General features: G+C 43.1%; 1 protein-coding gene across 1 annotated transcript; it reads left to right on the top strand.

The window, feature by feature from the left end:
- The first annotated feature begins 43,821 nt into the window (after window positions 1-43,821).
- SLCO2A1 (solute carrier organic anion transporter family member 2A1) lies at window positions 43,822-121,206 on the top strand. The gene is made up of 14 exons (XM_069727923.1): window positions 43,822-44,073; window positions 85,553-85,690; window positions 85,996-86,158; window positions 87,823-88,050; window positions 88,129-88,227; window positions 88,445-88,575; window positions 92,697-92,778; window positions 103,426-103,590; window positions 105,729-105,915; window positions 114,757-114,886; window positions 116,777-116,949; window positions 117,029-117,093; window positions 118,424-118,547; window positions 119,652-121,206. The coding sequence occupies exons 1-14, from the start codon at window positions 43,993-43,995 to the stop codon at window positions 119,770-119,772; spliced, it is 1,887 nt and encodes a 628-aa protein (XP_069584024.1). The 5' UTR covers window positions 43,822-43,992; the 3' UTR covers window positions 119,773-121,206.
- The last annotated feature ends 22,973 nt before the right edge of the window (window positions 121,207-144,179 follow it).

Raw genomic sequence — 144,179 nt, 5'->3', positions numbered from 1 at the left:
TTAGTGAACCAACTAGCCCCCTTAATCCGAGCAAACAAGTCAGATAACAATGGCAAGGGATACTGAAATTTAACAGTGATCTTATTAAGAAGGCGGTAATCAATACACGGTCTCAGCGAACCATCCTTCTTGGCTACAAAGAAGAACCCTGCTCCCAGTGGTGATGACGATGGGCGAATATGTCCCTTCTCCAGGGATTCCTTCACATAACTGCGCATAGCGGCGTGTTCGGGCACGGATAAATTAAATAATCGACCTTTAGGGAATTTACTACCAGGAATCAAATTGATAGCACAATCACAATCCCTATGCGGAGGTAGAGCATCGGACTTGGGCTCTTCAAATACATCCTGATAATCAGACAAGAACTCTGGGACCTCAGAAGGGGTGGATGACGAAATCGACAAAAATGGAACATCACCATGTACCCCCTGACAACCCCAGCTGGATACCGACATGGAATTCCAATCCAATACTGGATTATGGGTTTGTAGCCATGGCAACCCCAACACGACCACATCATGCAGATTATGCAACACCAGAAAGCGAATAACTTCCTGATGTGCAGGAGCCATGCACATGGTCAGCTGGGCCCAGTATTGAGGTTTATTCTTGGCCAAAGGTGTAGCATCAATTCCTCTCAATGGAATAGGACACCGCAAAGGCTCCAAGAAAAACCCACAACGTTTAGCATAATCCAAATCCATCAGATTCAGGGCAGCGCCCGAATCCACAAACGCCATGACAGAAAACGACGACAAAGAGCATATCAAGGTAATGGACAGAAGGAATTTGGACTGTACAGTACCAATGACGGCAGACCTAGCGAACCGCTTAGTGCACTTAGGACAATCAGAAATAGCATGAGTGGAATCACCACAGTAGAAACACAGACCATTCAGACGTCTGTATTCCTGTCGTTCAACTCTAGTCATAGTCCTATCGCACTGCATAGGCTCAGGTTTAACCTCAGGCAGTACCGCCAAATGGTGCACAGATTTACGCTCGCGCAAGCGTCAACCGATCTGAATGGCCAAAGACAAAGACTCATTCAAACCAGCAGGCATAGGAAATCCCACCATGACATCCTTAAGAGCCTCAGAGAGACCCTTTCTGAACAAAGCTGCCAGCGCAGATTCATTCCACTGAGTGAGTACTGACCATTTCCTAAATTTCTGACAATATACTTCTATATCATCCTGACCCTGGCACAAAGCCAGCAAATTTTTCTCAGCCTGATCCACTGAATTAGGCTCATCGTACAGCAATCCGAGCGCCAGGAAAAACGCATCGACACTACTCAATGCAGGGTCTCCTGGCGCAAGAGAAAATGCCCAGTCTTGAGGGTCGCCGCGCAAAAAAGAAATAATAATCAAAACCTGTTGAATAGGATTACCAGAAGAATGAGGTTTCAAGGCCAGAAATAGCTTACAATTATTTTTGAAACTTAGAAACTTAGTTCTATCTCCAAAAAACAAATCAGGAATAGGAATTCTTGGTTCTAACATAGATTTCTGATCAATAGTATCTTGAATTTTTTGTACATTTATAACGAGATTATCCATTGAAGAGCACAGACCCTGAATATCCATGTCCACACCTGTGTCCAGAATCACCCAAATGTCTAGGGGGAAAAAAAAAGTGAACACAGAGCAGAAAAAAAAAAAAAAAATGATGTCAGAACTTTTTCTTTCCCTCTATTGAGAATCATTAGTTTGGCTCCTTGTACTGTTATGTTTGCTAATGACAGGTGTTATGAAGGCAATCCAGAAACACAGTGTGCTTAGCGATCAGAGCGCACACAGTGATCTGACAAATACCCAAAAATACAAGAACGAGCTCTGAGACGTGGAAACTCTGTAGACTGCACACCTGATCCTATCCTAAACACAACTAAAAGCGGCTGTGGATTGCGCCTAACAACTACCTAGGCAACTCGGCACAGCCTAAGAAACTAGCTAGCCTGAAGATAGAAAAATAGGCCTGACTTGCCCCAGAGAAATTCCCCAAAGGAAAAGGTAGCCCCCCACATATAATGACTGTGAGTAAGATGAAAAGACAAAACGTAGGGATGAAATAGATTCAGCAAAGTGGGGCCCGATATTCTAGGACAGAGCGAGGACAGTAAAGCGAACTTTGCAGTCTACAAAAAACCCTAAAGCAAAACCACGCAAAGGGGGCAAAAAAAACCCACCGTGCCGAACTAACGGCACGGCGGTACACCCTTTGCGTCTCAGAGCTTCCAGCAAAACAAAAGACAAGCTGGACAGAAAAAAAGCAACAAAAAAGCAAAAAGCACTTAGCTATAAAGAGCAGCAGGTCACAGGAACAATCAGGAGAAGCTCAGATCCAACACTGAAACATTGACAAGGAGCAAGGATAGCAGCATCAGGCGGAGTTAAGTAATGAAGCAGTTAACGAGCTCACCAGAACACCTGAGGGAGGAAGCTCAGAAGCTGCAGTACCACTTGTGACCACAGGAGTGAATTCAGCCACAGAATTCACAACAGGACACCAGAAACAAAATTGTAGCCCTGCACCAGGCTGGGAAGACTGAATCTGCAATAGCCAACCAGCTTGGAGTGAAGAAATCAACAGTGGGAGCAATAATTAGAAAATGGAAGACATACAAGACCACTGATAATCTCCCTCGATCTGGGGCTTCACGCAAAATCCCACCCCGTGGGGTCAGAATGATCACAAGAACGGTGAGCAAAAATCCCAGAACCACGCGGGGGGACCTAGTGAATGAACTGCAGAGAGCTGGGACCAATGTAACAAGGCCTACCATATGTAACACACTACGCCACCATGGACTCAGATCCTGCAGTGCCAGACGTGTCCCACTGCTTAAGCCAGTACATGTCCGGGCCCGTCTGAAGTTTGCTAGAGAGCATTTGGATGATCCAGAGGAGTTTTGGGAGAATGTCCTATGGTCTGATGAAACCAAACTGGAACTGTTTGGAGAAACACAACTTATCGTGTTTGGAGGAAAAAGAATACTGAGTTGCATCCATCAAACACCATACCTACTGTAAAGCATGGTGGTGGAAACATCATGCTTTGGGGCTGTTTCTCTGCAAAGGGGCCAGGACGACTGATCCAGGTACATGAAAGAATGAATGGGGCCATGTATCGTGAGATTTTGAGTGCAAACCTCCTTCCATCATCAAGGGCATTGAAGATGAAACGTGGCTGGGTCTTTCAACATGACAATGATCCAAAGCACACCGCCAGGGCAACAAAGGAGTGGCTTCGTAAGAAGCATTTCAAGGTCCTCGAGTGGCCTAGCCAGTCTCCAGATCTCAACCCTATAGAAAACCTTTGGAGGGAGTTGAAAGTCCGTGTTGCCAAGCGAAAAGCCAAAAACATCACTGCTCTAGAGGAGATCTGCATGGAGAAATGGGCCAACATACCAACAACAGTGTGTGGCAACCTTGTGAAGACTTACAGAAAACGTTTGACCTCTGTCATTGCCAACAAAGGATATATTACAAAGTATTGAGATGAAATTTTGTTTCTGACCAAATACTTATTTTCCACCATAATATGCAAATAAAATGTTAAAAAAACAGACAATGTGATTTTCTGGATTTTTTTTTCTCAGTTTGTCTCCCATAGTTGAGGTCTACCTATGATGTAAATTACAGACGCCTCTCATCTTTTTAAGTGGTGGAACTTGCACTATTGCTGACTGACTAAATACTTTTTTGCCCCACTGTAAATAACTCAGCTTTTCTTTCCATTCTAACTTCCCCAATGCAGGACCGCCTAGCTCCTTGGCTGGGCCTACTGTCATTGTGCCGACCATCTTTCTACATCACTCAGGAGGACTCTCTCTCTAACCCCTATGGGTTCACTTTCAAGCTTTCCTGTCCTCAGTCTCTGTCAACATTATCAAACTTTCTAAATGTTTAACATTATTAACGTTTCAACTTTTATTAAGGCAATTGCGTAAACATTCCCTTTAAGAGGGACCCAAGTCTCTAGTGCAGATTCTCTCTCTGTCTGCAAGTCCACCGAAAGCAAGACCTTCTGCGTCATGTCCAGAAGCATTATCTTCGCAAAGTCTTCTTTCGCTTGTAAAACCAGTAGGGAGCACCTTTAAGAAGGTGCAAACTATATACAAAACAGTTCTGAATCATTCACCGTCCATGATCCGGCACTCTTTGAAACAATGATGAACTTTGTGCAACAGTAGAAAAAGAAATAGAAAACAATAGGGATCCCGGGTAAACAAAGGGATCCCTAGGAGTTAACCCTGGTCGGGTTTAAAGTAGTAGCAACAGCAGGAAACAGTTAACTATATACAATTGAGGGCTTCCGAGGTTTATTTCCTCGGCGTTAGATTGCAAGGCATCCGTTGGTAGCGAACACTTCCCGGCCTGGAAAGATCTGTGTTCGACCTCTCATCCGATGCGGTATCAATGTCACTAATCAGTTTTTCAGGTATCATCTGGGTTCGAATGTCAATTTTGGTGGTAGCGGCAATAATGCCCACTGTTATTAGGATTAGCAGTATTAGGATTTGTCAGCTCAGAGTTAGTCCCTCCGGTGCCGGCCTGCTCGGTCTCCGCTGGGATCTGTAACGCTGACTGCGGGGCCTTGCGCTGTGGCGTCGTCATCTCTGTTTGCAGTATCTCGCTTTCCGGCAGGGCCTTGCTTTCTGGCTTCGGAGTGCTGAAACTTCTTTCTTGCTCCGGACCAGACGAGGCTGCCGACAGACGTCTGATGAGGCCCTCGGTGACAATCTCCTTCCACCCGGCCTCAGTGCTCAGCTGCGTCCGCCGGAATCGATCACTGAGCTCGTCCACTCCAGCCTGCAGGAAGTCGGGGCCAACAGGTGACGCCTGGCCGCGGTATCTCTCTGGGTAGCTGGGGGAGTCCTCGGCTCCGACCCCATGCTCCGGTCCCGGGCGGCTTGTCATGGCGTCCTCTACGTGGGTCACTTCTTCTCCCTCCTTGTCCTTTTTCCGCTCTCTCCTTCGTGGGCGGTTTCGTTTTCTTTGTCTCCGCCCTCCACTGAGGATCAGGAGGCGGATCTCGGCTGCTGACGGACACATCCTCAAAGTACAGAAATATTTAGACTGGGCGGCCATTACTTTTCGCGCTCTTCAGCTTGCTCACGCCCACTTCCACGCCCTTCTTCTTCTCCTGCGCTCCTTGTGGCGCGGCAATTGCGGCGGTTTTGGCGGGAATCTTGCGACAGATAGCAATACACAGTCTTTGCAATAAATCACAGGTCAAACACGTTTCAATCACAGTTCCAAGGCACACATGACCCAATTCTTCAGGCTTAAGTACGATCCTGTTCGTGACGCCAAGTTGGATCGCCCCCAGACACAGGGCCACGAGTTCTCGGTACCGGGCCTCTCTGGTTTGGTGCTGAGGCTGTCACGGTGGCTAGACCTGGTCTGCGACCCTGTTAAGGGGCGTCCAATGGAGGTGGTGGTGCAGTCCGTCAGGGATTCGTGATGCCACCTGTGGTGTTCGGTCAGGGTGACCGACGCTGCTATGGGGTCCACTGGGGTGATGGAATGGCAGCTGGATGGTATACCTTCCCACAGGTGAAGTATGTCCCCAGGGCTTCCCAGTAAGGTGGATGGTGATGGTGTGAGGTACAGTCAATAATGGGGACACAAGGTTGCAGTCTCTTTACTGAAGGCTTCAGGATCCTCAATCCAGAGTACGTTTAACAGGGCTCTCAGAGACCGGCCGGTCCGATGGGCACATCCAGAGTTTCCTTCGCAGATGGAAATCGTTGCCTACCACTAGCGCCTGTGTGTTGTAGTCCTACCCTGCTGAGCATTCGGAATAGTCCTCACAACTGCTGTTCTCGTTCGTTTGTTCTCTACAGCTCTCTCTCGTTCTTTGGTTCCAGATGTTACTAGTTTCTAACGTCCCCCAGGTATGTTATGGCTAGGACGCCACCCGTATGACGGGAAGGCTTGGAGGTCTTCCGGGACCCTAGAGACGCCCCTCTCTCAATGTTGCCCCCTATGTCTTCGTAGGTGTAGTAAGGTAGACAGCCAACCTATGACTAGCTGTCCAGCGGAGTTTGAAGTAAGGCCTGAAGTCAGTTACTCCTACGGTGTTCCGGCCACCGACTACGCGCCTCAGTAAGATGTTGCCTCTCTCTCTCTCGGCACGACTCTTACTGGCTCTCCTTTGTGCTTGATCTCGTTTACATGGTTCCACAATATCCTTCCCTTCGTGTCTCTTTCTTAGGATACCGCCACAGGGTGTGCAGGCGCGGTTCCGTAACGTTCTGTTCTGTTCGCTAGGCAACTGCCAGGTTCCCACGCCTGACAGGGACCCCCCTGTGCCTTCTCCCTGCAACACCCCCTGCCACGGGATGTTGCCTGGTTCCAACCCAGTCAGCTTCTGACTAACTTCCTCCCCAGCCCCTAGTTTTACCAGTGTGAGGAGTGGCCCAATAAATAAGCCTTTTTCTCCCCCTAGTGGCCACAGTGTGAAGTGTAATGTGTTCTGGTGATACCTGGTCAGGAGAACTCCTTAGTGCCATCAGACGTACCACTGCTCCCCTTAGCGGCAGTGCGCCATACTGCAACGACCAGGTCTCTGAGGCGCTGCAATAACATACCTGGGGGACGTTGAACTAGAAACATCTGGAACACATTAGAAAGAATGAACGAACGAGAACAGAAGTTGTGAGGACTATTCCGAATGCTCAGCAGGGTAGCACTACAACATACAGGCGCTATTGGTAGGCAACGATTTCCACCTGCAAAGGGAATTCTGGAAGTGCCCATCGGACCGGCCGGTCTCAGATAGCCCTGTTAAGCGTGCTCTGGACTGAGGATCCTGAAGTCTTCAGTAAAGAGGTAAAGAGACTGCAACCTTGTGTCCTCGTTATTGACTGCACCTCACACCATCACCATCCACCTTACTGGGAAGCCCTGGGAACATACTTCACCTGTGGGAAGGTATACCATCCAGCTGCCATTCCACCACCCCAGCGGACCCCACAGCAGCATCGGTCGCCCTGACCGAACACCACAGGTGGCGTCACGAATCCCTGACAGACTGTACCACCTTTATTGGACGCCCCTTAGCAGGGTCACGGACCGGGTATAGCCACCGTGACAGCTTCAGAACCGAACCAGAGAGGCCCGATACCGAGAACGCGTGACCCTGTGTCTGGGGGCGCTCCAGATGCACATCATAAACTCTCGAAGAGCAATGCAAACATCATAGAGGACTCACTGTTCCTATTAGTTCCACCATTTATTTATATGGCTGCCAAATGTCCCTGATTTTCATGGACAGTCCCCACTTATTAAACGTTTGTCCCTGAGTATTTTTCACGATCAGATACATGGTGTCCGCTGCTATTAAACACAATGTCACTTCCTTTGTTTTTCTTCTACTTGGATTATTTATTGCTTTACTTATGCCTGCTGGAACATGTAACCAGACTGTATCTGCTCTGTCCTTAACCTCGTACACTTTGAAGAATATATTTGCAATTGTTTGGTCAGTGAAAAGCCCTTATTTGTAAAAATGTAAAAAAAAGTAAACTTCAAAGCTCTGCATGTTATCTTTGTAAAGTGTCACTCATGGTCATAGGGGTTTCTCCAAGGTGACTTGGTTTCTATATTCAGGTAAAACTTCTACAGGTACATTAGAGTCAGATTGTTCAGCTCCATTTATGACAGTGCAATTTTTTTGTCTTTGGTCTTTTGTGTATTCTTTTTTTCCTTCCAAGTCAACATCGCCATATACCTGTTTGTTTTTGTTTTTTTTGAGACAAGTTGTAAAAAAAAAATGTTGGTTTGCGTCGCCAATATCTTAGACACGTAACTTTTTAATTTTCGTGTTGATGGAGCTTTGTAGGGCTTGAGTTTTGAGTGACGAGCTGTAGGTTTTATTGGCAGTATTTTGGGGTACTTACAATGTTTTGATTGCTTTTTATTCCATTTATATGGCATGCAAGATGATCAAATGTCAATTTGGACTTTTCATCTTTTTCTTTGACGCATTTACCGTAAGTTACATTAATTCTCCAAAATATATTGTAAGGCCCCGGATAAATATGTGTCTCTTTATCTGGAATCTAAAGAAAGAAACCCCCAGCGGATCAGAGAGGATCCAGATGGGCAGGGAAGCGGACAAAAAGGTACACTACCTCTGGGACATTGTGTACATGTAACGGAGGGCCAGCGTCTGCTAAAGCAGCCACCACTGAGGGCCACAACTACAGCCCTGGGCCCCGTTACAATAGGATAGCTATTAATTAATGATATTAATGTAACTGCACATGTCCCATGGAATACTGAAAGAAAATGTGGCCATACATATTAGATGGCTGATGTAAACTAAGTTCCACGATGCATATAACCTTTTGGAAAATATGCTGTGTTTTACAGTGGAAGCATAGTGAATAACAAATCTAAGACACATGCTGCAAAATACATTGAAAGTGTAAATAGACAGGAGCTGTGGGATCCACGGCATGTCAGTTTGTGCCATTGATATAATAATGGATTTTATTTGCGATGCAGAGGATGCAGAGGATGACATGTGCGGCTTCCCCTTTCCTTCACATTGATATCTGCAGCAGTAAATGTTGCAGATATCACAGTGATATCTCTGCTACATGGGAAAGTAGCCAACACAGCCAGCCCCCCACTCTGTATGTAACAGGCTCAGCAATTAAAAGGAACCTGTTGAGTAAAAAAATCCTGTTTACATGGGGTTAATCTGTAGGTTAACAGCTTTCTGAACCTGCCTGGTACCCGCACTAAGACCCCTGTTGCCAGGAGGAAATTAACTTTATTCCTCTCAGCAGCTTCCGGGTTTCAGTAACGGGGCGGCACCGGCGTGGGTTCAATCGCCACTTTGCGTATAGAGAGTGGATGATGTAACTGCACCCCGGCAGTGACTGACATCAGGATCAGCATTAGGGTCAGCTGTCAGTCAGTGCCAGGGGAGCGGTTACAGCCACTGTTCTCTGTGCACAGAGCGGTGACTGAATCTGCGCTGGTGCCGCCTCTGTGACTGAAAGCCGAACGTTGCCGAGAGGAATAAAGCTAATTTCATCCTGGCAGCAGGGATCTAAGTGCAGGCATTGGGCAGGTTCAGAACACTGTTAACCTCCAGATTAACCCGATATCTGCAGGTTAATAGCATTTTTCACGTTGCAGGTTAAGCCTGTGCAGCGCCCCAGAGTCCTGGTCATTGCAGTAATGTCGCTCCCACTAAGGGGAGTGATGTTATGTCTGATTGCACTAAAGGAGTTCACCTGACCAGGTATCACAGTCACACACTACACTTCACACTCCGGCCACCAGGGGGAGCAAAGGGCTCTATGTATTAGGCCACTCCTCACACTCTGGTAAAACTGGGGGTTGGATAGGAAGTTAGAGAGAAGCAGCCTGGGAGAGTTCCAGGGAGGACCTGTCAGGGGTGGGTTCCTGGCAGGGGCCTAGCAGAAAGGACAGATCGTTACAGAGCCACGCCTGCACTACCTTGCGGCGGCATCCTAAGGAAGGACACGAAGCGAAGGATAATGTGGAGAAGTGAGAAACGAGATCACAGCACAAAGGCGATAGAACCAGTAGGAGTCGTGCCTTGAGATCGGCAACATCCTACTGAGGTGCGTAGCAGGTGCCCGGAACACCGAGGAAGTAACAGACTTCAAGCATTACTTCAAACAGCGGCAGGACAGTTGATTATAGGTTGGCTGTCTAACTTAAATCACCTAAGCAGACATAGGAGGCAATTGTGGGAGAGGGGCATCTCTAGGGTCCCAGAATAACTCCAGGCCTACCTGTCATATGGGTGCGTCCTAGCCATATTATCTGGGGGACGGAGAAAGAAAGAACGAATATGACAGTTGTGAGGATTATCCCGTGGTGCTCAGCAGGGAAGGACTACAACACACAGGCGCTAGTTGGTAGGCACTGATTTCCACCTGCAAAGTGAACTCTGGATGTGCCTTCGGACCGGCCGGTCTCAGCCAGCCCTGTTAGCAGTGCTCTGGATTGCGGATCCCAAAGTCTTCAGTAAAAAGGTAAAGAGACTGCAACCCTGTGTCCTCGTTATTAACCACGCCTCACATCATCCCCACCTACACTACTGGGAAGCCCTGGGCATATACTTCACCTGTGGGAAGGTACACCATCTAGCTGCCATTACATCACCCCAGTGGACCCCTAAGCAGCATTGGTCACCCTGACCGAATACCACAGGTGGCGTCATGAACACTTGACAAACTTTCATCACCTTTTATTGGACGCCCCTTAGCAGGGTCATAGACCGGGTCTAGCCACTGTGACAACCCCAGGACCGAGACAGAGAGGACCGCTACCGAGTACCCCGCAGCCCTGGGCGCTTCAACTGCATCCAACATACTTGTACGTCCTATGTGGGAAAGTTGATCATATTTGTTATATGTGAATTGAATGTTTTGTATATAGTTTAAACAGGTCTTTACCTTTTAATGTTCTCCCTTTTGCATGGGTAGAAGACAAGCAGCAGCCTGCCCATACAGTAGGTAGCATTAACCCCTTCAAGACCCAGCCTATTTTGACCTTAAAGACCCTGCCGTTTTTTGCAATTCTGACCAGTGTCCCTTTATGAGGTAATAACTCAGGAACGCTTCAACGGATCCTAGCGGTTCTGAGATTGTTTTTTCGTGACATATTGGGCTTCATGTTAGTGGTAAATTTAGGTCAATAAATTCTGCATTTATTTGTGATAAACACGGAAATTTGGCGAAAATTTTGAAAATTTCGCAATTTTCACATTTTGAATTTTTATTCTGTTAAACCAGAGAGATATGTGACACAAAATAGTTAATAAATAACATTTCCCACATGTTTACTTTACATCAGCACAATTTTGGAAACAAAATTTTTTTTTGTTAGGAAGTTATAAGGGTTAAAATTCGACCAGCGATTTGTCATTTTTACAACGAAATTTACAAAACCATTTTTTTTAGGGACCACCTCACATTTGAAGTCAGTTTGAGGGGTCTATATGGCTGAAAATACCCAAAAGTGACACCATTCTAAAAACTGCACCCCTCAAGGTACTCAAAACCACATTCAAGAAGTTTATTAACCCTTCAGGTGCTTCACAGCAGCAGAAACAACATGGAAGGAAAAAATGAACATTTAACTTTTTAGTCACAAAAATTATCTTTTAGCAACAATTTTTTTATTTTCCCAATGGTAAAAGGAGAAACTGAACCACGAAAGTTGTTGTCCAATTTGTCCTGAGTACGCTGATACCTCATATGTGGGGGTAAACCACTGTTTTGGCGCATGGCAGGGCTTGGAAGGGAAGGAGCGCCATTTGACTTTTTGAATCAAAAATTGGCTCCACTCTTTAGCGGACACCATGTCACGTTTGGAGAGCCCCCGTGTGCCTAAAAATTGGAGCTCCCCCACAAGTGACCCCATTTTGGAAACTAGACGCCCCAAGGAACTTATCTAGATGCATAATGAGCACTTTGAACCCCCAGGTGCTTCACAAATTGATCCGTAAAAATGAAAAAGTACTTTTTTTTCACAAAAAAATTCTTTTAGCCTCAATTTTTTCATTTTCACATGGGCAACAGGATAAAATGGATCCTAAAATGAGTTGGGCAATTTCTCCTGAGTACACCAATACCTCACATGTGGAGGTAAACCACTGTTTGGGCACATGGTAAGGCTCGGAAGGGAAGGAGCGCCATTTGACTTTTTGAATGAAAAATTATTTCCATCGTTAGCGGACACCATGTCGCGTTTGGATAGCTCCTGTGTGCCTAAACATTGGCGCTCCCCCACAAGTGACCCCATTTTGGAAACTAGACCCCCCAAGGAACTAATTTAGATGCCTAGTGAGCACTTTAAACCCTCAGGTGCTTCACAAATTGATCTGTAAAAATGAAAAAGTAATTTTTTTTCACAAAAAAATTCTTTTCGCCTCAATTTTTTCATTTTCACATGGGCAGTAGGATAAAATGGATCATAAAATTTGTTGGGCAATTTCTCCCGAGTACGCCGATACCTCATATGTGGGGGTAAACCACTGTTTGGGCACTCGGCAGGGCTCGGAAGAGAAGGCGCGCCATTTGACTTTTTGAATGGAAAATTAGCTCCAATTGTTAGCGGACACCATGTTGCGTTTGGAGAGCCCCTGTGTGCCTAAACATTGGAGCTCCCGCACAAGTGACCCCATTTTGGAAACTAGACCCCCCAAGGAACTTATCTAGATGCATATTGAGCACTTTAAACCCCCAGGTGCTTCACAGAAGTTTATAACGCAGAGCCATGAAAATAAAAAATAATTTTTCTTTCCTCAAAAATGATTTTTTAGCCTGGAATTTCCTATTTTGCCAAGGATAATAGGAGAAATTGGACCCCAAATATTGTTGTCCAGTTTGTCCTGAGTACGCTGATACCCCATATGTGGGGGTAAACCACTGTTTGGGCGCACGGCAGGGCTCGGAAGGGATGGCACGCCATTTGGCTTTTTAAATGGAAAATTAGCTCCAATCATTAGCGGACACCATGTCACGTTTGGAGAGCCCCTGTGTGCCTAAACATTGGAGATCCCCCAGAAATGACACCATTTTAGAAACTAGACCCCCAAAGGAACTAATCTAGATGTGTGGTGAGGACTTTGAACCCCCAAGTGCTTCACAGAAGTTTATAACGCAGAGCCATGAAAATAAAAAAAAAAATTATTTTCTCAAAAATGATCTTTTAGCCTGCAATTTTTTATTTTCCCAAGGGTAACAGGAGAAATTTGACCCCAAAAGTTGTTGTCCAGTTTCTCCTGAGTACGCTGATACCCCATATGTGGGGGTAAATCACTGTTTGGGCACATGCTGGGGCTCGGAAGTGAAGTAGTGACGTTTTGAAATGCAGACTTTGATGGAATGCTCTGTGGGCGTCACGTTGCGTTTGCAGAGCCCCTGATGTGGCTTAACAGTAGAAACTCCCCACAAGTGACCCCATTTTGGAAACTAGACCCCCAAAGGAACTTATCTAGATGTGTGGTGAGCACTTTGAACCCCCAAGTGCTTCATAGAAGTTTATAATGCAGAGCCGTGAAAATAATAAATACGTTTTCTTTCCTCAAAAATAATTATTTAGCCCAGAATTTTTTAATTTTCCCAAGGGTAACAGGAGAAATTTGACCACAATATTTGTTGTCCAGTTTCTCCTGAGTACGGTGATACCCCATATGTGGGGGTAAACTACTGTTTGGGCACATGCCGGGGCTTGGAATTGAAGTAGTGACGTTTTGAAATGCAGACTTTGATGGAATGCTCTGCGGGCGTCACGTTGCGTTTGCAGAGCCCTTGATGTGCCTAAACAGTAGAAACCCCCCACAAGTGACCCCATTTTGGAAACTAGACCCTGAAAGGAACTTATCTAGATGTGTGGTGAGCACTTTGAACCCCCAAGTGCTTCATAGAAGTTTATAATGCAGAGCCGTGAAAATAATAAATACGTTTTCTTTCCTCAAAAATAATTATTTAGCCCAGAATTTTTTATTTTCCCAAGGGTTACAGGAGAAATTGGACCCCAAAAGTTGTTGTCCAGTTTCTCCTGAGTACGCTGATACCCCATATGTGGGGGTAAACCACTGTTTGGGCACACGTCGGGGCTCAGAAGGGAAGTAGTGACTTTTGAAATGCAGACTTTGATGGAATGGTCTGCGGGTGTCACGTTGCGTTTGCAGAGCCCCTGGTGTGCCTAAACAGTAGAAACCCCCCACAAGTGACCCCATTTTAGAAACTAGACCCCCCAAGGAACTTATCTAGATATGTGGTGAGCACTTTGAACCCCCAAGTGCTTCACAGACGTTTACAACGCAGAGCCGTGAAAATAAAAAATCATTTTTCTTTCCTCAAAAATTATGTTTTAGCAAGCATTTTTTTAGATTCACAAGGGTAACAGGAGAAATTGGACCCCAGTAATTGTTGCGCAGTTTGTCCTGAGTATGCTGGTACCCCATATGTGGGGGTAAACCACTGTTTGGGCACACGTCAGGGCTCGGAAGTGAGGGAGCACCATTTGACTTTTTGAATACGAGATTGGCTGGAATCAATGGTGGCGCCATGTTGCGTTTGGAGACCCCTGATGTGCCTAAACAGTGGTAACCCCTCAATTCTAACTCCAACACTAACCCCAACACACCCCTAACCCTAATCCCAACTGTAGCCATAATCCTAATCACAACCCTAACCCCAACACACCCCTAACCACAACACTAACCCCAACACACCCCTAACCCTAACCACAACCCTAATTCCAACCCTAACCCTAAGGCTATGTGCCCACGTTGCGGATTCGTGTGAGATATTTCCGCACCATTTTTGAAAAATCTGCGGGTAAAAGGCACTGTGTTTTACCTGCGGATTTTCCGCGGATTTCCAGTGTTTTTTGTGCGGATTTCACCTGCGGATTCCTATTGAGGAACAGGTGTAAAACGCTGCGGAATCCGCACAAAGAATTGACATGCTGCGGAAAATACAACGCAGCGTTCCCGCGCGGTATTTTCCGCACCATGGGCACAGCGGATTTGGTTTTTCATATGTTTACATGGTACTGTAAACCTGATGGAACACTGCTGCGAATCCGCAGCCAAATCAGCACCGTGTGCACATAGCCTAATTCTAAAGGTATGTGCACACGCTGCGGAAAACGCTGCGGATCCGCAGCAGTTTCCCATGAGTGTACAGTTCAATGTAAACCTATGGGAAACAAAAATCGCTGTACACATGCTGCGGAAAAACTGCACGGAAACGCAGCGGTTTACATTCCGCAGCATGTCACTTCTTTGTGCGGATTCCGCAGCGGTTTTACAACTGCTCCAATAGAAAATCGCAATTGTAAAACCGCAGTGAAATGCGCAGAAAAAAACGCGGTAAATCCGCCATAAATCCGCAGCGGTTTAGCACTGCGGATTTATCAAATCCGCAGCGGAAAAATCCGCAGAGGACCAGAATACGTGTGCACATTCCTAACCATAACCCTAACCCTAGCCCTAACCCTAGCCCTAACCCTAGCCCTAACCCTACCCCTAACCCTACCCCTAACCCTACCCCTAACCCTACCCCTAACCCTAACCCTACCCCTAACCCTAACCCTACCCCTACCCCTAACCCTACCCCTAACCCTACCCCTAACCCTAACCCTACCCCTAACCCTAACCCTATTCTAACATTAGTGGAAAAAAAAAAATTTCTTTATTTTTTTATTGTCCCTACCTATGGGGGTGACAAAGGGGGGGGGGGGGTCATTTATTATTTTTTTTATTTTGATCACTGAGATAGATTATATCTCAGTGATCAAAATGCACTTTGGAACGAATCTGCCGGCCGGCAGATTCGGCGGGCGCACTGCGCATGCGCCCGCCATTTTGGAAGATGGCGGCGCCCGGGAGAAGATGGACGGGACCACGGCTGGATCGGTAAGTATGATAGGGTGGGGGGGGACCACGGGGGGGGGATCGGAGCACGGGGGGGGGAATCGGAGCGCGGGAGGGGTGGAACGGAGCACGGGGGGGCTGGAATGGAGCACGGGGGGGTGGAACGGAGCACGGGGGGGGTGGATCGGAGTGCAGGGGGGGTGATTGGAGCACGGGGGGGTGATTGGAGCACGGGGGGAGCGGACACGAGCACGGGGGGGAGCGGAGCACTGGACGGAGGGGAGCCGGAGCAGTGTACCGGCCAGATCGGGGGGGTGGGGGGGCGATCGGAGGGGTGGGGTGGGGGCACACTAGTATTTCCAGCCATGGCCGATGATATTTCAGCATCGGCCATGGCTGGATTGTAATATTTCACCCGTTATAATGGGTGAAATATTACAAATCGCTCTGATTGGCAGTTTCACTTTCAACAGCCAATCAGAGCGATCGTAGCCACGAGGGGGTGAAGCCACCCCCCCTGGGCTAAACTACCACTCCCCCTGTCCCTGCAGATCGGGTGAAATGGGAGTTAACCCTTTCACCCGGTCTGCAGGGACGCGATCTTTCCATGACGCCGCATAGGCGTCATGGGTCGGATTGGCACCGACTTTCATGACGCCTACGTGGCGTCAAAGGTCGGGAAGGGGTTAAAGGGATTGTCTGGCCTCACTAAAAACTTTGCACGTGAAGGATGAAAATAACATAATGATGTAACATAATAATAGCTGTCACCCCCATAGGTTTGATGTAGGCTGCTCTGATCTGTGCTAGCATCAGATGCCATCATTTCATTGTTCGTCTTTAACAACAATGGCAAATCTAAAAAAATACAAAAGGTGAAGTAGTTATTGCTATTGAAAAAAAGTGACGAGCCTCTAATACTCTACAATATCTCATGGCCGAAAGAAGTCATTTCCTCCTTGAGCTAAGGTGTGATAATTGATACTCCAATCCCCATTACATCCATTTCATGTAAAGTGTGAACATCCCACCTACAGATTAACTAAGTCCAGGAGAAGCCTCCAATAGGAATGGAGTGTCTATGTAATATAAGGACAAATGGTGTCCTCCAAAGAAAGAGCTGCTCTATGCAGCGACTGTCAGCTGTGGCTATGAGAAGTGGTGTGCCAAGCAGTGGTTCTCCTATTTTACATCCATTTGTCCCAGTGAAAGACCTGGCTATTTATTGCTTGAGTTGAGAAACACGTGATGGTGTCTCCGCGGCTTTTCTACATGCATTTGCATATTTCCCATAAGGGATGGGGGCAGTGTTCTGGATCACTGCGTTGAGAATCACGTGATGGTGTCTCTGCGGTGTTGGATGTTTTGATCTCCCCGAGGTCATTCATCCTTATGTTTATAGTCCTTTTACTAGGCACTGCTCCTAATAGCCAGTTTCCTACTCCACACTGATGAGGGGAAAATACCCCGAAACAGCTGTCTGTGGATGGGTACCATGTTTTGGCATAGGTGGTTTTCCTTTTTGGATGCTGGCCTTCCCGTGGTTGTTCCTTCCCGGTGAAAGACCTGGCTATTTATTGCTTGCATTGAGCAACACGTGATGGTGTCTCTGCGGCTTTTCTACATATAAATGCTACCCTATTCAGGGACTGGAGTAATATTTCTGGTGTAAAAAATGCAATCACCATTGATCATGCAATATTTACAGATGAAGTGACCGAGGGCAAGGTCGCCCATGTATATCCATGATCTGGCCCAGCAAAACTTCCACACTCAGATTCCATTTTAACAAACGTATCTTTACTGTTATACATTTTCCTTAACACAGCGGAACACCATAATAGACAGTACAAAATATGCCTATTCACAGAGATAACGTGTAATAACAAACTGTCCCTCACTTTCCCTATCCACACGTTACCAGTTCCTTTGCTCCAGGAGGTTATCTTCCCACGTCGCAGGCCTGTCTGTCACTGCAGGGGGACGCTCCGGCCGAAGAGAAAACAACAAGGATTAAACAAAACGCCATCTCTCAGGTCCAGACTGTAGTCCTTGGGGTTCAACAGGTAAGGGTGGAATGTTCGGCCTCTCAACAGAGGACCCGCTTACAGTTCATGGGCTCCAGGATCTGTGAAGATGTCACCATTAAGTGCTCCGCAGTGTGGGAGCTGGGAACAATCTGGATGTCAGCTTCCAAGAGATAGCGGTCATCCAGGCAATCTTCTATATCGCATCTATAGGAGGACGCCAGCACACACAGACCTCTCTCTGCACACACCAGTTTCCCGGGCTCTCTTCTTCCCTCCCCTTCCTGTTCACATGACATCACAGGGGGAAGTTTTGCCAATACAGTTTGTCCCTCTGTAATCACATTTGGCATAGGTATAACTTCTGGCCACACGGGGGCAGTGTCTGTCACAGATTCTATGTCAATGATAACAGAACAGTCACAGCCGGCCAGCTCACTACACGCCCCCCCGCTTAAAGGTTGGCAGTCCCTGTCAACGACTGTCTCCAGGGCGGCGATGGCTGTGGAGGTTGTAGGACCCGGCTGCGAAAAGGGCCACACATATTGGTCTCTGTAGGACTGTCCCGGGGGCACTCCTAACGGGTGCTAGCCTCTCCCCCCGATCAGTCACCCCAGTCGGTAAGTCAGTCGAGGAGGTAAGGGGTTCAGACGTGTCAGTCAGGCGAGCAGGGGTAGGGATGTCTTCCACCTCTACATCCCCGGTATCGGTGTCTCCCACAGTATTAGTGATATCCATCTCTCTAGGTATTACAGGAGGGGAGTCAGGCTGAGAACGACAGGGGTGCAACATGTTGCGGTGCAGGGTGCGAAGGCTGCCGCTGTCTTCGCCTTGTACTTGGTAGACGGGGCCACCAGGGTACGGGTGTCCAATTATTCGATAGACTTCGGTCTCCCACTTGGGCCGGAGTTTTCCTTGCGGTTTCTTTATACGAACTAGGACCAGTTGACCCACACTCAGTAGGTCTTCTTGTACTGGAAGTGGATCAGCGTGGACCTGGTCCTGGATCTGCTGTTCCACCAGCCGGTAGACAGTTTCCATCCTTTGACGGTGTGCTTGTAGCCAGGAAGGATAGGTACCACAGGTGTCTTCATCAGAGTTAGACAGGTATAGCTCATGGATGCCTTTGCCTGGGCGGCCAAAAAGGAGGGTGTAAGGCGTGTATCCAGTGACAGAATGGACTTGATTGTTATAGGCCCACAGCAGTTCTGGGAGGAATCGAGGCCAGTCGGGCTTTTTGTCTTCTGCTAAAGTTCGGATCAGTTGTAAGAGGGTCCGGTTGAAACGTTCACACGCGCCATTCCCTTGTGGATGATACGGGGTGGTCCTGGACTTCTTGATTCCATACATCTGCTGAAGTTCTTCAATGACTCGCCCTTCGAAACACGCCCCCTGATCGGAGTGCAGCCGCTCCGGACACCCGTAGACCCGAACGAAGTGTTGACAGATGGCCTGTGCAGCTAATTCGGCAGTCTGATCTTTGGTAGCAACAGCGACGGCGAATTTCGTGAAGTGGTCCACCATCACCAGACAGTACTGGTAGCCACTATTCGCCGTTCCAATTAACAGATAGTCCACCATCAACAATTCGAGGGGCCTGGATGTGCTAATAGTCTGGACGGGTGCACGCTGCTCAGTAGACTTGTGGAGTTTACATGTACGACATCTTAGGCAGACGTTTTAAACCAGCTTACGGAGTCCTGGGCAAAAAATGAATTGCTGGGTCCACCGGAGGGTCTTGTCTATGCCGAAGTGGCCGTTCCTTCTGTGGGCTTCAGCCACCATCTCATGGGCCAGCTGCTCCGGGACGACAATCTGCAAACATTCTTCCAGCATATGGGGTAGAAGGGCCCTGCGATACAAGACTCCATCCTTCACGATCAGCCGATCCCATTGGGCAAGTAGGGCAGAGGTCCTGGTTGATAGTCGGGCTCTTACTTCGGAGGGTGGTTTCTCTTGTGTCTTCACGTACTGTTTCAGTAAGACGTGTTCAGGGTCTCGATCTTGAAGCTTGGCCCATTCTTGTTGGGACAGGGGGGACCCCACTACGGCTTCGATCCCGCCTACAGCATACTGGCGGCTATCTTCTATTTGTTTAGCTAGCCGGGCAAAGTCGGGCAATTCATCTTCCTCCAACTCTTCATCCCGGTCCCCCACTGGCGGGGATGATGTCACTCTGGAAAGGCTGTCAGCATTCTGATTCTCCGTCCCCGCTCTGTATTTAATTTTGTATTGGAATCTAGAGAGCCTTGCCATCCAGCGCTGTTCCATTGCCCCTAGTTTGGCATTTTCTAGGTGGGCAAGAGGATTGTTGTCTGTCACGACCAGCACCTCCGCCCCTGTCAGGTAGCCAGCAAATTTCTCTGTCATAGCCCAGGTCAGGGCCAGGAGTTCCAGGCGGAAAGAGCTGTAGTTGACGGGGTTCTTTTCGGTGTCACGGAGGGATCTACTGGCATAGGCTATTACGCGTTCCTTGTTATCTTGGACTTGGGAGAGGACCGCCCCGAGACCTTGAAGGCTGGCGTCGGTGTATAACTGGAACGGCAGGGTGTAATCTGCAAATGCCAGAATAGGGGGTGATGTCAGAGCAGCTTGAAGCGCCCGGAAGGATTTTTCTTGGTCGGGCCCCCAGCTGATGCGTCGTCCTCTGGGACTGTTCGCGGTCCCTCGGAGAGTTTCATGCAGTGGTTCCGCAAGCCGGGCAAAGTCCTTGACAAATCGACGGTAATAGCCCGCTAGCCCCAGGAAAGCCTGGACTTCTTTGATGGTAGTTGGTTGTGGCCACTCTCGGACAGCTGCTATCTTCTCTGGAGAGGGTTGGACACCTTCGGCCGAGATCCGGTGTCCCAGGTAATCGATCTCCTGCTGGAATAGACGGCACTTGCTGGGCTTCAACTTCAAGCCGTGTCTCTTCAAGCGCTGGAACACCTTGCCAAGCTTGTGAAGATGATCCTCAAAGGTGGCGGAGTATACCACGATGTCATCAAGGTATATCAGCGTGAATTCGAAGTTGAAATCTCCCAGACAGCGTTCCATCAGTCTCTGAAAGGTCCCTGGTGCGTTACTCAAGCCGAATGGCATCCGGTCAAACTCGTACAGGCCCATGGGAAGGATGAAGGCGGTCTTTTCTCTGTCCTTCTCACTCATGGGGACCTGCCAATATCCACTGGCCAAGTCTAGAGACGAAAAATATTTGGCCTTTTTCAGGGCGGTCAGTGACTCTTCGATCCGGGGGAGTGGATAGGAGTCGCGGATCGTGCAAGCGTTCAGCCGACGGTAGTCTACGCAAAATCTCAGGGATCCATCTTTCTTTTTGACTATCACCACGGGTGCAGCCCATGGGCTCTGGCTCTCCTGCACCACTCCGGCGTGTAGCATAGATTCTAAGAGGCTTTTCACCTCCTGGTATTGTTGAGGTGGTATTTGTCGGTACCTCTCGCGAATAGGGGCAGTATCGCCCGTGGGAATCTCGTGTTGGATACTGGTGGTGTACCCGAAGTCAGTGTCATGCTTTGCAAAGGAGTCTTGGTGTTCTCGCAGTAGTCTCTCCACTTGAGACACTTCCTGTTTGGTGTACTGGGACGGGTCCAGTTGCACTTTTTCCAGTAGTTTTCGCCCAATGTCTTCATCATCTGCTTGAGCATTTATGGCTGAGACAGTTACCGTCCAGCCATCTTCTGTAGATGGGGTGAATTGTAAGGGCCCCATGGGGTTCACTTCTGTGGGTAGAGCATATACTCTGGCAAGTTGCGTGCCAGCTTCAAGGGCTACACCTACGTCTGCGGTGTTGTTCAGCCGGACAGGGACTCTTCCGTTCCTCACGACGGCTAGGGTGCGGGCGACTAGTGGGTTTAGCTTACCCCCACTTGGAGCCCTCGGCTCGATTAACACTTCAACTCCTTCAAGCTGTCGGTTGGTGTTAAGAGGCAGGGAAATGACTGTCTCTTTTTCAGCGGGCAAAGTGATCCGGGTACAGCGGGGCACTTTAATGGCTGCTAGGGGTAGTTGTTCCTTTGCCATCTGTTGGAGTCCAACGGTCCGGATTACGCGCTGGAACGCCAGACGAGTCGGTTTATGTTTCGTAACTTTCTGCCAGTACTTGGGCCCTTTTCTTGTCAACAGCATAAGATCCAGGTCTTTCAAGATATTCATTCCGATTATTACTGGGGTCTCGGAGCCGAAGCCTTCCTTGACAATGACGATTCCTCGTTTCCCTAGGTCTTGTCCGCAGGCCTTTGTATCCATCCAGGCGACTCTGGTTACTGGAATGGGTAGGTTATTAGCCGCAATTATCTTAATGGCGGTATCTGGATCACAAGCAGTCCTTGGTTTGAGGTACTTTTCATAAAACTGTTCAGAGATCGTGGTCACTTGCGACCCAGTGTCCATCAATCCTTGTACTGCAACTCCCTCCAGAATAACTTCAAGTGTAGGACTACTCGAGGCAAGAGTACTCCATTGCTGGCTGTTTTTCTACACCCCATTCTCTGTCCCCCCCTGCTGCTCGAACCTCAGCTGCAGGGGTGTCTAGTTTAACGGCGGCCATTGTGGTGAGACCTGGCGTGGCTGCTCTGCTCGTGGATGTAGCTGATATTCTGTTCGTCGTGGTAACTGATGGTTTGTTCGTTGAGGACAACGATTCGCCCTATGACGAGGATCACCACATGACCAACACGGTCCTGCGGGACGGCTAGGTTGCATCCGCTGGTCTCTCTGTCGTTCTAGTGTTAACTGTGACACCTGTTGCTGTAAATCTGCTACCATCTGTTTCAGCTCCTCGGTGTCACTGTTGGGCTGTTTAACGTCTAATATGGATCTGCACGCAGCGCTTTGAGTCCCCACATCCATGACGGGTCCCCTAGAACGTTCTATGGCCTCCTGCTTGACTTCAGCGAAGGTGAGAGTCGGCGTCATCCGAATCAAGTCCTGTAGCGTACGGTTAAGATACTGGTTTCTCAGCCCTATAACGAATTGGTCTCTCAGTACCAGGTCACGAGGAGCTATAGTAGCCAGTTGTTCCCCTTTTGCACAGACTTGTTCGAGGAGTACCTGAAGGGCATTTGCATATTGGGGAATGTCTTCCCATTCAAGCTGTGTCCGTCTAAAGAACAGGTATCGCAGTGTTCCCTGGTACGTAGTAGGTCCATAGGTCTTTTCCAGCACCCGCACCAAATCCTCCAACGTACGCTGCCCCCTGACCGTCTCCAGTCTGACTGTCGTCCATGCCTCCCCCTCTAGCGTCAGTACCGCCATTTCTGCCAAGGTCTTAGGGTCAATATTATACATTTCTCCCAGTATCCGCACTTGTTCCGCCCATTCTGGTACGGGGTAGTTTCGCCCGCCAAACTTCCTGACCTGGTTTACAATGGACACCGGCGGCGGTTTCTGACTGTACACTGGGCCTGGGTGGGAATCTTGCTGGGCACAGATCCTGCCGACTACGCCAGATGAAGTGACCGAGGGCAAGGTCGCCCATGTATATCCATGATCTGGCCCAGCAAAACTTCCACACTCAGATTCCATTTTAACAAACGTATCTTTACTGTTATACATTTTCCTTAACACAGCGGAACACCATAATAGACAGTACAAAATATGCCTATTCACAGAGATAACGTGTAATAACAAACTGTCTCTCACTTTCCCTATCCACATGTTACCAGTTCCTTTGTTCCAAGAGGTTATCTTCCCACGTCGCAGGCCTGTCTGTCACTGCAGGGGGACGCTCCAGCCGAAGAGAAAACAACAAGGATTAAACAAAACGCCGTCTCTCAGGTCCAGACTGTAGTCCTTGGGGTTCAACAGGTAAGGGTGGAATGTTCGGCCTCTCAACAGAGGACCCGCTTACAGTTCATGGGCTCCAGGATCTGTGAAGATGTCACCGTTGAATGCTCCGCAGTGTGGGAGCTGGGAACAATCTGGATGTCAGCTTCCAAGAGATAGCGGTCATCCAGGCAATCTTCTATATCGCATTTACAGGAGGACGCCAGCACACACAGACCTCTCTCTGCACACACCAGTTTCCCAGGCTCTCTTCTTCCCTCCCCTTCCTGTTCACATGACATCACAGGGGAAAGTTCTGCCAATACAGTTTGTTTCTCTGTAATCACATTTGGCATAGGTATAACTTCTGGCCACACGGGGGCAGTGTCTGTCACAGATTCTATGTCAATGATAACAGAACAGTCACAGCCGGCCAGCTCACTACACACATAGGATTAAAAAGTGCTTTACCTCTGTTTTCGGGCATAAACACTTTGATAAAGCGGAGTCTGAGCTTAAACTTTCATAAAGCCATTCTGATGTGGATTTTCGAAGAAAGTACACCAGCCTCATCAGATCTAATAGATCAATTTACTAATGTATGCAATTTATATTGTGTAATCTGGTGACAGAGTTGGCAGAATAATCAGTAATCAATTTACAGAGATTTTAATTCAGAATGATTACTCCTTGCGTCAATGAATTTCCGTCATACGTTTTCTCATTCACACCCTTTTTTTTGGATTTTTGAGAGAAGAAACTGAGGTTTGCCTTTTTATTTAACTGATTATCATAATCCCTTCATGTCTCCTTATATATTGCAGGATCTGTAGTGGAAACTGTGCATTTTGTCTGCCTGTCCGATTCTGCATCGTCAGTATCTTCCTGTACAATTCCTGTATCCCTATCCCATCCCTATCCTTATTTACCGTACTTCATATCTGGGTTTCCATTCTTTCCTGCCTTGCCTATGACTGTCTGCTGCATTGGTGAAGGTATACTTATATATTTCTAGACTAATTACTTCTATTCATAGCACACTTTTCCTCACGCTGTTAGGCCTCGACCCATCTGCGTCCATTTCCTGAATACACCTTGAGAAAGATTCCTCCTGATGGTAAATCTATGTAAATACAATGCATCTCAATGTCTTCTCCACCCTCCATTATTCCTGTCTCCAAGTTGGGAAACTTAGAAGATTATGCACAGTCAGATCCCCTGGGCCTCATTAAAAGGAAATGGTCTCTTATCTTTTATGTCTTCACTTGTACATGTCTCCGTGCAATAATCATTATTAATCTCTTCTCTTTTGTGGTCTCTTCATAAAGACAATACATTTTTGGAGCTTTAGCGTTTAGAGTTGCAGTATAACTCTGTGATATTTTACCGCTGATATAAGTCACCCCCTCAGAACTTTTTATTGGTCAGCACAGACAGTAAGGTGACCTTAGCAAATGGAAGCCTGATTGCAAAAGGGCCTAGACTTGTGACCTTCTACCTCTTGCTCCAAAAGCCTTAATTCCCCGTCCTGACAACTATACTGTATTGGTATCCTCCACCTGTGCCTGTATCGAGCTCTCACCCGAAGGACCCTGGTACTCAATGGAAACTAAGTCTGGTGCTAAGAGATCATGCTTCAAGGATTCCAAGCCATCACCATTGGATGGATGGGACTCCTCTCTTCCGCAACCACCTGCTGGCCTGTAATTCCTACATGACCTTAGAGCAGTTGTATCTTGCTTTGTTGGATTTGACCACTATATCCCCAGGAGGACAATCCAGCTCTGGCACAATCTGAAAGTTTCCCATATAAAAATCTCTGGAAAAGGATTGAGGTTTACTTCATGGGTGACATTTGTGACAGCAGCATGATTACATTTTTCCAACAACTCTTTTGCCTTCAACTAAGGCTTGAAGTACAAATACCAGAGACTCCTCGAATCAGAAGAATTTCCACATCTCCAAAATTCTTCTGTAATCAAATAGTAAAGGAAGAAAATTGATGTCTACTTATTGTAAGAAGGCTATAGAAATCTCAGGTTGGTTTTATACTGAATACAAAGTGGTCTTTAGCAATATAGACACCAAAATTATTCTCTCTCAGTTGTATTGGGCTTATAACCTAGCTCTGAATATTTCATAGGAGTGTTTTGCTCCTCCACCCGCCTCGATAGATGTTTAGTTCCCCATCCAAAACACTACTCAAAATATTGGATATGCCAGAATTCTTTTTCCACTGTCTTTTGGCCTGTCATAATATCCACAGTTTCTGGTCCTCAAATTCCCATATGACAGCAGGTGAGTCTCAGTCATAGATCATTTTAAGATTTACTTTTTTTTTTAAATTAATTGTTCCTCCTTGTAGGAAGTCTTGTGCATGTAGAAGAGGGCCAGACCTACCTAAAAATACAAGTGTGAACCATATCTAATTTCTTTTTAAACAGTGTGTATATAAACATAGGATTGCCATGTTCTCCCCATGTAGGTTTCCTTCGGGTGCTCCAGCTTACTACCACACTCCAAAGACATCTTGATAAGGAATTTACATTGTGAGCCCCAATAGGGACAGTGATGATGATGTCTGTAATGTCTGCGGAATAAAAAAGCGCTATATAAGAAAGTAATTTTTTTTCCCTACATTCATGTAATCCTTTCTTAATATTTCACATGTTGTTCACGTTTCAAAGCTGTTCTTCATTGCAATAAATTGGAGCACTGTTTTTCGTACACACTCATAGACATTGATGTCTTAATTGATATCCTGTAATGTATGCTAATTATAAACTCATTAATAAAGTTTAATTGTTTATTAAAATGATCTTGTTCTCACGTGGGCTGATGTCGCAACAAGATCTAAGGGTGAAACATCATATTCCAATCCATGAAAAGTATCAGAACCATTGTGATCCCTGGTCCATGTTGTATTGCACGGTGGCACCAATTACATATTTTTTACCTGACCTGTGATAAAATTCAACACTCAGTTTTTATGGCCCTATGGATAACAGTATGATCCTCGACAGGGTTATATGAAGGATTTTTTGTAATATTAAGGTTTAATTGACTCCCACATGCTCAGTTAGCCACAATCAATGCCTATATAATGGAGTTCCCATATCAAGGATAGTCTGTGCTAGCCATAGTTTATTTGTACCACAATCGGCAACAGGCAACCCAGTGCCAGCCAAAGAGGCCCAGTACAGTGTAACCCCTTACTGGTCCATGTGTAGGATGTAAATGCGTATACTGTTCCCTCTTCTCCTCAACCCCTTTAAGTATGTATAATATGATGTGTATTTGATCAATGTGTTCATACATGGTGGCATTGCTACGCATAAAGTGTATTGTCACCGTGTATAAGAGTACTGCTACACACTGCTTGTGTATTGCTCTATAAATATATGCATGTGTTTGCACTCACACTTTGTGATAGGGAAAGTTTGTCCCCGGGCCTAGTATAGGGATAAGTGCGAAGTGTTCATAGTTGGCCATTAGAGGGGGGAATTGTAGTGCATAGTTAGAGTAGGAGGGGCACAGTGCATAAGTATAGTGCAGCTTCCTGCTTTCAGGCTACGTTCACATTTGCGTTGTGCGCCGCTGCGTCGGCGACGCAACGCACAACGCAAATCAAAACTCACCACAACGCATGCAAAAATGCTGCGTTTTGCGACGCATGCGTCCTTTTTTGCCGAAATTTGGACGCTAGAAAAATGCAACTTGTTGCGTTTTCTGCGCCCGACGCTTCAGGCAAAAAAAACGCATGCGTCGCACAACGCAGCACAACACATGTCCATGCGTCCCCCATGTTAAATATAGGGGCGCATGACGCATGCGTCACCGCAGCGTTTCCCGACGCTGCAGCGGGAAATGCTAATGTGAACGTAGCAGTTAGTTGGAGTCAGAGCCTGAGCGCCCATGCAGCTCACAGGGCTGCCTGGCCAGAAGTCGCTGTGCCCCGCAACATTTAAGAAGGGGCCCAGCATAGAACAGTTGCAAAGAAAGGATTCATCTAGGAGGAAATGAGAACAGAAGTGCTGCGAATGCAGCTGAAGGAAATCTGTCCCTATAGAGCAAGAAGACAGGTCAGCACGGTCACAACACACGAGATGTGGCAGATCTTTGCCTGGGCGGCAGTACTTAGAACCAGGGTGAAACGGTATAGGACCCCCCCATGTGAGGCAAGAATTCCGGACGGAAGGACAGAGCAGGGAGAGAGAAGGACGTGTTGTATGCGTTACCCGAAGTGCCTGTAATTGATAAAGCTGTGTTAAGTAAAGAAGTTATCGTTGAAGTTAACCCAGAGTGTGTCTCTTTTATTCCGTATCCGTCTGTGAGGAAACCATCCCCGTACTGGGCAAGTCCAAATGATGCAGAAAGCCAGCACAGAGGTAACGCAGCGAAGAATTGTGAACTTTTATGGGGAAGGAACCAGGGAGTCATACAAGGATTACTGTCGGCCATGACTACCACTCTAGCACCCCCTGGCCCGTCCTTCACATGTAGTCCAGTAGCTGAGAACAGAGAGTTACCTAACATTGTGTTTAGTGCCAATGTGCACTGAAGAAATTTCTGTCCTACAGAACTAACCTAAATAACAAGCAATAATGGTGTCATGTCCCTAGAAAGAGATAATAATGAGCATTTTCCAAAAAGAAGAAAGCTGGCTTTCTTGTGTTATTTATTGGAGGTAGCCACCCTATAGGGCAATGATGACCATGTTCTAAGCCCTGCCCCGTGAACTAGGATATTTAGTCAAGGCAAAATACTGTTCAAAAGAAAAAGACATCTATTTGTAGACATTTGCTTCAGGGTCCGTCTCGTTTATCAGTCCAATATTGTTTGGCTCAGCGATAGGCATTTGATAGAGGACTAGGGGGTAAAGTTGGTAGTTTTGCAGAGTACCAAGATGGTGTAGGATGATTTATAGGTTGAGAAAAATATGAAAGATAGCACTCTCCCAGGAAGAACTATTTGAGGTAGCCATCCTTCAGGTCAATGTTGAATTTATAACTGTTGCAGTATGTATGTAACAGCTGCAGACTTATACTGTGGAGGCACAATTTTGAGCACACAGCAGATGGTGCTTTGTTAAATTTTAGCATTTGTTAGCACTGTATTATGTGACCTCACATTTAGTGTCAATTCTCTCTTGCAATCCTCCATATAGATAATGTCCTAATTAAAACAGGTCTTTCTCCAACAATGCCTTATTGCTGGTGATTGTTCTGAAAGCTGAAATCTGCAAAAATAACATGCCTTATCATTTAGGATATTCATTAAAATCTGGGGTTTCTCCAAAGGAAGAAGACCCTCATCTGCAGACAGCTGTTTCTCACCCCCATTAGTGCAGTGTAGGATATTGGTTGGCTTGGTGAGAGACTTTTGACGGAGGTCTTGGGTGTGTATCAAGTGTCCCTTGAGGATTAGATGCAGAAAAACACCTAGTTTTTTGTGAGCTTCAAAACTTGGATCAAAAGGTTACAGAGGCTTCAGCTTCAGGGTGTTCCCAGCATTGTGTAAGGGTGAGTAGTGTGTTTAACCCTATAAAAGATCAGAAGTTTTCTTTCATCAATTAGCTGCTTAACATACACCACACGTCAAACCAGGTGAAACCAGAAAACGCTCATGGAGTTTTGAAACCATCATATATTTGACATCTCCTGTCAGAGAAGAAAACAAATATATACATAGGCTCCTATGAACTGACAGAAATAATCGGTTGACCTGTTGGTATGGCCATGTGTATAAGCCGTACTCCTCATCCCCCCCAAACACCATTGTATATTTTTCTGTAGGGGCAGAGAGGAGTAAGCGCCTTTCCAGGGAGAACAAAACGATTGGGCGCTTAATAGAAACTTGTCATCTTCTGCAGGTATCCCAAACCACCGCCATGTAATTATTGATTCCATTGCATTGCCAGAGAAGCAGAGATTTGCCCTGAAGGCTATGGAGGGAGTTTGGTGGGCCTGAGGTAGCTGAAAAGTGTCCTCTAAATTCAAAATGCTTGATTATGCTCTCCCCCCAACATCATCACTCAAAGGAAGAGTCTGGAAGCTTCCCCCCCCCCCCCCCCCCCCTTCATCTATATCAGTGGTTCAGCCAACTTTACTATGAACACTTATTTTCCAGATGCAAATCCTATCTATATGTTCAACCTATAATTATTCAAATTAGCGAATAACAGTGCCATATGGTGCCTACATAGTGCCACACAATGTGCATCTAGTAGATCTCGATATTGCTAAAATAATAATGCCATACTGTGCCCTAATAGCAAGTGATTACTTGAAGTTAGACCCTTCTGCAATTCAACCTGAGGAAGGTGATTTTCGCCTCACCAGAATCTGGCCCTGCTTGGATCCATCAATGTTATCTTCAGACATATCTTTAACACATAGATTACTTTAAATGTTTTTCCTCATCAAGCGTTTTTTTTAAAGGGAATCTGTCACCAGGGTTTTATCACCACATTTGAGATCACCATGATGCAGTGACAGAGACCCTGATTCCAGCGATGTGTCACTTGATGGGCTACTTAAGTGGAGTTTTGATAAAATCCCTGTTTTCGCTGCTGCAGATCAACCAGTTCTCTAACACTGAGCTCTTAATATCCTCGACCACACCACTGAATGACATCTTTCTGTGTACACTGTGCATAGGCAGAAAGCTTCCAATCAGTGGTTGAGGCAGGTTTATTCAGAGCTCGTGAATATGGAGGACTACATGGCAGCAGGTTTATTAGTCCTCTAGTGATAATCTGCTGATAAAACAGTGATTTTTTAAAAAATTTACAGCAAGTAGTCAAGTAAGTGACACATCGCTGGAATCAGGGTCTCTGCCCCTACATTATGCTGCTCTCACATTGTAAGCAAAATCCTGGTGACAGATTCCCTTTAAAGTGATATGTTTGGGGCCATGCAGACTTTCTACATCCCAACCGAGAACCTGAGGGACTTTGTTCTACAGCCTTTCCTTTACGACTTCCCCGAACACCTCTCTTCCTCATATTTGCACTGATTAGTGTCTTGATTGAATAATGACACGCCCAAAGTGTCACCCGGTCTCATGTTAACGGGAATGACAGAATTATGTGCCAGATTATGTTTAACTCTTAAACAATGTACAAAGATGATCTAGATGATTGCCGGGGAACACGATGCAGTGCAGTCATCTCCATTTTCACACATTAATGCCCTATATTTAAAAAAATAGCGGAAAACGGAATTTAAAGCATTTTTGGCCTCTAGAGACCTATAACCAATTAACATATAAGTTATAACCTATTAAAGAGCATATGTTTATCTTCTGTCATAACGCGTTTCACATTCTGCCATGTCTTATGATTATGTTGGCCCAACCTGATTTTCTACAGATGTTAGATGTTTATACCTAAAAGACATAGCTGACATACCAGATTCCCAGGATGACGAGTATATGACCCAGGAGATCCTCATGGTAAACCAGATATTGTATAAGTAGCTACTTGAAGAAGATATAAAATGGGATCTACAGTACGATCATTGGAAACGCGCCAACATATGTTATACTAAGGTTAATAACAGGCAGCTTGGTAATTTCATTTTATTTCCTTTGCACTTATTTTCCAGCTCGTGTAGAAAAATAAACTTTGGAAAATGTTCAGCATGTTGCTGTCGATAGATCTATTCTGCTTATCTTGGTACTTTGTGTTCACAATAGTGTTGTACTGTGCAGAACAGTGGTTATATGAGGCGCAGAAGTCGCATTGACACCGAGGGTCCAAGTGGCTCCTCTACCGAATAACGAAAATTCCTACAGTAGTATAAATAACACATTAGTGGGTGGGGGACTGTTGTGAATTCTGTTATCGAACTCCCTCCTGTGGTCATGAATGGTACTGCGGCGAGTTCTGTCCATGGACTCCCTCTGGCGGCTGTGAGTGGAGCTGCTGCTTCTGAGGTTCCTTCCACAGGTGACGTAGGTTATTCTTTGGCTGGCTGCTCTATTTAACTCCACTAAGATCGTTACTCCATGCCAGCTGTCAATGTTCTTGTACTGGTTCAGTTTGCTCTTGGATCTTTCTGGTGACCTGTCTACTCCAGCAGAAGCTAAGTCCCTGCTAGTCATTTATTTGTTCATTGTTTCCCTGTCCAGCTGGCTATCATGATTTTTCCTTGCTAGCTGGAAGCTCTGGGATGCAGAGTGGCACCTCCGCACCGTGAGTCGGTGCGGAGGTCTTTTTGCACACTCTGCGTGGTCTTTTTGTAGTTTTTTGTGCTGACCGCAAAGTTACCTTTCCTATCCTCAGTCTGTTTAGTAAGTCTGGCCTCCCTTTGCTGAAACCTGTTTCATTTCTGTGTTTGTGACTTTCATCTTAACTCACAGTCAATATATGTGGAGGGCTGCCTTTTCCTTTGGGGAATTTCTCTGAGGCAAGGTAGGCTTTATTTTCTATCTCTAGGGCTAGTTAGCTCTTAGGCTGTGAAGAGGCGTCTAGGTAGAGTTAGGTACGCTCCACGGCTATTTCTAGTTGTGTGATAGGATTAGGGGTTGCGGTCAGCAGAGCTTCCACTTCCCAGAGCTTGTCCTGTGTGAGTTTAACCATCAGGTCGTTACGGGTGCTCCTAACCACCAGGTCCATAACAGGGGACCCGTTACAGATTTTGGCCAAGGAGCCTCAAGTTATGCCTCTGCTGCTCTGTGTATCTCCATGACTTTGTGTTATATGCTATACGTGCAGATGCCTGCTACATGGTAATAGTGTCCACTACTCAATGGGAAGATATGATATTTCAGAAAAAATCCTGATCGTGCAACACTGATGAAAGCCACAAGGGAGCGCTGCTCTAAGAAAATTTCTGTATGCCCAATCCTGGATATTTTGGCTCCGATTAATCAAACTGGCGATATTCACGGCAGTAATTGACGAGGGTGCATGTTGGAATCAGACGTTCCTAATTCATTCGGAAGCACGTGCCTCTTAATGAATCAGGAGTGTCCGGCAAGTGCGATGCACCGCCGCCGCCTGCCTTACCACAAATTATACTCCAGAGTAAGATTTTTGGAATTAGGGACATCACAGCTCGATATAAATTAGCCAAGCAGGCATCATTATAGCCGTGTCCCTCCCCAGCTCTCTCCATTTTGCCAAAACTGGCGTAAAAACACCAAAAGTCGCAAATCTTTGCTCAACTCCGCCTTATTCAAAGCAATTTACACCAGAATTCTATCGTAATCATCTTAATGAATTGTGGCCTTAATTTTATTGCTAATTTTCTTAATCAACTTCACTGGGACGAAGAGAAGCTTTCAAAATCCCAAGGAAAATCCAAGATTCACAATGTGGTACCGTGATGAAGCTTTCTGGTACGCAGTTAGAGAAAACAAATCCCATCAAATTCTAAAGTACGGAATCTAAGATGTCGTTCTCTGGAGGTTTTTCACTGAGCCTTGGTGTTGGGGTTTCAGGCGATTGTACTCTTTATAAACTGCTCCTTAACACCTGGTTATCCAGGAGGACTCTTCATCAGACAATTTTGATAATTATTTCCATCCATTTTTATTACTTTAAAGGGGTATTCCTGGGATAGGGGATAAATTCCCCACCGCTGGGACCCCCCACTGATCCCGAGAACTGTAGCTCCATGTAAATAAAGCTGATCTCGCTCATGCGCCATAATGCTGCTCAATTCATTTTTAATGGGACCGCTGAAGATAGCCAAGATCTCTGGTCTTATGGTCTTCGGCACTCCCTTTACAATGAATAGAGTGGCAGAGCAATACATATAATCGACCACTGCTCCATTCACTTGGGCATCTCCTGAACCCTGGCTCTTGGGATCTGAGGGGTGCTATCATTTGGGAACTTATCCCATAACCTGCGAATAGGGGCTAAATTCCAAACTTGCGAATACCCCTTTAATTCACCTAAAATAAAAAAAATTAGGCCATTTGCAAATAGTCTTGAATTAAATATTCTACTGCCATATATCTATAAATGCTCTTATCCAGACTATGTGTCTGCATGGTAACAGACTACAAATAAACCCTGTGTAGTCTGATTCCACAGTATCATAATTCCCAAACCTACTGACAACCAATTATTTGTAAAGTAGGAGAAAGAAGAGGACAAATGAAAGAGTTTGTAGTCTGTAATCATCCATCCAGATGCATAGGAGATTTCTAAAAAGCTCCATTTGTAAGTTTCTTTTTTTAAATTTTTTGATTCATTACCTTTTATTCTGGAGTTACACAGCAAATTTTGGCTGTGAAACAGGTAACGTGGTAAAAGATTGTTCAATGCTGCTTTAACAGCAAGTTGAAAAAAATCCAACTGGTTCTAAGTTTTTGCAATTTGATTGTTGCGGTACCTTCATGGGGGCAATGTGAACCCTTTAACTTGTTCATGTTGCAACATAGCAGCAGTTTACAGCAATCTTTGGCCGTAATGCCTGTGTTGAAGCCGAAGTCGCCGTGTAACCCTAGCCTTAAAGAATACAAACTATATTAGGGAAAACAAATACATAATCTGGTCATCAATTTCTAACCTGCTTGTTGATGGTTTCTAGATAGCTACAGATTTACCTGAAATCTAAAAAAAAGTGACAGATTTTTTAGATTTGATGACTTATTATTATTTCCCGACCTTCGGTTTGATCTCCAGCAATTGCGACTTGATGGATGAACGATCTGTAGGAAGATCGATCTTGCACAAACCTATCTAGGTCCACAAAGGTTTTCACTGCAATTATTTTTATTGTATCTAGCCATTGGGTTGCTGGTCTTCCTCTTCACCTTGTTCCTTCTATTGTTCCAACCATGATGTCCTTCTCCAGTAATTCTTCTCTTCGTATGATGTGTCGAAAGTAGACAAGTCGTAGTTTGATGATTCTTGCCTTGAGTGACATGGCTGGCTTGACTTGTTCTAGGATTGATTTGTTTGTTCTTCTTGCCATCCATGGTATTGATAACATCCTTCTCGAGCACTAAATTTTAAAGTCGTTGATTCTCTTTCTGTCTTTATTTTTTGTCCAGGTTTCGCATCCATACGTCACAACAGTAAGCTATGTAGGAGCCGTGTCTTCATCGCCAGATCCTCAATTTGAAGACCTTGTTTCGTGACTTCAATGTTGGTTTGCCTATAGCAATCCTTCTATTAACTTCCGCTGTCATCACGGTTCAAAGTAGGGGGAGGCATAAAACAAGGCTACATCCTGTCACCATTTCTCTTCAATTTATATGCAGAAGCTATTTTGAGGAAGGCTGGACTTGACAAACAAGAAGAAGGAATCAAAATTGCTGGACAAATCACCAACCATTAGTGATGAGCGAGTATACTGGTTGCTCGGGATTTCCCGAGCATGCCTGGGTGGTCTCTGAGTATTTCAGCGTGCTCAGGGATTTAGTTTATGTTGACGCAGCTGTATGATTTGTGGCTGCTAGACAGCTTGAATACATGTGGGGATTCCCTAACAAATAGGCAATCCCCAAGCTGTATTCAAGCTGTCTAACAGCCATGCCACAAATCATGCAGCTGCGTCGACATAAACTAAATCCCTGTGCATGCCGAAATACTCGGAGACCACCCGAGCATGCTTGGGAAAACCCGAGCAACCAGTATACTCGCTCATCACTACCAACAATCTTAAATACGCAGATCATACAACATTGATAGCAATAAATGAAGATGGAAGACTTACTGCGGAATGTCAAGATGGAAGGCTCGAACATGGGACTGCTACTCAATACATAGAAGACAAAGATATTGACTACTGCCAGGTACGACCGGGACACATTTGAGATGGATGGCGACGAACTGAAAGTTGTGAATAATTTCAGTCTACTCGGCTCAATGATCACTTAAGATACAGCGACAACACCGGAAGTCAATGGGAGATTTGATGACTAAAGAGCTAATATTAGGCAAAAGTAGAGATTTGTTAAATGTTAGTTTTTTTCTTTTAAGGAGACAGACCATTGTATGACTAACACTGTTCCCTTTAAAAGTACACTCCCTTAATTATTATTATGCTTTTTCATTCGTAAAAAAGGAAATGGAAATAATTACCAGAGGGCGACACACACATACCCACGTCACATGTGTATCTTACTGTAGCTGCCAGTCTCGCTGTCTGACTCAGGTGTGTGTGGCAAATGTTATATATACATGTCAGATGATTTCCATTGATTGCGCCACACAATTTTTTTTTATTACTGTTGTGTTTTTGCCAGTTTGTGTTACATTGTTTGATGATAATACAATATATGGTTCTACCAACAAAGGTTGTAAATTCATTTACTAAACATGTGGCATCACTCCTACTGACCTAGTTTGCATGATGTCACCTTTGGCACATTGCTGTGATGTTGGCATACCTCACTCAGTCACAATATGACGGGCTGACTCTCATATCTGTCTACTACCACCCTGCGAAAGTGTAAGCGAGCCACATGACAAGTGCATGTTAGGGGATTTTCATTACTTAGTGAAGAAGTTCCAGCTGATGTCAGGAACCCAAAAGTCAGAAGGCCAGCATGACTAACGCTGTCGTCACGTAGAAATTATTTTCAGATGCAATTTTTACAAAAAATGAATAGATAAATGGTGAAATGTCACATTTCACACAGTCACCAAAAGTCAGTAGACTATGGGAAATCGATGGTCATCAAAAAAATCTCTGTCTAAGCTCAGAGTTTAGCAAAAATTTGGCGACTTTTAGCATTTTTACGCTAATTTCTCCCAGCTCCATTGAACTGGGCAGAACTGAGGTAAGGTGTGATGAAGGAGGAAGGGTATGATGCCACAGCTCATCTTATTCATGTCAAGCTGTGCTGTTCCTTATGCCACAAATCTGACTCCAGTCTCTGACTGGAGTCAGATTTTTGTCATGGAGCATGGAGGTTCACGACACTCATCAGGTGCTCCAGATTCATGAAGGGGCTTCATGCAGCGGGAAGGAGTAAGGTAGAGGTGTAGAATAAGGCTATGTTCACGTATGGTGTTTTTGCAGAATTTTTTTCTACAGCCAAAACTTTCACTCCTGGCAGTAAAACGCTGCATATAATATGCTGCATTTTTGCTTCATATTTTAGGCAGATGACGTGTGATTTGTCTACAGTACATGTCAACCCCTTCCAAATATGATGTACAGATGAGCACGTCTCTTTCCCGACAGATGATCGTTGTGATATTAAGCATTCACTTGCCTCTTACAGCCACTATCAATCTATATCAACGGCATTAACAGAACTCCAGCCAGGGGGTGCATCTATGCGTGATCACAGGTCGCCGATGAGTTGCCATGACAGCCAGGGGTCCACTGAAGACGTCCGTGCCTGTTATGACGGTACTCCTGTGGATGCCAGCTTCTGACTGGTGTTCATAGGAGACCGTGCTTTTTTGCTATATATATCGCAATATCATAGTATCGGATGCTCGCAAGTTTAAAGGGGTATTTCCATCTCCATGATCCTATTCCAATATGTAGTATGTGCAATAATAATATTAGCAAATAGTTCCAATTAGAAATGTAGTATAGTTCTTCAGATTCGCTATGTTGCTACCCCATGTGCAGGGCATTGCAGTAGCTTAGGTATCCATGGTTACGACCACTCATATGGTGACGGTTAGTTGTTAGTGTCCGTAAGCATGAATACCTGAGCTATACCTGTATGCTCTGCTGCCCTGCACATGGGGTAAGCACCATGGGCTTTGAATGAGTAACATCACAGCAGCTAGTCTTCTCTCTCTAGCTCAGAGACAGCTGAGATAGAGCCTGCAGAAAATTGTCATACAAGTCATATAAAAGCCATAAATAGTGACATTTCTAATGTACACACATCAGATTATTCTCAAAACGTACATTTTAAAAATGTTGTCCATGAAGACAAAAAGAGTGACATTGACTTTGCATTAAAAAAAACTTTCTAAACTTGGAAAACCCCTTTAAATCATGGAGAGAACTGTACAATGATAATTTTTCCTGTTTTGATGAATGAGGTCTACAGAGCTGTTCTGAATCCAGAGCAGCTTCCTGATTTGGAGTGTATGTTTGGGCACATTTTGTGCCCTGAACGAGGTGGACACATTCCATTATCTTATCGATATTTGGTGTTGGCCAACACTACAAACACGAGGAGGAACATTGTACCAGTGATTAGAGCAGCGGTGATGTTCATGTCGTGTTGACACAGCGTAAAACTGGATGTGTGCAAGGTTCAGATATCATTGCTGCTAACAGCAGCCTTATTTCGGGCTAAGGCTGGGTTCACATGCAGAGTTTTTGCAACGTTATTTAATGCAAATTAAAAGCTGCTTTTTACAGTACCAGCAAAAGCAATGAGATATCAGAAATCTCATGAACACAGCTTGTTTTTTCTCCCTGACTGAATTCGAGAACTGCAGCATTGTTTTCTAAATCTGTTGCATGTCAATTCGTTTTTGCTGTGTCTGTGTGGCATTTTTTAATCCATAAAAAACCAAGAAAGGGAAAAAACGCTGAAAAAAATGCAAAAAATAACATTTCTGTAACTTGTAGCTGCTTTTTTTTAGCGGTTTTATTAATTGTACTGTAGAAAAAGTGCACATGTAATCCACGGGGGGAAAAAAAAGAGTAAAAAAAGCTGCGAAAAATGGTAGCGAAAATGCATCAAAATGGGCATTTTGAATGCAGTGTTTTAACTGCCAAGAGAGCATGTTTTACTGCAGAAAAAAATGCAAAAACACTGCATGTGAACATAGCCTTACGTTCACACTTGTCTTTCACAAATGTTAGTAGTGCATGGTGAGGGACTATATTTTATACACATGTGGCAATGGGACCGAATAAAATTCACTTGTCTGCTCTGTTTTAGGAATGGACAAATGGAATTCATGTCCAAAATGGATCCATTGCGTAACTGATACAAATGGAAGCGGAGGGACCGATTGACCATTGTGGGATCTGTCTGTGGTCTTTAATTGATCCAATTTTGGCGCAGAAGATGAAATGCATCATGCCCTTCTTTTTTATTTGTTTTAAAAAATAGATCATTTTGGACAATAATTCCATATGTCTGTTCCTAAACACAGAGCTGACAAATGGAATATCCAAACATAAGTGTAAATGGATCGCCCCCAGACACAGGGCCACGCGTTCTCGGTACCGGGCCTCTCTGGTTCGGTTCCGAGGCTGTCACGATGGCTAGACCCGGTCCGCGACCCTGCTAAGGGGCGTCCAATAAAGGTGGAGCAGTATGTCAGAGGTTCGTGACGCCACCTGTGGTGTTCGGTCAGGGTGACCGACGCTGCTGTGGGGTCCGCTGGGGTGATGGAATGGCAGCTGGATGGTATACCTTCCCACAGGTGAAGTATGTCCCCAGGGCTTTGCAGTAAGGTGGATGGTGATGGTGTGAGGTGCAGGCAAAAACGAGGACACAAGGTTGCAGTCTCTTTACCTCTTTACTGAAGACTTCAGGATCCTCAATCCAGAGCATGTTTAACAGGGCTATCTGAGACAGGCCGACCTGATGGGCACTTCCAGAGTTTCCCTCGCAGATGGAAATCGTTGCCCACCACTAGCGCCTGTGTGTTGTAGTCCTACCCTGCTGAGCATTCGGAATAGTCCTCACAACTGCTGTTCTCGTTCGTTCTCTACAGCTCTCTCTCTCTCTCTTTAGTTCCAGATGTTGCTAGTTTCTCGTCCCCCAGTATGTTTTGGCTAGGACGCACCCGTATGACGGGAAGGCTTGGAGGTCTTCCGGGACCCTAGAGACGCCCCTCTCCCACTGTTGCCCCCTGTGTCTTCTTAGGAAATTTAAGGTAGACAGCCAACTTATAATTAACTGTCCTGCGGAGTTTGAAGTAAGGCCTAAAGTCAGTTACTCCCGCGGTGTTCCGGCCACCGGCTACGCGCCTCAGTAGGATGTTGCCTCGGTCTCATGGCACGACTCCTACTGGTACTCCTTTTTGCTTGATCTCGTTTACACTGTTCCACAATATCCTTCCTTTCTTGTCTCTTTCTTAGGATACCGCCGCAAGGTAGTGCAGGCGCGGTTCCGTAACGTTCTGTTCTGTTCGCTAGGCACCTGCCAGGTTCCCACGCCTGACAGGGACCCCCCTGTGCCTTCTCCCTGCAACACCCCCTGCCACAGGATGTTGCCTGAATCCAACCCAGTCAGCTTCTGACTAACTTTCTATCAAACCCCTAGTTTTACCAGTGTGAGGAGGGGCCCAATAAATAAAGCCTTTTGCTCCCCCTAGTGGCCGGAGTGTGAAGTGTAATTTGTGCTGGTGATATCTGGTCAGGAGAATTCCTTCAGTGCCATCAGACGTACCATCACTCCCCTTAGTGGCAGAGTGTCATACTGCAACGACCAGGTCTCTGGGGCGCTGCATAATCACAGCCTTACTCACAAGCTGTAGGCTACACTTGGTCTGATATAAACCAATAAGGCACATGGAGTGAGGCGTACATCATAAGATGGGTGTTTATCATTATATAAGTCACGGTCACACAATGTCCTACTGGTTCTCAATAGTGCTTGGCTTATTATGTGATGCTCTTATCTCATGTATTCTATTTTTTGTCTTCCCTGTTCTTCTCATATTATCTCTGTGCTATTTTTGGCTTTTTCTCCCCATTATCTACTATCTCTTTCTTTTCCTAAGTCTGTTAGTGTTTCCGAATTGTTGCCTCCTTCTCCTATAGGCCATATGTGACCAAATCAGACAATGAATGACCTGTGGGAACAGGAAGGAACAACCAGAAACACTTGAAATTGTACCAGGATATTTCCTGACATTTGAGGCCATGTTCACGACCTTTCAGTAGCCCCCAGCACAGATTTATCAAATACGATGGGAAGAATGGCACACCATGAAGCATTATTTTTCTTGTCCAAATGACAGAACCCATTAACTGATCCATTAAAAATGGAAACCTCAAGGGTGGTATGAACAAAGTCTTAGATGTCAGGTGATACCTTCTTATAAGAAATACTATTACTGTTGACGGTATGATTATTCAATGACAAGGGTACCGTAAAACAACATCAAGAAATAGTATTATTGACAATCCCAATTTCTAAGAATATCGAATAATAACATCCTTATGTAAATTTTAGGGGACGCTCAGCAATGAAATCACACCTACAAGTTGCATAAATAGAAATTGTTCTATTTCCAAAGTTAAATGGGCAGTATATTATTAATAAAGCAGATAAATAAGAAAATGGACATGATGTACCAAAGAGAGAATGGATATGGGTGTAAACTTGAACTACTGTCATCGCTACCAAAAAGGAACCATTCACACATCCAGATCTACAGCTCCCTGGTATCATGTTTGGTGCCTCCTTGTTCTTCTACCTTGGTGTGACCTTCTTATCTCTCTGGAGTGTCTTCTTAGCATGGTTCCTTCCTTGGATGGGCCCTCTTCATTGTTCCTGGGACCCCATTCCTCAGGGATGACTTCCTTAATGCTCCCCTTAGTGACCTATGCCTGGTTATTTTGTACCCAATTCTTGCCCTCCTGCTATGTGCTCCCCCTCCAACCTGAACATTCCATCTCTCCCCTTGTTTTGAGACCAACTGGCTGCTTGCTTCACTCTCCAATAATAACAACAATCCTTATTATCCCTCCAGTATGCATACAATAGATCACAAAGCCATATATCTTCCCTTAATTAGCCTTTTATGTGACAATCTGATTATCATTTGTTAGCACATGGCATTAATCCTACAGAATGTGGACCAACAGGCCAGGTGATAAACCCTAATGTTAGCACTAGGACAAGTAAACACCTGTGCTGTCAGGAGATCATAAACATTGCCATGTGCATCCTGAGCAAGGCTTCTGAAGGCCTAAGACATTTAGGCCAAGTTCACACGTTCAGTATTTGTTCAGTATTTTACCTCAGTATTTGTAAGCCAAAACCAGGAAAGAAACAATCAGAGGAAAAGTTTAATAGAAACACGTCACCACTTCTGTATTTATCATCCACTCCTGGTTACAAATACTGAGGTAAAAAAACTCACCAAATACTGAATATGTCCTAATAATCCACCCTGGGCGTACTGATTACAAAAACTGCATTTTGTCCCTTTGGATATCGAAAATTTGCTTTGCTATACATTCAATTAGGGGCCAACATATCATTGGTGAAACCAGTGCAATGGGCCCAAGTGATGAGGGGGCCACTACCACTTCCAAAGCAGGTGGGATTGTCCATTATGAGGAGCTATTGGACTGTAAAGTGCCCACAAAGTGTTCTAGCACAGCGGCCTCTCCTGTCTGTGTCCTATACAGATATATCATATGCTTTATATCTGTGTACCATACACTCTATCTCCGCTCTCCTGACTGTATCATGGAGGACCTATGTGCTGTACACTTGTGTTTGACACGATATGTAAGTGATCCAGGAGGAAGAGCAAACACTGAGTACAGTTATAAACCGCCGGCTCACCTGCCAGGTAAGCCTGGATACCAACAGCAAATATACTGCTGACTAAAGCGCTGCCATCAGGGCATAAGACAACTCTAAGGCTATGTGCACACGTTCAGGATTTCTTGCAGAAAATTCCTGAGAAAAACCTGACATTTTCTGCAAGAAATCTGCATGCGTTTTTTGCGCGTTCTTTTCCGGACATTTCTTAATGCATTTTATAGTGGGAAATCCGCAAAAAAAATTCAAAATTAATGAACATGCTGCGTTTTTTACCGCGATGCGTTTTTTTCACGGAAGAAAATGCATCATGTACGCAAAACATGCGGAATTCATTCTAAATGATGGGATGCATATTGCATGCTGTTTTTTGCGGTTTTATAGCGTTTTTTATCATGAAAAAACGTGAAAAAAGGGCGAAAAATCAGCAACGTGTGCACACAGCCTCAGAACAAGGAAACAGTAAAATGTAACCCTTTAAAGACTGTGTCTGTTCAGTCCTTAGTGACGCAGGACCATTTTTCAGGTTTTGCCAATTGACTTGTCTTAATTTGTCTTTTATGTTGCTGTGTTATGTTTCATGAATTTTAGTTACTTTAGTTTTTGTTTTGTGGATGTAAATTGATTAGTGAATCATTTATGGAATTTTATTTTTTGGGGGGAGGATTTTTTAAGATTGTGTTATTATTATTATTATTATTATTATTATATTCTATTTTATTATTATTAGAAGAGTCTATTATTATTATTTATTATTATTATTAGATATTATTATTACATTTGTATTATTATTTATTATTATGTTGTTATTATTATTATTATTAGAGTCTATTATTATTATATATGATTATTATAATATATTATAATAAGGTTTTATTATTATTATTATTATTATTATTATTATTATTATTATCTCTCTTATTCAGACAGGTACTTTTTGGTTATAGGAATATTGGTTGGTCCTATTATTTAAAGTTATGGTGGCGATTTAAGGCACCACATGAGCTACCAGCTGCTCTGTATAATACTGCCATAGATAATGTATAAAAGGTATACACAGTGTTGGCAAAAAATATTTTTACAAGTTAAACTAAACCAGAAAATCTTAATATTCAAGTGTTTTATTGTGGCTATTTCATTACAATTAGTAATTTGTCATTAATTTCATTAATTAGTATTTGCATTTTATTAAGGCAGTTTTGCTATTAGACAGTTTTGGATTATGTCCCCCATTGTGTGCACTTTTAGGCTGCCGTCACACTAGCAGTATTTGGTCAGTATTTTACCTCAGTATTTGTAAACCAAAACCAGGAGTGGAACAAATAGAGGAAAAGTATAATAGAAACATATGCACCACTTCTGTATTTATCACCCTCCTGGTTTTGGCTACAAATACTGAGGTAAAATACTGACCAAATACTGCTAGTGTGACGACAGCAGAAGTGAAATCATGAGGTGGATTTTACATGGAAAGTTTTTTTTACCACACAAATATAAAGATTTTGTTTTTGCCGGCTCTGTAGATATTTAAAATCAGCATGTATCATATCATACAGAAAGTTTGTGCAACAATGTAAACTGGCAGCAATTAGGAGAGATCGTAACTTTGTTGTTCAGTCCACCGCATAAGAGCGCCACCTGGAGGAAAAGAGTGGAGTATCGCATTTCTAAAGAAACTTGCATCCTGTCCCACTTGACGCCTATTCTAAAATGATTCGATATTTGTAATTTTTATTTAATTTCCAGATTTTATATTTCACTTTACATACAATAAACACATGTTCCTGCTCACTAATTTCCCTTTGTCAGACTGCAGGCAATGTCTTTGGCTGGTCTGTCGGTATGTCATTGCTATAAGTCTCCTCCAGTGACAGGTTTGTGCTTCTTGTGTACACTGTGTGCTATATACTTCAGCCGCAGCTGGGAGAGAAGCCAGCGATGTCGTATAGGCTGTAAACAGTATATCAGACGGTGCCGGAGGCAATGTCACCGGTCCAAGGTGCCACGCTCCCTCCGGCATTGCCCGGAATGGTGACACAATAATAGGACTTTGTATCCGCTTCTCTCAGTCAACTTTTTTTAATTTTATTTTCGCATTCATTGTCTGTTGGGTTTCACTCTCGTCCCATTTCTCTCTTCTCCCAATTGTTTGAAAAGTGGGAGGAGGGAGAGAGAAGGAATCTGTCATAGTGGAAACCTTATAAATCCTCCCACTTTTACTTAAACCTCTGCAGACACCTGAGCTGTGAGGGAAGAAGAACGCTCTGCTCAGCTGCCTGTCCTAGGGACTGCACAAGAGACCCTCTGTGAAGGCCACCAGAGACCACCCCATAGGGAGAAGTCCAAGGACCTGTCTATCTCTTCCTAGACACATCTGCTGGAGTTCTTCAGACTCCTTACAATGGGAGTGAAACTTGGAGATAACAAATCTCAAGCGAGGTCCATAGGTAGCTGCTGCAAGGGGATCTTCACCAACATCAAGGTAAGATGAACGTCCTACATCTTCTTGTTCTTGAAGTTTTGCTACAGTTTTAGTAGACTTATTTTAACATCAGGCCCCCCTCCTGTGATATTACATGTTGTCGCAAGTTTTCCATAGAACTGCAATAAATACGGTAAAAACTTCTTCAAAAGAAAATTGTAAGATAAGAAGACACCTTATCCAGCCTGCGGCAGATTTTCAGTTGCTACCTATATTACACCTGACCCATCTTCTTCAAGAAGATCATCTAAGTACGGTCTATAACACAGTTTCCATGGGTTAAAAAAAGACACAGGTCCATCAAGTTCACCCTTTCTCCACCAGTTATACCCTCTCTATATCTAGATTATTTCTAACCCTTAATGCCATCTGTTGTGAGAAAAGCATCTTTCTTAAATGCTGTTCTAGTGTCGGCCATTACTACCTCCTGTAGTCGGGCATTCCACAGTCTGACTGCTCTAACTGTAAAGACCCCTTTCCTGTTTAGCTGCTGGAATCGCCTTTCTTTCACAAGTAATGAATGGCCCCTGGTCCTTTGTAAGGTCCTTGGAAGGAGAAATTCAGGGGTCTCTGTGTTTTACGGTTTCCATATATGAAGCTTCTAGCATTGCAGAGGTGACCTGAATTCAGCGTGATTTTGCAGATATTGGTCTGGGGAACACATGGTGATCTGCTTTCCATCTCTTTTCATGGAGTTTTCTTCCACAGAAGGATAATATGTAGGAACAGGCTGATAATCTCAGCTGTGTCATTTCACAATAAGCAGAGCTCGGTATGGCTGGTGGTTTATGTCCATGACATGGTTTTATTGGCTTCTGAATAATGGCGATATATATTTAGAACTAGATAAACGAGAATATGGTTGGGTTTTGGCCCCAATTTCAAAATATATATAGAATTATTGCTAACATCAACCATAGATGCTCATTATACTGATACGGTAATATGTCTAAAGGCAATTACGGGGCTACAGAATTATGTCTCAATTAAAGAAGCTCAAAATATTTGCACATATTCTCTTTTGCAGCTGCAGGCTGTGGGTTTTCTGTTTACTTATGTGCATGGATATGGATTAGGAACTTATGTCTATATCTCTTTTCCGTGAGTATGTATGTAAACAGACAGTACCCCGTCCCGCCAGCTGTGCTTCCTGAGAAACTGAGCTGGAAGACAGAGTATATCCGGAATTAGAGCATCTGTCTATGGGACCGGCCGACTAATGGGTATAGGGACCTCACAGCGCACAGTCGGGGTGGGAAGGAATGGGCTTCTGTTCCTGTGGACTAATTATCCATTGCTTGAGGTGTCTGACAGCGGCTTACCCCCTTCTCCCTATTCAAATCACATGTATGCTCAGCTGAACTGATTGGGCATGTGTATGAGGGACAGGAGGGGTAAGGAAAGAGATAGCTGTTGGATAAATGAGCATCTAATGTATGAGTAAGCTTAAATGGTCATGGGTGTTTGCATAAACTTATTGTACAAGCAAATGTAAGAAATGTTGTAACATATTTTATCAGGCAAATATGTTTCTTTCTTCACTTATGAGCCACTTCATCTCCACCCACCTGCCTCCTAAACTCACCATCTACTGTGAAAAACTGCTCAAATCTGTTTTGGACAAAGCAAAATGGGCTGCCAGTTCGCCCCGATATCAGATTACAGTTTCTATTAAACTCTATGGCGTGTAGCAGGTGAAAAGTTATTTCAGTTCAGTGCTGGATTCACATCCACACTGCTCAATAGTGCTTTATAATTTTCCCCTACACTGTTTCTGCTTCTCTATAAATTTTACGGAGGGAAAAGAGCAGGAATCCATCTTGGGTGTCTAATATGTATGGGAGAAATTATAGCAGCTGGTCTCCACGCACAAGTGAAAACTCGAGAGGGGAAAATTGGTGAAAATGCAGGATACAAGATGTATAATAGCTAGAAATAGAATAATTTCTATTGAAAACACACATGACCACTCTTTTTTGAAAATTTACCGACTTGCGAAAAAGTAATGAGCTCACCATGCTAGCTAGTATGCTACAAGCTGAGATACAATCGTGACTTGATGGCTCAATTTATTTCCCATCACTGCATAGATGGCCCTATTAGGTTTTTTAGCGTTTTACCTACATTGATAGAACAAAACCTATGCAAATATGTTCTCCCAACAGCACAGCATGATATCAGTGCAAAGTTATCAGTGCTTGTGTGCTTACAGAAACCGAGCTGATAACACATTGTGCATTAGTGACAGTCATTAACGCTCCGATAATGGGCTGCTGGACCCTCCCTGATTCCTGTCCTGGGTTCACTTCGCACCGGAGTATAAGCCGTGATCCTGTGATGTAGTATCCCACGTAATAACACATTGGCACGACAAGTCTTCTATATTTAACTCCCTTATCTGTTATATTCAGGGTAAGAAAGTAATCGAAGATAGATAATGAGTTTAACTAGCCTTTATTACCAGGAATATGAAATGCCGCGCATATGGTGTAGCTCAAGATTTTGCCCCTTGACTGGCGTGAAGGGCATGGAATGGCTATGCACAGAACCAAAGTGTAGTTGTCAGAAGTCAGACAACTCATGACACATTTCCAACACATCTCATACATTTGTTTTTACCAATATTACATTTTTCTCCATTACCGAAACGCTATATTTTCATATCGAAGCGAAACTATATTTACTTCAATGGAGCTGAGCTGTAACACCAGATGAAGCAGTGTTTCTGGAGAAACGAGGAATGTTTTTAAAATTTCAAACAAATCCTTTAAATACTGTTGCAGGAATCATCCCCAAAGGCAATGGCATAGGTATAAATGACAATACCCTAATATTGCATGCTTGTGATTCATGTAATTCAAGAACTGCTTTTTGTATGATAACGAGTAATGTTAAATTAGATCAATGGAGGTGTTTCTCTGTGATCATTCCCCAGAATGCAGACCTCATTATTAGCAGTCTGGTACACATTAATATCATACCTGATGCAGAGAAGCCACGGGGGATATGAAGTCACTCATCACATGTTTGCAGGGAACTCCCGCTAAAAACTCAATAAGTGAAACTTATAACATGGGGAGAAGTCAGTCTCCGCGGCTTGCAGATAATGGGACCGATTCCTCAGTTGCATGTTAATCTTTAAAGAGGTTCTCCACTACTTTAATGTTGATGACCTCTCCTTAGGTTACACATTCCTCTAAAATATGGCAAAATTTGGGCAAAAAATGTAAAAGTACAAAAAAATCAATCCAGGGAGTAGGGGATGTAAAGGCTGGAGTATATTTCTGTACAAATTTAACAACTTTTTAAAAAGTCATAAATGATGAATAAACCGAAAATCCACAATAACAAATATAAGAAAACAGGCGAACACATGCAAAAATACGCTTTACAAAAGGTGCAGATTAAAAGAAAATAAAAGTAGGGTGCAAATGAAAAACAGACAAAAAAACACCAAAAACTAGATAAAAAAAGGTGCAAATGTAATAATGGACCGAGGCTATTGTCTCTGGAGGGATTAGAATCGAGGACTCTATTGCTGAGACGATGCTAACCACTGAGCCTAAGTAAGTCTGTGAAAGGCCGGGGTCACACTTGCGAGTGCAATGCGAGAAACTCGCACGAGTCTCTCGCATCAGTACCCGGCACTGCCGCCGGCACTCGGACCGGAGTGTGCGGCTGCATGTATTTCTATGCAGCTGAACGCTCGGGTTCTGAGTTCCGGCGGCAGTGTCGGGTATTGATGCGAGAGATTCGTGCGAGTTTCTCGCTTTGCACTCGCAAGTGTGACCCAGGCCAAAGGCCTTATTACGCCCATTCTACATGAGTTAGGACACGACCCCCAAAATGGAAATAAGTAGAAGGATGATGAGACAGCCACTACATGGACATCCTGCTCAAATGATGGAAAAAAATGTTGCAGTTGAATAATAGTTCTGGATTTTTCTCCGGTGCCCCTCTACCTATTACCAATTAGTCTTCCATCTCCCACATGGTGGCACGACATATGGCTACCAAGAGAACAGCTTGATTAGGAAGATGGAGATTTTGTTTGATTTGTTACTAGGACGTAGGTGCAATGAGATTATATAAATGATTATTATGCGGTGAGCTGTAACTACAACACATAAGAAAAGACAGGACGTTGCCCGACCTCCTGGGAAGCATCATACACATTAGTTTAGCATTGTGTATGATTTCTTTACATAGGATCTGTTCCAATAAGTTACAAGTCAGTGTTGTAATTTCTTTGTATTCTATGTATCGTACTTAAGAACACATTCAGTGCCGGTGAACAGGTAAACTGTGGATCTGTGTGTGGACCTCATACTGTGTCTCCCTTACCACATGGCTGACTTCCTATAAAGTGTCAATGTATCAGTTAACGACTTTCCGTATAACTTTTTTTAATCAATATTAGCACAGTTCACCTACTCTACACTTCTTTAAGCTGGCCATTACTTTGTAGATTTCTCTTGACCTTCATACACATCCACAATTGGCTCAACTGAGTGTGTATGTATTCTGAATGAGGAGAGGGGAGAAAGCTACTGCCAGACACTTTATCTTGTCTTAAGAGGGGTGTCTTACGACTTACTTTTATTACATATCCACAGGGTTTGGCATGAATGAGTATTAGATGCAGGTTCCACTCCTGAGGGACGCACCTATCTTCAAAAAAGTGGTCCTCAGAACCCATGTTCTGAAGGTGCCTGGCCATACAGACCGAATAGGTGGCAGCGCTCTCCATTCTCTGATATGGGCGTTACAAATACAACCCAACACACTTGTCAGTTGGAATGGGAGATCGGAGGACCCTTGTTATATTGATAGTTTTGGGTCTCTGAGGATGGACCCTATTTTTTAGTTAATATTAGACTCAATTGTGGACAACCCCATTAAGAAGAAAAATGATTCTTGTTCTGATCCTTTACCCTGATTTCAGTCATTGGGAAAAGTAGTGACAGACTTGTACACATAAAAACGGTTGGCTGATAAGACTAATATTGTCAGAATTGGGCAAAATTAATGTAAGGTATGACCATTTTTATAGATACTATGAATGTTGGCCAAGCCCGCTGATTTCAGCTAGACCGGCCGACCATTGAACGATCTATGGTGGCGTCCCTAGTCTCTCCTGACGGCAAATATAGAAGGGTCACAATGAATTTCAATATTCCAAATCCAATTGTTCTCAGACCACACAGGCCACTGATCTCCCTACTCAGACTACGTGCACGCTCAGCCGAGAGCAGCATGCATGTGTATGGGGCAGTTAGGAGGAATAACTGTCTGCGTGTATGGCTATGAGCTATGTAAACTGAATGCTCGCTGTCAAGTCATCTTGTGGTTTTGCATATTTCATGGATAATTTCTCAGCGCAGGAGAAAATATCTTGGATCTATTCACCAACGGGCAGGTCCTGATCCTAGGAGTCTGTACTGAGCTGAGAGCTGGATGGTCGGGTCTACATCTGTAACTCTTTTAGGCATATGTTCCAAAAAAAAAAGAAAAATTCTTATTAAGCATAAAAGCTGAAGGTCGCACCCTTCCTCATGGGCTATACAACCTTATTAACTATACAAGTGCTGGGTCAGTAGATATTCTGGTTCCTTTTAATACTAGTTAATAGTAAGTAAAAAGTCCTGTCCAAGTGTGACTGTGATTGAAGCAGTGTTAAAGATTCATAAATCCTAATTTACAATCAATTAAAAAAACTAAATATTCTATGCAAGCTGTTATTTATAGCTGCTAGTTAATAATTACATGTGGTCATTAAAGGGAATCTTTCACCAAGTGTTTGCTAACCCTTCTGAGAACAGCATAATGTACAGTCATGGACAAAAATTTTGAGAATGAGACAAATATTAATTTTTCCAAAGTCTACTGCTTCAATTTTTCTAATGGCAATTTGCATATACTCCTGAATGTCAGAGTGATCAGCTTAACAGCAATTACTGTACTTGCAAAGTCAATATTTGCCCAGAAAATGAACTTTAACCCCCAAAACACATTTCAACATCATTGCAGTCCTGCCTTAAAAGGAGCAGCTAACATCGTTTTAGTGATTGATCCATTAACACAGGTGTGGGTGCAATCAGTCATGATTAAGTAAGAATGACATCACTGGACACTTTAAAAGGAGGCTGGTGCTTGGTATCATTGTTTCTCTTCAGTTAACCATGGTTATCTCTAAAGAAACACGTGCAGCCATCATTGCACTGCACAAAAATGGCCTAACAGGGAAGAGTATCGCAGCTACAAAGATTGCACCTCAGTCAACAATCTATCACATCATCAAGAACTTCATGGAGAGAGCTTCCATTGTTGTCAAAAAGGCTCCAGGGCGCCCAAGAAAGACCAGCAAGCGCCAGGACCGTATCTTAAAACCAGTGGCGTAACAACAAAGTTATGGGCCCCGATGCGAATTTTCAAATGGGGCCCCCCCATGCCAAAATATTTTCCACCCAAATTCATGTTTTCTATTCATTTTGCACACTATAGTTTTGTTGCAATATTTAATACATATAGGCATAGTTAACAAATACAGTATTTAAAGCAAAAAATATTCAAATTATACAGAAACAAAGGTTACTTACAAGAGTAGAAATCCACCTGGATTAGATGTCTTGGTAAGTCACCTACAAATAGAAGTATCATTATGTCAGCATATTTCACTAGTTAAGTACATTATTAAATTCAGAACATTAAACAAAGTTTGAATTATATTTTTTTTACTTACACAGAAATCTCTTAAGATGACAACTGGTCCTATTTCTTAACCATAACGTAAACAAATTCAACGTAGTATACAGCACAGAGCCACATAGTATATTGCCCAGTGACGTAGTATATTGCCCAGCCACCTAGTATATTGCCCAGCCACTTAGTATATTGCCCAGCCACCTAGTATATTGCCCAGCGACGTAGTATATTGCCCAGCCACCTAGTATATTGCCCAGCCACCTAGTATATTGCCCAGCGACGTAGTATATTGCCCAGCCACGTAGTATATTGCCCAGTCACGTAGTATATTGCCCAGCCACATAGTATATTGCCCAGCCACGCAATATATTGCCCAGCGACATAGTATATTGCCCAGCCACGTAGTATATTGCCCAGCCACGTAGTATATTGCCCAGTCACGTAGTATATTGCCCAGTCACGTAGTATATTGCCCAGCGACGTAGTATATTGCCCAGCCACGTAGTATATTGCCCAGCCACGTAGTATATTGCCCAGCCACGTAGTATATTGCCCAGTGACGTAGTATATTGCGCAGCTACGTAGTATATTGTCTAGTTACGTAGTATATTGCCCAGTGACGTAGTATATTGCCCAGCCACGTATGTCACAGGTTAGAAAATAAATATACTCACCTTCGGATCCGAGGGCCCCTTGTAGCGTGCGGCTGCCGCCATCTTCCGTTCCCAGGATGCATTGCGAAATTACCCAAATGACTTAGCGGTCTCTCGCAAGGCCGCTACGTCTTCAGGGTAATTTCGCAATGCATCACCGGGAATGGAAGATGGCGGCCGGCGCGAGCGGCTCTGCAGACAACGGCGGGTGATTATAGCAGGTTTTTTGTTTTTTTATTATTTTTAACATTACATTTTTTACTATTTATGCTGCATAGGCAGCGTCAATAGTAAAAAGTTGGGGACACACAGGGTTAATAGCGGCGGTAACTGAGTACGTTACCCACGGCATAACGTGGTCCGTTACCGCCGGCATTAACCCTGTGTTAGCGGTGGCTGAAGGGGAGTATGCGGGCGACAGGCTCTGACTGCGGGGAGTAAGAAGCGGCCATTTTCTTGCGGACTGTGCCCGTCGCTGACTGGTCGTGGCTGTTTTGCCGCGACCAATCAGCGACTTGGATTTCCTTGACAGACAGAGGCCGCGACAAATGAATATCCGTGACAGAAAGAAGGAAAGACAGAAAGACGGAAGTGACCCTTAGACAATTATATAGTAGATAAGATAAAGGGTCAATCAATATAGAACTAATTTGTGCTGAAAAAGGTGATTTGACAGAGGCATACAGTTCATAAGGGCAGCAGAGCAGGGAATGTCTGACAGGCTAAGCGATGCAGACGCTTCCCGCCACTACTCACAATGTCTGCGGTGCGGCTGCAAAAACCAGCAGGAGGAGGACAAATAAAGATCGGCTTGAGGGACCCTTAGGCAGCAGGAGGAGGAGGACGCAGCAACAGCAGCTTTTTAGGTTTAAAAAGTGCAAGCTGCGGCACTCGGTCACTCAAGCAGTGCCACCAGTCCTGACTCCTTCCTTTGGTGCGACTCACTGAAGGACCTGTGTGGACACGCCTCTCCAGGTCACATGGTTGGATCATGTGACTGCATTGACTCCATCTTCCCCCATGTAATTGGAGGACCTGCGGTGACGGCTCCCTGCTGCGGGTCACTCACAAATGGTTGGGTCGGTGAGTCATTCATTCTCCTTCTTCGCTATTGTCCATGGACGGATGGGCGGGCCCTTAGGAAGTCCGGGCCCCGTCGCAACTGTGACCTCTGCGAACGCTATAGTTACGCCCCTGCTTAAAACTGTTTCAGCTGCGGGATCGGACTACCAGCAGTGCCGAGCTTGCTCAGGAATGGCAGCAGGCTGGTGTGAGTGCTTCTGCACGCACTGTGAGGCGGAGACTCTTTGAGCAAGGCCTGGTTTCAAGGAGGGCAGCAAAGAAGCCACTTCTCTCCAGAAAAAACATCAGGGACCAACTGATATTCTGCAAAAAGTACAGGGAGTGGACTGCTGAGGACTGGGGCAAAGTCAATTTCTCTGATGAATCCCCTTTTCGATTGTTCGGGACATCTGGAAAACAGCTTATTCGGAGAAGAAGAGGTGAGCGCTCCCACCAGTCTTGTCTCATGCCAACTGTAAAGCATCCTGAAACCATTCATGTGTGGGGTTGCTTCTCAGCCAAGGGAATCGGCTCACTCACAGTCTTGCCTAAAAACACAGCCATGAATAAAGAATGGTACCAGAATGTCCTCCAAGAGCAACTTCTCCCAACCGTCCAAGAGCAGTTTAGCGCCCAACAATGCCTTTTCCAGCATGGAGCACCTTGCTATAAAGCAAAGGTGATAACTAAATGGCTCATGGAACAAAACATAGAGATTTTGGGTCCATGGCCTGGAAACTCCCCAGATCTTAACCCCATTGAGAACTTGTGGTCAATCATCAAGAGACGGGTGGACAAACCAAAAACCAACAAATTCTGGCAAAATGCAAGCATTGATTATGCAAGAATGGACTGCTATCAGTCAGGATTTGGTCCAGAAGTTGATTGAGAGCATGCCAGGGAGAATTGCAGACGTCTTGAAGAAGAAGGGTCAACACTGCAAATATTGACTTGCTGCATTAACACATTCTAACTGTCAATATAACCTATTGGTACTCATAATATGATTGCAATTATATTTCTGTATGTGATATAAACATCAGACAAACACTAATAAAAACCAGAGGGCAGCAGATCATGTGAAAATATAATTTTGGTGTCATTCTCAAAAATTTTGGCCATGAATGTAGAGACAGAGACCCTGATTCCAATGATATGTCACTTACTGGGCTTCTAGCTGCAGTTTTGATAAAATCACTGTTGTATCTACTGCAGATCTAACAAAGCTGTTTAACCCCGCTCACATCACTGATTGGCAGATTTTATGTACACTGTGCATAGACAGAAAGTTGCCAATCAGGAGTAAGGGGGTGGGTTATACAGAATATACATGAATATGGCAACAGGTTAATTCGACCTGTAGTGATAACCTCCTACTGATAAAACAGTAATTTTATTAAAACTACAGCAAGCAGCCCAGTGAGACATCATTGGAATCATGGTCTCTGTCTCTACATCATTCTACTCTCAGGTTAGGTGGCAAAAACCTGTTGACAGTTTCCCTTTAAAACAGCGTTTACATATTGTGGCTGTATTACATTTTTCTGGGGGTTGTTATCGTTCCAAAAAATGCATCGACTTCTTACGATTTTCCAAATGTGAACACTGCTAAAGAATAGCAGGCAGTAGAGCAGAGGTTTCACTAATCAACAAACCGCTTGAGTGGACAGACTACTATGGACTTTAAGAGCAAGTTTCACCACTCCAGGAACTAATTTCATTTATTTAGTAATTAGACACTGAGAATATCTAATTCTCAAGGTCTAATTCTCAGTGTGAAAGGTACCTTCACACTGACCAACTTCACAACGATATCGCTAGCGATCCGTGATGTTGCAGCGTCCTGGATAGCGATATCGTTGTGTTTGACGCGCAGCAGCGATCAGGCCCCTGCTGTGACATCGTTGGTCGGAGCAGAAAGTCCAGAACTTTATTTCGTCGCTGGATCTCCCACAGACATCGCTGAATCGGCGTGTGTGACGCCGATTCAGCGATGTCTTCACTGGTAACCAGGGTAAACATCGGGTTACTAAGCGCAGGGCCGCTTCCGGTGTCTGTCGCGTCCCTCGGCGTTCTGATTCCCTGCACTGTCAGCGCCGGCCAGCCGTAAAGCAGATTACAGCGGTGACGTCACCGCTGTGCTTTACGGCCAGCCGGCGCTCACAGTCAGTGCAGGAAAGCACAGCAACGGGGGACAGACACCGGAATGTAAGTATGTAGTGTTTTTTTTTTTTTACATTAGCACTGGTAACCAGGGTAAACATCGGGTTACTAAGCACGGCCCTGCGCTTAGTAACCCGATGTTTACCCTGGTTACCAGGGGACTTCGCATAGTTGGTCGCTGGAGAGCTGTCTGTGTGACAGCTCTCCAGCGACCACACAGCGACGCTGCAGCGATCGGGATCGTTGTCTAGATCGCTGCAGCGTCGCTAAATGTGACGGTACCTTTAGACATCAGTGTAAAAGAATCTAAAGATATTGGCCCCTCTCCCAAATGACTATTCTCCTTGGAGATACCCACATCTGTCCAATGTCAAACATCAATATTGCAGCTTAATGTTTCATCTTGTTATATAGTTAGAACTTTCCACCCGATTTATTCCTTTCTTCTCCTGATTAAGGAAAAACATCTATTTAAGGCCTCCTTCGCATGTCCATGTTTCCACAAAGGTGGGAGGTGTTTGGAAACCTGTAACGGAGGGGTGCGGGAGTGTAGTACCACCGTAAGACTGTTTTCATATGGGATGTAAAATAGAAGACGCATGTGCTTGTTGTAAAAGAAAGTGTGCGAGACCAGTCTGAAATCGAAAAATTCTTTTTTAAGGTCACCTTCCCATGACAGAAATGGGGTAGATTTGATAAAATTGTTTTTTTGCATCAAGTGGTGTGCTTCAGACCCTTTTTGTGGGCAGGGTAGTTGACAGAAGGTGGAATAGGCCTGAGTTGACTCTAGTCGAAGTGAGAGGAGTGTGTTGTAATGCGTGCGGAGATATTGATAGGACTCGTGATTAAGTATTTGGAAGTTGTGGTGGAAATATTCAAATGGGCGGAGAATGGAGCCTTCTAAAAAATGTTTGAATAATATGATTCCATGTCCACTCCACGCCTGTAAGTTGAGGTCAGGCAATAATAATTCTAGTGTTTCCAAAGGGTCTATGGATAGAATCGGAGAGAGGAGTTGGAGCATTTTTTAAGAAAAAACTTCCAGCAGGAAAGTAAAGAAGCTGTTAGAGGCAAGATGTTGATAGAATTTAATGGCGCCATTAAAGAAGCACTGAACAAGGCTTGGAGGTTTTTTGAAGCCGCGAACTGAGAGTCAGTCAGAACCCAATGGCAGGTTCTGTCTCCTCTACACCATCCCTTAATTTGATCGAGCTGTGAAGCTGTGTAGTAGTCTAGTATGTTAGGTAGACCCAACCCTCCTAGTCCTTTGGGTCTTTTAAGAAGATGTATTTAGTAGTTTATGGATTTCATTGAAGGCCTGCTTTAGACATATTGGGACTGTGCAAAATAAGTATAAATGTTTGAAAAGCTGCAATATGCCCTATCCATGAAATTTCATATTGCAAAAGTTTCAGGTTGTTTCAGGTCTTTGTCTATTATGCTTAGTAGAGGAAACTATTTTGATTTACAGAGGGATAATGTGGAGGAGGTTACTGGAATCCCAAGGCACGCGCTGTGTTCTTTTTGACATTCAAAGGGGATTTGCTCTTGCAAGTGTTTGAAAGATTTATCAGGAACATTGATATGGATGATTTTAGATATAGTTTCATTAACTTTATATTATGACATGCTACTAAATAATTTTATTAATTTTTAAGGCCTCGTCCAGGGAGGTTTCTGGCTTTTCCAAAGACAAAATCACATCATCCACATCAGATGCAATGTGAGCAATCTTGGACATTAACCTCCAACATTTGGGGATTTTGCCCGATGGCTTGAGCTAACAGCTCAATGGAGAGCACAAATATGAAGGTGGAGAGTGGGCACCTCTGCCTCGTGCCATTAGTTATTTGAAATTCTTCTGACATAATGCAATTTACCAAAATCCTCAATGAGGGAGAGGAATACAATGCTTTTATGGCAGACATGATCGGACCCCCAAATTCCATCTGAATCAGCACCAAGGAGGTGAAAGACAATCTTACTTTGTGAAACGCCTTCCCGGCATCAAGGGTGACCAGAATGGCGGGAACATTTCATCTATTAATAGTGTCAACCATATTTATGACTCTTCTAGTGTTGTCGGTGGTTTCTCTGCCTTGTACAAAACCAGCCTGGTCAGGTGACACTGATGACGGTAAAATAGGGGCCAAGCGGGAGGCAAGGCACTTGGCATATATCTTTAGATCTGTATTCAGAAGGGATATAAGTATGAAATTTTGAGGTATGTCTGGTTGTTTGCCCTATATTGGAAGTGTGATGACAGTTGCAGCAAGCATCTCTTTAGGGAATGAGATTGAGTGATTGCTTGTTGTAGGGCATCTGGGAGAAATGGGGTTAAATGATCCATAAACGTCTTTCAGTATATATTAGACAAGCCATATGGGCCCGGAGCCTTATGCATTGGCAGAGAGGTGATGGCCTTGTATAACTTGGAATTGGCAAGAGGGCATTTAGAGAATCTGAGATTGAGGGAGGGTGGAGTTTAGAAAGAAAAGATTGAATTTCCAGGGGTGTTGAATCTTGATATGGGCTTAAGTTGTTTAATGAAGCATAATAGTCCTTGAATTTGCATGCAATTTCTTTTTTTTGTGGCTATTAGTAGTTTTGGAGGTAAGGAATTTTAGTCTTAGTTGCATGAGACTTTAGTCTGTTGGCTAACAGTCTCTCCACTTTGTTGTCTTGTAAAAGTGGGCTCTGAGTTAGATTTTTTGTAAATTTTTCTCTGTATTTATATAGTAAAAAGTCTTTCAGCTGAATGAGACTACGGAGAGTGTCTGCTTGGTCTGCCTTGAAAGAGCGTTATCCAAAGTTTCTAGATTTTGAAGTTTAGAGAGAATGTCTATAAATTTTCTTCCTCTCTCTCGTATGGCAATATGTCACAGTTTAATAAAGATGCCCCTTATGTACTCTTAATGCAAGTTCCAGCAAGCCTCCGTTCATCTGGAAGAATTCATGGAGGCTATTTTGAGAATAGGAGGCATGATGCGGAGTGGCTAAAATGTAGGAGTTAACTCTACAAGGGAATATAGGTGGGATGGAATGCTTTTCCTCTATGAGTAACGTTAATAGGGCGTGGTTTGACCAATTACTGAATCCTATAGAGGAGGAGATTACATTGTCTAGAAGGTACCTACATATGAGGAATATATCTATTTGGGAGTGTGTGTTATGAACAGAAATAAAAGGTGTAATCCTTTTTGTTGTAGAGCAGGATACGCCAAATGTCATATAAATCTTCCTTTTTTATTAAGGACGAGAATTGAGGGGAATGTCTATGGTTTTGTTGTCGACATATCTAGTGTGCAGTCATGAAGAGAGTTGAAATCCCCACAATATAATTCATGAAGATCGTTGGGTACAGCCGGGACCAGCTGCTTCGAAAGCATCACCAAACCAGGGATTCAAGCTTCAGGAGGCTAATTTGCATATTCCAGGTGCCTTCTGGGAGAAGCGAAGTCTCCCTAAGCTAGAAGATCGTTGGGTACAGCCGGGACCAGCTGCTTCGAAAGCATCACCAAACCGCGCGCCTTACGGCGCGCGAATTTTTGCCTGTAGGACATTATTGCAAGAGAGCTTGGCTGAGTAGATTACACAAGAAGGAAAACACACAGCAAGTCAGCAGGATCTAGGAGCAACATGGCAGATATGACAACCTACATGGTGAGCTGCAGCATGTGCTACATGTTCACAGATCGACCAGAAGAAGAATCCAATTTCACCTGTCAGAAGTGTAGACTAGTGGCCCTTTTAGAAGAAAAGGTGCGGGGTCTGGAAGAAAGAATAGCAAATTTGAAACTCATCAAAGAGAATGAAGACTTTCTAGACAGAACAGAAGCATCTCTACTGGTCACAGAAGGTGCAAAAAGTGTCAGAGAACCTCCAAAAGCAGATGAGTGGAAGCATGTGACCAAAAGAAGCAAGAAGACCATGGAGAAATCACCAACCACACAACTGAAGAACCGATATCAAATCTTTGTAGAGGATGAAGATGGCACACCTAAGAATGAAGCAATACCAGCAAGCAAAAAAGAAAAGGGCACACAGCAACAAGTGACAGCAAAAAGTACAGCCAAGAAGCAACGAAGAGTGGTGGTGGTGGGAGACTCACTACTGAGAGGCACCGAAGCAGCCATCTGCAGACCGGACATAACTGCAAGAGAAGTATGCTGCCTTCCAGGTGCGATGATCAAGGATGTGACCGATAGGATACCAAAGCTCTTCAGCTCCAAGGACGTCCACCCATTTCTTCTGATACATGTTGGCACCAATGACACGGCAAGGAAGGACCTACCGACAATCTGCAAGGACTTTGAAGAGTTGGGGAAGAAAGTAAAGGAACTGGATGCACAGGTAGTTTTTTCTTCTATCCTTCCAGTAGACGGGCATGGCACCAGGAGATGGAACAGGATCCTTGATGCAAACAACTGGCTAAGACGATGGTGCAGACAACAAGGATTTGGATTCCTGGACCACGGTGTGAATTACTGGTATGATGGACTCCTCGCCAGAGACGGACTACACCTCAACAAACCTGGGAAACACACATTCGCCAGAAGACTCGCTACACTCATCAGGAGGGCGTTAAACTAGAAGAAGAGGGGACGGGAAGAAAAACATTAGACTCGAACAAAGACGACCCAGGAAAACATACTCAGAAGGGAGGTAAGAACATTTCTAAAACAATCCACAGTGAGGAGATTGGAACAAAACAAAATCCTCTAAACTGCATGCTCGCAAACGCCAGAAGCCTGACAAACAAGATGGAAGAACTAGAAGCAGAAATATCTACAGGTAACTTTGACATAGTGGGAATAACCGAGACATGGTTAGATGAAAGCTATGACTGGGCAGTTAACTTACAGGGTTACAGTCTGTTTAGAAAGGATCGTAAAAATCGGAGAGGAGGAGGGGTTTGTCTCTATGTAAAGTCTTGTCTAAAGTCCACTTTAAGGGAGGATATTAGCGAAGGGAATGAGGATGTCGAGTCCATATGGGTTGAAATTCATGGAGGGAAAAATGGTAACAAAATTCTCATTGGGGTCTGTTACAAACCCCCAAATATAACAGAAAGCATGGAAAGTCTACTTCTAAAGCAGATAGATGAAGCTGCAACCCATAATGAGGTCCTGGTTATGGGGGACTTTAACTACCCGGATATTAACTGGGAAACAGAAACCTGTGAAACCCATAAAGGCAACAGGTTTCTGCTAATAACCAAGAAAAATTATCTTTCACAATTGGTGCAGAATCCAACCAGAGGAGCAGCACTTTTAGACCTAATACTATCTAATAGACCTGACAGAATAACAAATCTGCAGGTGGTTGGGCATTTAGGAAATAGCGACCACAATATTGTGCAGTTTCACCTGTCTTTCACTAGGGGGACTTGTCAGGGAGTCACAAAAACATTGAACTTTAGGAAGGCAAAGTTTGAACAGCTTAGAGATGCCCTTAATCTGGTAGACTGGGACAATATCCTCAGAAATGAGAATACAGATAATAAATGGGAAATGTTTAAGAACATCCTAAATAGGCAGTGTAAGCGGTTTATACCTTGTGGGAATAAAAGGACTAGAAATAGGAAAAACCCAATGTGGCTAAACAAAGAAGTAAGACAGGCAATTAACAGTAAAAAGAAAGCATTTGCACTACTAAAGCAGGATGGCACCATTGAAGCTCTAAAAAACTATAGGGAGAAAAATACTTTATCTAAAAAACTAATTAAAGCTGCCAAAAAGGAAACAGAGAAGCACATTGCTAAGGAGAGTAAAACTAATCCCAAACTGTTCTTCAACTATATCAATAGTAAAAGAATAAAAACTGAAAATGTAGGCCCCTTAAAAAATAGTGAGGAAAGAATGGTTGTAGATGACGAGGAAAAAGCTAACATATTAAACACCTTCTTCTCCACGGTATTCACGGTGGAAAATGAAATGCTAGGTGAAATCCCAAGAAACAATGAAAACCCTATATTAAGGGTCACCAATCTAACCCAAGAAGAGGTGCGAAACCGGCTAAATAAGATTAAAATAGATAAATCTCCGGGTCCGGATGGCATACACCCACGAGTACTAAGAGAACTAAGTAATGTAATAGATAAACCATTATTTCTTATTTTTAGTGACTCTATAGCGACAGGGTCTGTTCCGCAGGACTGGCGCATAGCAAATGTGGTGCCAATATTCAAAAAGGGCTCTAAAAGTGAACCTGGAAATTATAGGCCAGTAAGTTTAACCTCTATTGTTGGTAAAATATTTGAAGGGTTTCTGAGGGATGTTATTCTGGATTATCTCAATGAGAATAACTGTTTAACTCCATATCAGCATGGGTTTATGAGAAATCGCTCCTGTCAAACCAATCTAATCAGTTTTTATGAAGAGGTAAGCTATAGACTGGACCACGGTGAGTCATTGGACGTGGTATATCTCGATTTTTCCAAAGCGTTTGATACCATGCCGCACAAGAGGTTGGTACACAAAATGAGAATGCTTGGTCTGGGGGAAAATGTGTGTAAATGGGTTAGTAACTGGCTTAGTGATAGAAAGCAGAGGGTGGTTATAAATGGTATAGTCTCTAACTGGGTCGCTGTGACCAGTGGGGTACCGCAGGGGTCAGTATTGGGACCTGTTCTCTTCAACATATTCATTAATGATCTGGTAGAAGGTTTACACAGTAAAATATCGATATTTGCAGATGATACAAAACTATGTAAAGCAGTTAATACAAGAGAAGATAGTATTCTGCTACAGATGGATCTGGATAAGTTGGAAACTTGGGCTGAAAGGTGGCAGATGAGGTTTAACAATGATAAATGTAAGGTTATACACATGGGAAGAGGGAATCAATATCACCATTACACACTGAACGGGAAACCACTGGGTAAATCTGACAGGGAGAAGGACTTGGGGATCCTAGTTAATGATAAACTTACCTGGAGCAGCCAGTGCCAGGCAGCAGCTGCCAAGGCAAACAGGATCATGGGGTGCATTAAAAGAGGTCTGGATACACATGATGAGAGCATTATACTACCTCTGTACAAATCCCTAGTTAGACCGCACATGGAGTACTGTGTCCAGTTTTGGGCACCGGTGCTCAGGAAGGATATAATGGAACTAGAGAGAGTACAAAGGAGGGCAACAAAATTAATAAAGGGGATGGGAGAACTACAATACCCAGATAGATTAGCGAAATTAGGATTATTTAGTCTAGAAAAAAGACGACTGAGGGGCGATCTAATAACCATGTATAAGTATATAAGAGGACAATACAAATATCTCGCTGAGGATCTGTTTATACCAAGGAAGGTGACGGGCACAAGGGGGCATTCTTTGCGTCTGGAGGAGAGAAGGTTTTTCCACCAACATAGAAGAGGATTCTTTACTGTTAGGGCAGTGAGAATCTGGAATTGCTTGCCTGAGGAGGTGGTGATGGCGAACTCAGTCGAGGGGTTCAAGAGAGGCCTGGATGTCTTCCTGGAGCAGAACAATATTGTATCATACAATTATTAGGTTCTGTAGAAGGACGTAGATCTGGGTATTTATTATGATGGAATATAGGCTGAACTGGATGGACAAATGTCTTTTTTCGGCCTTACTAACTATGTTACTATGTTACCGTGTTTCACTCTATTGACCTTTTTCTGGAGTTTATGAAGAAACCCAATCTGGAAGTTGTTAGGCTCATAGACTACCACAATCATAAAGATGATGCTGTTGATGGGGCCTGTTTGGATGATATAACTCCTATATGGGTCAGTCTCCAAAGAATGGGAGAAAAAGCCACAGAGTTGCTCACCGCCAATATATCGCCTCTTTGTTTTTTCTTGAAATTGGCTTGTGTGAATGTGGGAAAAGGTTTCAAAACATGACCATCTTTCTCTGTAATATGCGCTTCTTGGGCGCAGAAAATATGGCACTTGAAAGGCACTGCCCTTTTCCACATGGATGATCGCTTTTGGGGACTGTTTAGTTCATTAACATTTATCAAAGATCAGATTTTGATAACCATCATATAGAGGCAGGAATGTTAGAGCAGCCTGAGACCTGGTTGTAGGCTAAGCCCACAAGGCATTTGATGGCTTCAATTGGCCAATGTAAATCTCAAATACAGTGTAATCCCAAGAAACTGCATTAAAACCCCAAGAGAAACACAAATAACTTACTTGCAGGTCTACTATAGGACCAACATATTCTGTGAGATTGAGTAATCAGTAACACAGAAGGGTAAATGTTAATCTGGGGTAGCCGAGATGAATTAATGAGTTCAACAAACACCCATTTGCAAATGATTTGCCAGTCCTTTTCCACAAGTTGAGGGTGCAACGTGTTCAAATGTGAGTGGTCAGGCACTATGAGGTTCCATTTACGCAAAAGATTTCTGCCGTCCTTGAATGATGTAATGGCATGTCAAGTATTCTTGTAGTTGATGAGAAGCTTCATGGGGAACCACGATGAGTTCTCCCTTAATATTGTGGTGATAGGATACATGAGTCTGCGGAAATGGAGAGTGGCCGCAGAGACATCAGAAAATATCTTCACTTGCTGAAAAGTGGGTGGTAGCTCTTCCTTTTTCTTGAGGAAAATAGCAGATCCTCCTTAACATGGAAGAAATGAATACAGGCCAGGACGTCTCAAGAGGCAGAAACAGGTAGATGTCTGGAACGAGTCATCCAGTGGGTTTTGTCGATCGTGATATCATGTGAGGAGTAGGTTGGTAGTAAAAGTAGCATAACTGGCAATAAAAAAGCAAAGAACAACCATGATTTAGCTATGGATTCTAAAATTAAGTCCAATACTGCATAAAAGACTGTACAGAATGAACAGCCCCCCTTAAATACATTAATAGACACAAAATGTATCCCTCGAATGTGACCCTTTTAACACCCACCAGAGTATCCAATTGTAACTAAAACCACTATTATCTCAAGGTCCCATAACAAGCTCTCAATGTTTCCAAACATTGGGATCTTACATTTTTCAGACTATTGGTCACTTGGTAGTTTTGTCTATTTCTATTTTTAACAAAACAATGTATTTTAAGTAGAGTTGAGCGACCTTGACCTTTTTAGAGTCGAGCCGGGTTTCGCGAAACCCGACTATCTCAAAAGTCGGGTCGAGTGAAATTGCCCGATTATGACGTAAAGTCGGGATCGACCGAAACACGAAACCCAATGCAAGTCAATGGGGCAGCATAGTCGGCAGTGAGTGGGGGCCAGGAAAACACCTAGAGTGCCCATTTTAATGTCAAAACCATCCATTCTTCTTAATGAAGCTTGTCAAGCGTAATTTACCTTATAATAATTGGAAGGCATTTGAAATTGGGGGTCATTTGGCTAAAGTTGTGGTGGGTAGGGCTGGTTCAAGTAATTAGTGGGCCCAGGAAATCTGGACCACGTCACGGCAGTGGAGCAGGGAGAGGTAAGTATTTCAACTTTGCAAGTGCTGTGAACCTGAGCAAGCAGGGGGGGCCCACTCGTTGGCATTGGCACTGGCACAGGGCCCCTCAAAGTACAGCGGTGTGTTTGCACGGCGGGGGCGCCTCCCACCGGCAGCAACACTTTTGCGTACCATGAGAGGCCCTGTGCCAGTGACGTCGCCAACTAGTATTCCTCCCCCCACCTGATGAAGGAACCTGCACTTTCATCTGCACCTTCCTGTTTGTCCCCGTGTAAGGTGGTATGGTATGCGGGAAGGGGGACCTGACTTTCAGCAGGGTCACAATCTTGCAGTGTAGCGTGCACGAGAAATGTTGCGTTATGGGTCAATGTACCAGCAGACTCATCTATCACTGGCTGGGCAATGGGCAGGATGAGGAGGAAACACAGATATAGGCCCAAAGAATAAAGTGGGCTAAATGCAGTTCAAAATTGGTAACACAGGACTAATCAGGGGGCATTGCAGTGGAGGACAACTGGAATGAGAGGCTGACACAGAGAGTAGGCCCAAATCAGTAAGTAGTCGAAATGCAGTTCAAAATTGGCAACAGTAGTAAACAGGCGGCACAGCTTTGTTCAGTGGAGGAGAACAGCAAGGAGTGGCAGACACCGATAGTAGGCCCCAACCCAACTAGTAGGCCAAATGCAGTCTAACATTAACAACTACTTAACGAGCGCCTGAAAACGGAATTTCAGGACAGGAAACCAGGAGAACAGCAAGGAGCGGCAGACACCGATAGTAGGCCCCAAACCAACTAGTACGCCAAATGCAGTTGTTCCGTTTAACCACAATTTAATGAGAGCCTGAAGATAGAAGTTCAGGAAAGGCAACCTGGAGAACACCTTGGAGTGGAACACACCATCTCTCTACACCCCATACCCAATTTGTAGGCCTAATGCAGCGTAGTTTCCAACAACTACTAAACGAGAGCATGATGATCGAAGCATTGGCGAGGAAACCTGGGGAACACCTTGGAGTGGAACACACCATATCTCTACAGTGGAACACACCATCTCTCTACACCCCATACCCAATTTGTAGGCCTAATGCAGCGTAGTTTCCAACAACTACTAAACGAGAGCCGGAAGATCGAAGCAATGGAGAGGAAACCTGGGGAACACCTTGGAGTGTAACACACCATCTCTCTACACCCCATACCCAATTTGTAGGTCTAATGCAGCGTAGTTTCCAACAACTACTAAACGAGAGCCGGAAGATCGAAGCTCAGGAAAGGCAACCTGGAGAACACCTTGGAGTGGAACACACCATCTCTCTACACCCCATACCCAATTTGTAGGCCCAATGCAGCGTAGTTTCCAACAACTACTAAACGAGAGCCGGAAGATCGAAGCAATGGAGAGGAAACCTGGGGAACACCTTGGAGTGTAACACACCATCTCTCTACACCCCATACCCAATTTGTAGGCCTAATGCAGCGTAGTTTCCAACAACTACTAAACGAGAGCCGGAAGATTGAAGCAATGGAGAGGAAACCTGGGGAACACCTTGGAGTGTAACACACCATCTCTCTACACCCCATACCCAATTTGTAGGCCTAATGCAGCGTAGTTTCCAACAACTACTAAACGAGAGCCGGAAGATCGAAGCAATGGAGAGGAAACCTGGGGAACACCTTGGAGTGGAACACACCATCTCTCTACAGTGGAACACACCATCTCTCTACACCCCATACCCAATTGGTAGGCCTAATGCAGCGTAGTTTCCAACAACTACTAAACGAGAGCCGGAAGATCGAAGCTCAGGAAAGGCAACCTGGGGAACACCTTGGAGTGGAACACACCATCTCTCTACACCCCATACCCAATTTGTAGGCCCAATGCAGCGTAGTTTCCAACAACTACTAAACGAGAGCCGGAAGATCGAAGCTCAGGAAAGGCAACCTGGGGAACACCTTGGAGTGTAACAAACCCTCTCTCTACACCACGGAAGGGCTGATTCTTAGGAAGGAAGGCTGTCGGAAAGAAGCAGGGCGCGTCCGAGGGTGATTATATTCTTATTAGGTATATACTCACCCTCGGACGCGCCCTGCTTCTTTATTTGTAATGAATGTTTATTTGCAATGTGGTTTTGACTTACTCTATTTTTTTGGTAAATAATGATTTTATTATTTTCATTGTTTTGCATCTTCTTGGCAATAATATAAAGAAGACGCGACAGGACAACACTCGGTGGATGCCATATCTGTGTTTAAAATCGAAAAAACCTTTCAGTTAACTACTTGCAGGAGAAAGTTATTGTAGCTGGTGGCCATTTTTAGTACTGTACCAGATTTTTGTTATATGTGTTTGTTTTTAATGTTAAAATGTCTGCATTTGATATCTCTCCAGTATTTTCTTTTTTATAAGCAAAATACTTATTTTTATATTTTCTGATGTTGGTTCCAGGGGTACACGGGCAGCAGTGGTGTGGTCAGTGGAGGCCTAGTGGAAGGAGTGACCGCAGACAGGCATCGAAGGCCTAAAATAATAACACATGGCTGTAGGCAATTTTAAATTGGTTCCAGGGGTACACGGGCAGCAGTGGTGTGGTCAGTGGAGGCCTAGTGGAAGGAGTGACCGCAGACAGGCATCGAAGGCCTAAAATAATAACACATGGCTGTAGGCAATTTTAAATTGGTTCCAGGGGTACACGGGCAGCAGTGGTGTGGTCAGTGGAGGCCTAGTGGAATGAGTCACCGCAGACAGGCATCGAAGGCCTAAAATAATAACACATGGCTGTAGGCAATTTTAAATTGGTTCCAGGGGTACACGGGCAGCAGTGGTGTGGTCAGTGGAGGCCTAGTGGAAGGAGTCACCGCAGACAGGCATCGAAGGCCTAAAGTAATAACACATGGCTGTAGGCAATTTTAAATTGGTTACAGGGGTACACGGGCAGCAGTGGTGTTGTCAGTGGAGGCCTACTGGAAGGAGTCACCGCAGACAGGCATCGAAGGCCTAAAATAATAACACATGGCTGTAGGCAATTTTAAATTGGTTCCAGGGGTACACGGGCAGCAGTGGTGTGGTCAGTGGAGGCCTAGTGGAAGGAGTCACCGCAGACAGGCATCGAAGGCCTAAAATAATAACACATGGCTGTAGGCAATTTTAAATTGGTTACAGGGGTACACGGGCAGCAGTGGTGTGGTCAGTGGAGGCCTAGTGGAAGGAGTGACCACAGACAGGCATCGAAGGCCTAACATAACAAAAATGTCAATACAATGGTATTGTCAGTGGCAGGCATTGAAGGATGTCAGCGCATAGACTAAACATTGGTGGAGCTGTGAGATAATTTTGCAAGTGGTAGAGCACTGTTTGAGCTGGGGTGGGGGGAAACTGTCTTGTGGCCGGCGGTACAGGCCCAGGGCCCCTCATATTACAACGGTGTGTCTGACGTTGGGTGCGCACCACCACCGCCAGAGACACTTTATTGTACTAGGAGGGACCCAGTGGCAGTGCCGTCGACCAAAAGCGGGCTCACCCACCTCTTCAGACAAACTGCACTCTCACGGGTGCTGTCGCCAAGTGTCGATACCACGGCCCCGTGTGGGGAGTTTGGCCATTTAGTGAGGTGTAAACATGTCGTATGCTGGACAATCAGGTGCAGAAAATTACGAGATTGGAAAAGGCATTCAGAATAGTCCACAGGCAAGACCTTTTCATAGGAAAGCTAGGTGTCAGCCGGGCAAGGTGGGGCAAAAGATTTCGAAATCCAGTTGTGGTTCATTTTAATGAAGGTTAGATCATCTACATTTTGGGTAGCCAGACGAGTCCTTTTTTCTGTTAGTATTGAACCTGCAGCACTGAATACTCTTTCTGATAGGACACTAGCTGCCGGGCAAGCAAGCTCCTGCAATGCATATTCTGCCAATTCTGGCCAGGTGTCTAATTTTGATGCCCAGTAATCAAATGGGAATGACGGTTGAGGGAGAACATCGATAAGGGATGAAAAATAGTTTGTAACCATACTGGACAAATGTTGTCTCCTGTCACTTTGAATTGATGCTGCAGTACCTGTCCTGTCTGCGGTCATAGCAAAATCACTCCACAACCTGGTCAGAAAACCCCTCTGGCCAACGCCACTTCTGATTTCTGCCCCTCTAACTCCTCTGGTCTGCTGGCCCCTGCAGCTCGTGTGAGAACGATCACGGGCACTGTGTGCAGGGAATGCCAGAAGCAAACGGTCAACAAGAGTTGATTGTTTGGTTGCTAATATTAGTTCCAAGTTCTCATGTGGCATTATATTTTGCAATTTGCCTTTATAGCGAGGATCAAGGAGGCAGGCCAACCAGTAATCGTCATCATTCATCATTTTAGTTATGCGTGTGTCCCTTTTGAGGATACGTAAGGCATAATCCGCCATGTGGGCCAAAGTTCCAGTTCTCAAATCTGCGGTTGTGCTTGGTTGAGGGGCAGTTTCAGGCAAATCCACGTCACTTGTGTCCCTCAAAAAACCAGAACCCGGCCTTGCCGCGCCACCAATTTCCAGTGGCCCCGGAAAAGCTTCCTCATTAAAAATATATTCATCCCCATCATCCTCCTCGTCCTCCTCCTCCTCTTCGCCCGCTACCTCGTCCTGTACACTGCCCTGGCCAGACAATGGCTGACTGTCATCAAGGCTTTCCTCTTCCTCAGCTGCAGACGCCTGATCCTTTATGTGCGTCAAACTTTGCATCAGCAGACGCATTAGGGGGATGCTCATGCTTATTATGGCGTTGTCTGCACTAACCAGCCGTGTGCATTCCTCAAAACACTGAAGGACTTGACACATGTCTTGAATCTTCGACCACTGCACACCTGACAACTCCATGTCTGCCATCCTACTGCCTGCCCGTGTATGTGTATCCTCCCACAAAAACATAACAGCCCGCCTCTGTTCACACAGTCTCTGAAGCATGTGCAGTGTTGAGTTCCACCTTGTTGCAACGTCTATGATTAGGCGATGCTGGGGAAGGTTCAAAGAACGCTGATAGGTCTGCATACGGCTGGAGTGTATGGGCGAACGGCGGATATGTGAGCAAAGTCCACGCACTTTGAGGAGCAGGTCGGATAACCCCGGATAACTTTTCAGGAAGCACTGCACCACCAGGTTTAAGGTGTGAGCCAGGCAAGGAATGTGTTTCAGTTGGGAAAGGGAGATGGCAGCCATGAAATTCCTTCCGTTATCACTCACTACCTTGCCTGCCTCAAGATCTACAGTGCCCAGCCACGACTGCGTTTCTTTCTGCAAGAACTCGGACAGAACTTCCGCGGTGTGTCTGTTGTCGCCCAAACACTTCATAGCCAATACAGCCTGCTGACGTTTGCCAGTAGCTGCCCCATAATGGGAGACCTGGTGTGCAACAGTGGCAGCTGCGGATGGAGTGGTTGTGCGACTGCGGTCTGTGGACAAGCTCTCGCTTCTGCAGGAGGACGAAGAGGAGGAGGAGGGGGTGCGAACGGCTACAGCCAATTGTTTCCTAGACCGTGGGCTAGGCAGAACTGTCCCAAACTTGCTGTCCCCTGTGGACCCTGCATCCACCACATTTACCCAGTGTGCCGTGATGGACACGTAACGTCCCTGGCCATGCCTACTGGTCCATGCATCTGTTGTCAGGTGCACCTTTGTGCTCACAGATTGCCTGAGTGCATGGACGATGCGCTCTTTAACATGCTGGTGGAGGGCTGGGATGGCTTTTCTGGAAAAAAAGTGTCGACTGGGTAGCTCGTAGCGTGGTACAGCGTAGTCCATCAGGGCTTTGAAAGCTTCGCTTTCAACTAACCGGTAGGGCATCATCTCTAACGAGATTAGTCTAGCTATGTGTGCGTTCAAACCCTGTGTACGCGGATGCGAGGCTAAGTACTTCCTTTTTCTAACCATAGTCTCATGTAGGGTGAGCTGGACTGGAGAGCTGGAGATCGTGGAACTAGCGGGGGTGCCGGTGGACATGGCAGACTGAGAGACGGTGGGAGATGGTATTGTTGCCACCGGTGCCCTAGATGCAGTGTTTCCTACTACGAAACTGGTGATTCCCTGACCCTGACGGCTTTGGCCTGGCAAAGAAACCTGCACAGATACTGCAGGTGGTGCGGAAAATGGTGGCCCTACACTGCCGGAAGGGATGTTGCGTTGCTGACTAGCTTCATTGGCCGAGGGTGCTACAACCTTAAGGGACGTTTGGTAGTTAGTCCAGGCTTGCAAATGCATGGTGGTTAAATGTCTATGCATGCAACTTGTATTGAGACTTTTCAGATTCTGTCCTCTGCTTAAGGTAGTTGAACATTTTTGACAGATGACTTTGCGCTGATCAATTGGATGTTGTTTAAAAAAATGCCAGACTGCACTCTTTCTAGCATCGGATACCTTTTTAGGCATTGCAGACTGAGCTTTAACCGGATGGCCACGCTGTCCTCCAACAGGTTTTAGCTTTGCCACGCGTTTTGGGCAAGATACGGGCCCGGCAGATGGAACCTGTTGCGATGTTGATGCCTGCTGCGGCCCCTCCTCCTCCGCTTCAGAACTACTGCCGCCTGCACCCTGTTCCCCCAATGGCTGCCAATCGGGGTCAAGAACTGGGTCATCTATTACCTCTTCTTGTAGCTCGTGTGCAACTTCGTCTGTGTCACCGTGTCGGTCGGTGGTATAGCGTTCGTGATGGGGCAACATAGTCTCATCAGGGTCTGATTCTTGATCAGCACCCTGCGAGGGCAATGTTGTGGTCTGAGTCAAAGGACCAGCATAGTAGTCTGGCTGTGGCTGTGCATCAGTGCACTCCATGTCAGATTCAACTTGTAATGGGCATGGACTGTTAACTGCTTCACTTTCTAAGCCAGGGACGGTATGTGTAAAGAGCTCCATGGAGTAACCCGTTGTGTCGCCTGCTGCATTCTTCTCTGTTGTTGTTTTTGCTGAAGAGGACAAGGAAGCAACTTGTCCCTGACCGTGAACATCCACTAACGACGCGCTGCTTTGACATTTACCAGTTTCACGAGAGGAGGCAAAAGAGCTAGAGGCTGAGTCAGCAAGATAAGCCAAAACTTGCTCTTGCTGCTCCGGCTTTAAAAGCGGTTTTCCTACTCCCAGAAAAGGGAGCGTTCGAGGCCTTGTGTAGCCAGACGACGAACCTGGCTCCACAGCTCCAGACTTAGGTGCAATATTTTTTTTCCCACGACCAGCTGATGCTCCACCACTACCACTACCCTCATTACCAGCTGACAATGAACGCCCCCGGCCACGACCTCTTCCACCATACTTCCTCATTGTTTTAAAAACGTAAACAAACTAACGGTATTTGTTGCTGTCACACAAATTACACGGTGAGCTATAACTTCAGTATGATTTAGCTACCCCTTTACAGGTGAGTGAGACCACAACGAAAATCAGGCACAATGTTACACACTCTGTTGTTGGTGGCAACAAATGAGAGAGATGCCACACACGCCGGACTGTCACTGAAGCACAAATGTAAATATTAATCTCCCACTGATTTGATTTTTTTTTTTTTTTTCAGGGAGACTTTAGGAAAAAAAAAAATAGAATAAAATGATTTTTTCAGGAAGAATTTAGAAACCAAAGAAAATAAAATGATTTTTTCAGGGAGAATTTAGAAAACAAATAAAACAAAAAAAGGCTTTCTATGGCCCACTGAGTGAGAGATGACGCACACAGGAGTCAGGAGTGGCACACAAGCCCAGAGGCCAATATTTATCTCCCACTGATTGATGTAGTGATTTTTTCAGGTAGATTTTGGAACCCAAATCAAGCTAAAAAAAATAATAGGCTTTCTATGGCCCACAATTGGAGAGAGAGAGAGAGATGGCACACCCAGGAGTCAAGACTGGCACACAAGCAGAAAGGGCAATATTAATCTCCCACTGATTTGTTTTTTTTTTTTTTTTTCAGGGAGACTTTAGGAAAAAAAAAAATAGAATAAAATGATTTTTTCAGGAAGAATTTAGAAACCAAATAAAATAAAATGATTTTTTCAGGGAGAATTTAGAAAACAAATAAAACAAAAAAAGGCTTTCTATGGCCCACTGAGTGAGAGATGACGCACACAGGAGTCAGGAGTGGCACACAAGCCCAGAGGCCAATATTTATCTCCCACTGATTGATGTAGTGATTTTTTCAGGTAGATTTTGGAACCCAAATCAAGCTAAAAAAAATAATAGGCTTTCTATGGCCCACAATTGGAGAGAGAGAGAGAAATGGCACACCCAGGAGTCAAGACTGGCACACAAGCAGAAAGGGCAATATTAATCTCCCACTGATTTGTTTTTTTTTTGTTTTTTTTTCAGGGAGACTTTAGGAAAAAAAAATAGAATAAAATGATTTTTTCAGGAAGAATTTAGAAACCAAATAAAATAAAATGATTTTTTCAGGGAGAATTTAGAAAACAAATAAAACAAAAAAAGGCTTTCTATGGCCCACTGAGTGAGAGATGACGCACACAGGAGTCAGGAGTGGCACACAAGCCCAGAGGCCAATATTTATCTCCCACTGATTGATGTAGTGATTTTTTCAGGTAGATTTTGGAACCCAAATCAAGCTAAAAAAATAATAGGCTTTCTATGGCCCACAATTGGAGAGAGAGAGAGAGATGGCACACCCAGGAGTCAAGACTGGCACACAAGCAGAAAGGGCAATATTAATCTCCCACTGATTTGTTTTTTTGTTTTTTTTTCAGGGAGACTTTAGGAAAAAAAAAAAATAGAATAAAATGATTTTTCAGGAAGAATTTAGAAACCAAATAAAATAAAATGATTTTTTCAGGGAGAATTTAGAAAACAAATAAAACAAAAAAAGGCTTTCTATGGCCCACTGAGTGAGAGATGACGCACACAGGAGTCAGGAGTGGCACACAAGCCCAGAGGCCAATATTTATCTCCCACTTTTTTTTTTTTGTTCCAGGGAAAATTTATAAACCCAATAAAAAAAATAATAAATAGGCTTTCTATGGCCCACTATCTGAGAGACAGAGAGAGATGGCACGCTTAGGACTGGCACACAAGCCCAAAGGCCAATATTAATCTCCCTTTTTTTTTTAAGGGAGAATTTATAAAACCAAAAAAAAATAAATAAATAGGCTTTCTATGGCCCACTATTTGTGAGAGATATGGCACGCTCAGGACTGGCACACAAGCCCAGAGGCCAATATTAATCTCCCACTTTTTTTTTTTTTTCCAGGGAAAATTTATAAACCCAATAAAAAAAAAAAAAATAAATAGGCTTTCTATGGCCCACTATCTGAGAGAGAGAGATGGCACGCTTAGGACTGGCACACAAGCCCAAAGGCCAATATTAATCTCCCACTGATTGATTTATTGATTTTTTCAGGTAGAATTTAGAACCCAAATAAAGCAAAAAAAAAAAAAAAAGGGCTTTCTATGGCCCACTGAGTGAGTGATGATGCACACAGGAGTCAGGAGTGGCACACAAGCCCTGAGGCCAATATTTTTCTCCCACTGATTGATGTAGTGATTTTTTCAGGTAGATTTTATAACCCAAATCAAGCAAAAAAATAAATAGGCTTTCTATGGCCCACTGAGTGAGAGATGACACAGACAGGGATGGCACTCTAGCAGAAATGTCAATCTTAATCTCCCACAAAAAAACAAAAAAAAACAGGGAGTGTCCTTCAATTACTATCTCCCTGCAGTAATCTCAGCCAGGTATGGCAGGCAGCAATAAGGAGTGGACTGATGCACAAATTAAATAAAAAGTGTGTAAAAACAAAAAAGATAGCTGTGCAGAAAGGAAGGAACAAGAGGATTTGTGCTTTGAAAAAAGCAGTTGGTTTGCACAGCAGCGGCGTACACACAGCAATGCAGCTATCAGGGAGCCTTCTAGGGCAGCCCAATGAGCTACAGCGCTGAGGGGGAAAAAAAAAAAAATGTAGCTTCCACTGTCCCTGCACACCGAAGGTGGTGTTGGGCAGTGGAAATCGCTACAGCACAAGCGGTTTGGTGGTTAATGGACCCTGCCTAACGCTATCCCTGCTTCTGACGAAGCGGCAGCAACCTCTCCCTAAGCTCAGATCAGCAGCAGTAACATGGCGGTCGGCGGGAACTCCCCTTTATAGCCCCTGTGACGCCGCAGACAGCAAGCCAATCACTGCAATGCCCTTCTCTAAGATGGTGGGGACCAGGACCTATGTCATCACGCTGCCCACACTCTGCGTTTACCTTCATTGGCTGAGAAATGGCGCTTTTCGCGTCATTGAAACGCGACTTTGGCGCGAAAGTCGCGTACCGCATGGCCGACCCCGCACAGGGGTCGGATCGGGTTTCATGAAACCCGACTTTGCCAAAAGTCGGCGACTTTTGAAAATGAACGACCCGTTTCGCTCAACCCTAATTTTAAGCATTACTAAGTAATTTCTGTCTAAATTATCGCTTTAAAGTAACCACTGATGGGAACCCCTGATGTATTAATGGATCAAACAAATCTTGGTTTGGGGCAAGTAAATTATTTTATAATTTTCGGACTGAGTTATAATGTGCTCAAGTTGACAAGTTAGCAAAGCATATTTATATAGGCTGAAAAATAACTGTACCTTCCCTATTTATAAAAAGATCAGTATTGTGGAAACACATATGAAAATGCTGCATTGAATTCCTTCCAATTCTTCAATAAAAAGATTACACAAAATTACAACCACAGAGACACTAGGACACCAAATCCTTTTAAATAGTAATACATAAATATGAATAAAGCATATCAATAAGAGCTAATGTAACAACATATAAAAAGAATATTCCATCTCAACATGTACCAGAAATAGCCAAAATTAAAATTAATCAAGCATATAGAGTTGCGTATTTCGAGACTAATAGCTTCCTCAGGGGACGTCACATAATTCTTGTTATGGGTAAGGGCTTTGAGGCTATAGTATTATCTCTATATGCTTCATTTGCTTAATTTTGGCGTTTTATGGTTGACTTGATATGGAAATTTCCTGTTATATGTGGTTACCTTAGCACTCATTATTATGAATTACCCTAATTTATTTTTTATTATTATTTAAAGGGATGTGCTGGCATAGTGTTTATGTGGTTGTAATTTTGTGGAATCTCTCTATAGAAGACCTAATATACATTTGATAGGGTTTTTTAGATATGTTTCTGAAAACTTGATCTTTTTGTGAATAATTTAGTGGTTGTTTTTTCTTCTAGGCTATGTATATTAGCGATGGAGAGTCACTACATTGTTATATTGCCATGAATATGTCTGGTTCGCAGAGAGCATTGAGATATGAATTTTACCAAAAGGTGCAAATATGTGTCTTATGAAAATCTTTTTGCTAAAACATTATCTGCATTGCAAAAGATTTCGATTCATCAGACGGAATCTTGTTGATTGGCCTTCACTGTTGACTTGACTTTGTCATATATCATTCAAGCAGAGAATGTATGGGACTTCCAGACCTTAAATTGTAGTCCAAATGTAAAATTATATGCTCCATTTCACATAAAAGCATTAACTAGGCTTGCCCTTTGACCCTTCATTCTGGTTGTCTTAGAAATATCAGCAAATGCAACACAAGGGGTCAAGAAAACCACAGGACCTGTGTCAAATAATTTCTCAGGCTCTTAGAACCCATTGTTCAGTTGTCAAAGACATCAACGTAGTTTTACGCCTTAAAATTCCAAATGATGTTGAAGGAATGCCTCCGACACATTTCCATAAGACTCATTCATTTTTGTGACCTAATGTTATAATGGAAGGCTGCAATACTCATGATAAAACTATTGCATAATTCGTCTGCCCTCGAGGCCCGTCTTAATTATTCCGATAACATGATATAACCATAAATTATAATAATTAAAAGAAATGATGGTAGAAAATGTAACATAAATGAATTGGTTGAAAGATGTGAGACTTGTGCGGTTTGTTGGAGGATTTTGCCTTTTTTATCACATTAAGCTGTTCAGTGAGTCATATGGGTGGGATTGAATTAGTTTGCATGAAAGACAAGGGTCAAGTGAGTGCAAAACATAATGCATTACAAAACAGAAATGAAGAAAATAAAAGGAAAGAACCAAAAATGAAATGCTAATCAATTTACTTGGTCACGGTCCGAGCTCTTTGAAGACCAAAGCAGACTGTGAGTGTTTATATACTTAAGTGTGTTTTTTCACAGTAGAAGGTGGTGGCAGTGGATATAGCATCACATCCTGGTGGGTGGGGGTCCGACCACCAGAATTCCAATGATCCCTAGATGGAATCTAAATAGTGATGTGGCCTCTCTGCAGTGTTCCCCTGCACAGGAACACTATTGGACATAAACTATGTTGGGAACTGCAGCAAATCCTCATTCACTTGAATTCGCTGTTGTTCCTAGCCAGAAGATTGATCAGATCACCAAAATTCCAAAAGAAAAACATTGTTCCCTTGGTTTATGGGATTGGAGCTAACTGGTCATAATGTTATATTCTATAAGTAAAGGAGAGAGAAGTGCGGTGGATCCCGGGCGATGCCTCTGACAAAGTTTAATTCAGTTGGTAAGTATTAAAAAAATTTCACTTTATTGCAACGCGTTTCGGAATAGAAGCTACTTCTTCTTCAGGCATCATGTCTGAGGAAGCAGTAGATTATATTCCGAATCGCGTTGCAATAAATTGGAAGTTTGGCAACACCCAAGATCCACTACACTACTCTCTCCTTTACTTGCACCTATCACAAATTCATACTTTTTTTTATATAAATCATAAAAATGCAATATTGGACATATACATACAGTCAAAAAGAGTAAAAAAAAAGTGTTGTGACTTTTTTTTAGCAAAGTGCCTCCTGATGTTCAAAATGTAAGGAATATACTAGTCCACCTAATAAACTAAGTACTGGTAGATACACATGCTCAGCCACTCTCCCCACTGCAAGGTTCTTTCCATAATGACCTTCTGCTTATTGCAGCCAATAGCAGCTAATTAGCAGCCATTATTAATAGCTTTTTGCCCTGTTTGTCAAAGGGAAGGGCACAAACTCTATAGAAGACTGGCAAAATAACTGTGGAACACAAGAGTTGAACAAAAAAGAAGTAAAAAGTGAATCATTCTCAGACTAAGATCCAAAAAAATCTCTGCTCTGGAATCAGAAATAGTATGTGTGAATTAGAAATTAAAGGAATAGTCATTAATTAAAAAATAATCTGAATTTCTAAAGAGCAACCTGTTCAACCTGTCCACAAAAAAATTTCATTTATAAAATGTAACCATTTCATGACTCCCCATTTAGAGTAAGAAGATATGAACATGTGTATCCATTTCCATCAACCCAGTAAAAGACTGGCATAGAAAGGGGCACATAATGCCCCCACTGCAGTACCTTACATTTGCCCCCCCAAAATATTTTTTTTAAAAAGTGATTATGTCATAGAGCAAACTTTAAGTCCAAAATAAACAAGTCAAGTTTATATCTTTTTCAGACTAAAAGCATCTCTATTTGGAGGGGTCATAATTGTATATGTACAAACAATACCACAGATGACTTTGATAATTATAATTATATAGAAGACCTAGTAAAGGCTGGGTATAGTCACATTAGATTATCCCTGACAAAGTCGCCATTTGGAAAGGCGATAAAAGCTTTCCTTTCTATCTCCATATGGCGTCATACTTTTTTCTGTGCCTAGTAAATATATTTTTTCTCTATGTATTTATTTGTAGGATGTCAGTATAATATACAATTCTGAGTACAGTTCATCCAGTAATTACAATTTGTTTGCACTGTGATGCAAAGCAGTTTTCTTTGTTCACCTTACTAATTGGGTATTTACTTTTTACATATTTTTGCACATTTACTTATATATTTGGAGAGTTATCTATGTTATGTTTATCAGAATAAATATAATGTTGGAATACTAATGGGGAGGTTACCTTTCATTGGGATGAACCCGCTGTTATATATTTTTTTAAATGTTTAATCTTAATATTTGGTTCCAAGCCACTATTTTTTAAATATTGTCAGCTGCCAGAAGGGGAAAGTACACTGATTTAGTCGAGAATCTCCATCCTAAGCGTGGCAAATGGCAACTAAAAAATATGAAAATTGTATTTCATGTTATAAATGCAACAAATTTTGAATAGAAAAAAAAGATTATTGGTATCAGCCTTTTACATTGTATTCAGTCATTATAGCAAACTATGGATTCCTACCAACACCATCCCTGAATACATACTTATTTTTGGTCTCTACTACATAGTACTTGCTAATCTTTTCTAAGTTTGTTCCATGATTTAGCCACATAACGCAATCTCAACATGAGTTCTACCATGAGAAAGGATCTAGCAATGATAACTCTGGAGGTTTCGATAAAGTTCAATGGCGTTTACAGTTAGGAGAAAATATGGAAAATATGGACTATTTTTAAAGGAAACATGCAGTGTTTATATAGCACCCTGAGGCACATTATTATGATGAAATAGGTGTCACGGCGCCTTCATGAAAGATCTACAATTGAGTAAATGTGAGCACACAAGCCCTCTATGCCCCACAATGGAATTTTCTATTGTCACAATGCCTGAAAAATGACAGCAAAATATTTTTATGGATAATTAACTGAAATACTACCAAGTTTCACCTGGGAGTCATAGTAGTGATGTTGACTCATTTGTGATGTAGGTATTTGAGAACATATTGTACGTTGTGGAAAAAACATTACAACTACGAGTGAATACAATAGCCAGTTTGTATTTTTCTTTTCCTTTCATTTACCTTCTGAACCCATAACATTAAGGCCTCATTCAGACATCAGTTTTTCACGTACAACTTCTATCCGTGTTTTTCATAACTATTATAGTCTATGGAACTGTTCACACGTCTTTGTATTTTCACAGACCGAGTGTTCAGTACAAAATCACAGGGACATATCCAATTTTGATCCAAACCTTTGATCAATCTCACCAATGCACGTCTACGGGTTCGTAAAAAACATCAGACGGTATTCGGCTGAATTCCATGTGCTGTCCTTTTTTCATGGACTGTTTAAACCTTCTCATATCATTTTCATCCAAGAAAAACTGATGAAACTTGGACCAAACTTTGATGGTAAAAATTGACACTTTGACCAAACTCTGATGACACTCTGATCAAAAACACTAATGAGACTTGGACTGTTTTTTTCATGCGAGAAAAATAACTGACGTCTGAATGAACGTTAAGGGAAGCACAGAACAAAAAGAAAGTTTAGCAGCATATAAAATATTTAGAATTGAGAGTCCTCAGTGGTTGATACCTTTTAATGGCTGAAAAGTTAGCCAATTTGCTTCCTAAGCTGAACCTCATCAACAACAGGAGGCTCCTCATGAGTGAAGATCACATAACAATGTGGGAAGCACTGATCTGATTTTTAAGGTGGATATCCAGATTCTCCATCGATGACCAGATTAGGAATGTTGACCTTGACCATCAGAGAAAATCATTTCAAACAAGAGCATTATTCCCATCCAATTGAAGAAAATCAATGTGTAACTGAAGCTCAGATATTTGCTTCGAGGGAGAGTATTTGTGAGTGACGTCTGCAAATTGGTTACAGACATGTCTTAGTATTCATAAGACAGGTCAAGTATCTAAAAAAATGTTCCCTAAACAATACAGTTCTGTGTAAATTCAGTAGATGTCCAGTGACATTATCATCCTCTTCAATAGTGTTGGATTATTAGTGCAAAGTAGGTTTCTTTAGCTTCCTGTCTTTAAGAACATCCATAGACATAGAACCACCTAAAGAAATGCACATATAAGTTCTAATTATTACTTAAGCTAGGGCTGTATGGCGACTTTGGGTGCAAGAGCCATCACATGACCAAAGTTTGCTGGGTACTACTGTTACATCACGGCACTAAATCAGTAAATGAGGTCAAATTTTTGCAACTTGCTTATCCCAGTAGTGTAGGTGTTGCAATGCAACCTCGTTCACTACTATAGAGCTGTGACATAGCAGGGGCACCAAGCAAAATTCAGTTACACAACGGCTGTTAGCGCCAAAGTCGCCACAATGTCCTAATTTTATTGTTACTTATTTTCTATTGAGTCATCCTAAAGATGTTAGTGAATTCTACAAAATGTTGAAGATGGCACGATTTTGCAATTTATTTACCAAATGGCACTGCCATCTACTGTATAATCTGGAATTAACCTTAGCCTACTTAATGTTATTGTGAACAGTTAAGCAAGATAAGGTGTGAAGGACCAAGCAAAATTTTGGTGAGAGATGCTCGTAGGATTGCTAGAGGCATATCAGAACCCCGCTTGACTGAAAAAGCAGACTCTGGAATTGTGGTACATTGTTCTACTGTTCTTAGACACCTGCAAAAATATGGCCTTCTTGGAAAAATCATCAGAAGAAAACCTCCTCTGCATCCTCACCATAAAATTTAGCATCAAAGTATGCAAAAGAACATCTAAACAAGCCTGATGCATTTTGGAAACAAGTCCTGTGGAACGATGAGGTTAAAATAAAACTCTGGTCAAAATTATCAAAGGCACAGTATGTGTAGAGAAATAAATTGCACAGAATTTCAGGAAAAGAACATCTCACCAACCATTAAGCATGGGGATGGATGAATCATGCTTTGGGGTTGTGTTGCAGCCACTGGCACAGGGAACATTTCACAAGTAGAGGGTAGAATGGATTCAATTAAATTTCAACAAATTCTTGATGCAAACATACAGTAACACCATCTGTAGAAAAGTTGAAGTTGAAAAGAGGATAGCTTCTACAATTGGATAATGAGCCTAACACACATCAAAATCCACAATAGATTACCTCAAAAGGCACAAGCTGAAGGTTTTTACAATGGCCCTCACAGTCCCCTGATCTGAACATCATTGAAAATCTGTGCCTAGACCTCAAAATAACAGTGCATGCAAGACGACACAGGAACGTCACAGAACTGGAAGATTTTTTCAAGGAAGAATGGATGAAAATCCCTCAAACAAGACTTGAAAGATTCTGGTCTGGCTACAAAAAGCATTTACAAGTTGCTATACTTTCAAAATGGGGTGATACCAAGTACTAACCATGCTGGGTGCCCAAACTTTTGCATCAGCCCATTTTCCTTTTTCTAATTTTTAAAATGTAAAAGAAGAAAAAATATATATTATACCTAAAGTACAAAGGAAATGTGTCATCTTTAACTTTAGGCCATTTAGAGATAATTTGAATTTCAATTTGCTTAACTGCTCACAATAACAGCAATTTTGACCAAGAGTGCCCAAACTTTTACATGCCATTGTATAATCAAGTAATTAAAGAGGATCTGTCAGGTAAAAGTGGACAGTTTTTGCCCATATTTTATTCTCACTGCTCCCCTAAGTATTTAATTAATTTTGTTTTTTTAAATTGGTGCTATTTTTTCTGTTTTTTTTTTGTCATGGGGGCATTGCTCACAAAATCCTCAGAGGCATGTCTTTAGACTGCTCTGCATTATTACCCTGTGGCCCATGCCCCCTTATACAGACCATAAAAAGTAGCACTTAAAGGGAATCTGTCACCCACTGGGACATATATGACCTATTAATATGGGCATACAGGTAATAGAAATGTTACACTAGTCCTACCTTTATGTCTCATATTAGCGTTCTTTTTGTGGAGAAATGTTATGTTCTACCCTTATGTTAATGATTTCTTCTAGGCTTTGGGGTGTGCTGTAGGAAATCCCTGCCTCCTGTCTTCATTGTAATACTACCCCCATGCACATCAGTTATGGTGCCGGAATCCCGCGCCTGCGCCCTACACTCCCTCAAAAATCCATACCTTACCCTCCCTTCTGTGGGCACTGCATTCAGGGATCTTCTGCCCTCTGGCATTGGACATACACAACATTTCTTCATGCAAACAGGAAGGTTTTCCTATTTGGAGTTAAATCATCGGGAGCCACATGAGGGGGCACTAATGTTAGCGTCCAAACTGAACATTTTGTCCAGCGATATTATTTGCCTTGGATCTATTTGTTTAATAGCCTTACACTGTGCCAAGCGGTGGTGTACCAGGCAGGTCTTGGCCTCATTTTGGGAGGACAAGATTTTTGCTCTTGCTGGGGAAAAAGTGAACAAACAGCAACATGTGACCTGATTCTTCTCCTGCCAGAGAGGCCCCATGTGCTGGGGACTGTGCTCAGGAATGACATTTTCTATTGATGGATTTCTTTGCATTTGCTGATTTTTACTTGATCTTTAACACGTCCTGCTATAAGTGCTGAAAAGTTCCCCCATAATTAGGGAAACATAATCCTGGAACACAGGAACAGAGTTCATGTATCTCACGCTTCTCTATGAAGGCACGAAATGTAGCACAAGCTGCAAGAAATCATGAATGAAAGTCTGTTCGATTTTTACTGCTAGGTTTGAGAAAGAGTTAACATGATGGACATAGGACATTTCTGAGCTTATAAAACTTGTCAGACTTATAACACAAACTTTTCAAAAAGCAGGGAATGTTGTAAAATTGTAAGAGCAGCAATATTCACCGGCTCTAACCCTCATCACTCCAGTTTTTCTGTTACATGACCACTAACACCAGTGATTGGCAGCAGCCAGCGGACAGGAGATCCTCATAGGATATTATAGACTATGCATGGGATGACAGATTCTGTACCAATTCATTTCTTAATACATCTCTGCCGAGGTTTTTTTATATACAAAGACCAGTGTCCCATACATAGACATCATAGACATAAGTATAACTCTTTCCTACATGGGCCATTTTTTTTCTCTTTACATCCTTTATCATGCGGGTTAACAAATTTTATATTGTTCTATATATCGGTGTTTTATGGAAGTGATGATACAATATTTTTTAAATGTTTCTTTCTGTCTTTGAATTGGGAAATGAGGGGGATTTAAAGTTTGATATTTTTATAATATTTTTCAACAATTTTCAATTCATTTTTGCATTTATTTCCAATGCACCCTTTGGACTAACAATATTAAATCATATCAATGAGATGATACTGTCAGAAATTGAAAATGGAGTCATTTTCCCTGAAACTGGGGTCAATGTACCAGGGAAAATCAAGTAACAGCATATAAACATTGAAATTATCCGCAAAGGACTGTTATGGCCTTATGGAGGGGGGCACAATATGTGAAATAAATTAAAACTAAATAAAGTAGGTGAAAATAAATAAAGAGGACACGAGGCTCCTCGGGGTGTGCCGCTGCGTAATAACATAATGCGGGTAGACGCCATCACACAAGGTCAGATCTTGAGAGAGAAGATGCAATTTTTGCAGTGGACTGATATTCATCTACTAGTCATTTGCCGACTACTTAGTGTTCATTTATCAGCTCCGAGTAAAAGCAGAGAATAAATAAAAGCAGAGCAGAGATGTAATGAGGAGATCCTGGTCTTACTGGGATAGGGGCTCATCCATATGTGACTGGGACTTCTGTGTCCTCTAGAGCTGCATATAGGCACCTGCCCCATGTTCACACTAATGCTGGGCTTTATATTGCTTTCAGATTTTGAGATTTGTTAAGTAACGACCTCTGCACTTTCAAACAACCTGATCTATTTTGCCGGGCAATATGCAAATAGACAATCTACCTAAATAGACTGCTATATGCACCAAAAACAGTTTTATCCTGTATGGGGATTTCCTAACTCTTGCCCAAAAGTAGAAAGTAGTTATGTCCCTCTTAAAAGTAATGATACCTTTTTGTGCCCTCTCAAAGTAATTATGCCCCTTAAAAAATAATAAATCCCCCTTTAGTGCCTTCCTTTTTAAAATGAATTATGCCTCTTGTAAATATTAATAGGAACCCATATTAGTCTCTTAAAATTAATTATTACCAAAATAATGTTCTCTGCAATTTAATTTGTTTAGAGTTACATTCCCCTAAGAAAGTACTCCAAAGTGATGGCCACTAGCTGCCCTGTGTAAACTGTCTACTGCCTGCTGTAAATTGTAATCCGTCTTCAGCAGCAGAGACACAGACATGGATTACAGGAAGTGGGGGCAGGACGTGTCTCTGTCTCTGCTCCTCCTCTCCTGCCTGTCAGAGAGGAGGGGCAGGGTGTGTGTCTGTCTCTGCTCCTCCTCACCTCCTAACCTGTCTGTAAGAGAGGTGGGGCAGGGCGTGTCTCTGCTCTTCCTCTCCTGTCTGTCAGAGAGGAGGGGCAGGACATGTGTCTGTCTCTGCTCCTCCTCTTCTGTCTGTCAGAGAGGAGGGGCAGGGCTTGTGTCTGCCTCTGCTCCTCCTCTTTTGTCTGTCAGAGAGGAGGGGCAGGGGGAGTCTTTGTCTCTGCTCCTCCTCTCCTGTCTGTCAGAGAGGAGGGGCAGGGCTTGTGTCTGCCTCTGCTCCTCCTCTTTTCTCTGTCAGAGAGGAGGGGCAGGGCGAGTCTTTGTCTCTGCTCCTCCTCTCCTGTCTGTCAGAGAGGAGGGGCAGGGCATGTGTCTGTCTCTGCTACTCCTCTTTTGTTTGTCAGAGAGGAGGGGCAGGGCGAGTCATTGTCTCTGCTCCTCCTCTCCTGTCTGTCAGATAGGCAGGCTTTTTTCAGATCAGGGCTAGCAAGCCCTTAGATAACCAGAGGGGCAATATATGCTGAAAAATGAGGGAAAGAAAGTTCCAGCACCTAAAGTGTGGGCAGCTTACTGATAGAGAGGAATCACCCACTCAAAATAAAGTGGATGGCAAGTTACAAATCATAAGAACCAGATCAGTTCTTGGACATATTAGACTGCTGTATGCACCAAAAACATTTTTACCCTGCTGTGGGAAATGAGGACAGCAAGAGCACACTTTACTGCATGTAAATATCATCTACATTTGAATTGTATACCTTAGATTAGTCATGACTCATTAGTAGCTCTTCTTGGGCACATCTACTATGGTCCCTTCTGGATCTACACTTCCTACAGTTTCCACAATGCTACTCGTTAGCCTCCTGTATTGTTTTTTTTATTTCGATCATGGTCCCAGAAATAGAATATCCATGTCTGGCATTAGATGAGTGACATCAAACACCCCCTGGTGTGACATCTACATATCTCACATCCTCCCGCAGCTACCAGACTTCTTAGAACATCCCACATGCTCCTGAAAAGTTTTAATAAATCATCTCGCATTACATCTAGAAACCCACACCGTTTATATGAATGCTATTTGTTTTGTCTAATGAGACTAAAAATCAAGTTGCATTGTATGCTAAAAGTATAAAAGAGTACATAAGGGAGTGCATGATATCAAAAGACCAGGCGGCTGTTGTGGAGACCTTGAAGAGAGAAGTCCCAGCCTGGTTGGCACTTTGCCCTTTGCTATTAGTTGGCAGTATTCCCCTCATCAAAAGAACTTAATTGTTAGCAAATAAGAGGGAGATGAGTTGGCAGAAAGACCATGAGAAGAGAATAGAAAACAAAAATGAGAAAAAACAGACACGATAAAGAGGGTTTTTTTTAATATGGAGCTCCTATGTACAGAAAGAGAAACCTGGAACTTCTGTTTCAGGACAAAATTATTGACTGCATGTATTTTTATCCTTAGGTTTTTGTATTTTGCCACGCTCTGCTGCAGCTCTCGCAGCTCCTCTACAGCGCTTACTTTAAGAGCAGCCTGACCACAATTGAGAAACGTTTTGGCCTCTCCAGCTCTTCTTCTGGTCTTCTCTCAAGTATCCATGAGGTAGGTAGAACATAATTTGCCAACATTCAGAGTATTTGTCTCAGAGACATTTTTCAACTGTTTTTGAAATTAATGAGGTTGGGATGCAATACCAGACAGACCCCACACCCAGGAGTGGCATTGTTCCTGCAAGAAAAGCAGTAATCATAGACATCTCTTCATTGACTCTCGCGACATAACCGTATGAACCCTTCTACTTTACCATTATCGTAGATTTCATCTTAATTTGTTAGACAGGGGTGACTTGTGGTTTGATCAATATAATTATGTTCACAATGTGCTGATCTTTACTTCCTCTGTTTCAGATTAGTAATGCTGTGCTGATTATCTTCATAAGCTATTTTGGATGTCGGGTTCATCGGCCTCGCGTTATTGGCATTGGTGGCTTACTACTCGCCCTTGGGACATTCTTACTGACAGTCCCCCACTTCCTCTCAGAGAGGTATCAGTACACATCCCTAGAACATGGTACGTTCATTGTCAGGAGAATGCTCAGCATTTGAAAACCTATTTGTATTACTATAACTTGATTTTAATGCATATTATTATTTATATTATGACTTAAAAAATCTAGGAAAATATCAGACCCTTTTAATTGCAATTAAAGCAGTGCTGATCCAGAAGAAGACAGAAAACAAGCCTTGTGAAGGGAATCTGTCAGCAGGTTTTTGCTCCCTCACCTGAGAGCATCATAATGTAGGAAAAAGACCCTGATTTCAGGGAAGTATCACTTAGATTACTGGGTGCAGCAGTTGTGACACAATTAGAGTTCTTAGATGTAGCATGAAGCAGAGCTTAGAAGGCTGATCCCACCCACACCACAGCTTTCTGTCTGCATTGTATATTAAAAGTGAGCTGCTAATCACAAGAGGGGGTGTGGTGCGTCTAGCAGTCATGTGAGACTTAGTCCAGAAGTGATAATATATTGGTAATAAAACCTTCACTGCAAGTTAACAGCACACAGACTAATAAGCGACACAAAACTGAATTCTGTATTTTAACCCCTACATTATGCTGTCCTCAGATTACATAGCAAAAACCTGCTGAAAGATTCCCTTTAAGTGGTTTCCAACTATCCCTCATAATCTAATTTGTGGAGAGGATTTCCTAACTCTTGCCTAAAAGTAGAAAGTAGTAATGCTCCCATTGTGCCCTCTTAAAAGTAATGATACCTTTTTGCGCCCTCTCAAACTACTTTTGCCCCTTAAAAAAGAATAAAGTGCCCCTTAGTGCCTTCCTTTTTTTAAAGTAATTATGCCTTCTTTAAATATTAATATTCCCCCATATTGCTCTTTTAAAAGTAATTATCCCAATTATGTTCTCAAAATTATGCTCCTTAAAAAAAACAATGTCCCCGCAACGTACACCCAAAAAGTATTATTGCCCTCTTAAAAGTAATTATGCCTCTTGAGTGCCCAAGACAGAAAAATAAAAAAACTTAAACCCAACCAACAGGAATCTCCTCATGAGTTTCCTATCCGAACCCAGGTAGGTCAATAAAACTAAAGAAATGAACCGGAGCATAAGTTGGCATGCAAGATAAAAAACCAAAGTGAGCATATATCCTGCAGTAAGTAAATATATAGTAATAATACATGTAAATAATATAGAGGACTTATTTAACAGTATTTTAATCAAAAAAGCTTAAAAGCCATCCCACCACAACAAGGTGCACCCAATCGGGATGGTCCTATCCTGTCTCTAGTATTAAAACCTCCCCTTGTGTCAGTCGATCTCAGTGTCGGTAAAGGCAGAATAGGACAGGTGTGCAATGCAGTGACCTGAACATGGTCTCAGAGTCTTGCCGGCTGTAGGCTACCTACAAGATGGAGAATATTAGGGGAGAGAGACAACAGTTTCCTGCTCAGCCATCAGGTTCAACTACATTGGTATCTTGTTGATGCCTATACAAATGAAATTTATGCTCAGGGGATCTGGAGCACTAAGTGGACCCAATTATGTACGTTCTCTTGCACCCCAACTAACTTCACTACTGGATAGACATATAGAGCAGTAAACACAGCATGATTAGATCAGAGCCTAATCTAGAAACTGACAAGGCCGGTAGTTAACTTATAGGCAGCATAGTCAATAAAATTTTACTTATTTTGACATGTGATTTTATTGGACAGGAAATAAGACTCATCATGAACTATGCACCGGAGAAAATAGGACTATGTATGATACAAGGACAAAAGGCCAAGAACCTTCCCAAATGAAAAACGTTGACTCCAGCAAGATGTGGGCAATAATGGTTGTGGGGCAGTTGCTGGCTGGAATTGGCACTGTTCCTATACAACCTTTTGGTATCTCTTACATAGATGATTTTTCAGAACCAAACAATTCAGCTTTGTATATTGGTAAGTGATTAAATATAAGTAGAATTAAAGACATTGTTCTCATGCACGTATCTAACCTTTCTGCTTGTCTCTCTACAGCCATTCTGTTTGCAATCTCAGTCTTCGGACCAGCGTTCGGGTATCTTCTGGGTTCCATGGTCTTGAGAATGTTTGTTGACATTGGAAGAGTTGACCCTGGTGAGTAGAGATGGAGAACATACCATATGTACTTGTACTGTTGGTACATTTCTTAACTAGATAAACAGAAATTTTAAGAAATTGGGAACATTTTGAACAACCGTACATACTGTATATCACAAACTCTTCCGTTCTCATTTTCGAAATGAATGAATTTTTCTGTCATGTTGCTACTTATCTAATTTGTTGATTTTAACTGTTATTTCTATGGTTTCAGGGGCGGTTGACATTAACCCACATGACCCTCGTTGGATAGGAGCTTGGTGGCTAGGTCTACTCATAGCATCTGGATGCCTTGTGATTACATCCATCCCTTATTTTTTCTTTCCAAAGAACATGACAACTAAGGTAATACATATTCACATTTTCTACACTTACTCATTTTGAAGGCTATTTATGAAAATTAACTTTTCAAGTCAGCAAATTTGAATTTTGCTTTCATAAAATGAACCATGATTTACTCTTGTTCAACAAAGAAGAAAATTAGGTTGAACTTGAAAGAGTTTTTTTATATTTAGAACTTAATCTATTTCTTGATCTTTTAATTTTGTATTAATGACCAAGTGATGTCTAATGCTGAGCTCTTGACCATTAATCATTGTTAGAATGGTTGACTATAAGGACCACTTTAACGTTTTTTTTTTAACCCCCCCTTGTTAGCCATCAATAATGTGTGTACAGTGTGTTCATTAAAATTCTGCTGGTCGTCGTCTTCAGCTGTTTTCAGCGTTTCTCAAGTCTACTCCTGCATCACGTGACCTCAACTAAGTCATAGCGTTTCTGTGTGAGCCGAAAGTCACTTTTTCAATATACGTTTATGAGACTCAGAATGAGGCTCTCATAAACTTAAATTAAGAAAGGAACGGTCTACGGTGTGAGCAATCAAGAAGGAGCTGTGATCACATGATGCAGGAGTGGACTGGAGCAGCGCTGGAAACGGCAGAAGAAAGCGATTGGTAAGTATTTTAATACACACACTGTACATACATTATAAATAGCTAATTGGGGTGCAATTAAAAACAAAACAAAAAAAAGCAATGGAGTGGTTCTTTAAGCTGCCCATACACATTAGACAAAATGTGGTCACAGCTTACTCAGCAGGATCAGGCAGCAATCTAATCCATATGGAGGTCAGACATCTCTCCCACAACAACAAACAACAAGAGAAAAATAATTGAAAATGTTGCATTTCAGCATATCCAATGTGCAAAGTCATACAACACTTATCTAGTGTGTATGACCCACTAATAGCTAAATATCCAAGTATTTGTTGAATGTTTACCCTTCTTTACTATCATAATGGAAAAAGAATCCAATTTATTAGATTTTCTTCTGTCCATTATGATTAATACTCTCACGGGCTCCCAATCTGACACAACAGCCTTAAAGGGAATCTGTCAGCAGTTTTTGGCTATGCAATCTGAAGACAGCATGCTGTAGGGGTTAAAACACAGATTTCAGATATCAAGCTCTTATCAAGCTCCATGGTTTTGCTTGCTTGCAATGATTGTTTTAGCACCAGGAGCTTATCATTGCTGGGACACAGCAGCCATACCTCCTGGTCTGGCAACTTCCCCTACTGTGATAAGCACCTCACTGTCTATGGACATTGTACACAGAGAGTCTGGCGTGGGCGGGGTTAACTTTCTCAGCTCTGCTGTGTTGCTGAAGCTAAAAGCTCTGATTGTGTCAGAACGGCTGGGCCCAGTAATCTAAGTGAAACCTCGTTTGATTCAGCTTCTCTTTGCCTATATTAGGCTGCTCTCAGATGAGGTAGCAAAAACCTGCTGACAGATTCCCTTCAAAGAGGACCTGTCACAAGCTCAAAATCTCGCCAGCATTAGCTCCTAGTCTTCTCCCGTTGTTCTCTGAGTATTCTGTTTTTTACTTTTTTTTTAAATCCACCATACAGACATTTTATTTAGCGCACCCAATTCGAAAATTTTCATGATATTTCCAATGAGGCGCTGCTCACATAACAGCCTAAAGACTGTGAGCAGTGGTTCCTTGATGAAGACCATAACATTTGGCAACTTTGGTGCACTAAATTAAAAAAAACATATCTATTCAACTGTATGGCAGATTTATAAAAAAGAAGAAAATAAAACATTCAGGACAACAGCAGGAATAAAATAAAAGCAAATACTGGCCACATTTTTTCGATCTGGTGACAGGTCCTCCTTAAGCCTTAAGATTACCAAACCTTAGAATAGACATCCAAATACTCCCTCAGCCCACAGAAATCTTTTCTCCAAGATTAAAAAAATTTGGCAATGAAATTTAATTTAAATTTAATAGGCCTAACTCCTTCTTTTTCTCACAACCTCATATTTCGGGGGGTTGAAATCACTGGCTTTTCTTTGGTGTGTACGTGTTTCGTTTGCGTGATTGAGGTGTTCAATGAGGTAAGATCAGAGCTTTGTACAATCCGACCAAGAATGTCCACACCGACTATTTTATATGGTATTTTACTTTATACATAAGACATTGTCATACCACGACAGGAACCTTCTCCACACAGTTGCCCAAAACTTGAAAGGAAAGAATTCCCTAGCGTGGATAAACTATTAAAAAACAGCTTCAAAAGATTCTTCTTTTCCTGAAAACGTAAACTTTACATTTAGCACTACAGCTTCATGTAGCAAATGTTCTCCTGATCTTTCCTAGAGCTTTAAAAGCCAGATTAATAAGCATGATACTCCTAAAACTTATTTTCTATTGTCCCAGAGAACAATAGTCATGTATTTTTGTCTTACTCTAGCTGATGGTTACGATTGATGATGACTTGTGTACTCAGCCATGACGTCTCAAACTTACAACAGCTTTTGTGTAGTTTCGGACTAGTTAATAATTTTGAATGAACCATGGAGAGGTCTTAAGGTACCGTTACACTAAGCGACTTACCAACGATCACGACCAGTGATACGACCTGGCCGTGATCGTTGGTAAGTCGTTGTGTGGTCGCTGGGGAGCTGTCACACAGACAGCTCTCTCCAGCGACCAACGATCAGGGGAACAACTTCGGCATCGTTGAAACTGTCTTCAACGATGCCGAAGTCCCCCTGCAGCACCAGGGTAACCAGGGTAAACATCGGGTTACTAAGTGCAGGGCCGCGCTTAGTAACCCGATATTTACCCTGGTTACCATTGTAAAAGTAAAAAAAAAACACTACATACTCACATTCTGATGTCTGTCACGTCCCCCGCCGTCAGCTTCCCAGCTCTTTCTGTGTCAGCGCCGGCAGCAACAGCGGTGACTTCACCGCTGTGCTCTGCTTTACGGCCGGCGCTGACACAGTCAGTGCAGGGAAGCTGACGGCGGGGGTCGTGACAGACATCAGAATGTGAGTATGTAGTGTTTTTTTTTTTTTACTTTTACAATGGTAACCAGGGTAAATCTCGGGTTACTAAGCGCGGCCCTGCACTTAGTAACACGATATTTACCCTGGTTACAAGTGAACACATCGCTGGATCGGCGTCACACACGCCGATCCAGCGATGACAGCGGGTGATCAGCGACCAAAAAAAGGTCCTGATCATTCCCCAATGACCAACGATCTCCCAGCAGGGGCCTGATCATTGGTCGCTGTCACACATAACGAGATCGTTAGCGGGATCGTTGCTACATCACAAAAAGCGTGACGTTGCAACGATATCGTTAACGATATCGTTATGTGTGAAGGTACCTTTACTTGTAAATCTTTTCTCCTGCCATTATCAATCTCTACAGTTATGTTCACTAATTTTCCGCACTTGTTTTTAGAAATCCGCAGGTAAAAAGCACTGAGTTTTACCTGCGGATTTACTGCGGATTTACCTCTTTTTTGTGCGGATTCCACCTGCGGTTTTACACCTGTGGATTCTTATAATGGAGCAGGTGAAAACCGCTGCAGAATCCGCGCAAAGGATGAACATGCTGCGGAATAAACAGCCCAACGTTTCCGTGCGTTTTTTTCCGCAGCATGTGCACTGCGGATTTTGTTTTCCATAGGTTTACATGGTACTGTAAACTCATGGAAAACAGTTGCGAATCCGCAGCGTCAAAACCTCTGCAGATCCACAGCAAAATCAGCAACGTGTGCGCATACCCTAAAAGATTTGACAAGTTACAGTTTTCCAAAGTGCAGCAGTTTTCCAATTCAGTCAGGAAAAAGAAAAAAGCAATCATGTGCAGGAGATTTCTGAAACCTCATGGATTTTGCTGCTACTGTAAAAAGCAGCTTTGAATTTACATTAAAAAATGCATAAAAAAACTGCAAAAACGCAATGTGTGAACATAGCCTAAATCAGGGCAGATCTATTAAATGGAGAAATTTCATGAATGAGCCTTTTTGGATTCATGATTTGGATTTTTGGATTTGGAGTGTTTGTACATGAAGATTGCATTTTGTAATCATTGATTTCCACATATTTTTTTGGCCAAGTGCAAAAAGATTCTAACTGTGTTTCTTTTTTATTTTCGGTGTCAGAAGTCAAATACAGAAGAGAACGTTCTCAGAAAGGTCCCGGATTCCACCAGCGATGAAAGTTCTCTATCCGGTTTTATTAAAAGTAAGGAGGCGACACCACAGGGACACCACGGCTAGCCATATCACAGGAAGGGCTGAGCACATGTTATTCCTCAAGTCAAATGCTGAGTGCTGTGAATTTTTGTCCTTGACAGTTCAGTGACAAACAATAAGACAAATCTCATGACTAGGAAGATAAATGTCGCCCAACCTACAAGCCTGGATGCAGCGCTGTAAAAGTTCACAATTAAGAAGCTGCTTCCTTAAAAAAGTTTCCTAAATTATGACTCCTTTGATACCAAATTCAATTTTCAATTTTGGAGTATGATGATGAGAAACGTTGTACTCTAATTTCTTTTCACCATTTATAACTTTTTTTGTAATTTACATGCAAAACTTACCGCAATTGGTCACATTTGGTGGAGATTGTATGGATATTTTCCTTTTTTCAACGGGGTGAGCTAAATGATCTAACTCATCATCATACAATTACTGTCAGAGTGCTCCAATCTTTGATATTTTGGGACTGGTGGTGACTTTGTAACAATCATGTAGGGTTTATGTTTTTTTTTTAGATATGGCTGGCCATGGCCAATAATAGTGAATTCATTTTCTAGTCAACATTGTGTGGGCCCTAACAAAAATATTCATGTAGAACCTGGGGCAGACACAGACAAAAGAGGGCTGTCATGCAAGAACACTATATGGGCCTTGTGGAGTCAAATAGCTCAATTCCATCTGTTTTAGGTGAGATTGTGGCCCCCTTAGCTCTCAGACCCCTGTGCGGCTGGAAGATTGGCAGATTGCACCAATTGCATGGCTTTTACTAGGAAGAGTTTCGAATTTATGGTCATTGTAAAGGTTTCCTTACATAGACTGACTTTTCAAAACACTTTGAAATGGTAATTTTCATGACCCGATCATTTCCATGAAGCATCATCATTATTTCACAATATCTGTTGAAAAAAAGACAATATTATGCATCGATCTACTGTGGCTAAACAAAACTATTCAAAACTGAACATGAGGTTCTTGGTTAATATTTTGATCAAAGCGTGAACGCCCACTGACGCATTACAGTGAACTGTGTAATGGATGCCTATTCTATTAAAGGGTTATTCCCATCTCCAAGATCCTATTCCAATATGTGGTAGGTGTAATAATAATAATATTAGCGAATACCTCCAATTAGAAATGTAGCATAGTTCTTTTAATTAGCTATGTTGCTTACCCTATGTGCAGGGCAATGCAAGATACCTAAGCTACTGCACTGCTCTGCACATGGGGTAAGTGACATAGCTATCAGAAAACCTATACTGAATTTTTCATTAGAGGTATTTGCAAATATTATTACACTAACTACATATTGGGATTGGATCTAGGAGATGGAAATACCCTTTACGTATGGTGCTGCATGGTGGCCATCGCCAAGAGATGACAGGCAAAGCCACACAAACTCACAGACACAGCACCACAGCAGAAATGGTCACTACATAGCACCAGTACCTGGTGAACAAATCTCAAAAACTCACCAAACAGACTAATTAAAGTAGGCCAAATGCCGTGCTAATATCGAGAAAAAAAAAGTAAGGGGCAGAATAAAAACACATCAAAACAAACTCAATTATCCATGAATGAGCCAAAAGCCAACACCTTTTGAAATTGACAAGATATGCTAATAACTTATCCATTATTATTGTTGAGGAACACCTAATATATGGGCAGATAAACATGGGATTGCAGAATCACACAACACACGTTTGATTTTAGCCCATACACGTAGAAACACATGGATCTACATTGGAGCTGCATACAGAAAAACATCAGTGCTTTGGTATTTGAACCATTTTGATAAATACTCCTATATTTGATGTAATATGTGCACTGAGCTTGTATAGTAGAAAGTATAACTTTATAGTGTAAACTCTGAAGTCAGCTCCTTGCCGGGATTAAGGAGTTAATACGCTTTTTGATTTACGTGGCTTTACAGATAAGGTTTATAGCTTGGCAGTGGTTTTGAGAAGATTTATTCCGAGCATTTAAGTGATTAGCGCAGGATAGGAAAGTGTAAAGTTTTACCTCCAACTACAAGCGTACCGGGTCTCGCACAAAGTTTCTCTTGTTTGCTGCAATGACCGTAAGTTTTCCAAGAATTTTTTGGCACGCTTCATAGTCAATCACGCAGCCGCTCAGGAACATTAATAAAAATAATTTTTGGCAAGAACATTCTGAAATATGCATCCAACTTGGCAACATTGTAAGCACCGACTGATGTCCGGGAGCATTTAGTTACAGGACAGAATACGTGCAATTATAGACTTTTTTTTTCAAGATAAAATAGAAGTAAATAAATAAGCTGAAAAGTAATAAAACTATACCTCTCGTTCAGATGGCTGCTCCAAATACACGCAGCAATTGTACTCATATGTCAGACTTTATAGATGACTTTGTAAACCTTGCAATGATACTTGACAGCCCGGTTTCCACTTGGCTGGAGTTACTGTAAACTGATTTGTTAAACATTAGTAGGGTTTTTCAGGACAAGCTCTGATCTTAGGGACCCTACAGAACCCAGTTCTGACATGCTTTGAGTACAATGTATTTTCTTTGGGCAGGACGCCATTCGCACTTCAGAACCTAGCAGGCAAGTAGCTGCCAGATGTCGGCCATTCTGTTATCAATATTTAACCAAGCACCTTGACTAGTGACAGGAAGTTGGGTGGAAGTCAAGTGCCCATCACGGATAAGACTGATCTGGAACAGTTAATTCCCTGCAGTTCTTTATAGTAGAAGATCAGAATTTAATGGGCAGGGCTGCCCCTTGTGAAGATTAGTGTGCCCCCTTATCCAACCCGAGATAAGAAATTGCACAGATGAACTGTTTAACTACTAAAATGTCATCCCTCTCGGTTGGAGAATAACAGCTATGGGGTGTTGGGGTTTTTCTTTAGGTTTTCTCAGAGAATTAAAAAAATTAATTATCGTAGCTCACATTTAGTAATACTGCCTAATATTTAGAGAGCCTAAACTTGGCTGTGGCAATTATAGGATGCTCCAAAGTTATGGCAGTGGCGCACAGAGCTGGAAGTAACTAATCATCCCTTCTACAGTGGGGAAAAAAGTATTTAGTCAGCCACCAATTGTGCAAGTTCTCCCACTTAAAAAGATGAATGAGGTCTGTAATTAACAACATGAATAGACCACGACTATGAGAGTCAAAATGAGAAAACAAATCCAGAAAATCACCTTGTCTGATTTGGCAAGATTTATTTTGCAAAATATGGTGGAAAATAAGTATTTGGTCATTAACAAAAGTTCATCTCAATATTTTGTTATATATTCTTTGTTGGCAATGACAGAGGTCAAACGTTTTCTGTAAGTCTTCACAAGGTTGGCACACACTGTTGGTGGTATGTTGGCCCATTCCTCCATGCAGATCTTCCCTAGAGCAGTGATGTTTTGCACCTGTCACTGGGCAACATGGACTTTCAACTCCCTCCAAACGTTTTCTATGGGGTTGAGATCTGGAGACTGGCTAGGCCACTCCAGCACTTTCATATGCTTCTTATAAAGCCACTTCTTTGTTGCACTGGCAGTGTGCTTGGGATCACTATCATGCTGAAAGAGCCATCCCATGTTTCATCTTCAATGCCCTTGCTTAAGGAAGGAGGTTTGCACTCAAAATTTCAAGATACATGGCCCCATTCATTCTTTCATGTACACGGATCAGTCGTCCTGGTCACTCTGCAGAGAAACAGCCCCAAAGTATGATGTTGCCACCCTCATGTTTCACAGTAGGTATGGTGTTCTTTGGATGCAACTCAGCATTCTGTCTCCTGAAAACACGATGAATTTTGATTCTACCAAACAGTTCTCCTTTGGCTTCATCAGCCATATGACATTCTCCCAATACTCTTCTGGATAATCCAAATGCTCTCTAGCAAACTTCAGACGGGCCCAGACATGTACTGGCTTAAGCAGGGGGACATGACTGGCACCGCAGGATCTGAGTCCCTGGAAGCGTAGTGTGTTACTGATGGTAGCCTCTGTTACGATGATCCCAGCTTTATGCAGGTAAAGGTGCCCCCTTGTGGTTCTGGGATTTTTGCTCACCGGTCTTGTAATCATTTTGACCCCACGGGGTGAGATCTTTGTGGAGCCCCAGATTAAGGGAGATTATCAGTGGTCTTCCATTTTTTTAATTATTGCTCCCACAGTTGATTTCATCACACCAAGCTCCTTGCCTATTGCAGATTCAGTCTTCCCAGCCTGGTGCAGGGCTACAATTTTGTTTCTCGTGTCCTGCGACAGCTCTTTGGTCTTCACCATATTCGAGTTTTGAGTGTGGCTGTTTGAGGTTATGGACAGGTGTCTTTTATACTGATAACAAGTTAAAACAGGTGCCATTACTACAGGTAATGAATGGAGGACAGATGAGCCTCTTTTCCCCTTCCCGACTTGTGACACAGCGTATTCGTCATGAAAGTCGGTGCCAATCTGACCAGAGACGTATATGCTGTGTCACAGAATGATTGTGTCCCTGCAGGTCGGGTGAAAGGGTTAACTGTAATTTCACCCGACCGGCAGGGACAGGGGGAGTGGTACTTCAGCCCAGGGGGGGGGGACTTCGCCCCCCCGTGTCTACGATCGCTCAGATTGGCTGTTGAAAGTAACTTTTCACTTTCAATCAGAGCAATCGTAATATTTCACCATAGAAAATTGGTGAAATATTATAATCCAGCCATGGCCGATGCTGCAATATCATCGGCCATGGCTGGAAACCCTGATTTGCCTCTGCCACCGATCAACCGCCCCTGTCCTCCATCCTGTCCTGTGCTCCGCTCCCCTCCGTCCTCCTGTGCTCTCCCCCCGCAGTCCAATCTCACCCCCGCTGTCCGATCCCACCCCCGCATACTTACCAAGCTCCGGTGTCCCTCCCGGTGTCCGTCCGTCTGTCTTCTGCATGGGTGCCGCCATCTTCCAAAATGGCGGGCGCATGCACAGTGCGCCCGCCGAATCTGCCGGCCGGCAGATTCATTCCAGGTACATTTTGATCACTGTGATTGCTGTGATAGAACCTATCTCAGTGATCAAAATGTAAAAAAATAATAAATAACCCCCTCCTTTATCACCCCCATAGGTAGGGACAATAATAAAATAAGGAAAATATATTTACTTTTATTTTTCCACTAGGGTTAGGTTTAAAACTAGGGTTAGGGTTAGGGTTAGAATTAGGTTTAGAACTAGGGTTACGGTTAGAACTAGGGTTAGGGTTAGAACTAGGGTTAGGGTTAGAACTAGGGTTAGAACTAGGGTTAGGGTTAGAACTAAGGTTAGGGCTAGAACCAGGGTTAGGGTTAGAACTATGGTTAGGGTTAGAACTAGGGTTGGAGTTAGAACTAGGGTTAGGGTAAGAATTAAGGTTAGAATTGGGCTATATGCACATGGTGCGGATTTGGCTGCGGATATGCAGTGGATTGGCCGCTGCGGATTCGTAGCAGTTTTCCATCATGTTTACAGTACCATGTAAATGTATGGAACACCAATCCACTGTGCCTATGGTGCGGAAAATATCGCGCGGAAATGCTGCGTTGTATTTTCCGTAGCATGTCAAATCTTTTTGTGGATTCTGCAGCGTTTTACACCTGTTCCTCAATAGGAATCTGCAGGTGAAATCCGCACAAAGAACACTGGAAATCCGCGGTAAATCCGCAAGTAAAACGCAGTGCGTTTTACCTGCGGATTTTTCAAATACTGTGCGGAAAAATCCTCACATGAATCCGCAACGTGGGCACATAGCCTTAGGGTTAGGGATGGAATCAGAGTTAGAGTTGGAATTAGTGTTAGGGTTGGAAATAGGGTTAAGATTAGGGTTAGGGGTGTGTTGGGGTTAGGGTTAGGCTTGTGGTTAGGGTTATGGTTAGGGTTTGGATTAGGGTTAAGGGTGTGTTGGGGTCAGGGTTGGGATTAGGGTTAGTGGTGTGTTGGGGTTAAGGTTGAGATTACGGGAGTGTTGGGGTTAGGGATGTGATTAGGGTTATGGCTAGAGTTGGGATTAGGGTAGGGGTGTGTTGGGGTTAGTGTTGGAGTTAGAATTGAGGGGTTTCCACTGTTTAGGCACAGCAGGGGTCTCCAAACGCGACATGGCGCCACCATTGATTCCAGCCAATCTTGCGTTCAAAAAGTCAAATGGTGCTTCCTCCCTTCCGAGCCCCGACGTGCGCCCAAACAGTGGTTTACCCAAACATATGGGGCATAAGCGTACTCGGGAAAAATTGCACAACAACTTTGGTTATCTAATTTCTCCTGTTACCCTTGGGAAAATAACAAAATGGGGGCTTAAAACTTATCTTTGTGTGAAAAAATGATTTTTTTATTTTCACAGCTCTGCGTTATAAATTTCTGTGAAGCACTTGGGGGTTCAAAGTGCTCACCACACATCTAGATAAGTTCCTTGGGGGGTCTAGATTCCAATATGGGGTAACTTGTGTGGGGTTTCTACTGTTTAGGCACATCAGGGGCTCTGCAAATGCAACGTGACGCCCGCAGGCCATTCCATTAAAGAAACTCTGTCACCTGAATTTGGAGGGAACAATTTTCAGCCATAGGGGTGGGGTTTTCGAGTGTTTGATTCACCCATTCCTTATTCGCTGGCTGCATGCTGGCCGCAATATTGGATTGAAGTTCATTCTCTGTCCTCCATAGTACACGCCTGAGCAAGGCAAGATTGCCTTGTGCAGGCATGTACTACGGAGGACAGAGAATGAACTTCAATCCAATATTGCAGCCAGCATGCAGCCAGCGGGTCAGGAAAGGGTGAATCAAACACCCGAAAACCCCACCCCTATGGCTGAAAATTGTTCCCTCCAAATTCAGGTGACAGAGTCCCTTTAAAGTCTGCATTCCAAAATGTCACTACTTCCCTTCCGAGCCCTGACGTGTGCACAAACAGTGGTTTACCCCCACATATGGGGTATTGGCGTACTCAGGACAAACAGGACAACAACTTTTGGGGTCCAATGTCTCCTGTTACCCTTGTGAAAATAAAAAATTGCGGGCTAAAATATTATTTTTGAGGAAAGAAAAATTATTTTTTATTTGCACGGCTCTGCGTTATAAACTTCTGTGAAGCACTTGGGGGTTCAAAGTGCTCATCGCACATCTAGATTAGTTCCTTGGGGGGGTCTAGTTTCCAAAATGGGGTCATTTGTGGCGGAGCTCCAATGTTTAGGCACACAGGGGCTCTCCAAACGCGACATGGTGTCCGCTAACGATTGGAGCTAATTTTTCATTCAAAAAGTCAAATGGTGCTCCTTCCCTTCAGAGCCCTGCCGCGTGCCCAAACAGTGGTTTACCCCCACATGTGAGGTATTGCTGTACTCAGGAGAAATTGCCCAACAAATTTTAGGATCCATTTTATCCTGTTGCCCATGTAAAAATGAAAAAATTGAGGCTAAAAGAAATTTTTTTGTGAAAAAAAGTACTTTTTCATTTTACAGATCAATTTGTGAAGCACCTGGGAGTTCAAAGCAGTGGCGTATCCAGGTGAGGGGCAGCCAGGGCATGTGCCCTGGGTGCAGCCGACAGGGGGGCCCCAGCGGGCTGCCTGATGATGCGGCGGTTTAAGGAGGCTCCTCGTCGAGTCATACATTACCCAAGGGTCGGCAGGGAAGGGAGAGCGGGGGCTGTCTAATTATGCTCACTTGTTCCTGGCTCGGCTCCTGCAGGTCCCTGGCTTTCCGGCGCCCCAGCTTCTCCCTGTACTGAGCGGTCACATGGTACCGCTCATTACAGTAATGAATATGCGGCTCCACCTCCCATAGAGGTGGAGCCGCATATTCATTACTGTAATGAGTGGTAACGGTGACCGCTCAGTACAGGAAGAAGCTGGGGTGCCGGGAAGTCATCATCAAATCAATCCACAAAAAAGCAAGTCATCACTCAAGTCTGTCATCTGTTAACAGAAAAATAGTGAGTGTCCACATTACTGGTAGCACAAAGGCTTCGGAAAAGCAAAATGGCTCCTTTCCCGCAAAATAAATCCAGTGAATTCTGCGCTCCTAAATCCAAATGCCCCCCTCCCTTTTGAGCCCCAGTGTGCCTAAACCACATTTAGTGTCTACATGTTTGGCATTTCTGTAGAAATGACAGCCCGCTTAATTTATGGGTGAATATCTCCAGAAGCACGAGCTGGGCATAATGTACTGGGTACTACAGTATACTGGACACTACAATGGCAGGCTTGCAATTTTCACTGAGTAACATCCACTGCTGGTTGTTTCTGGAAAATACCCATGGAGTCAAATTGTCACTTCACCTGTATATAAATTCCCAAAGAGGTATAACATCCAAAATGCAGTCACTTGAGGGGCTCTGTATTTGCAGTCTGCAAACTATTTTAGGAAAATCTGTTTCCAGAAGGCAAATAGCGCCCTGTCCCTCCCGAGTTTCGCCGTGTGGCTAAGTAGTATTGTGCAGCCACATATGGAGTATTTCCACGTTCAGCAGAAATTGTGAGACAGATTTTATGAAAATGTAAAATCTGGGGCTAAAATAATTTTTGTGATAAAAATGTAATTATTTTTTCTTCATTACCCAATGGTATACAATTCTGTGACAAACCCCTAGTGCCAATATGATCACTGGACCCTTAGATGAGCTTAATGGGAATTGGGAGGTGGTTAGTAAAATGGGATCACATATGGGGGGGGGGGGGTTATTATCTGTTTTGGCACCTCAGGGACTCTTCCAGTGGTTCATGGCACCCACAAACCATAATAGTAAAATCTGCGCTATAATATGGCACTCCTTCCCTTCTGAGCTTTGCACTGTGCCTGAAAAGTATTGCATGGAGGATATTGGCGCACTAAGGAAAAGTGTACAAGAAGCTACGAGGTCCATTTTTTCCCATTGGTCCATATAAAAATTTAAAATGTTGGGTTAAAACAACAAAAATGTGATTATTCTTTCTTCCTCGCCCAATGGTATATAATTCTGTGAGGCATTCTGTGGCATTATTATGTACCCTGCACCCCTGCATTATGTAATTGGGGGGGGTGTACTTTGTAAAATGTGTTCACTTATTTGGGGTTTCACTGTTCTGGCATCTCATGGGCTCTGCCAATGTAACATGGCACCCTCAAATCATTCCAGTAAAATCTGAACTCCAGTAGGGCGCTTCTTCCCTTCTGAGCCTTGCACTGTGCCTCAAAAGTAGTTTTTGACCACATGAGGTATTGACGTACTCAGGAGAAATTGTTTAACAAATTGAACCTCTCAATTTCTCCTGTTACCTCTTTTGAAAATTAAAAACCTGGAGCCAAAGCAACATTTTAGTGGGAAAAAATGGTAATTTTCCAATAACTTAACCCAATGTTATACGATTCTGTGAATTACCAGAGGCTATAACCGCAGCCTTGAAAGGATTGTTATGCAAAGGCCATTCAAAAATTTGGGGGAGATTCACAAGGAGTGGACTGTTGCTGGAGTTATTGCTTCAAGAGCCACCACACACAGACATATCCAGGACATGGGCTACAAGTGTCACATTCCTTGTGTCAAGCTACTCATGACCAATAGGCAATACCAGAAGCATCTTACCTGGGCCAAGGAGAAAAAGAACTGGACTGTTGCTCAGTGGTCCAAGGTGTTGTTTTCAGATGAAAGTAAATGTTGCATTTCATTTGGAAATCAAGGTCCCAGAGTCTGGAGGAAGAGTGGAGAGGCCACAATCCAAGCTGCTGGAGGTCTAGTGTGAAGTTTCCACAATCAGTGATGGTTTGGGGAGCCATGTCATCTGCTGGTGTAGGTCCATTGTGTTTTATCAAGACCACAGTCAACACAGCTGTCTACCAGGAAATTTTAAAGCACTTCATGCTTCCCTCTGCCGACAAACTTTTTGGAGATGGAAATGTCATTCTCCAGCAAAACTTGGTACTTGTCCACACTGCCAAAAGTACCAACACCTGGTTTATAAACAACAGTATCACTGTGCTTGATTGGCCAGCAAACTCGCCTGACCTTAACCCCATAAAAAATCTATGGGGTATTGTCAAGAGGAAGATGAGAGACACCAAACCAACAATGCAGACGAGCTGAAGGCTGCTATCAAAGCAACCTAAGCTTCCATAACACCTCAGCAGTGCCACAGGCTGATTGCCTCTGTGCCATACAGCATTGCTGCAAAAGGAGCCCTGACCAAGTAATGAGTGCATTTACTGAAAATACATTTCAGTAGGCCAACATTTTGGATTTTAAAATCATTTTTCAAGCTGGTGTTAGAAAGTATTCTAATTTACTGAGATAGTGACTTTTGGATTTTCATTGGCTGAAAGCCATAATCATCACCATTAACAGAAACAAACACTTATAATTACTCAAAATATAATATTTAAATTTCACTTTTTGCATTGAAGAATTGAAATAAATTAACTTTTTTAATGATATTCTAATTTTGTGAGAAGCACCTGTATATATAGATATATACATCTATATATATATATATATATATATATATATATATATATATATATATACACACACATATATCTCTATATATACATCTCTCTATATATATCTATAGATATATATAGATATGCTGTATCTGTATGACCCAGGTATGTCTATGGATAAACCATTACCATCCATGTATTATATTTTACACATGAATGTTTGCTTTCCCCATTTGTAGAGTTCCCACGACACTTTGTACGTCTGCTCATGAATCCACTCTTCTTGATCCTGGTCCTGTCTCAGTGCAGTTTCTCCTCAGTCATTGCTGCGCTATCTACCTTCCTCAACAAATACTTAGAGAAGGAATATGGATCCAGCACTTCATATGCCAACTTTCTCATTGGTAAGTGAAACATTATTATTATTTATTTATATAGCACCATTGATTCCATGGTGCTGTACATGAGAAGGGGTTACATAGAAATTACAGATATCACTTACCGTAAACAAACTAATAATTACAGTCTGATACAGAGGGGCCCTGCCCTTGCGGACTTACATTCTACAGGATGGTGCGGAAGGAGACAGTAGATTGAGGGGTTGCAGCAGCTCTGGTGTTGGTGAGGCGGCAGTGGGGTCAGTGCAGGCTGTAGGCTTTCCTGAAGAGATGAGTTTTCAGGTTCCGTCTGAAGGATCCGAATTTAGTTGATAGTCGGACGTGTTGGGGCAAAGAGTTCCAGAGGATGGGGGATATTCTGGAGAAGTCTTGGAGGCGGTTGGGTGAGGAGCGGATAAGTGTGGAGGAGAGAAGGAGGTCTTGGGAGGACCGGAGATCACGTGAGGGAAGATATCGGGAGATTAGTTCAGAGATATATGGAGGAGACAGGTTGTGGATGGCTTTGTAGGTTAGTATTAGTAATTTGGAAAACGCTAGCATTCTACAAGCAAAAAATGCTTGAAAAGTGCTAGTGTTTAGCGGGAATACGCATGCCACTTCCGCATGTGATATACCCGCAGCAGGAGTTGCGGAATTGCCGTGGAAAGTTCCGCAGCAATTCTGCAACGTGTGCACTTAGCCTAAACTTATGTTTCTTTGAAACAAGATCTTCATTCTTTCTTGACCCTTGACCAACTGGCAGTGTGTTCCCATTTTCGTAATCTTGGGAAAGTTTACATTTTACTAGGCACATATCTTATTAGTATAAAATACGGCGTTTGATCCTGTTCAAAAAAAAGTTGAACAAGTAAAACACCCATCATTGTTCTCCAAATTAGTATTTAGAAGTGGTTAATGTCAGAACAATGGAATAACAATAATTTCCATCCTTTCTGGAGGCCGATATAACATGTTGTTGGGGTCAGATGCGCTGTGGTGGTCTGCCAGGGAGGACAATAAAAGCTAAATGCATTTTTCTGTAAACTAAATTTCCATCCATGAACTCTATGGGGCAGGTTTATTAAAAAACTGCTGAATTTGAGAGGGTAGACTAGACAGTGTTAAACTACACCAGAGGTAACATGTTTGTTAATGCTAGATAGTAAATTTTCCGTACCCACTGTAGATTACTGGGTGCAGCAGTTGTGATAAAATGACAGTTTTCTTTGCTGCATATTAAGCAGAGCTCAGTTGTTGAGCTGTGTATAACCCGCGCACACCATAGCTGTACGTGTCCATTGTATAGTGACAGATACAATAGGCTATTTGTTTGTAGTGATAATCTCCTGCTGTTAAAACACTGATTGTATTGAAACAGCCTCTCTATTGCCACTTATTGGTGGCGTACCCTTTAAGTCAATGTTGACCCATTTAAGGGAATCTGTAAACATGTTTTACGATGTTATCAGAGAACAACAAGACGTAGATACAGAGACCCTGATGCATCACTCACTGGGCTGCTTGGTGCAGTATTGATAAAATCACAGTGTTCTCTGCTGCAGACCTAACAGTTCCCTGAATGCTGAGCTCTGTATAACCCCACTCACCCCACTAATTGGCAGCTTTCTGTTTACACTGTGCATAGGCACAAAGCTTCCAATCAGTGATGGCGGCGGGGTTACATAGAGCAGGAGGACTACATGACATGAGCCAACTAGTCCTCTAGTGATAATCTCCAGTGATTTCGTTGAACCAACAACAAGCAGCCCAGTAAGTGATACATAGCTGGAATCAGAGTCTCAGCCTCTACATCATGCTGCTCTCAGATTATACAACAAAAAACCTGATGACAGAAGCTCTTTAACAAGCATTGATTCTTGGGGAGAGCTCATTTACATAACCTTTTCCCAGGAAGTTTTGCCTCCACATTTCCTTACCCCAGCTTCGTGGTTTCCACAAGTAGAAACAGAACCAATGGAAGCAACTCTGTAGCCCGTGCACTGATTGTGACTGGCGTATCGGCACATAGAGAGCGGTGATGGAGATGTCACTGCAGCATGGATACCCGTCACTCCATGTCTATCTGTGGGATATACCTATATATAATGTATGCTTTATTTCAAGTGACCCATTATAAATTCAGCCTATACGTCTTGTGTACACAGGTGCTGTAAATCTGCCAGCTGCGGCTCTAGGAATGCTAATAGGAGGAATCATAATGAAGAAATGTTGTTTTTCTGCCAAGACTATTCCTCGCTTTGCCCTGACTGTCCTGATCACTTCGGTCCTGCTCTGCGTACCTCTGTTCTTCATGGGCTGCTCAACACAGAAGCTGGGATCCTATAGCGGCAGGTACTGGAGCCTACTACAATCACATGGGACATTTATTGGCCATGTCACTTAAAGGGGTTTTCCAGGAATCAGCTGCAGCCACATTCAAAAATGGTACAAATGCCCATGGTCTTGTGATTCGAGGGGGTCCTAGGTCCTACTAGTGTGACCCCTAGTGATGAGAAAAAGAAAAAAACAAAAACGTTCTATGATTGAAGAAATGAATATAGTCTAAGTGGTGAGACCAACCCTGAGAGGTTTACCAGATGACTTTCAATATTTGGGATCTAGTCAGGGAAACCCTTCTTGTTACAACAGTTACTTCTGACACTTCCCAAATACGACCGCATATATATATATACTAGCTGAAGAGCCCGGCGTTGCCTGGGCATAGTAAATATCTGTGGTTAGTTATAGCACCTCAATTCTCTTATTTACCCATCACGCCTCTCATTTTCCCAATCACTAGTGTTGAGCATTCCGATACCGCAAGTATCGGGTATCGGCCGATACTTGCGGTATCGGAATTCCGATACCGAGATCCGATATTTTTGTGATATCGGGTATCGGTATCGGAAGTGTAAAATAAAGAATTAAAATAAAAAATATTGTTATATTCACCTCTCCGGCGGCCCCTGGACATCAGCGGGAGGATCCGGCGTCCGGCACGGCTTCTTTCTTCAAAATGCGCGCCTTCAGGACCTGTGGAATGACGTCCCGGCTTCTGATTGGTCGCGTGCCGCCCATGTGACCGCCACGCGACCAATCAGAAGCCGCGACGTCATTCCTCAGCTAAAGTCCTAGAATGAGCGCCTTCTAGGACCTGAGGAATGACGTCGCGGCTTCTGATTGGTCGCGTGGCGGTCACATGGGCGGCACGCGACCAATCAGAAGCCGGGACGTCATTCCACAGGTCCTGAAGGCGCGCATTTTGAAGAAAGAAGCCGTGCCGGACGCCGGATCCTCCCGCTGATGTCCAGGGGCCGCCGGAGAGGTGAATATAACAATATTTTTTATTTTAATTCTTTATTTTACACTTTAATATGGATCCCAGGGCCTGAAGGAGAGTTTCCTCTCCTTCAGACCCTGGGATCCATGAGGATACATTCCGATACTTGATGTCCCATTGACTTGTATTGGTATCGGATATCGGTATCGGCGATATCCGATATTTTTCGGGTATCGGCCGATACTATCCGATACCGATACTTTCAAGTATCGGACGGTATCGCTCAACACTACCAATCACATCTTTCATTTTCCCCCTCACATCTCTCATTTTCTCCCTCACACCTCTCATTTTCTCCCTCACTCCTCTCATTCCCCCCTAATACTTGTCATTTCAACCTCACATCTGTCATTTTCTAATCACTCCACTATTTTTCCTCACTCCTCTCATTTTGCACTCACACCTTTTCATTTTCACCTCACACCTCTCATTTTCACCTCATCACCTCAGTATATACATGTTTGTCATCTCACTTATATATAGTATACATCTGTATGTCATCTCCTGTATATAGTATATACCTGTATGTCATCTCCCCTGTATATAGTATATACTTGCTGTGTGTCATCTCCCCTATATATAGTATATACCTGAATGTCATCTCCTTCTATATATAGTATATACCTGTATGTGATCTCCTCCTGTATATAGTATATACCTGTGTGTCATCTCCCCTGTATATAGTATATATCTGAGTGTCATCTCCTCCTGCATATAGTATATACCTGCATGTCATCTTCTATATATAGCATATACCTGTATGTCATCTCCTCCTGTATATAGTATATACGTGTGTCATCTCCCCTGTATATAGTATATATCTGAGTGTCATCTCCTCCTGCATATAGTATATACCTGCATGTCATCTTCTATATATAGCATATACCTGTATGTCATCTCCTCCTGTATATAGTATATACCTGTATGTCATCTCCTCCTGTATATATATGTACCTATATGTCATCTCCTCCTCTATATAGTATATACCTGTGTGTCATCTCTCCTGTATATAGTATATATCTGTGTGTCATCTCCCCTGTATATAGTATATACCTGTGTGTCATCTCCTCCTGTATTAGACCTCGTTCACACGTTATTTGCTCAGTATTTTTACCTCAGTATTTGTAAGCTAAATTGGCAGCCTGATAAATCCCCAGCCAACAGGAAGCCCTCCCCCTGGCAGTATATATTAGCTCACACATACACATAATAGACAGGTCATGTGACTGACAGCTGCCGTATTTCCTATATGGTGCAATTGTTGTAGTTTGTCTGCTTATTAATCAGATTTTTATTTTTGAAGGATAATACCAGACTTGTGTGTGTTTTAGGGCGAGTTTCGTTTGTCAAGTTGTGTGTGTTGAGTTGCGTGTGGCGACATGCATGTAGCGACTTTTGTGAGATGAGTTTTGTGTAGCAACATGCGTGTAGCAACTTTTTGTGTGTCGAGTTGCATGTGACAGGTTAGTGTAGCAAGTTGTGTGCAGCAAGTTTTGCGCATGGCGAGTTTTGCGCGTTGCGAGTATTATGTGTGGTGCCTTTTGAGTATGTGCAAATTTTGTGTGAGGCAACTTTTGCATGTGTTACAACTTTTGTGCATGTGGCAATTTTTCCGCGTGTGCAAGTTTTGCGTGTGGCGAGTTTTTCATGAGGAGAATTTTGCACTTGTGGCGAGTTTTGCAAGAGCCTAGTTTTTGCATGTGGCGAGTTCTGCGCGTGGCGAGTTTTGAGTGGCGACTTTTGTGTTTTGACTTTTATGTGGCGAGGTTGGTGTATTTGTGGTGAAATGTGTGCTGAGGGTAATATGTGTTCAAGCACGTGGTAGTGTGTGGCGCATTTTGTGTGTGTTCATATCCCCGTGTGTGGTGAGTATCCCATGTCGAGGCCCCACCTTAGCAACTGTACGGTATATACTCTTTGGCGCCATCGCTCTCATTCTTTAAGTCCCCCTTGTTCACATCTGGCAGCTGTCAATTTGCCTCCTACACTTTTTCTTTCATTTTTTCCCATTATGTAGATAGGGGCAAAATTGTTTGGTGAATTGGAAAGCGCGGGGTTAAAATTTCACCTCACAACATAGCCTATGACGCTCTCAGGGTCCAGACGTGTGACTGTGCAAAATTTTGTTGCTGTAGCTGCGACGCTTCCAACACTTTTCCTTTCACTTTTTCCCCATTATGTAGATTGGGGCAAAATTGTTTGGTGAATTGGAACGCGCGGGGTTAAAATTTCACCTCACAACGAAGCCTATGACGCTCTCAGGGTCCCGACGTGTGACTGTGCAAAATTTTGTTTCTGTAGCTGCGACGCCTCCAACACTTTTCCTTTCACTTTTTTCCCCATTATGTAGATAGGGGCAAAATTGTTTGGTGAATTGGAAAGCGCGGGGTTAATATTTCACCTTACAACATAGCCTATGACGCTCTCGGGGTCCAGATGTGTGACTGTGCAAAATTTTGTTGCTGTAGCTGCGACGCTTCCAACACTTTTCCCTTCACTTTTTTCCCCATTATGTAGATAGGGGCAAAATTGTTTGGTGAATTGGAACGCGCGGGGTTAAAATTTCGCCTCACAATATAGCCTATGACGCTCTCGGGGTCCAGACGTGTGACTGTGCAAAATTTTGTGGCTGTAGCTGCGACGCCTCCAACACTTTTCCTTTCACTTTTTCCCTATTATGTAGATAGGGGCAAAATTGGTGAATTGGAACGTGCGGGGTTAAAATTTCACCTCACAACGAAGCCTATGACGCTCTCGGGGTCCAGACGTGTGACTGTGCAAAATTTTGTTGCTGTAGCTGCGACGCTTCCAACACTTTTCCTTTCACTTTTTTCCCCATTATGTAGATAGGGGCAAAATTGTTTGGTGAATTGGAATGCGCGGGGTTAAAATTTCACCTCACAATATAGCCTATGACGCTCTCGGGGTCCAGACGTGTGACTGTGCAAAATTTTGTGGCTGTAGCTGCGACGCCTCCAACACTTTTCCTTTCACTTTTTCCCCATTATGTAGATAGGGGCAAAATTGTTTGATGAATTGGAACGCGCGGGGTTAAAATTTCACCTCACAACGTAGCCTATGACGCTCTCAGAGTCCAGACGTGTGACTGTCCAAAATTTTGTTTCTGTAGCTGCGACGCCTCCAACACTTTTCCTTTAACTTTTTTCCCCATTATGTAGATAGGGGCAAAATTGTTTGGTGAATTGGAAAGCGCGGGGTTAATATTTCACCTCACATCATAGCCTATGACGCTCTCAGGGTCCAGACGTGTGACTGTGCAAAATTTTGTTGCTGTAGCTGCAACGCTTCCAACACTTTTCCTTTCACTTTTTTCCCCATTATGTAGATAGGGGCAAAATTGTTTGGTGAATTGGAACGCGCGGGGTTAAAATTTCGCCTCACAACATAGCCTATGACGCTCTCGGGGTCCAGACGTGTGACTGTGCAAAATTTTGTTGCTGTAGCTGCGACGGTGCAGATGCCAATCCCGGACATACACACATACACACACACACACACACATTCAGCTTTATATAGTAGATATATAGAGAGAGAGAGATTGACCTAAAATGGGTACATAATTGAATCAATGAAATTCTATGAGATTTTATGGCTACACGTATCAGAGCACCAGATGAAGCCTAGTTAGCCGCAAAACACCTGTAGCCTAGTCTATGCGTGTCTTCCCTCTGTATTCCCATATTACCTTGGAACAAAAAAAGGACACAATAATGCACCAGTGGTGCCACTTGTTTTCCTTCTATTTTCGTACCCCTGTGTATTACAGTTATTGTGCGGCTACTTTAAAGAAGCACTGCCATTAGCGTCTTACAGTTTAAGGCTAGTTTCACATTTGCGTTTAAAAACGCAGCGTTTAAAACGCATCCGCAGGTGGTGAAAAAAACGCATGTAAACGCGTACAAACGCTGCGTTTTTTAGACGCATGCGTTTTCGCATGCGGTTAAAAAAAGCAGCGTTTTACGCGTTTACATGCGTTTTTTCCTGCGTTTGCATTTTTGAAACGCATGATGAGACATTTCACAAGAGAAAAATCAAGATCCAGACACCGCCAATGGGACTACAGACAGTGTGTGACATGACTCTGTGGACCAAAATATGGAAAATTTGTAGCTCTCAAAATGTGGTAACGCAAAAAATAACGTCTTTAGTGTGTGACAGCTGCCAATCATAAAAATCAACTAGAAAACCCACTATAAATAGAAATGGCTAGGGTTAGGGTTAGGATCCCTAGGGTTAGGGTTTGGGTTTGGATCCCTTTATCACCTTGATGGTGGGGGGTGGCTTATCAGTGTCTAGACTTGTTTTTCTCTATTGAAACGCATGCGTTCAAAAACGCAACCAAACGCATGTGCTTAAAAACGCATGCGTTTACATAGACAGCAAAAAGTTTTTTTGCCGCAAAAAAACGCATGTGGTTTTTTTGCGGCAAAAAAACGCCTCTAGAAATTACTACATGTTGCATTTCCGCAACAAAACACAAGCATAGAAACGACGCATGCGTCATCAAACGCGGCCAAACGCGTACAAACAAAACGCATGCGTTTTTAATGTTAAATATAGGAAAAAACCCCGCATGCTTTCATATGCATTAAAACGCAGCGGCAAAAAACGCAAATGTGAAACCAGCCTAAGATTGTGTAAATGTAGACTGTATACTTTTCTCATGTTCGCAACTCAACATAGAATTGTCAGATGCCATAGCCCAAATCCATCCTTGGCACCTCCTCCAAGCCGGAGTATCCAGCCCCTTTACCTCTACATCATCCACCCCATGCTGTCTGGTGCTTTACCATAAAGCTGAAGCCCAGAAGAAGTTCAGATCAATGGCAATAGAACAAGGTGTGGATTACAAGATGGTCTCGATTCTCTGCAGGAGGTGCTGGGCCAACCCATGGAAGCAGTCAGCATAAAGTGTAGGACAAAGATAAAGTCACTTATCTCAGGAATCTGATGTTTGATCAGTTTTGAACATATTTGATGATGGACTATTTATAAGGATTTTCCCAAGGAATATTTTTTTTGGGTGCTTTTAGAATGGATCAGCTCCAAATAAAACCCTGAAAAATTTCTCAAAATCACCTGAAAAACTCTTTCTAGTAACTTCTATTGAAAAACAACTTGCTGGTCATACATTAAAGGGAATCTGTCACCTCAAATTGGCGGGATATGTAAATGCCTTTTTTCCAATGCGATGGGCGGCGTTTCGTCTTCATTTCTCCACCCCATCCGTCCCTGTTGTCCGCAATATGTTCGAGAATTAGAGCACTTGTCCTCCATAGTTCATGCGTGCGCAATGCAATCTTCACTCGCGCACGCGCAGTATGCTTTACCCAACTGCGGGCAAAGCCGAAAAGCATTACTATTCATGTGCCCGTGCACTATGTCCCAGAACACAGCAAAATACTTCCGGGACATAATGCGTGGACGCATGCACAGTAATGCTTTTTGGCTTTGCCCGCAGTTGGGTAAAGCATACTGCGCGTGCGCGAGCGAAGATTGCATTGCGGACGAGCGAACTATGGAGGACAAGTGCTCTAATTCTCAGACATATTGCGGACAACAGGGACGGATGGGGTAGAGAAATGAAGACAAAATGCTACCCATCGGACCGGAAAAAAAGGCATTTACATATTCCACCAATTTGAGGTGACAGATTCCCTTAAAGTCTTTTGATCATTTTTTTTATTAGCTTCAGGCTTCCATAAAGAATAAGGCTGCCGTCACACTGGCAGTATTTGGTCAGTATTTTACATCAGTATTTGTAAGCCAAATCCAGGAGTGGGTGATAAATACAGAAGTGGTGACATGTTTCTATTATACTTTTCCTCTAATTGTTCCACTCCTGGTTTTGGCTTACAAATACTGATGTCAAATACTGACCAAATACTGCTAGTGTGACAGCAGCCTAAGAGTTTAAAAGTAGTGACCTGCCCATTCTTCGGGTGTTTCCTGCTATGAAGCCACTCCAAACTTTACAGTAGAAGCCACAGGGAAATGGAGAAAATTGCCTGGGTGTTACTTTATGTGTTTAATAAGCACTTCTTGCTATTCTTTGCTTATTGGCAATAAAAAAAATGCAATAAAAATGCCCAAAAAGTGGTATAAAATATTTTCAGAAAATGAGTAAGAAATACATTAGTAAATATCAGGAAATGTCAACAAAAAACCACCAAGAATTCGTCAGCATTTCTTGAACCGGTTTCCATTTTTCTCCGACTGAAAAAACCTTGTGTAAATATACTTTTAGAGAATAAACCTAGGTTATTTCGTGTGAACTAGTATTTGACAGAATAAGCTAATAAGTTGATATCTGTAGATACTTGTCTCCTATCTAAACACTATAAATGATATTTATGGGTTGAATTCTTCAACAGCTCAATATTTGTTCAAATGCAACACGCCTCAGAATATTTGGCAGTGCCACAATCTATCATACTTAAAATTAATTATAATAAAATTGTATTCCCTTCCATGTTTTTTTAACCTAAGAACATACTTAAGAGGTTGTCCAACCCAGTGCAGATTTTGACATATACAGAAGCATGTGGAATCCTAGCAGCGTGTAAAATTGAGAGAAATGGATGAGAATCTAGACGACACATGACAAGTCACATATACAGCATACTGTGTGCACAATTCAAGGCAATATATTTTTAATGAATCATTTTATTTCTGAACAACTCCTGTGCTATCGGTCAATCCAAAGACTAATAAACCTGAATATTTAAGAAAGTGTAAATCTCCCATTTAAGAAAGGTCTCAGACTTTGTCCCCCACCACTAGTGGAAGAAAGAGTCTCCTAAAAACCTGCAGTAAGTTTGGGAGTAGATTTTGATTCCATCTTCAACCCCCAAAAGGTTCAACTGGCTCATCTTTAATAATACTAGCCCACAGCAGTACCCCACCTCCACCTTGGTTGCGTTTGAGAGGAAGTGAAGGTCTCTACCTGTTTCTGAGCCAGCGATGGGCCCATCCATCTGGTCTGTCCAGAGTCACTCTCATCTCATCAGTCCATAAAACCTTTGAAAAATCTGTCTTCAGTTGTTTCTGGGCCCAATCTTAACGTTTCACCTTCTGTGTCCAGTTCAGTAGTGGTCTAGTTTCACCCTCTTTATCTTGGCCACGTCTCTGAGCACCGAACAGCTTCTGGCCTCCAGGGAGGTTGCCATCTTGGAATATGACGGCACTGGAGAGTAATGGCTTCCTGGTGACTTCACCTTTGATTCTTCTTCAACCTTTGGCAGTTAACATCTGTCTTTTTTCACAACCCATTTTTTGCTACCCAGTTGGCTATTTGCAACAAAACTTTTGATGGTTCTGTTAATACGGTCCAATATCTTGGCTGCTTCCCTCAATAAGACTTGTAACATTTTTTTACTAATCAGGGTCAGTTAAATCTCTTTTTTTGGCCCATTTTGCCAGAGGAACGTTAGCTGTCTAATAATTCTACACACCTTGATAAAGGGTGTTGTATCCTCAGGCCTCACCCTCGTCATTACACAAATACACATCACCTGATCTGCTTCATCCAATAAGCAATGAAGTTTATACAGTGTAGAGTTGGAAAATCTGCATAAAATGATTTGGTTAAAATATAATTTTGCACACAGTGTATGCAGTCAGGTGACGACCGCTGCAATCAAAGCCAAATAACAGTGTTTTTAATTTGCTCACTGTTCCGATATGGCAATCTGGACTACTTGTCAAAAAATTTGGACTGGGATGAATACCCCGTGATGAGTACACAGACGTCAGTCACCCACTTTTTGTAAATTAGTCTTGAATGTTACTTTCATGAGTTTGTTCAACCAAAAAATTGTGATATTTTTCAGTACAAATATGACCTGCATTCAGCAGTGTGCTTGCCCAGAGCACGCTTTTCACCCAGTGTGTGGGGCTAACGGAGTGGAATACCTGTCGCCCTGCCATGCCGGATGTAGTACGTTTAATACTTATTCATCGGTGAGTAAACCATACAACACTGATTATATTCCTGTAAGTTTTTAAGTATTATATTTACTACTATGCCAAAATTATTGGATTAGGGCCAACTTATAGGAAGGGAAAAATGGCCAAATACTCTGGGGTCTCAACCACCGGGCACCCGGTCTCGACCTCTCTTTTGTGGATTTGATGCATAAATGCCCCACCTGTCTGCATTTTATTCTAGAAATAAACAGTGATTAACCCCTTACCGACATTGGGTGTAATAGTACGCCGATTTCAGACTCCCCCTTTTTGATCGCGGGTCACCGATAGGTCGGTAAGACAACCAGAGGTCTGAAGCAGGCCTCTATGGTTGTCATTGCCAGATTGTTATGAGCACTTTTTTTTTTTTACCAAACTTTCCTTTTTTTTTCACCACTTAAAAAAGAACCTACACATGTTTGTTGTCTATTAACTCATAATGACCTGGAGAATCATAATGGCAGGTCAGTTTTAGCATTTAGTGAACATGCTAAAAAAAAACAACTGTTAAAAGGCACCTTTTCTTTTTTGCAATTTCATCGCACTTAGATTTTTTTTTTCCCGTTTTCTATTACATAATATGTTAAAACTTATGATGTCTTTCAAAAGTCCTGCAAAAAACAAGCCCCCACATGGCCATATTGACTGAAAAATAATAAAGTTATGGCTCTGGGATGAAGGGGAGCAAAAAAAAAAAATGAAAACGCAAAAATGGAAAAACCTCTGGTCGCGGAGGTGTTAAAACAGTGCACAATAAACCTCATATACAAAATACAACATTTTGCCCCAACCTGCAAATTTGCCTGTGTTCTTGTGTTTTCAATGAGTGTAGGGGAGTGACTTATCTCCCCCGAGAACAAAAGGATTGGGCATTTCAATTAAATATGCTCCATCCTTCTTACTCATTTATCTGTCTGTCATGGAATGTCAGGTGTCTGATAAAGGGTCTTTTTATGAAAACTGCACTAACAAAACAGTAAGTGATCCCGTCACTACTTTTTCCTGCCGCCGGATTCGTAAACCGTCTGACAAATTCCCTTTACTAATTTGTGGTTTTATAACAAATGCATGGGCTGTCCATCTACGTGGGAGTTTAAATCTTAAGATACCGTCACATTTAGCGACGCTGCGGCGATCTAGACAACGATCCCGATCACTGCAGCGTCGCTGTATGGTCGCTGGAGAGCTGTCACACAGACAGCTCTCCAGCGACCAATGATGCCGAAGTCCCCGGGTAACCAGGGTAAACATCGGGTTACTAAGCGCAGGGCCGCGCTTAGTAACCCGATGTTTACCCTGGTTACCAGTGCTAATGTAAAAAAAAACAAACACTACATACTTACATTCCGGTGTCTGTCCCCCGGCGCTCTGCTTCCTGCACTGACTGTGAGCGCCGGCTGGCCATAAAGCACAGCGGTGACGTCACCGGAGCTGACAGTGCAGGGAAGCAGAACTCCGAGGGACGCGACAGACACCGGAATGAAGGGTTTTTTTTACATTTACACTGGTAACCAGGGTAAACATCGGGTTACTAAGCGCGGCCCTGCGCTTAGTAACCCGATGTTTACCCTGGTTACCAGTGAAGACATCGCTGAATCGGTGTCACACACGCCGATTCAGCGATGTCTTCGGGAGATCCAGCGACGAAAGAAAGTTCTGGACTTTCTGCTCCGACCAACGATGTCACAGCAGGATCCAGATCGCTGCTGCCTGTCAATCACAACGATATCGCTATCCAGGACGCTGCAACGTCACGGATCGCTAGCGATATCGTTGTGAAGTTGGTCAGTGTGAAGGTACCTTTACTCTGTGTCATGCTTTGGCTTCTAAAGAAATGTTAATCTGTTCCTGGTCATCACAAGGCTGCCTTCTTTATTAATCCAGGTATATACAAACTGCTCGTGCATCAGTGATGGCAGTGATACTGGGGGAACAGCACAGTCAGGCTCCTGCCCCGTGAGCTGTGCCCATCTCCTGCTTCCTGTGATGTTCCTCCTCTCATTTGCTGGACTTATTGCCTGTCTGTCCCATAATCCTCTATATATGATGGTCTTAAGGTATGTAGGAAAGATAGAGGACAAAATGGATGTTCATGAAAACGTACAACCCATTTAATTCCATTGTCCTTTTTTTTAGGGTCGTACCGCAGGAGGAGAAATCATTCGCAATCGGAATTCAGTTTCTACTCATGAGACTTTTAGGTGAGTTATGGTGAAAAAGGAGCAAAGAAATGCTCAGTCTTCCTTCATTGAACCTTTTTAAAAACTTTGTCTCATTATCCAATCTCCTGGAATACACTGCTCCTTGGAGTCCCCACTTCCTGTTTGACAGAGGGAGGGGAAGAGGATTTGTGCTCCTTGTGGGTTGGCAGCAGGGGCACTCAATCCTCTCCAAAATGGATGTTCCCCAGCACCAAAGGAAAGTAGATAAAACTGAGCCTTTAAGTTAAGCTAAGTTTGAACTACTTTCCATGGGGCTGGAGAACATCCCATTTTGGACCATTGAGAGCTATTTGACCTGAAGCCAGACCACTATATACTCTGTGCACCACACCCAGACCACGAACTGTCCACCCTGGAGGTCTCCTTATCTCTATAGCACTGCAATTTGGCCAGCTTCAGAAACCTGTGATTGCAAGCCCTATAGCAAAGGACTTGCAAGTTCATGCCTTGCCTAGGAAGCCATAAACCGCAGATGTTGTCGGTAACTTTGGCAACAAGCTCTAATCTGTAAAATTAAAAAGCCCTCTATTCCTGAGGGCAGAGGGGATTTTTTTTATAAAAGGTAAACTGAAAAAATGCTTAGTTTTGCAAGCACTTTGCAATTTTACCAACCTATGGTGGTATAAAAACTCCTTTAAATAGGTCATCATTTCCAGATTTTACTTTGACATGCACAGTTAGATAATCAATAGTGATGAGCGAATATACTCGTTACTCGAGATTTCTCGAGCACGCTCGGGGGTCCTCTGAGTATTTTTTAGTGCTCTGAGATTTCGTTTTTCTTGCCGCAGCTGAATGATTTACATCTGTTAGCCAGCATAAGTACATGTGGGGATTCCCTAGCAACCAGACAACCCCCACATGTACTTATGCTGGTTAACAGATGTAAATCATTCAGCTGCGGCAAGAAAAACTAAATCTCCGAGCAATAACAAAATACTCAGAGGACCCCCGAGCATGCTCGAGAAATCTCGAGTAACGAGTATATTTGCTCATCACTAATAATCAACAATTAATGGCAAACAACCAACCTCTAAAAATCAAACTAGAAGATAAAATAGGTTGGCGGAACCAGAGCCTTCCTAATTTCCTCCTACTTGCCAACATCACTCCTTGTCTATGAATCTGAAGACGTGCCAGCGATTCCAGAACCTGTTCAGTACTCTGGTCAGCGGCCATGAGCAACCAATCAAAATTTTGAAAGCAATCGGGCGGACGTCATCCATCCATAACTATAGTCAAAACTGACTTCAAATAATCTGATGTCACGTCTGACTTCACCTCTTTGTATTTATTTGTTATTTCTCAGCATGGCTCCCAGCCCCAGCCATTTTTGGACTGGTCATTGATTCTACCTGCATGCAGTGGTCTACATCTTCCAGTCTGAAAAGAGGAGCATGTCGATATTATGACAATGACCTTCTAAGGAACAGGTACTATAATGACTTAGTATACAATGCTCATTAGCTTGGCCATAAAGCACGGAGGTCCTGATTCTGAACACAACCAGAAGACTTTAGACTCCTTGTGCTTAACTCAAAAAACCTTGTCACAATTGTTACACCTTGTGAGCATATTTAAGGCTCAGTATGATGATATATAAAAAATTATACAATTACTTTAAGTGCTCACGATGTTATAGGGTTCATCCAGGTCTACAATAATAATGACCTGCCATTGGGGTAGGTCATCAATATCAGATCGGTGGCGGTTCTAGAACCTGCAATCAGCTGTTTCCAGTATCGGTAGAGGCTGGATGTAAACACTGTACAGAGAAGAACCTCACAGCTCCATCCACTGTGTAGTGGCCGCTCCTGGGTACTGCAGATCAGTTCCTTTAAACATAATAAGAGCTGATCTGCAGTACTTAGTAGCGGCCACTAAACAGTGTATGGAGCTGTGGTGTTCTGCACGATACATTGTTTACACCCAAATACTGCCAAAGCTGATTGTTTGGAGTGCAGGGTGTTGGACCCCCACTGATCTGATATTGATGAATTTTCCTGTGGATATGTCATCAATATAAATTTACTGGAAAAACCCTTTAAAGAGGACCAGTCACCACTTCTGCCATACCTGCTTTGTTAAATATTTGTGTTCCCCATCAAACAATACTAGAACATCTTTTCTCATAATTGTGTAGGTTATGAATAAATAGTCAAAGAGGTGTGTCCATAAACAGTATGGTACATGCTGATTGGACAATGTAAAGACACCCTTCCCTACTGGTAACACCCAGCTGTGCATATTTCTATACATTCTTGTAGGAATAGGTTAAGTAGCTCCAGAATTATTATTTCATTAGGACTACAAGTATTTACTAAACTTAATATGCCAGGAGTGGCCGCCATGCCATGTAGAAATATCACGTTCATAGGCAATGTATTATATCTCATCCAAATACATTTTTAGGGATTGTCCCATGAAAGCTAAGGTGCCCTATTGGCAACGTAGCGTCTGCATGCCTCCTAGTGGAAAGCATGTACCATGAATGTAAAGATATGGGTTAGGATGAGCTAATAATCCTCTCTCCGTAGGTATCTTGGTCTTCAGATGGGATACAAAGGCTTGGGATTACTGCTGCTCAGCTGCATTGCCTGGAAAGTAAAGAAGAGCAGAGAATATGATTTACAAGAGAAGGATTCTGGCGTGGCATAGCTTCTCCCCTCCGTGGCTCAGGCTGCTGGACTAAAGCCTTTTCCTTAAAACTGTACTCCTCAGGGGCCGGACTGTGCCAGAGCCCCTCCTAGAAATACAAGGCTGAGGTTATGATCAGCTGAGCTGGACATGTTCCCAATTACAAGGAGAGGACAATCCAGCGTTTACCTGGAAAATAAGACAAAAGTCTCCTTTCCGCAGCTCAGCGTACATGATATGACGAGAAGAGCGCACAGACGTACAACTGACATTGTACTTGTAGTCACAAATATGTATATATAATCCATCCATCCTGATCTAGTGTATGTGAATGGGAGCAATTGCGGTGCAGGAGGTGGAATAATTGTATTCATTCCGTCATTGCCACACAGTTTTTCTACAATTCATGAGCATTCGAAGTGGAAACCTGGAAGGATCGGTCTGATCTAAGGCTCTTATACATCTCAGCAAAACTGCAGCCAGACTTCAGTGATCAAACTAGAAAATAAGGAGAAAAGCTGGGCTGTAACCAAAGCTGAGTGCGGAAGGCCAAGAGCCGGGGAATTATGAAAGACAGATGTGAGGCTCGTATTCAGGATTCTGTCTGCCAGAAAAGTGAAAGGTTTTTCCGTAATCACAATCTCGGAGACGGCAGGAAGGAGTCTTGTGCTGCTGTGGAGAATGTGCAACCTACCGGCTGAACGTTATGGCGCAGAGAGAGAGAGCGGAGCAGATTGATAGATACATTTATAGGCTGGATCTAGTATAATTTGTAATTTACTGATTAAAAGCCCTTCAGTGTCTAGGCTTAAGAGTCCAGTGGGCGGTACTAATAATTGATTGCTATCATTTCTGTATGCATTCTCATCCAGGCCAGCTTTCAGTTATTGACGGACTCCACCCATTGGACTACTCTCCAATAAATCTATAGATCATTCTGCTTAGCTTCTCCCTCTCTATGATATTCGGCTGGCAGGCTGAAAAGGTTTTCTTTTCTTTTGTAATAAAGAAGAGTAAATTCTAACGAAAAAGCAATTTACCATCTGAATTCTTAAAAGGTAAAAATATATTTATTATAATGATAGAATCAGAGAAAACTACAAATCAAAAACAAAACACGTGGGGCCTTTTTCATCATTGTATTTGTCTAATTTTTGATATTTTTCACCTGTTTTTCATTTGTGCCATTTTAAAGTCTATTTTACATGTGATTTCTTATATATATTTTTTTTTATTGCCATCATGGGACAAGTTTAGGGTTTTTAAAATGTATTTGCTTAATTCATCATTTGCGTCTTTTTGAAAAGTTGTACAGTTTATTACAAACGTCCTTCCTGCTGGAGTAATTTGACATACAGTTAGAATTTTAGCACATATTTCATGTCATTTTAATGCTTCACGTGGTTAAAAAGTCACAACATAATTTAAAGACAAAATTAAAGATGATTTTTATCATTCTGTGCAAAATTCATGAACTGTGTGTGCTACTTTCACTAGTCTTTCACTAGGGGGACTTGTCAGGGAGTCACAAAAACATTGAACTTTAGGAAGGCAAAGTTTGAACAGCTTAGAGATGCCCTTAATCTGGTAGACTGGGACAATATCCTCAGAAATGAGAATACAGATAATAAATGGGAAATGTTTAAGAACATCCTAAATAGGCAGTGTAAGTGGTTTATACCTTGTGGGAATAAAAGGACTAGAAATAGGAAAAACCCAATGTGGCTAAACAAAGAAGTAAGACAGGCAATTAACAGTAAAAAGAAAGCATTTGCACTACTAAAGCAGGATGGCACCATTGAAGCTCTAAAAAACTATAGGGAGAAAAATACTTTATCTAAAAAACTAATTAAAGCTGCCAAAAAGGAAACAGAGAAGCACATTGCTAAGGAGAGTAAAACTAATCCCAAACTGTTCTTCAACTATATCAATAGTAAAAGAATAAAAACTGAAAATGTAGGCCCCTTAAAAAATAGTGAGGAAAGAATGGTTGTAGATGACGAGGAAAAAGCTAACATATTAAACACCTTCTTCTCCACGGTATTCACGGTGGAAAATGAAATGCTAGGTGAAATCCCAAGAAACAATGAAAACCCTATATTAAGAGTCACCAATCTAACCCAAGAAGAGGTGCGAAACCGGCTAAATAAGATTAAAATAGATAAATCTCCGGGTCCGGATGGCATACACCCACGAGTACTAAGAGAACTAAGTAATGTAATAGATAAACCATTATTTCTTATTTTTAGTGACTCTATAGCGACAGGGTCTGTTCCGCAGGACTGGCGCATAGCAAATGTGGTGCCAATATTCAAAAAGGGCTCTAAAAGTGAACCTGGAAATTATAGGCCAGTAAGTCTAACCTCTATTGTTGGTAAAATATTTGAAGGGTTTCTGAGGGATGTTATTCTGGATTATCTCAATGAGAATAACTGTTTAACTCCATATCAGCATGGGTTTATGAGAAATCGCTCCTGTCAAACCAATCTAATCAGTTTTTATGAAGAGGTAAGCTATAGACTGGACCACGGTGAGTCATTGGACGTGGTATATCTCGATTTTTCCAAAGCGTTTGATACCATGCCGCACAAGAGGTTGGTACACAAAATGAGAATGCTTGGTCTGGGGGAAAATGTGTGTAAATGGGTTAGTAACTGGCTTAGTGATAGAAAGCAGAGGGTGGTTATAAATGGTATAGTCTCTAACTGGGTCGCTGTGACCAGTGGGGTACCGCAGGGGTCAGTATTGGGACCTGTTCTCTTCAACATATTCATTAATGATCTGGTAGAAGGTTTACACAGTAAAATATCGATATTTGCAGATGATACAAAACTATGTAAAGCAGTTAATACAAGAGAAGATAGTATTCTGCTACAGATGGATCTGGATAAGTTGGAAACTTGGGCTGAAAGGTGGCAGATGAGGTTTAACAATGATAAATGTAAGGTTATACACATGGGAAGAGGGAATCAATATCACCATTACACACTGAACGGGAAACCACTGGGTAAATCTGACAGGGAGAAGGACTTGGGGATCCTAGTTAATGATAAACTTACCTGGAGCAGCCAGTGCCAGGCAGCAGCTGCCAAGGCAAACAGGATCATGGGGTGCATTAAAAGAGGTCTGGATACACATGATGAGAGCATTATACTGCCTCTGTACAAATCCCTAGTTAGACCGCACATGGAGTACTGTGTCCAGTTTTGGGCACCGGTGCTCAGGAAGGATATAATGGAACTAGAGAGAGTACAAAGGAGGGCAACAAAATTAATAAAGGGGATGGGAGAACTACAATACCCAGATAGATTAGCGAAATTAGGATTATTTAGTCTAGAAAAAAGACGACTGAGGGGCGATCTAATAACCATGTATAAGTATATAAGGGGACAATACAAATATCTCGCTGAGGATCTGTTTATACCAAGGAAGGTGACGGGCACAAGGGGGCATTCTTTGCGTCTGGAGGAGAGAAGGTTTTTCCACCAACATAGAAGAGGATTCTTTACTGTTAGGGCAGTGAGAATCTGGAATTGCTTGCCTGAGGAGGTGGTGATGGCGAACTCAGTCGAGGGGTTCAAGAGAGGCCTGGATGTCTTCCTGGAGCAGAACAATATTGTATCATACAATTATTAGGTTCTGTAGAAGGACGTAGATCTGGGGATTTATTATGATGGAATATAGGCTGAACTGGATGGACAAATGTCTTTTTTCGGCCTTACTAACTATGTTACTATGTTACTATGTTACTTTGATCAATTTGTGGCAAAAAAAACCTTTGCTCATAGCACACAATAAAAAACAAAAAGTAATTTAAAAAAATCGTAACTGATGAATCAGGCCTGTGGTTTGCAAGTGTCATATAATAGAAACGTACAAAATATTGTGCTTTTCTGCTTATTTCTACATTACCACCCGTAATTTGTGCATAAGCCGTTGTCACCCTGCCCTATAGCGGTGCTATCATTAGCGCGCATGTTTCACTGTGTGGCCTTTGGCCGCTATGAATGATCCATTAAAACTAAACATGTATGATAGATTACCGACAGGCAAATATAATATGTGTAATATATGTCATATTATTCCCTATGTCAGTGCACGTCACATTGTGCAAATGGATGAACTTGCAGGTTGGGTCATTGTGACGTAAGAAGAACTCAACAGTCTGCGGTCAGGGCTCATAGTCCATAGGAGACCTAAAGTGTGAGGCTGTGAGATATCACTTTTAAAGGGAATCTGTCACCCCCAATCTGAAAATTCAGCTAATTACCATAAACATCTATACAGAGGACCCATAAGGCCGGGGTCACTTAATTTCTCCATCTTCTCCATTGTCTCTGTTAGCGTAAATCGCACGGCACTGAGATGACATATGAGTGCAGTCCGATGTTTTACACGTACCCATAGACTTAAACAGGTGCGCCTGATCCAATTATCGGAGGCTCTCGCTGCGGTCCACAATTTTGTTTCTCATGCCAAATTGGTATGTGCAAAAAAAAAACGCAGATCTGAACTGTCCCATAGTATAAGACTGGGCCAAAATGTGACAAAACGTTAAACAGCACTCATCCGATGTATACGCTCATGAGAGTGAGCCCTAAAAACATACTGGTAAAATAGATTTTAGAGGTGTAGTTGCAGAAAAAAAATCACTTTGAATCACCAGGTGTGACTCTGATCTCCAGCTCCTGCTTGTCTTTGCTGCTCACTACACATGGTGGTGCAGAGAGCAGCATCAGAGAGGAGCCAGAGATAAGAGCATGCCCATATCCACACTGAAGGTGTGCTGCTTGGCTCCTCAAGTGGTAGTGCCCAAGCGCAGGAACAGGTTTTAGTGACCCCTTGCTGTGAGGTAAGAAGCAATGTCAATCAAGCTGAGAGACAGTGGCCATGCCAAGGGTGTACCGAGCTATTGGCGACACCAAGGGTGTACCGAGCTATTGGCCACACCAAGGGTGTACCGAGCTATTGGCCACACCAAGGGTGTACCGAGCTATTGGCCACAACAAGGGTGTACCGAGCTATTGGCCACACCAAGGGTGTACCGAGCTATTGGCCACACCAAGGGTGTACCGAGGTATTGGCCATGCCAAGGGTGCACCGAGCTATTGGACATGCCAAGAGTGCACCAAGCTATTGGCCATGCCAAGGGTGCACCGAGCTATTGGCCATGCCAAGGGTGCACTGAGCTATTGGCCATGCCAAGGGTGCACCAAGCTATTGGCCATGCCAAGTGTGTACCAAGCTATTGGCCATGCCAAGGGTGCACCGAGCTAATGGCCATGCCAAGGGTGCACCAAGCTATTGGCCATGCCAAGGGTGCACCGAGCTATTGGCCATGCCAAGGGTGCACCGAGCTAATGGCCACTCCATGAGTGCACCGAGCTATTGGCCATGCCTAGAGTGCACCGGGCTATTGGCCATGCCAAGGGTGCACCAAGCTAATGGCCACTCCAAGGGTACACCGAGCTATTGGCCATGGCAAGGGTGCACCAAGCTAATGGCCACTCCAAGGGTGCACCGGGCTATTGACCATGACAAGGGTGCACCGATCTATTGGCCATGGCAAGGGTGCACCAAGCTAATGGCCATGACAAGGGTGGACCAAGCTAATGGCCATGACAAGGGTGCACCAAGCTAATGGCCATGACAAGGGTGCACCAAGCTAATGGCCCTGACAAGGATGCACCAAGCTATTGGCCATGCCAAGGGTGCATTGGAGCACTCTTATTTGCATATGGAGTAAAAGTGAATTCTTCTTCAACTAAACTGTATGTTACTGGTGTGGCTTTATAGTGGCAAAGTCGCCTATGTAAGTATTTAATTAGCTGAATTTGGAGTTTGGAGGTGACACACTCCATTTAAAAATCTATTCTGAACATTTGTGAAGCATCACGCTCCACACATCTGCAATAAATACCCATCATACGAACACCCAGCAGTGCCACATTATCTGCAATAGGTAATGTAAAATACACTAAAAAGTGATCCAAAGGGTTGAACTGATGCCTCTCACCATTCCAACAGAATATTTGCAGCCTGCGCCCTTGTGACTCTCCAAGATCAAGAGCGAGTTCAGGATAAAACTCCCCTCCAGCCCACCCAGCATGCCAATCCAGCTCCACCACATTGCTCCGTCAGGGCTTCAGTTGTGCTTGTACCAAAAGAAATCACAAAAAGGAATTAAATGGGGGAAATCCTGAAACAGGAGATTTCCCCCTTTATTGTGTAGAACATGCAGGATGTGGTTTTTGCTCACATCAGGATAACATTTTACAGAACCGTCCATTTCAGCTGCGTCAGAAACAGGTTACAAGTTTCCTACCTCGGGATTATTGCTACAGCGTGTATATATAAGAGCGAAAAAAAAGGGTGAAGGCATTCCGTGCGTGCAGAGATGTCATTGTAAATACTGTGTACCAGGGCGTGTGTAGAATATGGACCCCTTGGGGCGATACAAAGCCCATGTTTTAGCTCGGGTAAATATTACTGTCATTCTGTTCTGCTTTCACTTATAACCGAATACTGGTAAACTGTTAATATATTTGTATGTAAATTATATATAAACCTTTATATGTATTTACAAAGTCTCCTGCCTGTTTTTTTATAGATTGGGGGGTTGTCAATAATACAAAGCATAATGCAATAGAAAAACACAGTGGCCCACCTAGGGAGTGACTGAAAAATGAAGATACAATAGAGGACACACTGGTGCACTAACAGAATTAGAGATTTGCAGCTGCAGGTGAAAGGAACAATGAATGTGGTTGCAATAATAAAGAATAAAGATCACCGCGCTGCAATGCAGATATGTGAGCCTACGAAGTACCTGGGGTGCATATATAGTAACCGAGGGACTTGTCTAGGCTTGAAAGGATGCTGGTGTGCTGCACCGATGGCTGGATAATGGACGCGCAGAGAGGCCAAGCTGTGGGGGGCGTCCTCCCATGGTGGCGAGAAAGAAGGTGAGCCCAAGCAATTCACTGTCTTATATAATATATAGTAGTTTAATTTCATTGCATCTTTATTATTATCCCTATCCATCTTGGGCCAAATCACACACAGCACAATAAAGTCTTTTTCCATAATGAACCTTTATTATAAACTCCAGCCCCTTCTAACATGTGCTGCTTCCAGGTTCCAACACGCTTGCTGACGAATCACATTAGCAGATCATTAGCCAGCAGCTGCACCAGTTTGCCGAGACTCACTATATATGGACGGTCTTTAGACAGCAGCCGAAACCCTGATGAAGAAAGACCGCTGTCCTTCGAAACACGTTGGTCGACTGCTGTCCTCTCCACGAACCCGTCCTTGCCATACGTGATGTCACATTCCCTCGGCAACCGGCAAACTTGCTTCACTGCGGCGGCGCTTCCGGCCAGAGCCCGCTGCTATTTTCTGACCTGGTACACGTGCACCTTCTTTCTCCGGATCCCGAGCTTGCGAGAGTCACCACCACGGGTGGACGCTCCCCACATCTTGGCCTCTCTGCGCGTCCATTATCCAGCCATCGGTGCAGCACACAAGCATCCTTTCAAGCCTAGCCAAGTCCCTCGGTTACTATATATGCCCCCCAGGTACTTCGTAGGCTCACATATCTGCATTGCAGCGCAGTGATCTTTATTCTTTATTAAAGAATAATAGACCCCCACATGACAGTATAGCGTGCCGAGCTCTCCTGGCATATATACCCTGAAAACCATGTAGGACATTATTTTCTCTTCCTCACACGTTAACATTCTTCACAATTTATGCTGCCACACACACTATCTGTAGGCAGCACTCACACATTGCACTTTTACTGCGTTCTGGCTGATGCAATCTACTACATTGTGTTATATGGTAGCAGGCATTTAAGGCAATTTCTGTATTTGGGAATCACAAATTTTTCAAACTTGCCATGATCAGTGAAGTTCGAAAAATTTTGGACAAATTCATTTCATATCACATCAATTTGATCATTTCTATTTATTATCTATCCTATGAATGAGATTGGTTGGGGTCCAAACTCCCAAACCCCCACCTATCAGCTGATACCTAATTCGGAAGTGGATCTATGCCAGGGGTGGGCAATTAAATTTTCACAAGGGGCCACATGAGAGACCACGATTGCTGTAGAGGGCTGAACCAATAGGCTAACATTAATACTGTTCAATATTAATATTAATATATTACATTTTATTATTATTCTATATTATTAATAATTGTATCACTGAATATTGAGCAGAATTAAATACAGTGCCTTGCGAAAGTATTTGGCCCCCTGGAACTTTTCATCCTTTTCCCACATATCATGCTTCAAACATAAAGATACCAAATGTAAATTTTGGGTGAAGAATCAACAACAAGTGGAACACAATTGAGGAGTTGAACGAAATTTAAAATTTTTGTGGAAATTCAAAAACTGAAAAGTGGGGTGTGCAATATTATTCGGCCCCTTTAATTTCAGTGTAGCAAACTCACTCCAGAAGTACATTGTGGATCTCTGAATGATCCAATGTTGTCATAAATGCCTAATGATGATAAATAGAATCCACCTGTGTGTAATCAAGTCTCCGTATAAATGCACCTGCTCTGTGATACTCTCAGGGTTCTGTTTGAAGCTCAGAGAGCATCATGAAGGCCAAGGAACACAACAGGCAGGTTCGTGATACTGTTGTGGAGAAGTTTAAAGCCGGATTGGGATACAAAATAATTTCCAAAACTTTAAACATCCCAAGGAGCACTGTGCAAGCGATCATATTGAAATGGAAGGAGTATCATACACCTGCAAATCTATCAAGACCCGGCCGTCCCTCTAAACTTTCATCTCAAACAAGGAGAAGACTGACCAGAGATGGAGCCAAGAGGCCCATGATCATTCTGGATGAACTGCAGAAATCTACAGCTGAGGTGGGACAGTCTGTCCATAGGACAACAATCAGTCATACACTGCACAAATCTAGCCTTTATGGAAGAGTGGCAAGAAGAAAGCAATTTCTCAAAGATATCCATAAAAAGTGTTGTTTAAAGAAGCGACCTGGGAGACAAACCAAACATGTGGAAGAAGGTGCTCTGGTCAGATGAAACCAAAATCAAACTTTTTGGCAACAATGCCAAACGATATGTTTGGCATAAAGGCAACACAGCTCATCACCCTGAACACACCATCCCCACTGTCAAACATGGTGGTGGCAGCATCATGGTTTGGGCCTGGTTTTCTTCAGCAGGGACAGAGAAGATGGTTAAAATTGATGGGAAGATGGATGGAGCCAAATACAGGACGATTCTTGAAGAAAACCTGTTGGAGTCTGCAAAAGACCTGAGACTGGGACGGAGATTTGTCTTCCAACGAGACAATGATCCCAAACATAAAGCAAAATCTACAAAGGAATGGTTCACAAATAAACGTATCCAGGTGTTAGAATGGCCAATTCAAAGTCCAGACCTCAATCCAATCGAGAATCTGTTGGAAGAGCTGAAAACTACTGTTCACAAACGATCTCCATCAAACCTCAAGCTCAAGCTCAAGCTGTTTGCCAAGGAAAAATGGGCAAGAATTTCAGTCTCTCGATGTACAAAACTGATAGAGACATACCCCAAGCGACTTGCAGCTGTAATCGCAGCAAAAGGTGGTGCAACAAAGTATTAAGTTAAAGGGGCTGAATAATATTGCACGCCCTCTTTTCAGTTTTTAAATTTCCACCGCCCCAAAACATGCAGCCTCAGGGACTTGAATATATTATCTGAGCACGCGCAAGATACTACGATAACACTTGAGCACGCTCGGATAACACTTTATCCGAGCATGTTCACATATCACTATCCTAGACACATTTCGACTAGACATGTCCGGCCTAGCTCAATTAATTTTCATTGACCGCATGTATGCAAATAGCTGGCACCAGAGAATCCTAACAGCATGCAGTATGCACTGTGAGAATTCAGAAGTCTGCAGTCAGAAAGATGGACTGCAGACTCATCACAAACTTGGACAACCCCTTTAACCCCTTAGTGACAGAGCCAATTTGGTACTTAATGACCGAGCCAATTTTTACAATTCTGACCACTGTCACTTTATGAGGTTATAACTCTGGAACGCTTTAATAGATCCTGCTAATCCAGAGATTATTTTTTCGTGAGATATTGTACTTCATGTTAGTGGTAAAATTTCTTTGATATTACTTGTGATTATTTATGAAAAAAACATAAATATGGCGAAAAATTTTTAAATTTTGCAATTTTCAAACTTTGTATTTTTATACCCTTAACCCCTTTCTGCCATTAGACGTACTATTGCGTCCATGTGGGGTGGGCTTTACTTCCCAAGGACGCAATAGTACGTCATATGCGATCGGCAGCGCTCACGGGGGGAGCGCCGCCGATCGCGGCCGGGTGTCAGCTGTTTATCGCAGCTGACATCCGGCACTATGTGCCAGGAGCGGTCACGGACCGCCCCCGGCACATTAACCCCCGGCACACCGCGATCAAAGATGATCGCGATGTGCCGGCGGTACAGGGAAGCACCGCGCAGGGAGGGGGCTCCCTGCGGGCTTCCCTGAGCCCCCCGCAGCAACGCGATGTGATCGCGTTGCTGCGAGGGTCTCACCTCCCTCCCTGCTCCCTCCAGCCCCGGATCCAAGATGGCCGCGGATCCGGGTCCTGCAGGGAGGGAGGTGGCTTCACAGAGCCTGCTCAGAGCAGGCACTGTGAAGGCTGCAGCGCTGCATGTCAGATCAGTGATCTGACAGAGTGCTGTGCAAACTGTCAGATCACTGATCTGTGATGTCCCCCCCTGGGACAAAGTAAAAAAGTAAAAAAAAAAAATTTCAAATGTGTAAAAAAAAATAAAAAAAAATATTCCAAAATAATCAAAAAAAAAATAAAAATATTATTCCCATAAATACATTTCTTTATCTAAATAAAAAAAAACAAAACAATAAAAGTACACATATTTAGTATTGCCGCGTCCGTAACGGCCCGACCTATAAAACTGGCCCACTAGTTAACCCCTTCAGTAAACACCGTAAGAAAAAAAAAAAAAAACGAGGCAAAAAACAACGCTTTATTATCATACCGCTGAACAAAAAGTGGAATAACACGCGATCAAAAAGACAGATATAACTAACCATGGTACCGCTGAAAACATCATCTTGTCCCGCAAAAAACGAGCCGCCATACAGCATCATCAGCAAAAAAATAAAAAAGTTATAGTCCTGAGAATAAAGCGATGCAAAAATAATTATTTTTCCTATAAAATAGTTTTTATCGTATAAAAGCGCCAAAACATAAAAAAATGATATAAATGAGGTGTCGCTGTAATCGTACTGACCCAAAGAATAAAACTGCTTCATCAATTTTACCAAACGCGGAACGGTATAAACGCCTCCCCCAAAAGAAATTCATGAATAGCTGGTTTTTGGTCATTCTGCCTCACAAAAATCGGAATAAAAAGCGATCAAAAAATGTCACGTGCCCGAAAATGTTACCAATAAAAACATCAACTCGTCCCGCAAAAAACAAGACCTCACATGACTCTGTGGACCAAAATATAGAAAAATTATAGCTCTCAAAATGTGGTAACGCAAAAAATATTTTTTGCAATAAAAAGCGTCTTTCAGTGTGTGACGGCTGCCAATCATAAAAATCCGCTAAAAAACCCGCTATAAAAGTAAATCAAACCCCCCTTCATCACCCCCTTAGTTAGGGAAAAATTAAAAAAATTTATTTATTTCCATTTTCCCATTAGGGCTAGGGTTAGAGTTAGGGCTAGGGTTAGGGCTAGGGTTAGGGCTAGGGTTAGGGTTAGGGTTAGGGCTAGGGTTAGGGCTAGGGTTAGGGCTAGGGTTAGGGTTAGGGTTAGGGTTAGGGCTAGGGTTAGGGCTAGGGTTAGGGTTAGGGCTAGGGTTAGGGCTAGGGCTAGGGCTAGGGTTAGGGTTAGGGCTAGGGTTAGGGCTAGGGTTAGGGCTAGGGTTAGGATTAGGGTTAGGGCTAGGGTTAGGGCTAGGGCTACAGTTTGGGTTGGGGCTAAAGTTACAGTTAGGGTTTAGATTACATTTACGGTTGGGAATAGGGTTGGGATTAGGGTTAGGGGTGTGTCAGGGTTAGAGGTGTGGTTAGGGTTACTGTTGGGATTAGGGTTAGGGATGTGTTTGGATTAGGGTTTCAGTTATAATTGGGGGGTTTCCACTGTTTAGGCACATCAGGGGCTCTCCAAACGCGACATGGCGTCCGATCTCAATTCCAGCCAATTCTGCGCTGAAAAAGTAAAACAGTGCTTCTTCCCTTCCGAGCTCTCCCGTGTGCCCAAACAGGGGTTTACCCCAACATATGGGGTATCAGCGTACTCAGGACAAATAGGACAACAACTTTTGGGGTCCAATTTCTCCTGCTACCCTTGGGAAAATACAAAACTCGGGGCTAAAACATTTTTTGTGGGAAAAAAAAAGATTTTTTATTTTCACGGCTCTGCGTTATAAACTGTAGTGAAACACTTGGGGGTTCAAAGTTCTCACAACACATCTAGATTAGTTCCCTGGGGGGTCTAGTTTCCAATATGGGGTCACTTGTGGGGGGTTTCTACTGTTTAGGTACATTAGGGGTTCTGCAAACGCAATGTGACGTCTGCAGACCATTCCATCTAAGTCTGCATTCCAAATGGCGCTCCTTCCCTTCCGAGCTCTGCCATGCGCTCAAACGTTGGTTTCCCCCAACATACGGGGTATCAGCGTACTCAGGACAAATTGGACAACAACTTTTGGGGTCGAATTTCTCCTCTTACCCTCGGGAAAATACAAAACTGGGGGCTAAAAAAATAATTTTTGTGGGAAAAAAATTTTGTTTTATTTTTACGGCTCTGCATTATAAACTTCTGTGAAGCACTTGGTGGGTCAAAGTGCTCACCACACCTCTAGATAAGTTCCTTAGGGGGTCTACTTTCCAAAATGGTGTCATTTGTGGGGGGTTTCAATGTTTAGGCACATCAGTGGCTCTTCAAACGCAACATGGGGGCTAAAAAATAATTTTGGGGGGAAAGATTTTTTTTTTTAATTTTCACGGCTCTGCGTTACAAACTGTAGTGAAACACTTGGGGGTTCAAAGCTATCACAACACATCTAGATGAGTTCCTTAGGGGGTCTAGTTTCCAAAATGGTGTCACTTGTGGGAGGTTTCTACTGTTTAGGTACATTAGGGGCTCTGCAAATGCAATGTGACACCTGCAGACCATTCCATCTAAGTCCTCATTCCAAATGGAGCTCCTTCCCTTCCGAGCCCTCCCATGCGCCCAAACAGTGGTTCCCCCCCACATATGGGGTATCAGCGCACTCAGGACAAATTGGACAACAAATTGTGGGGTCGAATTTCTCCTGTTACCCTCGGGAAAATACAAAACTGGGGGCTAAAAAATAATTTTTGTGGGAAAAAAATTTTATTTTATTTTTACGGCTCTCCATTATAAACTTCTGTGAAGCCCTTGGTGGGTCAAAGCGCTCAGCACACATCTAGATAAGTTCCTAAGGGGGTCTACTTTCCAAAATGGTGTCACTTGTGGGGGGTTTCTACTGTTTAGGTACATTAGGGGCTCTGCAAACGCAATGTGACACCTGCAGACCATTCCATCTAAGTCTGCATTCAAATGGCACTCCTTCCCTTCTGAGCCCTCCCATGTGCCCAAACAGTGGTTCCCCCCACATATGGTGTATCATCGCACTCAGGACAAATTGGGCAACAAATTTTGGGGTCCAATTTCGCCTGTTACCCTCAGGAAAATACAAAACTGGGGGCTAAAAAAATAATTTTTGTGGGAAAAAAATTTTGTTTTATTTTTACGGCTCTGCATTATAAACTTCTGTGAAGCACTTGGTGGGTCAAAGTGCTCACCACACCTCTAGATAAGTTCCTTAGGGGGTCTACTTTCCAAAATGGTGTCATTTGTGGGGGGTTTCAATGTTTAGGCACATCAGTGGCTCTTCAAACGCAACATGGCGTCCCATCTCAATTCCTGTCAATTTTGCTTTGAAAAGTCAAACGGCGCTCCTTCCCTTCCGAGCTCTCCCATCCACCCAAACAGTGGTTTACCCCCACATATGGGGTATCAGCGTACTCAGGACAAATTGTACAACAACTTTTGGGGTCCAATTTCTTCTCTTACCCTTGGGAAAATAAAAAATTGGGGGCAAAAAGATAATTTTTGTGAAAAAATATGATTTTTTATTTTTACGGTTCTACATTATAAACTTCTGTGAAGCACTTGGTGGGTCAAAGTGCTCACCACACCTCTAGATAAGTTCCTTAGGGGGTCTACTTTCCAAAATGGTGTCACTTGTGGGGGGTTTCAATGTTTAGGCACATCAGTGGCTCTTCAAACGCAACATGACGTCCCATCTCAATTCCTGTAAATTTTGCATTGAAAAGTCAAACGGCGCTCCTTCCCTTCTGAGCTCTCCCATCCGCCCAAACAGTGGTTTACCCCCACATATGGGCAATCAGCGTACTCAGGACAAATTGTACAACAACTTTTGGGGTCCAATTTCTTCTCTTACCCTTGGGAAAATAAAAAATTGGGGGCGAAAAGATAATTTTTGTGAAAAAATATGATTTTTTATTTTTACGGTTCTACATTATAAACTTCTGTGAAGCACTTGTTGGGTCAAAGTGCTCACCACACCTCTAGATAAGTTCCTTAGGGGGTCTACTTTCCAAAATGGTGTCTCTTGTGGGGGGTTTCAATGTTTAGCCACATCAGGGGCTCTCCAAACGAAACATGGCGTCCCATCTCAATTCCAGTCAATTTTGCATTGAAAAGTCAAATGGCACTCCTTCGCTTCCGAGCTCTGCCATGCGCCCAAACAGTGGTTTACCCCCACATGTGGGGTATTGGCATACTCAGGACAAATTGTACAACAATGTTTGGGGTCCATTTTCTCCTGTTACCCTTGGTAAAATAAAACAAATTGGAGCTGAATTAAATTTTTTGTGAAAAAAAGTTAAATGTTCATTTTTATTTAAACATTCAAAAAATTCCTGTGAAGCACCAGAAGGGTTAATAAACTTCTTGAATATGGTTTTGAGCACCTCGAGGGGTGTAGTTTTTAGAATGGTGTCACACTTGGGCATTTTCTATCATATAGACCCCTCAAAATGACTTCAAATGAGATGTGGTCCCTAAAATAAAATGGTGTTGTAGAAATGAGAAATTGCTGGTCAACTTTTAACCCTTATAACTCCCTAACAAAAAAAAATTTTGGTTCCAAAATTGTGCTGATGTAAAGTACACATGTGGGAAATGTTACTTATTAAGTATTTTGTGTGACATATCTCTGTGATTTAATTGCATAAAAATTCAAAGTTGGAAAATTGCGAAATTTTCATAATTTTCGCCAAATTTCCGTTTTTTTCACAAATAAACGCAGGTACTATCAAATAATTTTTACCATTGTCATGAAGTACAATATGTCACGAGAAAACAATGTCAGAATCACCAGGATCCATTGAAGCGTTCCAGAGTTATAACCTCATAAAGGGACAGTGGTCAGAATTGTAAAAATTGGCCCGGTCATTAACGTGCAAACCACTCTTGGGGGTAAAGGGGTTAAATCAGAGAGATATGTCACAAAAAATAGTTAACAAATAACATTTCCCACATGTCTACTTTAGGCTCACAGTTGCGTTGTGCGGTGCTGCGTCGGCGACGCAACGCACAACGCATACAAAAACGCATGCAAAGCGCAGCTTTTTGTGACGCATGCGTTCATTTTTGCATGATTTTTGGCGCAGAAAAAAATGCATCATGCAGCGTCCTCTGCGCCCTGATGCTTGCGCCAAAATGACGCATGCGTCACAAAACGCAAGACAACGCATGTCCATGCGGCCCCCATGTTAAATGTAGGGGCGTATGACGCATGCGTCTCCGCGGCTACGCCCGACACAGCACCGCACAACGCTAATGTGAACGTAGCTTTACATCAGCACAATTTTGTAAACAAAAATTTTTTTGTTAGGGAGTTATAAGGGTTAAAAGTTGACCAACAATTTCTCATTTTTACAACACCATTTTTTTTAGGGACCACATCACATTTGAAGCCATTTTGAGTGGTCTATATGATAGAAAATAATCAAGTGTGACACCATTCTAAAAACTGCAACCCTCAAGGTGCTCAAAACCACATTTAGGAAGTTTATTAACCCTTTATGTGCTTCACAGAAACTGAAACAATGTGGAAGGAAAAAATGAACATTTAACTTTTTTTGCAAACATTTTACTTCAGAACCATTTTTTTTATTTTCACAAGTGTAAAAACAGACATTTAACCATAAATTTTGTTGTGTAATTTCTCCTAAATATGACGATACCCCATATGTTGGGGTAAACCACTGTTTGGGCGCACCGCAGAGCTTGGAAGTGAAGGAGCGCCGTTTGACTTTATCAATGCAGAATTGGCTGGAATTGAGATCAGATGGCATGTCACGTTTAGAGAGCCCCTGATGTGCCTAAACAGTGTAACCGCTCCACAAGTGACACTATTTTGGAAACTAGACCCCTTAAGGAACTTATCTAGATGTGTGGTGAGCACTTTGAACCCCCAAGTGCTTCACAGAAGTTTATAACGTAGAGCCGTGAAAATAAAAAATCACATTTGTTTACACAAAAATGATCTTTTCACCCACAAATTCTTATTTTCACAAGGATAACAGGAGAAATTAGACCACAAAAGTTGTTGTGCAATTTCTCCTGAGTACGTCGATACCCCATATGTGGGGGTAAACCACTGTTTGGGCGCACCGCAGAGCTTGGAAGAGAAAGAGTGCAGTTTTACTTTTTCAATGTAGAATTTGCTGGAAATGAGATCTGATGCTATGTTGCGTTTGGAGAGCCCCTGATGTGCCTAAACAGTAGAAACCTGCCACAAGTGACCCTAATTTGGAAACTAGACCCCTTAAGGAACTTATCTAGATGTGTGGTAAGCACTTTAAACTCCCAAGTGCTTCACAGAAATTTATAAAATAGAGCCGTGAAAATAAAAAATCCTTTTGTTTTTCCTCAAAAATGATTTTTTAGCCTGCAATTCTTAATTTTCTCAAGGATAACAGGAGACATTGGACCCCAAAATCTGTTGACCAGTTTGTTCTGAGTATGCTGATACCCCATATGTGGGGGGGGGCATTGTTTGGGCACCCATCAGGGCTCGGAAGGGAAGGAGCGCCGCTTGAAATGCAGACTTTGATGGGATGGTCTGCGGGCGTCATGTTGCATTTGCAGAGCTCCTGATGTACCTAAACAGTAGAAAACCCCCACAAGTGACCCCATTTTGGAAACTAGACCCCCGAAAGAGCTTATCTAGATGTGTAGTGAGCACTATGAACCCCCAACTGCTTCACAGAAGTTTATAGTGTAGAGCCATGAAAATAAAAAAAACATATTTTTTCCACAAAAATGATCTTTCCACCCCAAAATAACAGGTAACAGGAGGAATTGGACCCCAAAATTTATTGTGCGATTTATGCTGAGTAGGCTGATACCCCATATGTGGGGGGACCACTGTTTAGGCGCATGGCAGAGCTTGGAAGGGAAGGAGCGCCGTTTTGGAATGCAGACTTTGATAGAATGGTCTGCGGGCGTTATGTTGCGTTTGCAGAGCCCCTGATGTGCCTAAACAGTAGAAACCTCCCACAAGTGACCCCATTTTGGAACTAGACCCCCCAAGGAACTTATCTAGATGTGTGGTGAGAACTTTGAATGCCCAAGTACTTCACAGAGGTTTATAATGCAGAGTCGTGAAAATAAAAAATATTTTTTTTTCCACAAAAAAGATTTTTTAGCCCCAAGTTTTTATTTTCGCAAGGGTAACAAGAGAAATTGGACCCCAAAAGTTGTTGTCCAATTTGTCCTGAGTATGCTGGTACCCCATGTGTGGGGGGACCACTGTTTGGGTGCACGGCAGAGCTCGGAAGGGAAGGAGCCCCGTTTTGGAATGCAGACTTTGATAGAATGGTCTGCGGGCGTTATGTTGCATTTACAGAGCCCCTGATGTACCAAAACAGTAGAATCCCCCCACAAGTGACCCCATTTTGGAACTAGACCCCCCAAGGAACTTATCTAGATGTGTGGTGAGAACTTTGAATGCCCAAGTGCTTCGCAGAAGTTTATAATGCAGAGTCGTGAAAATATTTTTTCCACAAAAAAGATTTTTTACCCCCCAAGTTTTTATTTTCACAAGGGTAACAGGAGATATTGGACCCCAAAAGTTGTACAATTTATCCCGAGTACGCTGATGCCCCATATGTGGGGGTAAACCACTGTTTGGGCGCACGGCAGAGCTCAGAAGGGAGGGAGCACCATTTGACTTTTTGAGCGCAAAATTGGCTGTCGTGTTTGGAGACCAACTGATGTACCTAAACAGTGGAAACCCCCCAATTCTAACTCCAACCCTAACCCCAACACACCCCTTACCCTAATCCCAACCCGATCCATAATCCTAATCACAACCCTAAAGATAATCACAATCCTAACCCCAAAACAACCCTAATCTCAACCCTAACCCTAATCAAAACCCTAAATCCAACACACCCCTAATCCTAATCTCAACCCTAACCCTAATCCCAATACACCCCTAACCCTAATCTCAACCCTAACCCTAATCCCAAACGTAACCCTAATGCCAACCCTAACCCTAATACCAACCCTAATCCTAATCCCAACTCTAACCTTAACTTTAGCCCCAACCCTAACCCTAGCCCTAACCCTAAATTTAGCCCCAACCCTAACCCTAGCCCTAAGGCTACTTGCGTCTTGTGGCATCCATCGCAATCCGTCGATTTGGACAAAAAACGGATCCTGCAAATGTGCCCGCAGGATGCGTTTTTTACCCATAGACTTGTATTGTCGACGGATCGCAATGGATGGCCACATGTCACGTCCGTCATGCACTGAATCCGTTGTGTTTTGGCAGACCGTCGTCACAAAAAAGCGTTCAATGTAACTTTTTTTACTTTGTTCAAAAGTGATTGTTTATATCGTTGTATGTCATTATTTATTTGTAGTAATTTAATAAATTCATTTCTATTCAGAATACTATACTCTCTTTTTGGTTCTTTTGTATTGATCGCTGTTTTGAGAGTGTTCTGGGCTAAAATTAGCGCCCCCGTGATGACATTAGAGGGGATTTGACATTTTGGGAATATGTTTTCTGTCTTGAAGACTGTATTGCTTATAGTGTTCTGTGTTTTCACAGCTACTTCTTCTGAGCAGATGGATTTTAGGGCCCGCGAAAAGGCATGGCTTGAGCAACTTGACAAAGTATTTAGCGATCGAACAGGTGTAATTTTAGATGTTAAATCCAGAGACGTCACAGAAATGACGTGCAAATTTAAGGATCTACTAAATAAACGGACGAGACTTTGGTGGAATAAATCTTTCTTGGAGAGATATGTGTCGTGTGGCCTGATTCCTAGAGGTCTCCGGGTTCAGGTCTTCCCTTCTTTCCCAGTAGAGGAGGAATCATTTAGAACATCATGGGAGGATCTGGCTTCTAATTGCTCCAAGGGGTTCATGGAACTATTGATAAAATCTAATCAAACAAAACTAGATGTGTTGGACATTGAGTTAAATGAGTTACAGAGTCAGCTTAATGGTTCACTGAATCCTGAGACACTGAATAAGTTCAATAAGGAGATCGAAAAAGAACTTGAAAAATGGGAGAAATATATTGTTCTTAGTAAATCAAAGAAATATCAGCGAGATCTTAATGATAGACAAAATAATCGTGTCTATAGATGGAGAAAAGTGAATTTGAATCAGAAATCCTTTACTCGAGCAAGATCAGTCTCCTTCTCATCTGTTTCTTCCGTGGAAGACAAATCCCAGAATGGTGATCAGGGTAGACCCTTGTGGGAAAGGAGAGATCAAATAAGGGATGTTGCCCCAAAAGGAGGGAGAACTGGGAATAAACGTAAATTTACCTCGTCTCCCCAAAGAGAAAAGAAATCAAAAAATTCTTTGGAGGTAATTAATCTGTCCACACACACTATCTCTCCAACACAGAAAGAGGTTCTGGAGTTGGGACTGTCATTTGCGCCATGTAATAACTATGATTTTTTTACAGTCCTGAAGGATCTTCATTTGTTTTCGAGAAAACTAATCCTTAAAAAACTTCACTTCCGGATGCCGACTGAGGGAGAGTTGAATTCTACACTGGACTCAGAGATAATTGAAATTTTGGAGGAACTTGATACAGAGTCCGGATTGGAACCTACAGGTATTTCTCCACCTTGTATATCTCCCAGATCTACCACTTTCCCCCCTTTGTCTATTTGCCCACAAGTAGAGATATTTACTAAATTAGTGACTAATGATCTCAAACTATTAAACAATCATAGAAAAAAGGATAATTTGACATGGGCACAGAGAAAGGCCTTGGAAGAACTACGGTCACTTGAGGGGGTGGTTATAAAGCCGGCAGACAAGGGGGGGAATGTGGTCATCTGGCCGGTGGAGAAATACGAGAAAGAGGTATTTAGACAACTGCGAGATAGAGATACATATATGCCTCTCTCTGAGAATCCTCTCCAGATGTATAGGGAGAAACTTAGTAATATTCTGGAAATGGCATTTGAACAAGGGATTATTACAAAGAAGATCATGGATGGCCTTTTGGTGAAGTTTCCGGTGGTCCCCACCCTATATATCCTTCCAAAAATACATAAGGATTCCGTAAACCCGCCAGGGCGTCCGATTGTCTCTGGCATAGGAGGGCTTTGTGACCCTGTTTGTAAATTTCTTGATCACTATCTTAAACCACAGGTTGAGACGCTGACCTCCTATGTCAGAGACACTACGGACGTCCTAAAACGTCTAAATGGTATGCATTTGGAGGAGGATATGTTGTTGGTTACCGCTGACATAGAATCATTGTACACCAGTATCCGCCATAGTGATGGACTGATGGCAGCCCAGTTTTTTCTGGAGTCAAGTAATCTTGATGCAGATGTTAGGGGCCTGGTGTTGGAGTTGTTGCAGTTCATCCTGACACATAATTTTTTTACATTCAAGGATCGGTTCTATTTGCAGTGCAGGGGTACCGCCATGGGGGCGGCGTGTGCGCCTTCATATGCAAATCTTTTTTTAGGGTTCTGGGAAAGGAACATCTTCCCAGACGGTGCACATGCCGCCTCCCAGATTCTTGGGTGGTACCGCTATATTGATGACGTCCTGTTCATTTGGCAGGGCCCTGTCGAAGAACTGAAGTCCTTTATGTCAGGCTTGAACTGCAATGACTTCAACATCAGGCTCACGTATACTTACCATCGTGAAGAAATTTCTTTTCTGGATATATTGGTTAAAAAACAAAATAATGGTTTACTGCAGACAGACATTTTTAGGAAAGAGACCGCAGTTAATTCACTGCTGCATGCGAGCTCTGCACACTCCAGGTCAACGATACAAGCTGTACCCACTGGGCAATTTCTCCGTATGAGGAGAATTTGCTCTTCAGACCAATCTTTCGAAAACCGGGCTCGGGATTTGGGGGATAGATTTAAAGATAGGGGATACAGCAGGAGATGTGTTAAAAAGGGTTATCTTAGAGCCAGAGCAGTTTCAAGAGATGAGCTACTTGTATCAAACAGAAGGGGGAGGAGTGATGATGCTCCTATCAGATTTATCTCTACGAATAATCACCGGTGGGATAGCATCCGTAAAATATTACAAAAACATTGGTCCGTTTTGAAAACGGAACCAATTTTGGCTAAATTTATACCAGATAGTCCGTTAATGACACCTAGGAAAAGTAAGAATCTGAAAGACCTTCTGGTAAAAAGCCATTATATTGCAAAAGCTCCAAGCCTGTTTAATTCAGGCAAACAGAAAAACGGATGCTATCCCTGTGGTGATTGTCTGGGGTGTAGGAATATGGTTAGGACTACCTCTTTTTGTTCTGCTGATGGATTACGTAGTTTTAAAATCTTGGACTATATTTCATGCAGCACTACACATGTGATATATTGTGCTAGATGTCCATGTGGCCTGTTGTACGTGGGCCTCACCTCGCGTGAGTTGAGGGTGAGGACACGTGAACATGTCAGGGACATTCTGGCAGCTAAAAATGCTGTGGATGTCAGCGGACTTAAGACTATCCCCCGACATTTTAGTATCTACCACAAATGTAATCCGGCTGGATTCCAGATGTGGGGCATTGATAGAATACGGTTGGGGATTAGAGGAGGGGACCCCAAGAAGACTTTAGCGCAGCGGGAATGTCGCTGGATAACAGTGTTGGGAACCCTAACTCCAGCAGGTTTGAACGAACACATTAGTTTTGTCCCATTTCTTTAAATCATCTACCTCTCTGGTTTAATTTTTAATTTGTGTCTCATTGTGTCTTTTTATGTTGTTTTTATAGTTAATTATTATGCTTCGCAATTCCACAAAATTTCTGCTTATATATGGGTTCCTGTTTCTGATTGGAGGATCGGATAGAAGAGGAATAATATTATTGCCTATGGAGATGGACTTTGGATGCTGTCTGATATTCATAGTCAAGATGTCAAGATTTCGGGGAGACAAATTTTCTCTTTTTTATGACTATTTATGTATTAGTTTATGGTTCACTTTGTCAATAAGACTTTTTAGTCTCTTACATTCTACATATTATTTTTGATAAGTTTATCTCACTCATTTTGTATTGTTGTTTGCACGTTTTTGTGTGATTATATAGTTTTTTGGCATATATATTATATGCTTTATTTTGTGCACTTATTTATACACATTGCATTTCACTAAGATTTTTGTCTCCCCTTATTTATTTATTTATTTATTTATTTATTTTTTTTCGGGTGACTATGAAATTTTTGTGTAAGAATTAAGATCCATTTCCATCTATAGGTGTGGGATCCATGGCACTCTGCTATTGGTAACTCTGCTGTGTTACTATTTATTATTTTCTTATTATAGCGGTACTTAAGAGGATTTGCCCTAGGGGAGCGCTTTGTATCTTCACCTATTTATTTTATTTTAATCTGGCAATGTTGTTCCCTTACTTAAGATGTAGTTTTTGAGATCCATCCAGCAGTAAATATGGTGTCCGGCGCTTGTGCGCACGCCCAGGGGACGCCATTCAGCGACGCGGCGCCAATGGTCTCTGCAAGTTCCGGTGTCGCCGATCTATGACGTCATGCGGGATTTCCCGCTCGGTGATGCTGGGGCTGGAGGCCGGAAGTGCCGCGGTCGCGGGATGCGACGCTCTGCGCGTGCGCCGCATTAACGCCGGCATAATGTATTCCCCTATATAATGAGCACTAATGGCACACAGTGAGTTACAGCCCCCCGAGGAAGCCAACGCGAAACGCGCGTTGGGGCTGCATCGCTCAGGTCCTAACAGTGGAGATTTATGGGTGAGGATTATAACATGGCCATTCATAAGATTCTTAATCTTTTATTAGGATTGGGTCTTTTACTCTAATTACCCAGTTTATGACTGACTAGATGTCCTTGCATGATTAGCACTTTTTTTGCATATTGACACTTTTTATAGGTTCGTCTGGCTACTTTATTCAGTTATACTGGTTATAATGTGAGTGAGTGGATAATAATATCTGCTCTCTGAGCCTACATGTTAAAACTTCCTTCCCATCCACTTACATATGTTGTTCCTGGGTGTTACACCTGTGAAGTCAGGCTTTTTTTCCTTTGTTCAAAAGTGATTGTTTATATTGTTGTATGTCATTATTTATTTGTAGTAATTTAATAAATTCATTTCTATTCAGAATACTATACTCTCTTTTTGGTTCTTTTGTATTGAAATGTGCCCGCAGGATGCGTTTTTTACCCATAGACTTGTATTGTCGACGGATCGCAATGGATGGCCACATGTCACGTCCGTCATGCACTGAATCCGTTGTGTTTTGGCAGACCGTCGTCACAAAAAAGCGTTCAATGTAACTTTTTTTGTACGTCGCGTCCGCCATTTCCGACCGCGCATGCCTGGCCGTAACTCCACCCCCTCCTCCCCAGGACATAGACTGGGCAGCAGATGTGTTGGAAAACTGCATCCGCTGCCCACACTGTGCACAATTTTCACAACGTGCGTCGGTACGTCGGGCCGACGCATTGCGACGGCCCTGTACCGACGCAAGTGTGAAAGAAGCCTAACCCTAGCCCTAAATTTAGCCCCAACCCTAGCCCTAACCCTAGCCCTAAATTTAGCCCCAACCCTAACCCTAACCCTAAATTTAGCCCCAACTCCTCTAGCTGCAGGCCGGCAGATCATGGCGGGCACACTGCGCATGCACCCGCCATTTTCTTACCGGATGAAGAAACCGGCAGGCAGGAGGGGACGCAGGAGGACCCAGGGACACCGGTAAGTATAACAGGGTCCCCAAATCCCCCTATTTCTCTGTCCTCTGATGTGCGATCACATCAGAGGACAGAGAATAACACACCACTTTTTTTT

The sequence above is a fragment of the Ranitomeya imitator genome, chromosome 5 (assembly GCF_032444005.1).
Source record: "Ranitomeya imitator isolate aRanImi1 chromosome 5, aRanImi1.pri, whole genome shotgun sequence".
Taxonomy (NCBI): Eukaryota; Metazoa; Chordata; class Amphibia; order Anura; family Dendrobatidae; genus Ranitomeya; species Ranitomeya imitator.
This window is presented reverse-complemented; position numbering and strand designations above follow the sequence as displayed.

What these genes read in the sequence shown, in the direction of transcription:
- SLCO2A1 (XM_069727923.1), top strand. Translation starts at nt 43,993, where the DNA reads ATGGGAGTGAAACTTGGAGATAACAAATCTCAAGCGAGGTCCATAGGT. An exon ending in GTACACATCCCTAGAACATG is followed by an intron (nt 86,159 to 87,822) that starts GTACGTTCATTG and finishes TTTATTGGACAG; the next exon opens with GAAATAAGACTCATCATGAA. An exon ending in CAAAGAACATGACAACTAAG is followed by an intron (nt 88,576 to 92,696) that starts GTAATACATATT and finishes TTTCGGTGTCAG; the next exon opens with AAGTCAAATACAGAAGAGAA.